The 144179-nt window shown below is 41.1% G+C and overlaps 1 long non-coding RNA gene across 1 annotated transcript; it reads left to right on the top strand.

Annotated features, from left to right (window-relative positions):
- Window positions 1-27867: 27867 nt before the first annotated feature.
- On the top strand, window positions 27868-136167 carry LOC132378422 (uncharacterized). The gene is made up of 3 exons (XR_009507033.1): window positions 27868-28007; window positions 117549-117609; window positions 132241-136167. It is a non-coding gene; the product is annotated as an uncharacterized LOC132378422 (long non-coding RNA).
- The last annotated feature ends 8012 nt before the right edge of the window (window positions 136168-144179 follow it).

Genomic DNA, 144179 nt, shown 5'->3' with positions numbered 1-144179 from the left:
CAAAGCTCTCCTTTTAAACGAACTCCACTGACCTGCGAGTAACCCCCTCGCTGTGCACTGCCCCTGCTGCTGATTGAATGACCATTGGTTGTGGAATCAGTTTAGAGTTGAGGTGAGCGAAGTTATCCACATCAGGAGCCTGATAGTTGAAGCGTAATAGCTTCCTGAACCTAGCAGCTTGGGACCAGAAACTCCTGCACCTTCTTCCCGATGGCAGCAGTGAGAAGAATGAAGAGTTTGCATTATGGTGAGGGGTGTGGGTTCCCTCCATTCACCTTACAATTATGCCCTGTCATATTAGTCATTGTTGCCCTGAGAAAAAGTTGCTGGCTGTCAACTCTGTCTATGCCTTGACCCCATCTAATTATCTCCCATCCACCTTTGCTTCAAGGAAGAAAGCCCAAACACCCTTTCTTCATAAGACATGCTCTCCAATCCAGGCACCATCCTGATATATCTCCTCTGCAACCTCTCTCATTTTGTAATATGTGGAACCTTTCTTTTACGAATATCTTCTGCTTCTTGGCAAAGCCAGTCAAATCCTCAATTTGGCTTAATTGTACATGGAAACTAATTACATTGAACCTGAAAGAGCCACACCGAAGATGTGCTTTTCATTCCCCAGAAGTTGTAGTCATTAGTGACTGAGCTTATCCAGTAATGACGCAGAATGCAAACATTTTGGCCACTGAAATCAATTGGGCTCTCTCTCAGGGATCCTCCAACTTTTATGCGTGGTTCATTTTGTCATTTCCTTGTTCTGCTTTTTGCCATTAAGCTGCATTGAGGAATAATTTACAGTTACTAGACTTGGGCTACGGAAGGAAGCTGGAGGGAGAAAGTGCAACCTCCATTCAGACAACGCACAAGATCAAGAAAAAGCTTGTGTCCATGAATCTGTAGGGCAACAGCACTAACGCCACTTTGTTTTTTGAAGATAGGCATCACATTTTAAATATCACATGTTGTGTATTAATTTTGGGGTTTATGCTACAAAAGTGACAAATGTTTATGCACAGTGATAAAGATGGTGAATACCAGTGACTTGGGGGAGCTGGTGCATTTGCATTGTTTTGCAATTTTGCAAAATCCTATGTAAAATCAGTTTAGTAGGCCTCATTCTAGTACCTGGTGACAGGACCCTAAAATAGAACTTCTAATTCAGCACTAATACATTTGAAGTTGATAATCTCAGTCTAACTGGTTATTGGTGTAAATGAAAATTTCACAGCTGGTAAATAGTATTGAGATTGTAAAGGAAAATTTTCTATGCAGATATAGAATAAAGATTGAGGTTTCTCTTGCACGTACCTTTACATGACAGGGTGAAAAATGTTCAACAACATAACTCTTTTAGAAGCTCAATTAGACAAGCCAGGTGACTTGAGTTTGCAGCTTTTAAGGATGAACAATTTATTCTTGTATATTAAATAATACACTATGCTATTCTCAAACTTACATTTTTTTCAAATGCACTTCAACAAAAAGGCATCAAATCTTTTTCCCTACAGTGCTAGCAAGTGAACATCAACGTGCCTTAGCTCAGTAACGGAAAATAAATCAGTCTTAGCGTAAAAGTAAACTAAGCATAACTCTAATGAAATCCCATACTAATTAAATTTTAATTCTCTCATTAAAAGTTGCCTTGCAAGTTCAAAGTAAATTTATTATCAACAAACGCATGTGTTACCAGATATTACTTTCAGATTCATTTTCCTGCAAGCATTTACAGGAAAAATACAGCAGAATTTTATGAAAAAAAATCTATACATAAACAGATGAAGACTGACAAACACCAAAGAGTAAGAGGAGACAAGCTACAAATAAAAATAATACTGAGAACATAGTTGTATAGAGTCCTTTAAAATGAGTCTGTGGATCGCATATCTAGTTCAGAGTAGTGGTGAATGAGGTTATTCTCACTGATTCTGCAGCCTGATAGTGGTGGGGGTAATAAATTTTCCTGAACGAGGTGGTGTGGGACGAAGGCTTCCGTACGTCCTGTCTTATGGGCGTAGTGACGAAAGGGTATGGTCTGGGTGGTGGGGGCCCTTGATGATAGATGCTGCCTTCCTGTGGCAGTGCTCCCTGCAGATGTAGGTAATGGAGGGAGAGAGCTTTGCCTGTGAGGTGCTGGACTGTATCTACCAGCTTTTCTGAATCAGAATCAGGTTTAATATCACCAGTGTATGTCATGAAACTTGTTGTCTTTGCAGCAGAAATTCAATGCAATACATAATAATAGAAACAAAACATGAACTACAGTAAGTATATACACGTAAAGTAGTTAAATTCATGGTAACAATGAGAACAAAGCATAACCTGGGTGATAAGGTTCCGTAATGATAGACACAGCCTTTTTGAAGCACTGCTCGTTGAAGATGTCTTGGATACTGCTGAGGCTAGTGCCCATGATGGAACTGATTAAGGTTACGATGCTCTGCAGCTTATTTCGATCCTATGCAGTAGCCTGCCCCACCTCCCCATACCTGACAGTGAGGTAACCAGTTAGAATGCTCTCCACGGTACGCCTGTAGAAGTCTGTAAATGTTTTTAGTGGCACACCAAATCTCCTCAAACTCCCCATGAAATATTGCAGCTGTCATACCTTCTTTGTAGCTGTATTAATATGTTTCAAAGGAGTCAAAGATACATTTGATGTCAGAGAAATGTATACAATATACATCCTGAAATGCTTTTTCTTCGCAACCATCCATGAAAACAGAGGAGTGCCCCTAAAGAATGAATGACGGTTAAATGTTAGAACCCCAAAGCCCCCCCAGCTCCCCTCCCTCCCGCAGGTAAGCGGCAGCAAGTAACAATCCCACCGCCCCCCACCAGCAGAAAAAGCATTGGCACCCACCACTAAGTACACAAACATAAGCAAAGCAAGAGCAAAGACACAGACTTACAGACACTCAAAGACTACTTGTTCACCCGGTATTCAACATACCACAGGCTCTCTCTCTCTCTCTCCACAATAAGGGAGAAAGAGGTGTCACCATTTCACAGCGAGAGGGGAGACATAACAAACAACTCGCTAGTTACGAAGTTAAATGTTCATTGTGTCACTTTTTCCGAGCTCAGGTCGCTGGACACAAAGCTTTAGATATTCCATCTCCCACAACACACCGGTCTCCTGCAGAGGCAATGACCTCCGATCCCCCTGTCTCCAGAGCCACAGAATCTCTGTCCTCTGAAGGCAAGTGAAGCTCTTAGGCCAGAACCCTTGGTGTGCTGAACAACGGCCATTCGTGAAACCCTGAGAGTGGGTCTCATTCCTGCAAAGAATCCTAGTCAGCGTGAAACTCCAGGTCAGCATCTTCAAAAGGACCCTGAAAGGGAAACAATAGAGATATTAAAGATGGAAATAGAGCTGTTCCCGAAGATGCAAGCAAAGGAGTTGCCATTAGGCGCCATTAATCTTCCTAAGCAATGTTGAGTCCAGGTTAGATCCTCAGAAATATTCGCACCCAGAAACTTGAAATTGCTCACTCTCTTCACTTCTGATCCCCCTATGAGGACTTGTGTATGTTCCCTCGTCTTACCCCTTCTGAGGTCCGCAATCAGTTCTTTGGTCTTACTGAGTGCAAGATTGTTGCTGTGACACCAATGAACTAGCTGATATGTCTCACTCCTGTACGCCCAATCGTTACCATCTGAAATTCTGCCAATAAAAATTGTATCATCATCAAATTTGTAGATGGCATTTGGGCTGTGCCTGGCCACATAGTGTAGAGAGAGTAGAGCAGTGGGCTAAGCACACATCCCTGAGGTTAACCAGTGGTGATTTTCAGTGAAATGGAGATGTTATTTCCAATCCACATAGATTGTGGCCTTGCAATTAGGATGTCAAGGATCCATTTGCAGAGGGAAGTACAGTTGCCCAGGTTTTGGAGCTTGTTGATTAGTACTGAGGGTATGATGGTGTTAAATGCTGAGCTACTCCAAAGCCTATTATAGCAATAAAGCCCTTTATGAATGTTTATGGTGAGAAACACTTTGGACTTCTCTTCCATCTCCATCTGTAGATTGGCCTCGGTTAAGTCCACTTTGCTAAAGAGTTTTCCACCAGAAAGATTTGCAAATATATCCTCTATTCTGGGCAATGCCAATGGGCTCCACTCAACTTTGGAAAGAATTCCTTCACTTTGGAAAGAATCTACTCACTGGCTACTTTGTTACAGATGGTATAAGGAAACAGCCAGGCTTTGTAAAACTCGAGTGTGGCGTTTTCATTTAACACTATTTTACCCTTGACATATTTAAGTTTTCCAATGCCATTCTTGAACACTGTGGTGGTATCATTCAGTACCTTCCTTAATTCTCTTTCATATAGCTGTATTGCATGGGGTGTGGCAAGCAAATGGTGGATGGATCTCCCATCAAGTTGTAGTTCTCTCACTCTCTCAAGCTGGTTGTCCTGTTTTTATCACAAACAAGCCCACTGTGCCTTGTTGGTTGTTGTATTTCACTGTTACAAATGTCATTCCCATAGGAGTTATCTTTTCTCCAGTATAAGTTCTTAGCGGGATATCTGCAGGCTTCAGTTCAGTATCTTTGAAATGCCATTCAAACTCACTTTGTGACTGCAGCCAAGCCAGTGTCCAATTTCATTTTCAATTAATTTGCCATTCACTTCTACTTGCTTGTCTCTTGTTAGATTTTACATTGTAAATCACAAGGCTATTCAGTCCTGCATTGGTCTGGTGTATGTGAAATTCTGGCACAACGCTAACACAATTTGTCCAGCCAGGCAGGTTTCTGTTTAGATGTTGCAATTTTGTTCCTGCTCCCTTTCATTCCTGACTGCCACTCAATTGTATTTCCATTGATAGAGTGATTTCAACAGCTCTTTTAAATGTGAGTTGTGCTTCAGTTAGAAACCATTTTGAATACTTTCTTGTAAAATTCCACAAACTAAACAATCTCTCCCTAGATCATTAAACCCACTACTGAACTGTCATTGCTCAGACAACTTTCTCTAGTCAGCCATGTGTGCTGAAATGGACTGCCTTTCCTTTTGATTCCACTTATGAAACCTAAAGCATTCTGTAAGCAACAGTGGTTTTGGTTCTAGATGTTCCTGCATTACTTTCACAATATCAGCAAAGCTCATTTCGCTGGTTTGGTTGGAGCAGTGAATTTCTAAACAAACTGTAAGCCTTTAATCCCAATGTATTCAGCAAAATTGTCATGTGTTTCTCACTGGGTATTTCATTTGCTTCAAATAGAAGAAAGCACTAGCTGGCAACTCCTTTGCTTGCATCATCAGAAATAGCTCTATTTCCATCTTTAATATCTTTATTTTTCCCTTTCAGAGTTCTTTTGAAGATCCTGACCTGGAATTACATGCTGACTACAGTTCTTTGTGGGAATGGGACCCACTCCCGGGGTTTTTAGGACTGGCCGTTTCTCAGCATGCCTAAGTATTCAGCTTGGCTTTGGAAGCCTAGGATCTCAGGCCTCTGGAGATGGGTAGATCGAGGTCAGAGTCACAACATGAGACCCGTGTGTTGTCGAGGGAGTCAGAATATCTGTAGCTCTGTGCCCAGAGACTCATGATCCTTGGGCACAGAGCTCAAAAAAAGCGACATGGCAGACTTTTAACATCATAAGCCAGCAAATTGTTTGCTATGTCTCCCCGTTCGCTGTGAAAATGGATCATCTCTTTCTGCCCTGTTAGGGAGAGAGAGAGAACCTGTGGTATTATGAATGCCGGGTGAACAATGTAGTCTTTGGGGTAACTGCGTCTGTTTCTTTACTGTTGCTTTGTTCTCGCTTGAAAGCTCGATGGTGGGTGCTGATGTGCTTTTTTTTGCCAGTGGCGGGGAGGGGGGAATTGTTGTTTGCTGCCACTTACACATGGGAGGAGAAAGCTGCGTGAGGGGGACTTTGGGGTTCTAACTTTTGACTGTCGTTCATTCTTTGGGGCACTCTTTTGTTTTGGTGAATGTTTATGAAGAAAAGGCATTTCAGGATGTATATTGTATACATTTCTCTGACATCAAATTGTACCTTTGAACCTTTGAAATAGCTCAATTCACTCAGTATACAATATCCAGTTATCCCTTGTGCAATTGAACACCTCTATCTTTCCAAAGTAGCCAGCTTTTTCTGTTTTTTTTTAAATTTATGATCATTATCACATTATCACCCAGTATTTTCTGTTTATGAACTCCTGAATTTGTCAGTTTCTGCTTTTTTTTTAAACTTGAACATTTCTTTCCTTCTGAGGAAGCATGGGTTGTGATTTTCTTTTTAATTGAACATCTCGCTGTGCTTTTTTTTTGTAAACTCTTAGGTGGTCATCTCATGTTCATTTAAAGCTTCCTCATTGCCACTGTTATGTTTTGTAACTCCAAAGCATAAAAGTAATTGAAATAATAACAAGGGAGTCCAGAGATAACGTGTCTATTTTTGGTTTCTACTTTAAGCGAGACAGGCACATATGATGTGGTGGTGCGATGACATACGCCATCCATGTACTTTTACATATAACCAGTAATTAATTATTTAAATGAACAAGAATGCTTAACCAAATGATATATTTACAGCATTACTCAAATATTACTGAAATATTAAATATACACCAGTATAGGTGCTGTAATGTCTTTATCCTGATTACAGTTATGTGCTAGTATCAGGACAGATTGTCTGATATGATGACGCCAAGAAATTTAAAGTAACTAACTCGCTGCACCTCCAATCCATGAGGACTGGTTCATGAATTTGGTCAATAATCTTCTCTTTGGCAAGATATGTGGTTAAAACTATCATGGACACTTCAATACCATTAAGGCTACTTGAGATTAAGAATCCACACTCTGAGGGAAAATAGTTGAATGAAAATGCACAAATGTGGTAATTTTTATGGGTTTTTCAATAAAGCATTTAAAACTTACTGGCTCTAGCTTCAAGTTTCAAGATTATTTATTGTCATTCTTCAGTAAAGGAGAATTAAATGATTGTGACTCTGGTCTGATGCAGCATAAAAAACCCCAATAAATCCATCTATGGAACATTGCTCAGCAGGTCAGGCAATAAACTACAATGTACAAGTAACTGCTGGGTATGGCTGTATATACATGAAATTAGTTTATATTTAGAGACTGACTATATACGAGCGGTGATTGATAAGTTCGTGGCCCAAGATAGAAGGAGTTGATTTTAGAAAACGTAGCACATTTATTTTTCAGCATAGTCCTCTCCTACATACATGTACACACTTAATCCAGCGGTCGTGGAGCATATGGATCTTGGACCTCCAGAAAGTGTCCACAGCAGGGGTGATTGATAAGGCCTAAGGTAGAAGGAGATGAGTTATACAGCTCTCATTACATGCACGTGCAGTTCGAGTTAAAACGCAGAAAGTTAATGACTCATCTCCGTCTACCTTGGGCCCCAAACTTATCAATCACCCCATGCTGTGGACCACTTCTGGAGGTCTAAGACACTGACCGCTATAAAGAAGGGATCAATATGCTCCACGACCGCTGGACTAAGTGTGTACATGTAGGAGGGGACTGTGTTGAAAAATAAATGTGCTAGGTTTTCTAAAATTGACTCCTTCTACCTTTGGCCATGAACTTATCAATCACCCCCATATACTGTACATAAAATGTAGTTAGGTATAGTAGTATCTGAACATTTGGTGACTGACTGGAAATGATAAAATCAGGAAGTAACTCTTGGCAAGAGGAACTCTTTTAGGTAGCAATAGGGCACATGAATACTCAGTAGGACCGTCACTCTGTCAGTGTAGGTATGAGGTGTGGAGTATAAGCTGTTGTGGTAGTTAATAATGTTATTCCTATGCCACTTGGTTAGTCACTCCCATGTGGGAGGTGTTCACATACTGTACGAGTTGGGTTATCAATGAAGTTCAGTTGAATCTCCTGCAAGGCTGGCGTCCGGGGCGCACTGCACTTTCCCTCAATATCAAATACAACATGGTGTCAGAAGTGATTGACTGTCAATGAAATGGCGTCACACACCAGGTGACATCCCCAGCAAGAAATAATTTGAGAGATGGCCCAGATGCTTTGAGAGGTTTAAGGTTGCAAGCAGTCTCACTCAGGCTTCAGAAGAACATCATGCAAGCACCCTGGAAAACAGCGTGGGTGACAAAACAGATGACTTTATGGGTAGATTAGGATTGACAGAAGCTCAGAAAAAGGAATACAAAACAGTGCGGGACAAATTCAAAGAATATTTCACAGAAAAGTGAAATGTGATATATGGGAGGGCAAAGTTCAACTTCAGAAAACAGGAGCCAGTTGATGTTAATGTCTTCATCGCAGCGTTGTGTGCCCTGTCAGACAACTGTGCATATGGAAATCTGAGAGATGAGCTCATTAGAGACAGGATTGTTGTCGGGCTACTGGACACCAAATTGTCAGAGACTTCTGTTGCAGGCAAAGCTCACACTAGGAAACGCTAATCTGCAACAAGGTCATGCAATTGTGAGCGTGGATCGGCAGCTGTTTCAAAAGGGGTTCATGAACTCAGACCTTACTGGCTTGAAAGAGACAAACTCACTATTCTTGACGGTTTGCTGCTAAAGGGCTCCGGACTCGTCATTCCTGCATCTATGCGTGCCAAGATCATCGGTCAAATCCACCAAGGACACCAAGGCATCAAAAAATTTCACTTAAGAGCAAGGCAATCCGTCTGAGCACACAGCTAGGAGATTAGGTAAAGCAACGTGAAGCATGCAGTAAACTACAAAACTCACGCTGAACCTCCCTGTCCGACAGAATTCCCAGATGTCCCATGCCAAATTGCAGGCACAGGCATTTCTGAGCTGAAAAGAAACAAATATCATCTCATTGTGGATTACTACTCATGGAATGTTGACTTGTCCAAGCTGTCCTCTACATCCTCAGCAGCAGTTATACAGCACCTGAAAGCTGCATTTGCTTGCCAATGAATACCAGAGACACTTGTGTCAGACAACGGTCCACAATTCAGCTGCTCAGAAATTCAAAGCCTTTGCTAGGGACTATGAGTTCAAACATCAGACAGGCAGTCCACAGTACCCACAGACAACTGCAGAAGTGGAAAGAGCAGTGCAAACTGTTAAACAGTCTCCCACTGAAGGTAAAAGACCCCTACAAAGCTCTGCTAGCTCTACACATCTTGCAAATGGGTACCGCACATCTGAGCTGTCAATGAGCCGGAGACTGAGAACAAGCCTGCCCGTCTTTCCTTCCCTTTTTCAACCTTGCTTACCAGACTTAGACAAGTGAGAAATTTCGAGACAACATCGTGTGCAAAGATGAAGGGCATGCATGATCTCAGGCTCAGAGCAAAACCTTTGTTGCCGCTCAGGAGTGATGAAGCTGTTGGGTTTCAGACCAATTCTCCAAAGGAAAAGTTGTGAGGTAGCCTGGACCACGATCAGAACACCACAAAGTGAAATCAGGCTGAACAGGTGTGCACAGGTGTGCCTTCAAAGTCCAAGAAAGGTAGACAAAGAAGTAGACTGGCCTGATCCTTATGTCAAGGACCACTTACCTGAGGTGGATGCACCTGTTCAAGAATCTCCACCTGCTCCAACACTTCCAGGAACCTACACCAGATCAGTCATTCATCTGTCCCACCTCAGAGATATATTCCATAGCCTTAGAGCTTAGGACAAATGACTAAAGAGGCAGAATAATCCTTTCACTTTGCCAGTGTTCAGGTAGTCTACCCTGACCTCCATTAGATTTTGTGTTCTAATGTTGAAAACATTTCACAAAAGGAGACTGTTCTGTAAAAAAAAGGGAGTAGTGGAAAAAGAGGAGAAAAACAAAGAGAAAGACAGTTATAATGTTGGCAGTTCTTTTTGAGGTTTTTGTCAGGAGCGTAAGTTGTGTGCTATGAGTAAGGTGAGCTGAATTTCAGTGATGTGACACTATAATTTCAATGCAGTTCTATAGACAAGAAGTACCTATCTGTTTTTCTTTTTTTTTCAGGAAGAGGAGCTGTTGTAGTAGTTAATTGTGTCAATCCTGTCTGTGCCACTCGGCTGGCCACTTCCACAAGGGCGGAGTTCACATACTCTACCAGCTGGGTTATCAATAAAGTTCTGTTGAATATCCTGTAAGGCTGGCTTACGGGTGTCTCTCTCTGCACTGTCCTCAATATTGAACACAACATAAGTGTAAATTGGCAGTGCATGGGGGAGGGGGGAATGAAGGATGCTGAGGGCTTGTGGAGAGAGATATTGCACTGGTGTGGATGTAGTAGAGGATTAATGGGTGGGGATGTTGATCAGCCTGATGGCTTGAGGGAAGTAGCTGCTTTTGAGTCTAGTAGTCCTGGTGTGGATGCTGCGTAGCCTCTTCCCTGATGGCGGTGGAGCCTACAGTCCATACGCACGGTGGGATCCTTCATGACATTGCGGGACTTTTCCTGGCACCCTTATGGTGAGTAGGCTGGTGCCGACGACGTGTTGGGCAGATTTAACTTCCCGTTGTAGAACCCTACTGCCTGCCAGAGTGCAGTTTCTGTACCACGCAGTGACACAGCATGCTGGGGTGCTCTCTACTGCACATCTATAGAAGCTGGTGAGTATTGATGTTCATACCTTTCTGGATTACTGAGGTGCAAGACTCCTGGTTATCCATGCAGGCACACAGTAACTTAAGGACTTCTTCAACCTCTCACTGCTGTGGTCTGAGGTTCACAATGACATCAAAAGGACTGCTATCATACTGGTGCCCAAAGAGAGCACAGCGGACTGCCTCAACCTGCTGTACTCACATCTACCATAATGAAGCACTTTGAGAGGTTGCTTTATGGCTGGAATTAGGGTTTTTCTTTAGAGACCTGTAACATTGTAACAGACACTTCTGGCTCAACAAACCTGTGTTGCCCAATTAGACTCAAGTGATCAATTAACCTACTCACCCGTAAATCTTTGGAATGTGGGAGGAAACCGGAGTACGCAGAGGAAGCCCATGTGTCACAGGAAGAACACACAAATTCCTTACAGACAACAGTGGGAACTGAACCTAGGCCACCGGCACAGTAATAGTGTTACACTAACCAATATGCTGCCATGCTATCCCAATTAAATCATTGCAATTTGCCGCCTGCCACAGCAGGTGTGCAGTGGCACATTCAAACTGGCTTTCCACTCTGCTTTGGAACACCTGGACAACAGCAAGACATACGTTAAGCTGCTAGTTATCAATTACAGCTCTCAGTTCAACTCCATTATCCCGTCACTAGCCTACAAAGCACCCAGGACATCTTCAAGCAGCGGCGTCTCAGAAAGGCAGTGTCCATTATTAAGGCCTCCAGCACCCAGGGCGTGCCCTTTTCTCACTGTTACCATCAGGTAGGAGGTAGAGAAGCCTCAGTGATTCAGGAACAGCTTCTTCCCCTCTGCCATTCGATTCCTAAATGGATACTGAACCCATGAACACTACCTCACTTTCTTTAATATATATCATTTCTGTTTTTGCACAATTTTTAATCTATTCAATATATGTATACAATAATTGATTTACTTATTTGTTTACCATTATTATTTTTTCCTCTTCTTCTATATAATGTATTGCACTGAACTGCTGTTGTTAAGTTAACAAATTTCATGTCACATACTGGGTGATAATAAACCTGATTCTGATTCTGACATTGCTGGCAGAATTTTAGATTGTGATGAGGAAGCATATGAAAGTCAGCTGGTTGAGTGGTTTTGCAACAAACTTGCACTCAACAGCAGGAATTGATTGTGGACTTCAGGAAGCAGAAGTTGAGGGAGCACGCACCAGAGCTCATTAAGGGATCAGCACTGGAATATATCAGGTTCCTGGGTATCAACATCTCTGAAGATCTATCCTGGACCTAACATATTAACGCAATTAAAAAGAAGGCATGACAGCGGCTATTTTTCAGTGAGTTGGAGGAGATTTGGTCTGTCACCAAAGACTGCAGCAAATTTTTGCAGATGTATTTGTGGAAAGCATTCTAACTGGTTGCATCACCATCTAGTATGGAGGGGCCACTGCACAAGATTGGAAAAGGCTGCAGCAAGTTGCCAGCTCCATGGTGGGGAGTAGTTTCTTCAGCACCTTCAAAAGGAGATGGCTCAAAAAGGCAGCGTCCATCATTAAGTACCCCCATTACCCAGGATATTCCCTCTTCTCATCAGGGAGGACATAAAGGAGCCTGAAGATACACACTCAGTGTTTTAGGAACATCTTCTTTCCATCCATCATCAGATTTCTGAATGGATAATATACTCATGTACACAACTTCACATTTTTTTTGTTTTTGTTCTACTTATTTAATATAATATTTTTATACCTTATAGTTGTTTTGTTATTATGTATTGCAATGTACTGTTGTCACGAAATAACAAATTTCATTATGTATGCCAGTGATATTAAATCTGATTCTGATTCTGGATAAACACGAGGAAATCTGCAGATGCTGGAAATTCAAACAACAGCACACACAAAATGCTGGTGGAACACAGCAGGCCAGGCAGCATGTATAGGGAGAAGCGCTGTAGACGTTTCGGGCCGAGACCCTCTCGTCAGGACTAACCGAAATCTCTTACTATTTTTCCTTTCGGTTAGTCCTGACGAAGGGTCTCGGCCCGAAACGTCGACAGTGCTTCTCCTTATAGATGCTGCCTGGCCTGATTCTGGACCATCACTTTTCAGTAGTTGCCCTCTTCTCGTCTCTATCATCAGGGAGAATGTACAGGAGCCTGAAGATCCAAACTCAATGATTCAGAAAGAGCTCCTTTCCATCCACCATCAGATTTCTGAAAGGTCAAAGCTCATCATTCATTTACGTTTGTACCATTTATTTATCTTGTAATTTACAGTCATTTTATGCCTTTGGACTGCACTGCTGCCACAAAACAACAAATTTAGGACAGTGATAATAAACTAGATTCTAATTCTGATTAGTGAACATATCAAGTGATTTAAACAAGGGTGGTTGAACGATGACCTGCACAAAGCTTTGCATTTCAGTTAAAAGGCATTTCTTTGTCTGCAAAAGGATGGATTGTTTTTTCATCTCACTGCCAATCAGTCCTTATTCCCCCTTCCCTTCCCCCTCTGCTTTTCATTTCTCACCTCCCTTTCCTTTACTTCAAGCACTATATCCAAGTATAGGTCAGAACTGCATACAGTTCTACTCCTTGCAAGTTAAAGTGAATTTATTTCCTGGACCCAAACATTGTTTATCGACTCCCATTGTAATAGAGCCCAGAATCAAGTGCACAGGATGTTATAAGGAACAGAACAGATTTCAAAGTGATGAATGACACTCCTGGTTGGGAAAGGGTGAAAGTTGAAAGAGTTGTAATCCTTGGATCTGCAGTATGTTTTCATTATTTCCTGAAAATAAGCTGCAATTGTTTCAATTGCAAGGTGTAGAGAATAAATGGTTCTGACTGGGGTTTTTTATATTTTTAAATTCTCATCAGGTTTTCAAACCACTTCTCGGTCTTTCTACTTTCCACTTTCTACTCCCTGTCTTGAAAAGCCTCTGTTGGCTTACAATTTACAAGCCTGCATTCCGCCAATTCTGAGCTCACAAGCTCGTGTTTTCCGGCACCTTCTTTTCAGCTGTGTAGATATTTGGATTTCCTTCCCTGAAACTGTCAGTGTTGAAACTTTCAATCATTCAGATGGGTATAACCCCTTAAGCACATTGTTAAACGTTCACACCACACTTTAAATTAGAATTATGATTATTTGATGGTTATTAGCAGTGGTGTCTGTGCTCACTGGACTGTTTGACTTCTGCTACCAGTTTCAAAACTTCATACATTCGTTTCTTATCAATACAATTTGCCATTTTTGAGAAGTTGCCTATTTTAAAATCAATGAACTCCCATTAATTTGCAGAAGTTATATTTAGTGTATGACTTGTCCTTTCTTTGGAATGAAACAACCAATCATTTCTGTAGAAGAGAATATGAAATCTAATAATAAAGAATTGAAAAATCAATTAAAACAAATTAATAGGGTATGAAATTTAAAGATCATGTGTTACCTAGAGATTCCAAAAAGTGCAACAATCATTTCAAGAAATGGCTTACTAGGAAGTTTATATTACTTTTGACCCTTACTTGTCTTCAATACCTAAGAAGAGTCCTCCCTGCTGTTATAAATGCTTCTAAAATGTCTTTTGTTTGTGTGGTAAACTATATATATCTGTCTGGACATGCCCCTCTGCTGACTGCTCCTGTGGCTCCTCCCACAGACCCCTGTATAAAGGCGATTGGAGGCACTGCTCCCCCTTCAGTCTCCGAGATGCCGTGCTCCGTTTTGCTGCTAATAAAAGCCTATCGTTCGCCTCCCGTCTCCGAGAGTTATTGATGGTACATCAATTTTATTAGCAGCAATTTTAAAACACGGAGACCATTTTACAACCAGACAGATTGGATCTTGACCCACAATCCCAGGAAGCTGGCGACGCTTTCAAACTCTGGCTAGCATGCTTCGAATCGTACCTGGAGGAGATTCATATGACCGACCCTGCCACAAAATGCAGGGTTCTCCTCTCCAGAGTCAGTGCAAGGGTCTACTCCATGATCAGAGATCAAACGGACTACCAGGGTGCAATGGATGCCCTCAAAAGACAATACCTGCGGCCGGTGAACACCGTCTACGCGAGACATCACTTAGCGACACGGCGGCAGCGGGCCGGAGAGTCGAGCGCTGAGTTTGTCCGGGACCTACAGACACTCGTGCGGGCCTGCGACTGCAGGGGACTGACGCTGGAACAGCATGTGGAGCTGCTAGTAAGAGACGCCTTTGTTACGGGGATCAGGTCAGTGTACGTGCGCCAGCGACTGCTGGAACACGCCGATCTTACCTTACATTCGGCGATCGGGCTGGCCGACACGCTGGAGGCCACTCTGCACAACGCTGATGCTGTCCAGGCGCGCGATCTCCTGCCAGCCCCATGGACGCTGCAGACCCCGCAACCCACTGGCGATTTGACCTTGGCTGCTGCCAGTCGTCATTCCGTGAAGTCCCCGCAACCGGCCGGCGAATCGACCATGGCTGCTGCCCGTCATCAATCCGTGAAGTCCCCACAACAGGCCGGCGAATCGACCACGGCTGCTGCCAGTCGCGATTCCGTGAAGTCCCCGCAACCCGCCAGTGAGTCGACCATGGCTGCTGCCAGTCGCATTTCCGTGCAGTGTTACTTCTGCGGACTTGAAAAGCACCCCCGAAAACGTGGCCCAGCCCGAGAAGCTACCTGCTCCAGCTGGGGAAAGAAGGGCCACTTTGCCAAGGCCTGTAAGTCCAAACCACGAGCGGGGTTGAGCAGCGCTGCATGTGAGGCATGGGGGATGCCATCTTGGTCGACGCCATCTTGCCTGATTGCCTCGTGCGAGGCATGGGGGCGGCCATCTTGCCTGCCCGACGTGTGCGAGTCATGGGGTGGCCATCTTTGTCGGCGCCACCTTGCCCCGCCTCCGATCCACGGGTGCTTACCAGGCACCAAGATGGCGATTCAACTCTGGCCTCCGTGACCCTCGACCAAAGCGCTCCACACCAGCTCTCAAGGTCAATGATGGACATCCTGGTGGAGGGGCACAGGACTAGCTGCCTGTTTGACATGGGCAGCACTGAGAGTTTTATTTACCCGGACACAGTGCAATGCTGCGGTCTCGTGACAGCCGGTAAGCCAGAAGGTGACCATGGCTTCTGGGTCGCATTCCACAGACATTCGGGTGGGTTGTGTAGTGACATTGGTGATGCAGGGCACAGAATATCGGGACTTTGTGTTACTAGTCATGCCTCAACTGTGTGCCCCTGTGCTATTGGGGCTGGACTTCCAGAGCCACCTGAAAAGTGTGACAATGGAGTATGATGGGCCCCTCCCACCAATCACCGTCAGAAATCCTCAGTTTTGTGGGACTTCGTCATATACCCCGCTACTGACCACACACACACACACACACACACACACACACACACACACATCCCACCCAGCACCGTGCCAACAGCCGCGCTACTGACACCACTTGCAGCCTCTCCACCCTCAAGATCCCTCCCCCACTGCTGTTCGCCAACCTGACACCCGACTGTAAACCTGTGGCAACTAAAAGCAGGAGGTACAGCGCGGGGGACAGGGCCTTCATTCAGTCGGAGGTGCAGCGGCTGCTCAGGGAGGGGATCATTGAGCCAAGCACAAGTCCTTGGAGGGCCCAGGTGGTCGTTGTTCGGACCGGGCAGAAAAATAGGATGGTCGTGGATTATAGCCAGACCATCAATAGGTTCACGTAGCTTGACGCGTACCCCCTACCCCGCATCGCGGATATGGTCAACCAGATAGCTCAGTACAAGGTGTACTCGACCATAGACCTGAAATCCACTTACCATCAGCTCCCCGTCCACCTGGAGGACTGCACTACACCGCCTTCGAGGCAGGCGGCAGGCTCCATCACTTCCTGCACATCCCCTTCGGTGTCACGAATGGTGTCTCTGTCTACCAGAGGGAAATGGACCGGATGGTGGACCAGTGCCAACTGAAGGCCACGTTCCCATATCTAGATAACATCACCATCTGCGGTCATGACTGGCAGGATCACAACACCAACCTCCAACGATTTTTCCAAGCGGCCAAAGCTCTTAATCTTACCTATAACAGGGACAAGGGTGTGTTCGGAACCACCTGACTTGCTATCCTTGGGTATGTCGTGGAGAACGGGGTCATTGGCCAATGACCCCGACCATATGCCCCCCCCCCCCCGTTGGAACTCCCTCTTCCCACCACCCTCAGAGCCCTCAAATGGTGCCTGGGCTTCTTTTCCTATTACTCCCAATGGGTCCCTCACTACGCAGACAAGGCCCGCCCTTGGTCAAGTCCACCGCATTTCCCCTCTCAGCCGAGGCCCAAGCGGCCTTCAGCCGCATTAAAGGGGACATTGCCAAAGCAACAATGCATGCGGTGGATGAGACCATTCTCTTCCAAGTAAAGAGTGACGCCTCTGACTTCGCGCTGGCTGCTACCCTCAATCAGGCAGGAAGGCCAGTAGCATTCTTCTCTCGTGTCCTTCAAGGCCCTGAAATTCGGCACTCTGAGGTGGAGAAAGAAGCCCAGGTCATAGTGGAAGCTATTAGGCACTGGAGGCACTATCTTGCCAGCAAAAGGTTCACCTTGCTGACCGACCAGCGCTCAGTTGCATTCATGTTCAGCAACCAACAGCGGGGCAAAATCAAAAATGATAAAATTTTGCGGTGGAGAATAGAACTCTCCACCTACAACTATGATATCCTGTACCGGCCTGGAAGGCTCATTGAGCCCCCTGATGCCCTATCCCGGGGAGCATGTGACAGCGCACAGCTCGACCGGCTATATGCCATCCATGCAGATCTTTGCCACCCGGGGGTCACCCGACTTTACCATTTCATGAAAGCCCGGAACCTGCCTTACTCTCTTGAGGACATCAGGACGATGACCAGGGACTGCCAAGTCTGCGCTGAGTGCAAACCGCACTTCTACCGTCCTGAAAAGGCGCAACTTATCAAGGCCACCCGCCCCTTTGAGCGACTGAGTGTCGACTTTAAGGGCCCCCTTCCCTCCACCGACTGCAATGTCTATTTTCTCAACATAATCGACGAGTACTCGCGGTTCCCCCTTGCCATCCCCTGCCCCGATACCACTGCCACGTCCGTCATAAAAGCCCTGCGCCAGCTCTTCACTCTGTTCGGATATCCCTGCTATATCCACAGTGATAGAGGGTCCTCCTTTATGAGTGACGAGCTGCGCCAGTACCTGCTGGCTAGGGGTATTGCTACTAGTAGGACCACGAGTTATAATCCCCGGGGGAATGGACAGGTGGAGAGGGAGAATGCTACTGTGAGGAAGGCCACACTCTTAGCCCTTAGGTCAAAGGGTTGCCGGTCTCTCGCTGGCAGGAGGTCCCCCCCGAGGCACTCCACTCCATCTGCTCTCTGTTATGCACGTCCGCCAATGCCACCCCTCATTAGCGACTCTTTTCTTTTCCCAGCAAGTCTGCCACTGGGACCACCCTACCGGTTTGGCTGACGTCCCCAGGGCCAGTGCTGCTCCGGAAACATGCGCGAAGCAATAAATACTCCCCGATGGTCGAGAGGGTTCACCTACTACATGCGAACCCCCAGTATGCCTACGTGATCTCACCCGATGGGCGGGAGGACACAGTCTCCATCCGTGACCTGGCACCCGCAGGAGCAGCAGACCCCTACCCTGAACACTCCACGGTGACTATGAACCCTGTACCCACCGATGTATATACCCACGAGACACCGCGCACACCAAGCCCTACACAGACTCCTCACGACATTCCCATACCGCGCGCCTCACACACGCATGAGGGATTACTGATGCCTAACGGGCTGGCACCTCAAGTCAGGCTGGAGCCAGCACAACCACCATCGCCGGTGCAATCACCACTGGTGCTACGTAGATCGCAGCGACAGACTCAACCACCTGATAGACTTAACCTGTAAATATACTTGTAAGAAACTTCGCCCTGTGGGGACTCTCTTTTAAAACAAAGGGGGGGGGGGTGAATGTGGTGAACTATGTATACTTGTCTGGACACGTCCCTCTGCTGACTGCTCCTGTGGCTCTTCCCACAGACCCCTGTATAAAGGCAATTGGAGGCACTGCTCCCCCCTCAGTCTCCAAGATGCCGTGCTCCGTTTTGCTGCTAATAAAAGCCAATCGTTCGCTTCCCGTCTCCGAGAGTTATTGATGGTGCATCAGTTTGTAAGATAGAAAACAATCTCGAAAGACATGAGCAAGAGTTTTGTGTTCTTAAGTAGAAAGGGGACTGACTTGTCACCCTTTTATTAGTCCGGTAACAAATGAAGACAGTATCTCCTCCCTTGTGCTTGAGCATTCTCCCAGGTCAATCTGTAAATTAATCCATCAAAAGAGGAAAAAATAGTTGCCTTTGGTGATAATGTGTTTGAGTGAATAGAGTTTTAACTAAGGGTGTTAAAATGGAGGCTTCCTTCCACTTCTGGACCAAGAGCTTGTTTGCTGTCCTTCTGTGTTCAGATTTGCCAATGTTAGACTGGAACTCACAATGAAGAACAGCTGGACATTTTTTTAAAACACATTAAAGAGTCATATGATATGGGAACAGGCTATTCTGCCCACAATATCCATGCTGACCAGTTGACCGATCGATATTAATCCCCTTTTGCACCTTTTGGTCCAAGGCCCAAGACCTTTCATGCAAAAGAGATTTAAATTTTTGTCTGGATACTTCTTAAATGGTTGAAGGCCCATTAGCCATTGCCATAACAGGAAATATTATTATAAAAACCCTCATCCAGCTTTGGAACTGAAACCAATCCAAAATGGTGTTTTGGTGGGATCAGGAAAGTCCTCATATGAGAGCATCAACCTGCTTCAAGCAGGCTTCAATTACAAGAACTTGGTTATCTGGCTCAATGACTGTCATCCAGTAGCACTTACGTCCTCTATGATGAAGTGATTTGAGAGGCTGGAGATGAAACATATCAACTGCTACCTCAGAACCAACTTGGATCTCCTCCAATTTGCCTACAATTGCAACTGGTCAACAGCAGATGACATTTCATTAGCTCTTCACTCAGCCCCGGAACATGTGGTCAGTGAAGATGCATACATTAGGATGCTCTTCATTGACTACAACACTGCATTTAATACTAACATCCCCTCAAAACTAATCAATAAGCTCTATGACCTTGGCCTCAATATCTCCTTGTGCAATTAGATAATCAATTTCCTTACTTGCAGAACTACAATCAGTTCAGATTGGCAACATCTCCTTAAGCTCCATCAGAACAGGTGCACCACAAGGCTGTGTGCTTCGCCCCCCGTTCTGCTCACTTTATGCTTACTCCTGTGAGGCTAAGCATATTTAAATTTGCTGATGATACCACTGTCATTGGCTGAATGGTGGTGACAAATCAGCTCATAGGAGTGAGATTGAAAATGTGGCTGAATGGTTCCACAACAAGAACTTCTCACTTAATATATTCAAGACCAAGGAGCTGTTTATTGTCTACTGGAGGAGGAAAACAGTAGCCAGTCTTCATTGAGTGATTCAGAGGTGGAGAGGATCAGCAACTTTAAATTTCTGGGTGTTATAATTTCAGAGGATATGTTCTAGGTTCCGCACGTAAGTGCCATTTTGAAGAAAACATGGCATCACCTCTAGTTTCGTAGAAGTTTGCAAAGATTTGGCATGCCATCCAAAACTTTGACAAGCTTCTATAGATGTGTGGTAGAAAGTATATTGACTGGCTGCATCATGAGCTGGTATGGAAACACCAAAGCCCTTGTACAGAAAAACCTATAAAAAGTAGTGAATATGGCCCGGACTGTCACTGGTAAAGCCCTCTCCACCACTGAGCACACCTACACAGAGCATTGTTGCAGGACAGCAGCATCAATCCTCAAGGACCCCCACCATCTACACCATAATCTCTTTTGCTGATGTCTTCAGGAAGAAGGTCCAGAAGCCTCAGGACTCACATCACCAGGTTATTACCAGAGAGGATAACTTCACTCAACTTCACATGCCCCATCACTGACCTGTTGCCACAACCTATGGACTCACTTATTTTATTTTATTTAGAAATACAGCATGGAATAGACCCTTCCAGCTGTGTTACTGGCAACCCTGACAACCCTGATTTAAACCTAACCTGATAACAGGACAATTTACAATGACCAATTAACCTAACTGATATGTCTACGGACCGTGGGAGGAAACTAGGCATCTGGGGAAAACCTGTGCGAGGATATACTCTTTAAAGAGGATGCTGGGATTGAACACTGAACTTGAACACACAATAACCGCTATGCCACCATGGTTCCCCAGTACTTTCAATGCTCCGTATGCTCCAAGACTGCGGGACTAAGTGTGTACATGTAGGAGGGGACTATGTTGAAAAATAAATGTGCTAGGTTTTCTAAAATTGACTCCTTCTACCTTAGGCCACAAACTTATCAATCACCCCTCTACTTTGAAAATAAATTTACTTTGAACTTTCTATCCTTAAATCTTTTCTGGGCATCTGTCATCACAGGACATTGTATTCTTAAGTTCTTAACGTTTCAGAAGTTCTTTAGATTGGCTTATCAGACACTTACAGATCTGCCCAAGGTTGTGTCTGCTGTAGCCATAGTTTTGGGATATAGGTCAGATTTTACTGACTCGTCCAATGGCCAGATTCATGTTGGTATTCTTGCTTGGCCTTAAGCAATATTTCTTAAGCTTGCATTCCATCTTGCTATGTGGTGCATCTACAGTTTGTATGTTCTTTAAAACACACGTGCAAACATGCACGAATCTTCTATAAGTTAGTATTGAGGGAAGGCTCTCCTGGTGTCTGCCTCTCTATATCGGACTTGCAAAGATGCCATGTTTTACACGGGTAAGAGCAAATTATTACACAATAAAGGCAACACTGCCACATCCCTTCCACCTGACCTTCAACAGATGTCATAATATATCTCTGGAAATGAGAGGTGATTAAATTATTAAGTTCCTTCACTGGCTTTCCAGAATCAGGTTTATTATCACTGACACAAGTACTGAAATGTATTGTCTTCCAGTACAGTGCAAAGAAAAAAATTCCTATTAAGTTACAATAAAATATAATTAAGTAAAATGTGCAAAAGAGGAATTTTGAGGAATTGTTCATGGGTTCTCGAACCATTCAGCAATCTGATAGCAGAAGGGAAAAAACTTCATAAAATGTTGAGTTTGGGTATTCCAGCTCTTGTATTTCCTCCCTGATAGTTAAAAACGAGAAGAGGGCCTAGCCCAGATGGAGAGGGTCCTGAAGGATGGATGCTGCCTCTCTGAAGCATTGTGTTTTGAAGATGTCCTCAATGGTGGGGAGGCTTGTACCAATGATGGAGCTGGCTGTATCTACAACACCCTACAGCATGTTCTTTCCATCCTATGCTTTGGAGCCTCCATATCAGGCGGTGATGCAACCTGTTAGAACGTTTTCCATGGCTGTAGCACCCTGAGACTAATTTTAGAATCTTTATCACTACCAAGTTAAGACAAGGGAGAATGTGCCTTTCTTTATCTGAAGTGGATTCTTAAAAGATCTCTTTTATTTATTTGCTTATCAACATAAATATTTTTGATTCAGTGAGTATTCTGTTGAACGGTACAAACATATTTTTTCTGCCTTTGCAACTTGTCCATTGCCCATGAGGTAGAAAGCAATTGGTAATTGCTGTGGTTGGGTGAAATTTTTCTGAGATTGTCATGACCTTTGTTGAATATAAATACACCACTCAACCATTTTAACGCCTTCTTCCTCAAATGTGATGACTGTTCCACTAGGAATGGTCCAGGTGCTTGGATACTTTTGGGATTTCCATTTGACCCTCTTCCCTATGCCACAGCTATTACTATGAAAAAAACTAGCAAATTATAAGATATAACCATATAACTATTACAGCATGGAAACAGGCCATCTCGACCCTTCTAGGCTGTGCTGAATGCTTAATCTCACCTAGTCCCACCGACCCGCACTCAGCCCATAACCCTCCATTCCTTTCCCGTCCATATACCTATCCAATTTTTTTTAAATGACAAAATCGAACCCACCTCTACCACTTCTACTGGAAGCTCATTCCACACAGCTATCACCCTCTGAGTAAAGAAGGTCCCCCTCATGTTACCCCTAAACTTTTGCCCCTTAACTCTCAACTCACATCCTCTTGTTTGAATCTCCCCTACTCTCAATGGAAAAAGCCTATCCACGTCAACTCTATCCATCCCCCACATAATTTTAAATACCTCTATCAAGTACCCCCTCAACCTTCTACACTCCAAAGAATAAAGACTTAATTTGTTCAACCTTTTTCTGTAACTTAGGTGCTGAAACCCAGCAAACATTCTAGTAAATCTTCTCTGTACTCTCTCTATTTTGTTGACATCTTTCCTATAATTCAGTGACCAGAACTGTACACTCTACTCCAAATTTAGCCTCACCAATGCCTTGTACAGTTTTAACATTACATCCCAACTCCTATACTCAATGCTTTGATTTATAAAGGCTAGCACACCAAAAACTTTCTTCACCACCCTATGCACATGAGATTCTACCTTCAGGGAACAATGCACCATTATTCCTAGATCACTCTGTTCTACTGCATTCCTCAATGCCCTACCATTTATCATGTATGTCCTATTTTGATTAGTCCCACCAAAATGTAGCACCTCACACTTATCAGCATTAAACTCCATTTGCCATCTTTCAGCCCACTCTTCTAACTGGCTTAAATCTCTACGCAAGCATTGAAAACCTATTTCATTATCCACAATGCCACCTATCTTAGTATCATCTGCATACTTACTAATCCAATTTACCACCCCATCATCCAGATAATTAATGTATATGACAAACAACATTGGACCCAGTACAGATCCCTGAGGCACACCACTAGTCACTGGCCTCCAACCTGATAAACAGTTATCCACCACTACTCTCTGGCATCTCCCATCCAGCCACTGTTGAATCCATTTTATTACTTCAATATTAATACCTAACGATTGAAGCTTCCTAACTAACCTTCCACGTGGAACCTTGTCAAAGGCCTTACTGAAGTCCATATAGACACCATCCACTGCTCTAGCCTCGTCAACTTTCCTGGTAACCTCTTCAAAAAATTCAATAAGATTTGTCAAACATGACCTTCCACGCACAAATCCATGTTGACTGTTCCTAATCAGACCCTGTCTATTCAGATAATTATATATACCATCTCTAAGAATACTTTCCATTAATTTACCCACCACTGACGTCAAACTTACAGGCCAAAAATTGCTAGGTTTACTCTTAGAACCCTTTTTAAACAATGGAACCACATGAGCAACACGCCAATCCTCTGGCACCATCCCCATCTCTAATGGCCATTTGAAATATTTCTGTCAGAGCCCCTGCCATTTCTACACTAACTTCCCTCAAGGTCCTAGGGAATATCCTGTCAGGACCCAGAGATTTATCCACTTCTATATATTCTTTAAAAGTGCCAGTACTTCCTCCTCTATAGTCATCATAGTTCCATAACTACCCTACTTGTTTCCCTTACCTTACACAATTCAATATCCTTCTCCTTAGAGAATACCGAAGAAAAGAAATTGTTCAAAATCTCCCCCATCTCTTTTGGCTCCACACATAGCTGTCCACTCTGATTCTCTAAGGGACCAATTTTATCCCTCACTATCCTTTTGCTATTAATATAACTGTAGAAATCCTTTGGATTTATTTTCACCTTACAACCTCATATCTTCTTTTAGCTTTTCTAATTTCTTTCTTAAGATTCTTTTTACATTCTTTATATTCCTCGAGCACCTCATTTACTGCATGCTTCCAATATTTATTGTAGATCTCCTTCTTTTCCCAAACCAAGTTTCCAATATCCCTTGAAAACCATGGCTCTCTCAAACTTTTAACCTTTCCTTTCAACTTAACAAGAACATAAAGATTCTGTACCCTCAAAATTTCATATCTCCTCAAAGTTAGCCTTTCTGCAATCAAAAATCTCTACCCTGGGTCCAGTCCTATCCTTCTCCATAATTATATTGAAACATTATGATCACTAGACCCAAAGTGCTCCCCAACACATACCTCCATCACCTGACCTATCTCATTCCCTAACAGGAGATCCAACATTGCCCCTTCTCTAGTTGGTACCTCTATGTATTGCTGCAATAAAAAAACTATCTTGCACACATTTTACAAACAAATATCCCTACTTTGATTTTATAAATAAGGCTAAATGCTCTACAAAGGCTGGTTAGCCCTTGCTAACCAGAATAAATAAAGTAATAAGCAAAAACTGCAGATGCTTAAAATCTAAAATAAAAATGAAAAATTCAGCAAGCTAGATGGCATCTGTGGAGGAAACCAAATTGACATTTCAAGTTGGAAGTCTGTTAACTCTAATTTTATCTGTTTTCATGGTATTTGTATAGCTTCATTTTAAGCACAGTAAAATATCAGACTTCATCTACTGAACCAGGCATTTTTGTCACAATCTGCTCTGATGTGCCTGATGCTCCCCTGACAATCAGTCTGCTTCCACATAAGTTGTATCTCAAGCATCCATGCAATGACTACGTTCATGTACATACATGCCGTGGAGAGTGTTCTAAATGGTTGCATCACTGTCTGGTATGGAGTGGCCACTGCACAGGATTAGAAAAAGCTGCAGAGGGTTGCGAATTCGGCCAGCTCCATCATGGGCACTAGCTTCCCCAGCATTGAAGAGCTTCAAAAGGCAATGCCCCAAAAAGACTGCATCCATCATTAAGGACCCTCATCACCAAGGACATGCCCTCTTCTCATTGCTACCAGCAGGATGGAGGTATAGGAGCCTGAAGACGCACACTCAATGCTTTAGGAAAAGCTTCTTCCTCTTCGCCACCAGGTGTCTGAATGGACAATGAACCAACCCATCAACACTACCTCATTATTTTTAGTCTGTATTTGCACTACTATATTAAACACTACTTATTGTAATTAATAGTTTGGTTTTCTGAATTGCACCATACTGCTACTGCAAAGCAATAAATTTCACAACAATAGTAAACCTGATTCTGAAAAATTGCAATGAAAAGAGAAATGCAATGTCATTCATTTGATTAAGTCACTTTTTATAACATTACTCTGCTGAGGTTGAGAGTCAAACGTTCAAGATGTTCAGTCTATTCTCACATTAACTATTTTATTGGACAATCCAACAAATGATAGGATGTTATAACAGGCAACTGGTTACTAGAATATGGTTGATCCTGGGAAGGGAGCACAGAAATGGACAGTTGCAAAGACCACTGTCTGTGTGGTCTCCCTCCCACCCAAGGCCACCTGCATAATAGTGTCTGACTGTCCTGCAGATTGTTCCTTCGAGGTGGAAGCTTCTTAGAATATGAAGTAGAATGGTACCTACAGGGCTTAATTCAATTGCTTTTGAGATAGAAACCACCCTAACGATGTTGGAAGATTTTTCTTAGCTAATGTTGCAGTCCTTTGGGATCCTGATTTGGCAATAAGATTATATGCAATGATATTTTAGCTTGCCAAAAAAAAAAGATGACTCAATTTCTAGACATGTTCCCTTTGAAAAGCTGAAGGCTCTCTGATGATTTTTGAAAAGTAGACCAGTACTGAAAAAAAGCTTCTTCTTCAGCACTTTATTACTTCCAGCTATCACCTTCCAGCTTCAAACTTCATCCCTCCTCTCCGACCAACCTATCTTCTCCCTCACCTGCCTTCACTTATCACCTCACTTGTACCCTGTCCCCTCCAACCTGATGGCAAGAACATTGATTTCTCTAACTTCTGGAAAATTTTCCCCCTTCCCCTTACCTCTTCTTCATTTCCTGCTCTGGCTCCCCCTTACCTCTTTTCCTCCCCTCAACTACCTATTACCTTCACCTGGTGTCCCTCTTCTTTCCCTTCCTCTCATGGTCTACTGTCCTCTCCTATCAGATTCATTTTTCTTCAGCCTTTACCCTTTCCACCTATCATCTCCCAGTTTCTCACTTCATGTCCCCTTGCCCATTCACCTACCTTCCTCCTGGATTCACCTAGCTTCTAGCTTGCCCTCACTCCACCTTCTTATTCTAGCTTCTTCACTCTTCATGATGAAGGGCCTCAGCCCAAAACATCGTCTCCTTATTGTGCTCCATTGATACCTCCTGACCTGCGGCCTTCTTCCAGCGTTTTGTGTATGTTACTCTGGAAGAATGCCGTTGTGTTTGGACTCCCTTCTCTGGCTGGAGAGCCAGTGGGGCCACTACTGAAATACCCAATATAGCATTGAAGGTCAGCATTGATCATTGTGCTGACACAACTTGCCCTGTCAATTGTAATTTTTATCCTTATTGAATATGATGAGCTCTTTCCCCACTGTCTCTCCAAAAAAATATTGACCAGTCACTAAAAATAATGCAGATGCAGGTGTTTCCCCCGTTATTTAGAATTGCTCTCCTGTGCGTAATCTGTACCAATGTTAGTTTGAAGTCTATTTCTCCACTGTATTAACAGGTTGTTACCCTCGTAACTGCTGAATGAAGTCACCTTCCTAACAACACCAACAACCCTCAATAGTGGAAAAGGTCATTACAGGGATTGGGCTGAGATGTAGGATTAAACTAAGTTTCTCTTTTTGGCTGGCATAAACACAACGGGCCGAACAGTCACCACCTACTCTGTAAATTTGCGATTCCGAGATTAATCCTCTGGAATTAGGGCTGCCTTCTTGATGTTTTCTCCCCCCCGCCCCCGGATCACACTAGTATTTTTTTCTCCAAAATTCCAAAAATCTCATTGCATCTTCGGCTTTTACTATCAAAAATTAGCATTTATATTACAAACTTTTGCTATGTCAATATAAGTAAATTTAAATCTGCTAAATGAAAGCACTTTTTCTGCATCTACACTATTATCATTTTTAAAGATTTTAAAACTGGACTGCTGAGCAGTCTCTCAAAAGCATAAAGCACCCAGGCAGCAAGCAACTAACAAAAGTTCAATAATCTTGTAGTTTCATCCTGATTCATCTCCAGATCTGAATCGTTTCCACATTATACGTGCAGAGGTGCAACCTTCCTAATGTGAGATGTCCTTAGCCATGCAATTCTGTATATTTGCCTTGTTAGAGTTGGTGCTTATTGAAAGGAATCTGACTCAGTGAAAAAGATTTGCATACGGATGGAATTACAAGACAGGCTTTTGGCATAACACATGGAGGAGGGTAGGAGCTCATGCAAATGATTAGCTGAAGGAAGGCCATCTGCATCACTCCCTAATAGTCAGCAAACACAAGCCTTATTTCCTGCTTGGTATTCATCAAGTCACTTGTGCTTGAATAATAGTGAGAGTTACCTGACGCTGAAGAGAGTCACTGCAGAATCTGCAATCATGGTTGAACATGCCTGTTAGTGAAAAGTGAACTTCCATTCTTTGTGTTTTGCTTTTGAACTGAGTTACTAAAGTTGGATGGAATGCAAGGTAAGAGTAAAAAAAACTTGTGAAGAATAAATTCTTGATGATGTTCTTCCAGTAAAATGTGAATGTTTTGGGTGGCTGGATTTTCTTTGCTGCTTAGTTCAAAATATGAAAAATTGAAAGAATTTGTGAATAGATCTGTTCAAAGACAAAGTTTTCAGAGGCATCTTTTCTAAACCAAAGCAATGTTCATGATGTCACATTTTTGCAGAAGAGGAATATATACAAAGTAAGTTTTAGAACTTGTTGAATAACTTTGTTGTTCTCTGCCTGTTTTTGTCATAATCCACTCACTGATCACCACTTGTGCCTGCAGCCTGTTAGCAGCTAACAGTGCAGATTTGCAAACTTGGAGGAGGTGATTCCTTATTGATTGACTATGGTCCCTTTGTAACTCCATTCTTCAACCCTCTTTGTAACATACAAGGTTTTAATCAGGTTTTTTGTAGTGTTGTGTGGACATAGTTTCTTAAAGGAAATAAAGGCTATGGAGATGTTACAGAGCAGTGTCAAAATATATCATGTGGAAACCTCTCTCTTGAGCACTCCCTGCAAATGGAAGCTCAACTAAAGAAATAGATTACAAAGGAACAGTTAACTTGATTGACCATCATTTAGCTTGTCAGAAAATTAAGTTACTTAAAGAATATAACAATGAATTCAAAGTTGGACTTGACATAATCGTGTGTAATTGTTTAAAAATGAGTATATAGTTTAAACTGCTTTTCTATTAATCTTTCACTTAACCACAGCTGTAAATTTCTATTTAATGTTTAGAAACCGATTAATAATTTACTAGGTAAAAAGAAAAAAATATTAAACCATGGAATGACTGTTGTCAATGGATTTTACATTCTGAGTTTACTGGTTTTGAATGTGTTAAAATGGGCCAATCTCTGTAATTTAGCAGAAAGGTATAGGATTTCCTTCTCCTTGCTCCACGTCTCCTCATTGAGCTGATTGCCAATGATATTGCTGGGCAAAGTTTCTGAACACAGGGGCTCAGGGCAATTGGTTTATAACAGGATTGGCTGAGAGCTCTTTTGTGCTGGTGCATTGATATGGAAAAGGGTTTGGAAGAAGATAAGTGTAAGAAAAGGCAATTTGTGCACAATTTAAATAGGATTTTTGAATTTAAAATAATGGTTGAAGGCCTGGAATATGAATCCAAGAAAATGAGTAATGCAAAGAGAGTTAGAATTTTAATGGTTAAACATGTAAATAAATGTGATATATACAAGCAATATTTTTCCATACTTATTTGTATCTGAACTCTGATTATACACCGCTCTGATTGTCCCTTAACAGAAAAGGCCTAGGTAGGTCACCCAATTATATCCTGCATATTGCAGCAGGAAGAACCCTTTCACTTTCCCCAGGGAAAATATGCATGGAAATAAATAAAGGGCTTAATCTCAAGAATGAATTAAAGAAAAACACAGTTCTCAATGTTAAATGTGCACAGATTCTTAAAGAGATTCTGCTCTCAGAATGTCAACAAGCATGGTTACTAAGGCACAAGAATAAGCAGGACAGAGACAGGAATGTGGCAAGGCAGAGGGAGCATGAAGGGCAAAAAGCAAACAAACCTGGGGTGGGAACCAACAATGGCTGTGTTTACAATTTTGGTTCAATATTCATACGCAGCAATTGATTTCATGTGGGTATAAATATTTTGAATGAATTGCCTTCATTGTTTTCACTCAATTTTTGGTAGCTAGGTGACCATCATTTATTCCCAATCTCTTGGGAGGGTGTCATCTTTAAGTTTCCCAGTCTTTCTGGTGAAGGTACCTGCACAATGTTGGAAGGAGAATTGGAGAAACAGCTGTGTATTGCCAATTGGATGGTGTGTTGCTCAGAGCAGAACTTCCATTCAGTGCTATTTTACTGTGATTGCTCATAGTGATGGAGGTCATGGGCTTGTGAGGTGCTGTTGGAATAGATTATGCAAGTAACAGTGATACATTTTGTGGATAATGCACATTGTGTGCCAACACTGTGTGTTGGAGAGAGTGGCAATCAGATAGACTGTTTTCTACGGGGCAGTACAATGTCACTTGAGATTTGTTGCATCTGCCTCCATCCAAGCAGGTTAAAAGTTTTTCTTCATTCTCTTGACTTGCAGATGATGTGGGGGGATGTGGGGGTGGTATTAAGAGGTGAATCACCCCGTGCAGGATACTTAATCTTTGATCTGCTTGTGTAGCCACAGTAATGGTGTGTCTGGTCCAGTTGAGCTTCTGAGCAATGATAATTTTCAGGATGTTGGTGAGGGCTAAGCTCTGGTACTGCTATTGAATCTGTTAAGTATTTAGACTGTCTTTTTAGAGCCGGATATTTTCATTGTCAATGTACACCGCAGCTTCAGACATTATGATAAAAGAAAGGTCATCAATGAAACAGTTGAATTTTCTAGGCATAGAACAGTCCTCTGAGGAATTACAGCAGCAAAAGCCCAAGGCAGGAATAATTAATCTCTGATAAATATTATTATCTTCTTTTGTGCATGATATGCTTCCAGCCACAGGAGTATTTTCCTCTGATGCACACTTGGCTAAATGTTATCACCAGCAGTTGCTTGCATTTCACCTCTGCAATTCAACACTTGCTTGGCAATAGTGTTCCTGTATGTGATAGTCCTTGAGACACTTAGATTGATTTTTTTATTTAAATAAACAACTTTGTCACATACTCAAAATGTTGGAGAATCTCAGCCAGACAGGCAGCATCTATGGAGGGCAATAACATCCTATTTTCTCCTTGTATGTTACAACAATGTACATCAAAGCATTTGCAAGTTTAATAAGAAATGGTGTCTATTTGTTGATGTCTACTAGAGATGGTATTTGTATTCAGTATATATCCTGTTCTTTTGCATTTGGAATTTCAGTGCAAGTAGTTAGCATAACATGATTGCTGGGTGCATTGTAACAACTCACTATGGCTTCAGTCCACCAACTCCCAAATTTGCAGCCCTCATTGTCATGAAAGACAAGAACAGCAGGTGCGCAAGAACATTTTCACATCTAATCACCCATCCCTTCTTGCATATTGTTATGTTTTATAACCCCAAAACATAAAGCTAATTTAAAGCAAAAACATGGAGGCAGGAATGTGTGTCTTAGTTTCATTTTTACTTTAAGCGAGGCATGCACATATGACGTGGTGGTGTGATGACGTATGCCATTCACGTACTTTTACATATAACCTGTACTGAATTATTTAAACAATAAAGAATGCTTCATCAAACAATATTTACAATGTTACTCAAATATCACTGAAGTATTAGATACACAATACATACCATCCCAATCTAAGGACTTAATTGTATCCTGGAACTCCCAACTGAACAGCAGTGTACAGACCACAATGTTTCTAGGAGTCCTCTCGCTGCTACCTCTTGAAGCTCATCTGTGTTGCAGTCCTCTTAAAGAGATATTTGATGGTGAGCAAGCAAGGAAGTTGTCAGCAAGTTGGCCACCTCCTGTCCTGTAATGATTCTAGAATTCTATAATGAAAGCACCTCCAAGAATGCAGAGTTTATCTGCTGGGAACACATGGCTAGACTTTGTCCTCTAGTTTGGGCTTTGAATACACAACCTCCTGATTCTAAAGCTCAGACATTAGCTGTCACTGAACCTTGAAATTTTGTGTTTTAGGTTTCAAGCTTATTTAATTTTTTAACATAAAGGGAAATGTGGGTCAGTTGTTTTAATGTGTTTCCCCTTGAATGGCATTACCACTGTAAGTTTTTATGGGATGGTCAGAAAGAAAGCTTTCCTTTATGGCTACATCAAAGAAGCAGAGAGCAGAAGGGACTTTGATAAACAATCACTTCATTTTCATCACACACTTTCCACTTGATTAAACCCAAAGTTTTCTTGTGGGAGTGTGGAGGGAAAGAAATGGCTGAGTAGTTTTCAAGTGCAGTGCCAAAAAAAATTACAGCCTCTATTTTCACGGCAGCAAGAACCTGACGCCAAGAGCTGGGTAACTTTATTGCATATTGTTTGGTCAGTTGTTGATTTAATAACAAAGTTATGTCGCTATACTGACACCAATCAAGCGATGAAGAAGATATGACGAGAAGGGAGTGGGATTGACGTTTCATCTTCTTCAGTGTGCTTATTCCATTTTCATTTGTATGTAGAGGATTTAACCATTCTATGTTAGCAAGCTTCTATAAACTCAGGAATAAATGTAAATCATAAAAATAAAACAAGGAAAATTTCTTCCAGAGCTTTCTGGGGGAAATGGGAGCTTCAGGGATTAATTAGATAACTCTTTTAAAGAGCTGGTACTTGCATGTTAGACTCAATGGTTGTCTCCTGTGATTTGTGATTGTAACACTTGCTAGTGAATTTAAGTAAAAAGAGGCACTTTATTTGTAAACTTTGGGATGTGCACTCGCCTACCTGGTGGAAGATTTCCATTTCCTTTATTCTGCATGGCAGGCCTTGTTGCCTTTTGTTTTGGGCAGAGTGGGGTTAAAACAGAATGGTAGCTTGACCTGGTTTGAGTACAGATGTGGGCTCAAAGAACTGAGTAGTATGATGCCATACTGTTTCTCAGTAGATTAAAGGAGAGATTTTCTCCTATGTGGCTCTCAGTATTTTGCTGTAATCTGATCAGCAGGGTCACTTATAGCTCTGATGGTATTCCTGGCACAGTCCCAGGAATCAGTAGCTGATGATTCACAACATTGAGGGGCTGCCATGCAATTGAAGTCTTGCCTTTTGATGATGAGCCTATTCACAGATATCTGCCTATTTTGCATTGCTATTTATTAATTGGGTCCAGTTATGCATAAATTGACTGCTCTGTTTAATCAAAACTGCAAAACCACTCCATTGGCTATAATATGCTTTGGGAATTCCAGGGATCTTGGAATGTGCTGGGTGAATACAATTTATTTTATTATGTGTATTTCTAGCAACAATCAAATAAAAGCAGTGATCCAGCTAAATAAAAAGACTTTACAGAGAAAATAGAGCATCAGAGTTTGTTTCCAAATGGATAGTGTATCCTTTACCTGAAGCTGATATCACTCAATTCCCTTACTAAAATATTCCAAAAATATCCACTCTAACCTTGAATATAATTGATGGCTGAGCACGCATTTGCTCCAGCGTCCAAAATTCCAAAAAACACAATTCTCTGAGCAAAAATTTCTCCAAAAATTTCGCCAATTTACCGACGTTCAAAGTTACAGGTGACTTCAATCCTGTTATTTATTGAGGTTTTAATTTTTTTTTAATTGTTCTTCATATTTATTGTGTTTCTTTTTGTGTTGGATTGGATCTGGAGAAACAATCATTCATTCTCCTTTACACTCATTGTACTGAAGAATGACAATAAACGATCTTGAATCTCTTAACGTATGTCAACAATACTGTCCTGCTGCAGATAACAACCTCGGATCAGGTAACTGTCAAGCTCTCTCAGAATCTTAGTTTGGACGAGATTATCATTCATTTTTCTTAACTCCAGGCAGTATGGCTGTGAGCTGGTCAATTTCTGATGAGAAGGAAATCTCATGTTTTGGAATCAAGCTGTGAATCTCCACTGCACAGACTCCAAGCCATGTATCCTACCTACAGTACTCTATGTGTGGTCTTGCAAAAGTCTGAGCAACTAGAGTGATAGATCCTTTCACTTGTTCTTTACCTTCCTCATAATAAAGATTAAAATATGACTTCCCAACAGCTTGCTGCACAGGCATTAACCACAACAAATCGATTTATAACAGCACTTGCAAATTCCTATGTATACTGGCATGTATTAATTGACACCACTTAAGCAGAAATATTTATCTGTTTTTCCTTACAGTATAGACAGCAGAATACACTCAACAAAGCATGGTGGTCAGTCCTATCAAATGTACCAATGACAGGTTAGAAAGGACACAAGAGTTGGAGGAACTCAGCAGGTGAGGCAGCATTTTTGGAGGGAAATGAACAGTTGATGTTTTGGGTCAAGACCCTCCACTGGGATAGAAAAGAAAGGGGAGATGATAAACAGTGTAATAAGTTGGAGGAGCGGGGTAGAGCAAAATCTGGCAGATAATAGGGAGAATCTAGGTGACAGAGGAGGAGAGTGGGAAAGATGTAAGAAGCTGGGCAGTGATAGGTGGAAGTAACAAAAATCTGAAGAAGATGGATTCTGATAGGAGAAGACAGTGGACCAGGAAATAAAAAATTGGAGAAGGAACAGGGAACTAGTTGGAGAAATAATGGGAAGATGGGGACCAGTGGGATCAGATAAAAATAATAGAAGGCACAGAGGTGTGTGGTTGCCTGAAGTTAGTGAAATTGATGTTCATGCCATCAGGCCTGAGGCTGCCAATGCAGAATATGACGTGCTGTTCCTGGTCTCATTTCAGCAGTAGATGAGGTATTTCTCCAGATTTCCAGCATTTCTAATCTATTGTGTCTCCAGGTTTATGCCTAGTGAGGGTTTTATCACCACCTGCTGAAAATCCTGAAAGGCAGGTACTGTATGTCCAGCAGGGTTTGGCTAGCTTCAGGAATGGCTGCTCCACTAGCCATTGCTAGTAACGGACATGGAGGTATCCCATCCAGAATACTCTGTGTGTCCTTCCCATGCTTTCAAGTGTTCCATGTGTTGGAAAACTGATTCATCAGTCGAGGGAAGTTGGTAGGCGGCATTCAGGAAGTGGCTCCCTAGACTCTATTTGACTTGATCCTTGAGAATTTTTGGGGACCTGGAGTCAGTATTAATGATTTTCATGGTCTCTTCCTCACACCTATATATTACCTTGCTGCCACATTTGGTGCAGCAGTGCTGACGGTGGGACATAATGATGGAGAAGTCTAACATGTTAGGTGCCTGGTGTGATGCAACTAAGTTCATTGTTCAAAGTAAATTTAATATCGAAGTACATATACGTCAAAGACATTCACTATAAATACAAAGAAACACAATAAAATCAATGAAAAACTGTGCACAAACTAAGACAAACAATCAGTATGTAAAGGCAATGTCATAATAGAAAGAAAACAAAAATTATAATAATAAATAAGTAAGAAATATTAAGAACAAGAAAACTTCAAAGTGATTCCATTGGAATTCAGTTCAGTGTTGGGGCGAGTGAAGTTATCCACTCTATTTCAGGAGCCTGATGGTTGAGCGGTAATAACTCTTCCTGAACTTGGTGCTCTGGCACAATTTATGCCCATTTGTACGCCAGTGCCCAGATATTCGTGAGCAGTCATTTGTGAGGTCAACTGGGAGTGACCTTGCCATGTCTGTATTCCATGCCTTGGTGGATTCAAAGTGGTGTGACAAATTCCACTCTAACTGTGTTTTACATGACTGAGTGACTTACAAGGCCATTTCAGGGGCAGGAAAGAGGCCACACGTAGAATACACCAAATAATTTCCTGATGAGTGCAGATTGTTTTTATGATGTGATTACTGTGACTAGTTATGCTTAACTCCATTCAATTAACTATTTACATTCCTACGGTAAAATTTACATTATTGTGTCTGGATTGTTAGTCTGCTCTGGAGAACTAATCCCACAATATAGTTTTGTTTCAATTCCTCTTAAATCTTTCAACTACCAATTAAATCTAATCTTGATTTCTGTTACGAACAGCTGGTTTAGCCATTTCTTTCATGGTCCTTTCTACTCCTGTGATTTTCTCTTACTCGTTCTATACTCAGATCTACTTATGATTAAAGAGAATAAATATAGACAAGACACAGTTTGATTTGGAAATTTAACTGCATGCTTGGCACAACCAATGCATTTTAGTTCTATTCCAACTGAAAAGCAATGTAGGATGCATAAACTGCTTCTCATGAATAGGAAGAGTGTCACATTAGAAGAACAAAAGGCTGTGTTAATGGTACGTTATTGTGATGTCAAATTTCTTTGTTACTGCATCTTTTCATGATAGACCATCCATCCCACCCCCATTGCTATTGCCATGCACTGACTTTTGTTCTTTGCTTCTCATTTTAAACTTCGTGGGAATGATGGCTTCTTTGCATTAATTATAACAGGAAAACCAATGAGTCACTCATGTACCTACAGAACTTTTATTTAGAGCTTTTAAAAGTAGAATTATGTAGATCAAAATGTGAGCCTGCATATAATATTGGGGAAAACTACACTCAGTATCCATAAAATGGTCATCTCTTTTTTCCAGTCGTGATGAAGGGGCTCAGCCCGAAACGTTGACTGTTTAGTCTTTTCTGTAGATGCAGCCTGGCCTGTTGAGTTCCTGCAGCATTTGCTTGGATTTCCAGCATCGGCAGATTTTTTCTTGATTGTGATTGGAATCCCTGTGTCAGTTCTTTGTAACTGAACCTGAACTGTAACTATAATCTTGATGCATGATCTCAATCCAAAACATCCTTTTATCTCCTCAGGTGCTGCTTGATGTGTTGACTCCTTTCTGCTTCCTGCTTTTTAAAATTCCTGCATCTTTTTGTCCTTCCAGCAGTTTGTCCTTTGAGCAGTGAGCAGCATTGCAACCACGTATGACCCTCGCTTCAGCTTTTAGCAATCCACAGATCACTGGCAGGGTCCACTGAATGGAAAATAAAGGATACGGGTAAAACGTGTGCTTTGATGCATCGCCTTACAAATCAGTTATGTGCCCGCTGTAGAAGAGTGAACCAGGAGTTGGCATTGTGGACTAACTCTTCCAAAAAGGCATTCAGACAAGTACTTGATATTTATAGCTATCCAAAATCTAAGTGTTTACTGGCCCTGGCACATTAAAAGTATGTTCAGGGTTGAAATTCTCAGTCACTCAACCTGAATGTGCTGTAACATAGACACTGTACTACATACTTCTCACGCAGATCTTCTGACACTGGAATACTAAAATGTACATTTTTTTAAAGAAATCCTTTATTCTGTCCTCAGGATAAACTTGTATTTCTCCTCCCCTGTACCTTTCAGAACTCAGCAAACTGAGCTCAGAAGGTGCTTGATATGTTGATGTAGAGAATCTTGTCTGGGACTTTGGGAGGCACTACACAACATAATATCTGTCAGGATTTAATTAAATATTATGAACAATTGGGATGTGTTTGGAATTTTTCAAAGCCTGTACATTGATCAACAGTTGCACCATGCACGTGGAGTCTTCTTCCCAAGTTATAACTCCAAGTTTGTGACTGCCCTCCACCAGTGCTAAGATCTGCTGACTTAACTCAATGTCCACTCTTCACCCATTTTCTAAATTCTGCAATGTGCTCCCATCGTCAGTTATAGATCATTTGCAGTCCCTGACTGATTTCACTTCTTCCTCCACAATTGATCTTTCCTGACTATTGACTTCACATTCTTTTCACACATCCAGCAAAGCTTTTAGTTTCTCCTCATAAACTTAACTTTAAAAAAAAATGAAAACCCATTTTTCCTCTCCCGATGATGTGGCAACCATCAGCCACCTCCCCCTCCACACCCACACCATGATTTCCTTCCTCATCCCTTGTTTCTGTACACTGTCTTCTCAGTCCAGCTGAAGGGTCCCTACCAGAAACATCGATTGTCTGTTTCTCTCCAGAGATGCTGCCTGACCCACTGAGATTCCCCAGAGCTTGGTGTGTTGCTCCAGATTCCAGCGTCTGCAGAATCTTGTGCTCCGGCTTAATGCACAGGAAGGAAATGTCTTTGAGTGTGTAAAGTGTATTTGGTAGTGCATTGTTCTGATTCAGTTGTCTATTGCACTGATTCAGTAGTGCATTGCACTGTAGATTCTCACAGCTGGGAGCCATTGAAAAAATATTGGTTAATAAACTTTTGAACATGTTCAAACAGCTGCCTTTCAGCTTTCAGCTTCCAGCTTCCAGGCAGATGTCCCTATGTATCAGGAGAAAAATAAATGAGGCTTCATAAAAATAAGACTGAGTCATAGATCTCTTCAGGAGTTTTGGGGGAAAAGCCCTTCATCTGAAGAAAAGTTATAGTGGGCTAACGTGTTCTATGACTCATTGTATAACCGCGACCAGTTTGCCTCGTTGAGGCCAATAATGATGCTATTAAGGAGAAGCTGGATGTTCAGGAACAGCAAGGTAATGCTCATGGACCGTCCAAAAATCTGATGATAGAGGGGGAGCTGTTCCTAAAATGCTGAATGTGAGTCTTCAGGCTCCTGTACCTCCTCTGCAAAGGTAATAATGTGAAAGAGGGTATGTCCCAGATGGTGAGGGTCCTTAATGAAGGATACCACATTCATGAGGCACTGACTTTTGAAGATGTCCTTTTCGTCCTTTTCTACCAACTCATAATGATGCGCCTTCTTCATGATTGCATCAATGTGTTGAGTCCAAGTTCAATCCTCTGAGGTGTTGACTCCCAGGAAACCGAAGCTGCTCACCCTTTCCAGTGCTGATCTTACTGATGTTGACTTGTTGTATCATGACTGAACCAGCTGATCCATCTTGCTCCTGTACACTTCCTTGTCACCAGCTGAGATTCTGCCAGTAACACTGATGTCATTGGCAAAATTATAGATGGGTTTGAGCTGTGCTTAGCACCTCAATCATGATTATAGAGAGGGTAGAGCAATGGCCTCAGCCTGGATGTTTGAGGTGTACCTGAGTTGATTATAAGTGATAAAGAAATGTTAATTCCATTCCATACAGACTGTGATCTCCTGATGAGGAAGTCAAGGATCCAGTTGCAGAGGGAGCTACAGATGTCTTGGCTTTGAAGCTTGTTGATTAGCAGAGAGAGGATGATGGTGTTGAATGCTGAGCTATAATTGATAAACAGCAACTTTGTGTATGCATTGCTGTTGTCCAAGTGGTCGAAGACCGAGTGTAGACCCAATGATATTGCATTCACTGTAGACCTCTTGTAGTGGTAGGCACATTGCAGTAGATGCAGGTCCTTGCTCAAGCAGGAGTTAATTCTAGTCACGATCAACCTCTCAAAGCATTTGATCACAGCAGATGTGAGTGTTAGCAGACAATAGTCATTGAGGCAGCTCACCTTCCTCTTCTTGGGCACCAATATGATTGTCCTTTTGAAGCAGATGGGAACCTTCAACAGCAGCAGTAAGAGTCTGAAGATGTCCTTGAACACTCCAGCCAGTTAGTCAGTACAGGTTTGGTTTTACCAGGTACACAATCAGGGCCTTGCGAGCTTTCACCCTCTTGAAGGAAGTCTCATGCTGGCCTCCGGGCCAGAGACCACAGGATTGTTGGATGCTGTGGGGATTTGCGCATGCTATCCCTTTCAAAGCATGACAGGTGCAGAATGTACCCTTTCTGTCCCTCTCTGACTTGCTCTCCTTATAGTCAGCCCTTATCTCTGACCACATTTATCATCACCTATCCTAAAATCATCTTTTTGTGGCTTGGAACACAATTTTGTTCATAACTCTATGATACATCTTGAGAGTTAATGACTCTATATATACCTGTTGTCTTGTGAGAGTTAAAGTAATTTATTTGTAGTTTAATTTGCAAGTTTTGAGGATTCGTCTATCAAAGGTTGGTTCTGACTGTTGGAGGAAGGCAGGGTTCTCATTCTGTGAGCACTGAGTTCCCAAAAGGAGTCTCACAATGAAGATTATTCAGCTGATGCCATTTATCACATAGGTTTATTTTAGTTTTAAGGTCTGTCAATGACTGACATTGTAAACTGTGTTAGTACAGGCGGAACGCACTCTGTGTGGATAAGGGATTTCCATTATCCGGACTGGGTCAGATTATTTTAAAGTGCAGTTTACACAGTTGTGACATTGATTGTCTGCACTAAACTTTGCTGTCACAGTTAATGCATGGCAAATATTTTTGCCGGATAGCAACTGCTTGCCAAAGGTCACGGGAAGGTCATTTCTATGAGGAGACACCCTTGTAGTGTGGAGAGCACAATCTGAGCAATTATTTTGTTTGCTGTGCATTTTGCACATTCTGTTTTGAGATGGGCCCATGGCATAACCCCAGCATAGTGCTGCCATTTATCAGCTCACTTGAGCAGTGACACTGTCTGACAGGGACAGCAGTCTCGGCAGCTGGAAGAGTGAAGGAAAACTGACAGGCTTGCACACCCACTCTCCACACAGCTTAATAAGCTCCTTTCATTCAACAGAAGAGCCATGGTTTTCTGTGATGACTGCTGGTTGCTATGATTGTTTCATCAGCTCCTGACTGCTGGGAAATGTGGAGAAGTTTCCGCAGGTCAGTCAATTGAATTGAGCATTGCCAGTGAGATCTAAATCCATGTACAATGTACGATGTATTTTATATCTCTGCAGAGGTAAATATGCATATGAAAATCACACTAATTAGACAGGTGAAAAACACAGAGGAACAACAGGGTGCAGAGTGTAGGCATCTGTCCCATTTTGTGGGTGTGTGCAGATTGGTGAATCAGAAGTCACGATGAACAAATTCTGTTCTGACATCTAATTTTGTTATGTAAAAGGAACGATATATATATCAATGTGGGTAGGTGATATCCAGGGCTGTACCTCAATCTTTACTCCCACCCAGTGGGTGTTAGTTGTGCACGAGTCTTCATGGACAGTTTTATTTGGAAAGCCTTCATCGCTCCATTCACTTTCATCCATGTGCAAATATTTTTTTTAGTTGAAGTGACTGGATGTTAAAGGGATCAGTAGAGTTTTACTTTTTGCACTTTGTGTGCTAGGGGTTGAATATACACTGCAACCAGGATGATGGTGGAAAACTCCCTCGGCAGTTAAGATGGTTGACATTTGGCCACCAGATGATTCAGGCTGTGGGAGCAGGACTGAGGCAGAACTGCTTATGATCAATTAATGATGAAGCAAGTTCCACTGCCTCTGCCTTTAGTTGATACCTCTGTCCAGTGTTTGTGGTGGAATGAGAAGCCCTTGGCTAAAGTGTTGTGTCTGGAGTGCTGAGGGTGAGCCACGTCTTTGTGAAGCAAAGTACACAACACTCCCTGATGTCCCTCTGGTACTGCAGTCCTGCTCTGTTGTCTGTGCAATCCTTTTAATTTCTTGACAACAACGTTACTCATTGGATATATAACTTTTGTTTCTTGAGCTTTTGGTTAAACCCATAATATAGAAAAGGCTGAAGGATAATACAGGACGTAAACTGTCCAGTTAATGGCAAGACCCTTAACAGAGAGATCCTGGGTCTAAGTCCATTGCGACCTGAAAGTGGCCATGCGAGTAGATAGGATGACAAAGAAAATGCATAGCATACTTGCCATCATTTGTAGGCATTTTGAGTTTCGAGAAAGCAAGTCGTGTTGCAATTATATAGAACTTCAGTTAGGCCACACTTGGAGTACAGTATGCAAATCTGGTCGCCCCATTACAGGAGGCATGCAGAGAAATTGGAAATACAGGTATCCCCTGCTAGCCGAAGGTAGAGCATTCCAATGAAATGGTTCGTAAGCCAGAATGTTGTAAAGTGAATTACCAATTACCATTTATCAATATGGGAAAAATTTGTGAGCATTCTCAGATCCAAAGAATAACCTACAAAATCACATAAAACCTAAAATAACAGTAACATATAGTAAAAGCAGGAATGATATGATAAATACGCAGCCTATATAAAGTAGAAATACTTTTCTGCAATCATTGCAGCACTGTCCAGCATAGCGAAAATCTCTCTATGTAGCGGAAGCACACACTGGAAGCAGTCTCTCCAGTAACCTTTAAAATGTGAAGCTGCCAAATCGTACCAAATAACACATAAAAATACACAGCCTATATAAACTAGAAATAATGTATGTACAGTGTAGTTTCACTTAACAGAATTGGGAAGACAGCGAGCACACTGATGATGGTGTGTTAGGCTGAATCGTCGGAGGCTGGGGTGGTGGGAGGTAGAGGAGACTGGGGTGTCATCTCATCATCGTCTGTTTCCATCAGGGCAGGCAGATCACTAATGTCCTCTATGTTTGCCTGCCTCGATGTTGAAGATCGAGGTTCGTTGTCTGCTGTGGCTGATGTGGAAGGCTTGAAGAATGACAGTATGCTTGACTGCTTAGCCTTGTGCATTTTTCTATCATACAGTTCTTTGTAAGCATTCAAACCATCCTGCAAACCTGCCCTAAACCTATGTACCCTTTCAAAATTAAAGTCATACTTCTCTGCAATCATTGCAGCGTTGACAATCACAGCGAAAATCTCACGCAATTACTTCACGTTCAGTTCCTGGATGACTTCACTTTCCGGCCGTTATGTATTGCGTTTGGTTTTGATTGTTATCCTTTCCTCTTGCAATTGCATCAGCTCTTCATCTGTCAGTTTCCCAACAATCCGCTCAAGCAATAGAATTTGCATTTTATCCACTATTGGATGCCAACTAAGACAGAGCACTTTGGTATGAGCAGAACCAACAGTAACATCGGCAGCTTTCGAGATTCTTTTTCTCTGCGTATAAGTAGTGCGAATGGTGGACGCTGGCAAGTTCAATGCGGGAACAATGTCCTTACTTCATTCACCACGATCGAAACACTTAATTATGTCTAGTTTTACGCTAAGTGTAACACCCTTACGAGCTCTTTTAGGTTTTTCCGATACCTTAGAACTCATCTTACTAAAAGATGCACAAAATAAGTCGACATAAAGAACAGATGCTCACAGGCACGTGCTAAAGCAATGGCAGCTAGAATGCAGCTCTGGGGGAGGAGCTTGACTGCTCAGCACGCACGCTGCCTTTTTTCGTAACAGTGAAAACACCTTCTGTTGGCGAAAACAGGTAACTAATGTATGTCTTTCATAACAGTGAGGTGTCGTAAAGCGAATGTTCGAAAAAACGGGGACCACCTGTAATACAAGAAAGGGTTATCATGATGCTGATTAGATCAGACGGTGTGATCTATTAGGAGAGAATGGATAAGATTGAGAGTTTTCTTGTGAGTGCCAGAGACTGAAGGAAGCCCTGATAGAAGTGTATAAAGTTATGATATGAATAATTAGGATAGACTATTATCAGAATCCTTTTCTCAGGGTAGAAATGTTAGATATTGGAGAGCGTGTATTGAAAGTGACGGGGAAAGTTTAGAGAAGAAATGCTGGACAAATATTTTTTTACACAATAATAGACTGCCAGGATAGTGGTACAGTTAGAGGCAACAGTGGTGTTTAAGAAGCTTCTAGAATGATGCATAAATGTGCGAAGAATGGAGCGATATGCATCGTGTGCCGGCAGAAGAGATTTGGTTTAATTTGACATGGTGTTTAGCACAGAGATGATGGGTTGAAAGGCCTGTTCCTCTATTGCACTGTTTTTAGGTTCCAATAGCACACACTATGCTACGTCTGATGCTGCAAGAGTTTACACATGGGTGCTACTTTAAAATTAATTTGGCACCTGTAATGTCCAAGGTATCTTCTGGACCGCAGTGATGAATTTCAGACTCCCTGGATACTTGGCTCAGGTACTCTACAAAGCCAGCCCCTGAACCAATAGCCGTGGGTGTGCCATTGAACGAATGCATGTCCCTTCATGTGTTGGCTGACATGGGTGCAGTTCTTGGCTAACTGAAAGGAGCAATGGTGAAGGAAGTGGGTGATAAAATAAGAGATGCCACTAAGAGGTGAGGTATGATGAGAAAGTGGAACGTGAGAAGAGTAGCAGAAATTATTACTTCCCTCTCCGGGTTCTTTTTTAATGAGGTCAAGTTGCTAGCTTGACACTCAACCGAGGCACAGATGGACAGCTTGCCAGGGAGCCGGCCGGATTCAAACTTGGGACCTCTTGCCTCGAAGTCCAGCGCTGATGTCACTACCGGTATAAGAGTGTGGAGTCACATATTGGTCAAATAGGAATGACAGACCATTCTGTTGATGGTTTCCTGCAGTTAATTGCTCTCAATCTTCTTTTTCCCTATCATCGACAAACTTCTGCGGCACGGTAGTGTAACGCTATTACAGCACTGGCAACCCAGAGTCAATTATGCTACGGTCTGTGAGGAGTTTGTACGTTCTCCCCGTGACCGCATGGGTTTCCTCTTGGTGCTCTGGTTTCCTCCCACATTCCGAAGACATGCAGGTTAGTAAGCTGCAGGCATGCTCTGATGGCACGGAACCATGGTGACATTTGCAGGCTACCCACCTGCAGACAATCCTCGCTATTTTGATTTGATGTAAACAATACATTTCACTCTGTTTTGATAGATGTATGAAAAATAAAGTTTATCTTGACTGATACAGGCCTTTGTTGAAATCCATGCGGATATCAAGCATGCTACTCTCAGAGGTTCTTTTCCCTTCTTCAAAAAAATCAATTAAGTTAACGTGACAAGAATCACATTCTAAAGATACATGGCTTACTTTCCAGGGAGAAATTACCCTAGTGTGAGTGGAATCTATGGGGACATACAAGAGATTGTGTTACAGGGAACTGAAGCAGGAGCTCAGAGCTGAGTAACAACATCCTAAGTCAAGAAAGCATATGAAGAAGAAATACACAATCCCTTCTTTCAACAAATCCTTTTACCAGTTTTATTTTTGACTCTCGAGTTAGGTTGGGTCTTTGGGTTTTATTTGGTTTAACTCCCATTTTGAACAATGGTGTCATATGAGTAGTTGTGGAGCCTGTCACCAAAAATGTGACAGGACCAGCTTCCACTATTACCTGTCAGAATATGCAGTAGAATAATGGTCATTTAAATAACCAACAGAGCCCAGCTCCTATATGAGAGAGGGGAAGCAAGAACAAATTGATAAGAAAAGTGTAAAAACTGACAAACTGTTTCTTGCTCATTGTATTTTAAATCACTGCCTGTCTTGGGATATCATGTCGACAAATGTTCCAGAATATGATATCTTCTTTGTGTGCTTAGTTGGAAACATTATGAACAAACGGTCGTGTCCCTGTTTGAGTGTATCTTTTCTGACAATAATAGTTTACATTTGTGCAGTGCTTGAACAGAGAACACCGCAAGAGCAGTCACAGCTAAGAGATACTGTATACTCTTAACAAGGTGTTCCATTATTGAACAGTGAACCCTGGCAGTGAGCCTTGGAAATCTATCCTGAATGCTGCCACTATTGCAACTGAACCGAATCTGCTAAATGTAAATAATACATTTTAATTGAATTCCATTCATTGTACATTCGCAAACAAGAGAAAATCTGCAGGTGGTGGAAATCCAAACAACACACACAAATTGCTGGAGGAACTCAGCAGGCCAGGCAGCCTTTACGGAAATGAGTTAATCAGTTGACATTTTGGGCCGAGACCCTTCATCAGGACGTTTGGGTGCCATTTTTTGTTCTCAGCATATAAGAAATCATTTCTAATCATCAGTGTTATGTTTTAATTTGCCAGTTATCAGCTGAGCAAAATTGGCCAATCTTCTTCAAAACATTTTGGTTTGAATGTTTTTGTTGCTTTTGGAGATCTGCATCATCACTGTGAATGTAATCATCATTAAAATGGGAATTCTGAAGTGTTTGATCTGTTGTGCTGTAGACTCAATCCACCTCCATTGACTAAGGACCAAACCATACTACTCATAAAGCAACATCCCATCCAACCACATGTCTACTCCCTAACCAGGACGACTAACCTACTGCCTCAGTCACTGCCATGGTCTATCTGTTGCTGCAAATTCGATCTGATGTGACCATTCCCAGTTAATCTTTTTCATCGTTCTCATTCCATAAACTTGGGGTTGCCTAGAGCCCTGCATGATCCTAACTCACTCATCCACGTGCTCACTGAAGATGTTTGTACATTTTCTCCTATCATTTCTATTTTTAAATCTCACATCCCTGCATGGAGTCATTGTTGCCTGTCTCAATAATCTCAACATTTACAGTGACAGAGAAATACAAACAGTGGGAGAGTACACAATATCCAGCCATATCATAGTGGCTCTCCTCATCTCCCCAACCAATACATGCCACTTCTTTGGAACCCACACAACTGGGGTGGAAAGAAATCATCCTTAACTCCAAGGATTGCTAAAAAGAAGAAACTCTTTCATTTCATCAATCCCCTGAAATCTCTTTGTTCATCCCGTTCATCTCCATTAGCATTTTCCTTTTCTCATATTTTACTTGCTCTGGAATTGCCACCTTGAAACTCATTCTCTTTTTAAGATTTCACTTAAAATATATCCTTGCCCAAGGTTTTATTCATCTGCTGTTATCTCTTTAAGTACCTTTATATAAAATATTGGTTTCTTTCATTCAGTTAAAGTAGCTATGTAAAGGAAATCAAAATTTGCAATGCTTTGCTGTTAGCATCCACATTAAAAAATATATTGTTTTGAAGAAGTTTCATATCAAATTTTTTGCACATTTGTGTTTTCTCCTAGAGCTTCAGTTTCTTCCTACATTCTAATGATGTGTGGATTAGTAGCTTAATTGATTGTAGTAAGTCACTCCTGGCATTTTGGTGGAGTTGATGAAAATGTGGGGATGCAGTAAAACCAAATTAGTGTACGTTAGCAAAAGTGGTGCTTGAACATTGCATAGATATGGTAGACCAGTTCCTGTGTTGTATGACTCTGATTCTCCTAGATTAAACACAAGGAAGTAATAAGGATAGCCTTTATAGTTGCATTTTAATGCTCTTCTATTATTTGCCTGTTAATTGAGGGTACTGACTTATAGGAAGTGAAATGGGTAGACAAGGTTAACAGGACAGGAAAGTTATGCAGTAGGCTGGGATACTGAAAAACAAGTTAAATTTATATGACATTTTACCGGCAATCCAGAGCAGATTGGTGCTCGAGAGCAAATTCTATCATTCGGACCGCCACACAGTCAGATTGCAGAAGAGGTCTTTATATTGTACTCGAGGGTTTGCAGAGTCCTAGAGTACCTAATTTATACACATTTTTAAAAGAGAATCTGCATTTAGAATTGTGCACTTCTCAATTTGAAAGTGCTTTTGTTTTACTTGCGCAGTTACTTCATTTTCCTCAGTAGAAATAGAATTAGTTGCTTGTATTGTTTTATTTTTGCTGCTTGATTTTCAAACACAACAAACTTTTAAAAATAAACTGAAATTTTAGTTTTAGTTCAAGTGTTCTGTGCTTTGCATGATTCTATTTCGATGCCTTTTCTGAGTCAGAAGTGCCTGTCTGTATCTCCATGGAGATTGCTAGGAAGTAAGCTTTAGCTGTTGTTTTGCCTTTGTCTCTCTATCTGTTACAACATTTCTAGCTACCTAAGGTAGAATTTATTGCCAGTATGCCTATTTTGGTCAAGTAAGGCTGAGGGGAATTCTGTAGATTTTCTTACATTTCTATCAAAGTAGTTGAGCTTAACTGTTATTGACGGATAAAAATTGATGTTGAATGTCCATTGACCTTGTTTAAAGGAAGTCTGGGTAAATTCTTATTTCTGTCCTGGACAGCATTTATCACTTAACCAATTCTGCTTTTAACGAAAGTAAAATAAGCTGTTTATCTCATCTCTTTTCTGTCAAATCTTGCTCAATACAAATTAACTGCTCTGTTTTCTAACACAGTAATGCTTACACTTCAGCCCAATTCTTTGGTTGTGAATGAATTTTGACTTTTTTTAAATAAACTAAAAGGCATTTTATAAATAAGTACAAGTGCCTTCCTCAGTGAAGACTGTTCATTGAGAGATTGTGTGCATGTTAGATTTAACTTATCTGTAACCATAGTTGCTGAGTAGATTTTTAATGCAATTAATCTTATAGGAAAGATAAGATGAAATGCTTTGTTAATGGCAAGAGACCAGGAATTAGATGCTGGTGTACACACATAAGTGACTGCCAGGGGTCAGAATTTAATCAAGTAAGGGAGTAGAAAGAGGATAATTATCTGAAAGGGAAATTCATTTGAGTAACAAGCTTTGATCAGAACCCATCCATGGCAACTTTGGATGATGCCTCTTTGGAAGCCTGTAATGGAAAGTGTCCAGCATATATTCAGTAAGAGGTTTATGTGGGTTAGATTGATGACTATATCATTAACTTGGTTTGTAGTCCCTCAGTCCTTGAATTGGAAATTATTAGATTCAATAGTTATTGACAATTTTTTCTTCAGCTTGGAGAAAAATCTGTACTTGGAAAGCATATTCTTAAGACCATAAGACATAGGAGCAAAATTAAGCCATTTGTCCATGGAGTCTGCTCCACCATTCTATCATGGCTAATTTATCCCTCTCAACCACATTCTCCTCTCTTCGCCCTGCACCCTTCTTTGACCAACCTTTCTTTTGAGTGTGTCACTTTTAGAGTAGCTTTGACTCATCAGGCTTGAATGAGGTAAAGTATATGGTAAGTTTCTCACTTTCTGTTCTGTTCATTCCTCACATGTTAGGGCATAGCAGTGCATGAGAATGTCTTCGGGAGCAGCAGTTTGTTCTCTGTGTAGGATGTGGGAAGTCAGGGAGACTGGCGTTCTCCCAGATAAATACATCTGCAGCTCAATGCATCTGGTGCAGCTCCTGAGAGAATGTCTTAAAGAACAGGAGCTGCAGCTCGATGATCTTTGACCCATATGCGAGGTGATAGACAGGAGCTACGGGGAGGTAGTCACCCCTAGGTGCAGGAAACAAATAACTCAGTGAATATAAGGAGAAGGAGGGGAAGTGCACAGTCAGTGCAGAGTACACCTGTAGCCTTTTCCCTCAATGATGAATTTACAAATATCGATACTGCTGAGCGGAATGACCTACCAGTAGGGAGCCACAGTGACTAACTCCCTGGCACTGAGTCTGGTCCTGTGGTTCAGAAAAGAAGTGAAGAGGACTGCAGTGTTGATAGGAGATTCCATAGTCAGTGAAACAGAGACAGAATTCTTTGGAGCAATAGAGATATCCAGATGCAACTCGCACAACATGCTGGAGGAACTCAGCAGGTCAGGCAGCATCCGTGGAAATGAACAGTCAACGTTTTTGGCCAAGACCCTTCATCAGGACTTGGCCTGAAACGTTGATTGTTCATTTCCATGGATGCTGCCCGACCTACTGCTGACTTCCTCCAGTGTGTTGTGCGTGTTGCTTTGACCCCAGCATCTGCAGAGTATTTTATGTTTGAGATGGTATGTCTGGTGCCAGGATCAGGGATGTCTCAGTTCAGGTCTATGGCATTTTCAAGGGAAAGTGTTAGCAGCCAGACATCTTGATGCATATTAATGACATAGTAAGTAGACAGAGTGAGGAGGTCCTGAGAAGAGATTTTAGGGAACTAGGTAGAAAGCCGAAAAACAGAAGCTTCTAGAGCAGCTCTTGATTGAGCCCACTAGGGGATCAGCAATTCTGGATTGGATGTTGAGCAATGAAATGGAATTGACTAGAAGAGCTTAAGGTAAAAGAACCCTTAGGGGAAAATGATCCTAATATGATTGAATTCACCCTGAAATCTGAGAAGGTGATGCTAAAGTCAGATGTATCAGTATTATAGTGGAGTAAAGGGAATTACTGAGGCATGAGAGAGGAGTTGGTCAAAAATTGACTGGAAAAGAACACTGGCAGGGACGACAACAGAGCAGCAATGGCTGGAATTTCTGGAAGCAATTTGGAAGACACAGGTTACACACATCCCAAAAAAGCTGAAGCATTCTAAAGTCCAGATGACACAGCTGTGGCTAACAAGAAAAATCAAAGCCAACTTAAAAGCAAAAGAGAGGGCATATAATAGAGCAAAAATTAGTGGGAAGTTAGAGGATTGGGAAGCTTTTAAATACCAACAGAAGGCACCTAAAAAGTCATTAAGAAGGAAAAAATGGAATATGAAAGTAAGCTACCAATAATATTGAAGAGGATAGCAGAAGTTTCTTCAGATACATGAAGTATAAAAAAGAGGTGAGAGTGAAAGTTGAGCCACTGGAAATGATGCTGGAGAGGTAGTAATGGAGGGCAAGGAAATTGCAGAGAAACTAAATAAGTATTTTGTATCAGTCTTCACTGTGGAAGAAGCTAACAGACTGCTGTAAGTTTGAGAGTGTCGGGGCAGTAGGGAGTGAAGTTGTCATTACTAGGAAGAAGGTTCTGGGAAACTGAAAGGTCTGAAGGTATATAAGTCAAGTGGACTCTTTCAGATTGCACTCCACTGTTCAAGAAGGGAGGTGGGTAGAAGAAAGGAAATTATAAAGCAATTGGTCTGACCTCTGTGGTTGGGAAGATGTTGTTGATTGTTAAGGATGTAGTTTCAGGCTGTTTGGAGGCACATAGGCTATAGTCATCGTGGCTTCCTCAAAGGAAAATCTTGCCTGACTAATCTGTTGGAATTCTTTGAAGAAATAACAAGCAGGATAGACAAAGGAGAATCAGTTGCTGTTGTGTGCTTGGATTTTCAGAAGTCATTGGACAAGGTGCCACACATGAAGCTGCTTAATAAGTTAAGAGCCCATGGCATTACAGGAAAAACTCGAGCATGGATAAAGTAGTGGTTAAGTGGCAGGAGGCAAAGACTGGGAATAAAGGGAGCTTTTTATGTTTGGCTGCCAGTGACCAGTGGTATTCCACGGGGGTCTGTGTTGGGATCGATTCTTTTTACAATATATGTCAATGACTTGAATGATGGAATTGATGGCTTTGTTGCAAAGCGTTTGGATGATACAAAGCTAGTGGAAGGCCAGGTAGTTTTGAGGAAATAGAGAGGCTACAGAAGGTCTTAGACAGATTAGAAGAATGGACAAAGAAGTGGCAGATGGAATGCAGTCATGCACTTTTTTTTTAGAAGAAATTGACCATGGAAGGAAAGGAAGGAGGAGTGTGAAGGGACCACTGCAGAGGATCAGACAAAGCTGCAGAAATTTGTAAACTCATCCAGCTCCATCATAGGCTGTAGCCTCAACATGGCCTCCTCTACTGCCATAATGAGGCCACACTCAGGTTGGAGGAGTAACACCTCATATTCCTTCTAGGTGTCCTCCAATCTGATGGCATGAACACAGATTTCACTAACTTCTGGTTCATGTGCCTTCCTCTCCCTTCCCTCTTTCTCCATTCCCCATTCTGGTTCCCTCTCACCCCTTCTCTTCTCACCTGCCCAGCACCTGCCTCTAGTGCACTTCCTCCTTCGCTTTCTCGCATGGTCAACTCTCCTCTCCTATCAGATTCCTTTTGTAGTCTTTTAACTCTTCTTTCTGTCACCTCCCAGCTTCTTCATCTTCCCCTCCCCCACCCAGCCACTTTTCCCACACCTGGTTTTACCTCTCGCCTGTCAGCTTGTACTCTTTTCCCACCACTTACCTTATTCTGGCTTCTTCTCCATTCCTTTCCAGTTCTGATGAAGGATCTCGGCACAAAACGTCAACTGTTTATTTCCCCTCATAGATTCAGTCTGACTTGTTGAGTTCTTGCATTTTGTTTGTGTTGCTCAAGACTTCCAGTACCTGCAGAATTTCTTGTGTTTACTGAACTCTTGTGTAATAGAAAGGTGAGCTTCAGCCTGCTTTGGATGAATGAAGTTGATGCTCCAAACACAATCCACTCAAATGTGTCCTGGGTAGAGTTATTTCCTGGAAGTATCAATGAGCAGTGTTTAATCTGTAGTATGGTCCATTTCTGTGCACGAAGCCCAGCTCACTTGCAGAAAAGTTTTTGTGCTACAGTGACTAATATTGTAATTGCTGCAGTCCCAAGGCCTTTGCAAGTCTACAAGCAGGTCATCTTCACAGATGCTGGTAAAATACTTTGCTGGAGTGCATAATGCATTAGCAGACTGCAGCTAATTTTAATTTATCAGATAAAATGTGGCATTGTACCTCACAAAATATTGCACTCTACAATAGATTTTAAATCACTCTAATTAAACAATTCTGACTGAGGAACAAGCTTGGCTGAGATAGAACCATAGAGCATTACAGCACAGAAACAGGCCTTTCAGCCTTCTTGGCTGTGCTGAACCATTTTTCTGCCTATTCCCACTGACCTGCACCTTGACCACATCGCTCTATATTCCTCTCATCCACATACCTGTCCAAGTTTTTCTTAAATGTTAAAAGTGAGCCTGCATTTACCACTTCATCTGGTAGCTCATTCCACATTTCCATCACTCTCTGTGTGAAGAAGCCCCCACTAATGTTCCCTTTAAACTTTTCCCCCTTCATCCTTAACCCATGTCCTCTTGTTTTTTTCTCTCTTAGCCCCAGTGGAAAAAACCTGCTTGTATTCACTCTGTCTATACCCATCATAATTTTATACACCTCTATCAAATCTCCCCTCATTCTTCTACGCTCCAGGGAATAAAGTCCTAACCTATTCAATCTTTCTTCGTAACTCAGTTTCTCAAGTCCCGGCAAAATCCTTGTAAAACTTCTCTGCACTCTTTCAACCTTATTAATACCCTTCCTGTAATTCACTGACCAAAACTGCACACTATACTCCAAATTCGGCCTCACCAATGCCTTATACAACCTCACCATAACATTCCAGCTCTTATACTCAATACTTCGATTTATAAAGGCCAATGTACCAAAAGCTCCCTTTACTACCCTATCTAGCTGTGACGCCACTTTTAGGGAATTATGTATCTGTATTCCCAGATCCCTCTGTTCTACTGCACTCCTCAGTGCCCTACCATTTACCTTGTATGTTCTACCTTGGTTTTTCCTTCCAAAGTGCAATACCTCACACTTGTCTGCATTAAACTCCATCTGCCATTTTTCAGCCCATTTTTCTAGCTGGTCCAAATCCCTCTGCGAGCTTTGAAAATCTTCCTCACTGTCCACTACACCTCCAATCTTTGTATCATCAGTAAATTTGCTGATCCAGTTTACCACATTATCATCCAGATCATTGATATAGATGACAAATAACAATGGACCCAGCACTGATCCCTGTGGCTCATCACTAGTCACAGGCCTCCACTCAGAGAAGCAATCCTCCACTACCACTCTCTGACTTCTCCCAGTGAGCCAATGTCTAATCCAATTTACTACCTCACCATGTATACCTAGCGACTGAATCTTCATAACTAACCTCCCATGCGGGACCTTGTCAAAGGCCTTTCTAAAGTCCATGTAGACAACATCCACCACCTTTCCTTCACCCACTTTCCTGGTAACCTCCTCAAAAAACTCTAATAGATTTGTTAAACATGACCTACCATGCACAAAGCCGTGTTGACTCTCCCTAATAAGTCCCTGTCTATCTAAATATTTGTAAATCCTATCTCTTAGTTCTCCTTTCAATAATTTACCTACTACCGACATCAAACTTACTGGCCTATAATTTCCCGGATTACTTTTAGAACCTTTTTTAAACAAAAGAACAACATGAGCTATCCTCCAATCCTCCGGCACCTCACCTGTAGATACCGACATTTTAAGTATATCTGCCAGGGCCCCTGCAATTTCAACACTAGTCTCCTTCAAGGTCCAAGGGAATACCCTGTCAGGTCCTGGGGATTTACCTGCTCTGATTTTCCTCAAGATAGCAAGCACCTCCTCCTCTTCAATCTGTATAGGTTCCATGACCTCACTACTTGTTTGCCTTATTTCCATTGACTCCATGCCTGTTTACTTAGTAAATATAGATGCAAAAAACCCATTTAAAATTTCCCCCACTTCTTTTGGTTCCATACATAGCCGACAACTCTGATCTTCAAGAGGACCAATTTTATCCCTTACTATCCTTTTGCTCTTAATATACCTGTAGAAGCTCTTTGGATTATCTTTCACTTTGACTGCCAAAGCTACCTCATGTCTTCTTTTAACCCTCCTGACTTCTTTCTTAAGTATATATTTTGCACTTTTTATACTCCTCAAGCACCTTATTTGCTCTCTGTTCCCTATACATGTCATACATCTCTCTCTTCTTCTTTATCAGAGTTCCAATATCCCTAGAGAACCAAGGTTCCTTATTCCTATTCATTTTGCCTTTAATCCTGACAGGAACATACAAGCTCCACACTATCAAAATTTCTTCTTTGAAGGCCTCCCACTTACCAGTGACATCCTTGCTAGAGAACAACCTGTCCCAATCCACGCTTTTTCGATCCTTTCGCATTTCTTCAAATTTGGCTTTTTTCAAGCCGAGGACCAGATCTATCTTTATCCATGATCAAGTTGAAACTAGTGACGTTATGATCACTGGAACCAAAGTGTTGCCCTACACACACTTCTGTCACCTGTCCTAACTCGTTTCCTAATAGGAGATCTAATGCATCCTCTCAAGTTGGTACCTCTATATATTGATTTAGAATACTTTCCTGGTCACATTTTACAAACTCTAACCCATCTAGACCTTTAACAGTATGGGAGTCTCAATCAATATGTGGAAAATTAAAATCCCCTACTATCACAACTTTATGTTTCCTGCATTTGTCTGCTATCTCTCTACAGATTTGCTCCTCCAATTCTCGCTGACTTTTGGGAAGTCTGTAATAAAACCCCATTAATGTGGTCACACCTTTCCTGTTTCTCAGCTCCACCCATATGGCCTCGGGTAGACAAGCCCTCTAATCTGTCCTGCCTGAGCACTGCTGTAACATTTTTCCTGACTAGCAATGCCAACCCCCCCACCCTTCATCCCTCTGCCTCTATCACGTCTGAAACATCGGAACCCTGGAACATTAAGCTGCCAGTCCTGCCCCTCCTGTAGTCAAGCTTCACTAATGGCTACAATGTCATAATTTCACATGTCAATCCATGCCTTCAGCTCGTCAGCCTTCCCCACAATACTCCTCGCATTGAAATACGCACACCTCAGAAGATTATTACCACCACACACAACCCTTCTATTTGTGATTTTGCATGAAACTTTGTCATTTATTTTCAATGCCGCTCCACTATCTGCTCTAGCACTCTGGTTCCCATCCCCCTGCAAATCTAGTTTAACCCCCCCCCCCCCCCTCACAGTAGCACTAACAAACCTCCCTGCAAAGATATTTGTCCCCTTGTAGTTCAGGTGTAACCCGTCTCTCTTGTACAGGTCCCACCTGCCCCAGAAGAGGTCCCAATGATCCTGAAATCTGAAACTCTGCCCACTACACCAGTTCTTCAGACATGTGTTCATCCTCCAGAGCATCCTATTCTTACCCTCACTGGCACGTGGCACAGGTGGCAATCCTGAGATTACCACCCTCGAGGTCCTGCTTTTTAACTTCCTACCAAGCTCTCTGTACTCACTCTTCAGGACCTCCTCATTCTTTCTTCCTATGTCATTGGTACCAATGTGTACCATGGTATTTGGCAGATCACCCTCCCATTTCAGAATGCTGTGCACGCGATCAGAGACATCCCTGACGCTGGCACCCAGGAGGCAACAAACCATCTGGGAGTCTCTGTCACGACCACAGAACCTCCTGTCTGTACCTCTAACTATTGAGTCCCCTATCACTACTGCTCTCCTCTTCTCCCACTCTCCAATCTGCATTGCAGAACCAGACACAGTGCCAGAGATTCGGCTGCCATAACTTGTCCCAGGTAAGTCATCGCCCCAACAGTATCCAAATCGGTATACTTGTTGTTGAGAGGAATGGCCACAGGGGAGCCCTGCTCTGCCTGCCCTTTTCCCTTCCCTCACCTGATGGTAACTCAATTACCTGTGCGCTGCTCCTTTGGCATAACCGCGTCCCTGAGACTACTATCTATAAACTCCTCATTCTCTGGAATGATCTGGAGGTCATCCAGCTCCTGCTCCAGTTCCCTAACACAGTCTGTTAGGAGCTGCAGCTGGATGCACTTCTTGCAGGTGTCCTTATCAAGGACACCGGAGGTCTCCCTGACTTCCCACATCCTGCAAGAGGAGCATTCCAACATCCTGCCTGGCGTTCTCTCTACTGTAAACAAACAGAAACAAAACTTGCCGCAAACTGCCCTCGCCTCTGCCTATCAATTATTAGAGATATTAAGGAAGAGACCCAATTCATCTTGGAATTGTGCTGTGATACCTTGAGAGGGGTAGTGGAGAACTCTAAGCATCCTATCTTGAGAAAGGCTTTCCATCTTGGAGGACTAAGCTGGGATAATAGTGACTGCAGTATCTGGAATAGGGTTTTGAACCCGCTTACTCAGGCAGGAGATGAAGGTGTTACCAATTAATCCAGGAACTATGTTATTTTTCTGAATGAATGACAGACATTCGGTTGGTAAAGTCAAAATTCTTTAGACTTAAAGACCTAAAACAAAATGAATATTACAGACCTAGGCTGTAAGCACCTTGAATGAAAAAATATTCAGGAACTGAGCTTCAGAAAACCCAACATTCTGAATTCCTGTCTTTCATGGTAATTAGCAAGCATCTGTTTTTTTTCCCCACTCAGTTTATACTTCATTTTGTTTGAGATTTAGGCAAATTCATAGACATAGGGGGATTTGGTTGAAATTTATTTCTCACCATTAAAAATGCAAATCTTTAAAAATGATCCTTCCTTGCATTCTGTTGAATTTTTCTTCCCCTACTGATCTTAAAGCTGATTGGATGGTTGCTAGAACCCTGTTGTCTATTGGACAAATAGGCTACCTCACCTTCACTATCTTACAACATTTACAAAACTTCAAAAGAAGAATTCTTTTACTGTGAAGGCCCTTATAGTTCGATTTCCTGGAGAGGCATTTGGAGACAATTAAAAGCAATCATGAAGCAGCTATTGAAGTAGTAATTGTCCGTTACATTATGCATTTCCTTCTGAAGATTGTTTGGTTCTTTTTGACAGTCACTGCTGGTAGTGGCAACTTGTTTGAAGCTCTGTCAAAGGATTTAGAAGCTGTCAGTTAAATCTTATCAGCAACGTGATTGCTTCTTTCATCACGGATTGGGTTGGGTGACAAAGACCCAGTTTGTGGTATAATAAGGGAAGGTTTTCAGTTGAGAAACAAAGGTAGATGGAGGTCAATACAAGTGTTAAACCCATGTGCCTTTTCAGGCTGATCTTTTGAACATCATAGCAGGAATGCTGAATATGCATTCATATCATGTAGCTCTCTTTAGGATTTTCAAGTGTCCTTCTACAGAATAGTCATAGATTAATGACATTTATTGACAGCTGTAGAAGCACACAGCAACCAGCAGATACAGCAACAAAAATCTGCAAAACGCACCACCGTATTGCAGTAAATTCAGCTGTATTCGACTACTGTATACACAAACAAAGGCAACTGGTGTTGCTGGTCATTTACTGTGTGTCTTTCTTTTATCCATTTTTCACCATCTAGGCTCTGTTGGCAAGGGCAGCATATCATCCCCATCCCTCACTACCTTTGAGAAGGGGGTGGTTAACAGATACCGGCCTCTGGTGATGCTACTCCCACATTGCTGTTGAATAGGAGTTCAGCGACTAGACTTGGCAACAATGAAGAATTAGTGGTGTACAGTATATCTAAATCAGAATGGTGTGCTAGTTGGAGGGAAAATTGTAGTTTTTCATTTTCCAATGTGTCTCCAATGTGCCCTGGTCTTGGAAGAGCTCAAAGGTAATGACAGCGTAGAAATGACAAACACCACGCTCAAAATACTGGAGGAGCCCAGCAGGTCTTGCAGCATCTATGGACATGTATAGGCAGTTGATGCTTTGTGCCAAGTCATTTGTCCGGACCCTTCTCAGTCCTGAAGAAGGGTCTTGACCCAAAAAGTAGATTCTATTCATTTCCATATTTACTCCCTGATCTGCTGAGTTCCTCCAGCATTTGTGTGTATTGCTTTGGATTTTCAACACCTGTGGGCCTTCTCATTTTATTATAGCATAGAAGTAAAACCTGGTCTTGGTTGTATTTCAGCTCTATGCAAACCGTCTTTCTTAAATATCTAGACCAGAATTGATTGGAAAGGGACACTGGCAGAGATGATGGCAGAGCAGCAATGGTTGGAATACCTGGAAGCAATTAGGAAGGGGATACCAAAAGTTTCTTCAAATACATAAAGTGTAAAAGAGAGGCAAGACCACTGTGACTTTCCTTTGTTATGCCATCCCGCACAACAGTATCCAAAGTAATATACCTATTGTTCAGGGGCATGGCCATAAGATTACTCTGCACTGGCTCCTTACCCCCTTTCCACTTCCTGACTGTCACCTAGTTTCCTGTCTCCTGCATCTTGGGTGTAACTATCTCTATATACTGTATGTCCTGTCTATCACCCCTTCAACCCTTTATCTTCACCCCTTTACTTCCTTCAAAAGATCGATGGAGTTTGACTTGACTTCTCTATGTGGCTATGAGTTCCCACTGACTTTGCTCTCTGCAGAAAGAAATTTGCGCTTAACTCTTAATTTGATTAATTTCTATCATGTATGCCTGCTCCATCATTCTAATCTGACTCTACCTTAAATGACATTATACGAAAACAGTTTCTCCACTGACGTTTGGTGATTTTGCAAGGATTGAATAATGACTTAGAAAGCCAGGATAAGATTAATCCAGGACAGTTAGGGAATTTAAATTCAGTTAATTAAAATAAAAGGATATACTGTACAATGTAGTATTAAGGATCTCGTGGCGTTCATAATAATTGATAGTGGAGGTAATTTAATGCTGAGAAGGCTCATTTAACTATATAAGATGATATATTTAGATAACACTTAAATGAAGAAGAGGGAAGGGATATGAATTAAGGATGTAGCAATATTTTAACTATTCTTTAATGCACTTGCTTAGCGGTATCAGGATTCAGTTTTCCTGATACGTGTTCTCTTTCCTCCATTCACTCTTTTGTTTTATTGAACCTATTTTCAAGGGGCATTATTTTTCTGCTAAAGTGAAACTCTCTCTGAGGTCAGACAACTCTTGTGTGACTGGTCATCACGTGACTCTTACCCCCAGTCTAACCAGCTTTCACACACATGGCAGCTGCTTTCTGGACATGAGTTCTTTACTGTTTCTTAACTTAAAAGTTCTTTTATGCCATGAGAGAAAGCTTTCTAGAATGTGATGGAAGTACTTGAAATCAATCAAACTGCAAACGGTGATGTTCTGACATCTTCTGTCTTACATAAGGTTATTCCTATTTCAACGGAAATTCCTCAGTATTAACTTTGCCATGTTAGACTGAACATATAACACAGCCGTAGTTACCTTATTATACCACATGAAGGCAGAAGTGGTATGTGCTTTCTATGTGATAAAACAAATTTGGTTAACCAAGTTTTCATAAAAGCAACCATTCTTCCTGAGGTTGTCTGTATCTATTGATTGTCCATCTTGTAAAATGGCCTCCTCCACTTTCCACAGGGATTGCTCTCTACATCCCTTCACACTCATTTCCCACCTGGCATTTATCCCTACCAGCAGGACAAGTGCTACACCTGCCCTTACACCTCCTCACTCACCATCATTCAGGGCCCCAAACAGTTCGTTTAGGTGAGGCGACACTTCACCTGCGAGTCTGCTGGGGTCATCTACTGTATCTGATGCTCCCAGTGCGGCCCCCTCTACATTGGTGAGACCTGGTGCAGATTGGAGACTACTTCCTCAAGCACCTTTCCTTCACCTACCAAAAAAGGCCAGATTTCCCAGTGGGCATCCATTTAAATTCAAATTTCCCATTCCCATTCCGACAAGTCCATGACCTCCTCTACCGTCATGATGTGACCTCCAACTTGGCATGAACATAGATTTCTCTAACCTCCAGTAATTTCTCCCCCTCCCCTTCCTCTCTTTTTCCATTCCCCATTCTGACTCCCCTCCTACCCCTTCACTTCTCCTCACCTGCCCATCACCTCCCTCTGGTGCCCCTCCTTCTTCCCATTCTCCCATGGTCCACTGCCTTCTTCTAACAGATTCTTTCTTCAGACCATTGCCTCTTCCACCTATCTCCTCCCAGCTTCTCACCAACCACCAATCTTCCCACTCACCTGGTCTCATCTATCACCTGCCAGCAGAACTCCTTCACCTCCCCCTCCTTGTTCCGAATTCTTCCCCTTCCTTTCCAGGCCTGATTAAAACTCTCAGCTTAACACATCAACTATTTATTCTTCTTCAAAGATACTGCTTGACCTGCTGAGTTTCTCCAGCATTTTGTATGTGTTGCTCTGAATTTCCAGCACCTCTTGAGTTTTTTTTATTTAATCCATGCTGGTTTACAACACAGCAACCCAACAAACATTCTTCTGACCCACTCATTATCACCCTGCAACAGATTCTTCATTGTATGCCAGTCAACTTCCTTTTTACTGCTCTTGGCATTTATATTCAGTACGCTACAGTAGACAATTAACCTACCAATATCATCATGGGAAGAAACCAGAGCACCCAGGGTAAATCTTTGGTAACAGAGAGAACATATAAATCCCAGAGAGACAATACATCAGGTCAGGATTGAACACAGCTCTCAGGACTTGAGGTAGCAACATTAACCGGTACACCAACTTGCCATGCAGATACCTCTTGTCCTTGGCCCTGTTGCTGAAATCTACAACTGTGCCTTTCCCCTCAAACTTGATTGTTGCAGTAATGATATGATGGCCATTCTCTTTTCCTTCTATTGTCAACCCTACCAATCCCATCCACACACTTTGTAAACCTGACCTCAATCAGAACTCAGTGCCCATAGTTTAAGCTGTGGCAGTCACATTGCTTGTGTTTATTGTACACCAATATTTCAGATTTAAATTTCTCTACCTTGCATCTGTGTGTCTCTCTCTAGTAACACCACTTCCTTTCACATTATGATTACTTGTTTATACTTGTTTTTTGTGCTATTCCCTGTACTTTTTTTCACAAGTGCCACTCATATCTTTGGCCTTCTTGATCCTTCATGATGGAATCTTCTCCATAAGTTCCTGTCTCTGTATTTACCTTTCCATATAATGCATTCCTTAAAGCTATCCACCACCAATATTTTAGTAATGTATTTGTTCTGTGCTAAAAAAATAACCTGGTGAGGATGGAGCCTGGGACGATATTTTAGTGATTCACGCACATGGACAACATCTGCATCCTAATTAAGTTTGCTGATGACACGACTGTTGTTGGATGAATTAAAGGTGGTGATGAATCAGCAGAAGGGAGGGAGAGTGAAAACCTTCTTGAATAGTGCCACAGCAACCTCTCACTCAACATCAGCAACACCAAAGAGCTGATAATTAACTAAAGGCAGAAGAAACTGGGGGTCCTCATTAGGTGATCACAGTGGTGTCTTTATTTTCTTGGAAGTTTGTGCGGATTTGGCCTGTCATTGAAAACTTTGATAAATCTCTATAGATGTACAGTGGAGAGTATCCTGATTGCTTGCATCATGGTCTGTAATGGAAACATCAATGCCTAGGAATGGAAAAGTGGTGAACACAGTTCAGTCCATCACATTAAAAGCCCTCTACACCATTGACCACATTTGTAAGGAGGGCTGTCACAGGAAAGCAGCGTCCATTATCAAGGATCCCCCAGCATCCAGGCTATACTCTCTTCTTACCATTGGGAAGGAGACACAGGAGATTTAGGCCCAACAACACCAGGTTCAGGAACAGTTATTACCCTACAACCAGCAGGTTCCTGAACCACTGTGGTTAATGTCACTTGCCTCAATACTGAACTGACTTCACAGCTTATGATTAATTTTCTAGGACTCTGTAACCTAGGTTCTCATTATGTATTTATTTATCTATCTATCTATTATCATTATTTGTGTTTGCACAGTTTGCACATTGGTTGTTTGTCAGTTTTTCAAGATTTCAATGCGCATTTATTATGAGAGAATCTCTAAATTATACACCTTGAGATTTGTCTGCTTACAGGCGGCCACAAAGCACGGAGTCTGAATAAGCCAATTTAAAAAAGAAAGACGAGAAAAAACATTGCATAGAGAAAGGGTGGAACAAACACAGGTCATTCAAACAGTAGGAGCAAGCCAACAGCATTCTGAACCAGACTGGTCCCAGGACCACTCCCAGAGCAGTTGGAGTAGGCACAAGCCTTGGTTCCAGTTCTTCACACCAGCGGGGCAAAATGGCACCACAGCTAGATCAGTTGACAGCCTTGGTGTCGCAGGGAAAGAACGAACATTTGCAGGAGGGTGATCAAAATCAACCCAACTCTCACCGTTGTTCCTGACATTCAGGCTCACAGTCTATCTGGACTGGCGTTTAAATTGTGGTAGGGTTTCATTGATTCTATTGTAACTTTTAGTTCTACTGTGAATGTCTGCAAGAAAATGAATCTCAGGGTAGTATACAGTGACATGTACTGTACGTACTTTGATAATAAATTCACTTTGAACTATTGCAGCATATTTGGGATACTGGTGTTAAACCTCACTGAGGATCTATTGAACATAGCTGCTAAAACACTGAAACGGAGACAGGTGAGTGCTGTACTTTTTGCTGAAACTGACATGGATCAGCAATGGAACAGAATTGTGAGAAGCTTCAGCTGTGGAGGCTCGGGAGTTGGTGTGATGGTGTGGCTACAGCCATTGAAATGCAGAAAGTTGTTGCATTTTAACTTTGGCTTCAGTGCTTCATTGTACTATTGCATTTTCCCTATGATTTGTTACTTTATACGTGACCATCAGCCACCAGAATAGTGCTAGTGGAGCCTATGCAAGATTAAGGAAAAGAGTCTTTGAAGACCAAGACCTTACAGGTCCAAACAAAACTTTAGGTAAACAAAGCATCTGTATTTTCTATATTACTGTATGGAGCTGAATTATGGACCACCTACAGGCACTTGAAAGCCTGAGGACAATACCATCAAAGAGCCTTATGAAGGGTTTTAAGGAATAGCCTGAAGGATAGATGAACTAACATCAGCAACTGAAGGAGGAGGATATCCTGACAGCGTCTTCACAATGACAAAGCAAAACCAACTTTAGTGGATATATCATGTCATTTGGATGCCTGAATCACTTCTCCCCAAAATAGATCCTTTACTCCCAGTTGAAAGAGGAACAGCAAACCCCTGGTGGGCAAAGGAAGAGCTTCAAAGATAACATCATAATCAGCCTGAAGAACTTCAGCATTATCTCTAAAAACTGGGAAGACATTGCACTCAATAGATATATTTGGAGGAAATCTGATCTAGAGAGAGCTGTGCTACAGGAGAGTGACCTTTATTTACTGCAGAGGACAACGAATGGCAGTGACTGAACAACTAAAAGACTCAACCACTAAGCACTGCCACCACTTACTCTCGCCCACACTGAACCAGAATATGTAGATCCCGGCCCGGCTTCCACAAGCATCTGAGGACCCAGCAATGGACAACCCCTTAGAAGCACATCATACTTGACTTCATTAAGCGTACTATAACTACTACTTGATCAGTCTGAATATAATTGCCTTACCACTGGTGTCTCTGCCTTCAAGTGGTAATGTTCTGAGGCCTGAAGTTTCCTCATTATTACCATCTGTTTCCTTTCCTTGCTTTCCTCATTTAATTCTCTCGTTCAAACCTATCACTGCCATGTTTTGTAACTCTAAAACATAAAACTGATCAACAGAAAAGCAAGAGAACCTGAGAGACACATGTAAATTCATTTTTAGTTTAGAGAGGTGTGCGCTTATGATGTGATGGCATACTGACATTTGCCATTCACGTACTTTTACATATAACCCGTAATGAATTATTTAAACCAGGTTTCCCAACCTGGGATCCATGGACCCCTCAGTTAGCGGTAGGAGAAAATGGCATAAAAAAGTTGGGAAACCCTGATTTAAACAAATAAACAATGCTTAATTAAACAATATATTTACAGTATTTCTCAACTATTACTGAAATGTTAAATACACAACACTCCTCCATGCTGAAACTATTATAGGAATTGACAAATCCTAAAAAGGACTGCAAATGTGACATATCTTTAGGCCTTGGGAAATTTACCACTCCTTGAATTTTCTCAACACACTTGTGTAATTCTTTTGAGTCAATAGTGTGACCACAGTAAGTGATGATTGGTTTAAAGAATTCATACTTGTGGTGTCATGCTCTGAACCCATAATCTTCTAATCTTTCTAAAAGTGTTGAGGTTTTGGAGATGTTACTTGTTATCCTTACTGAAAATAGATCAATACCCACTGTCCAGGATAGATGATAACCTTGAAAATCAATGATGTCATCCAGGTAACACTGAGTGCCTGGGCAGCTTTACAGCACCTGGTTCATAGCTTTCCGCCAGAGTGCAGGTGCAGGTGATACTCCAAAAATAATCAAAGCGATAAGACCTTTTGAGGATGATTATGGTGAGAAACATTTTGATCTCTTCTTTCATCTTCATCAGCAGGTAGGCCTCAGCTAAATTCACTTTGCTGAAGAATCTCCCTCCAGAAAGATGTTCAAGGTTACCCTCTATCCTGGGCAGTGGGTATTGATCCATTTTCCGTACTGGGTTCATGGAGACCTTACAGTCATCAGAGATCCTGTCAGACTCATTATTCTTGGCTATTGGGTCCACTGGCTTTGCCCATGGGCTCCACTCAACTTTGGAAAGAAACCCTTCAGCCTCCATGCGATCCAGCTCACTGGCTACTTCATCATGGATGGCTTAAGGAACCAGATGGGCTTTGTAAAATCTGGAACTGGCATTTTTGGTTACCACTATTTTACCCTTAATATGAGTTTTCCAATGTGATCCTTGAACACAGCTGTGGCATCATCCAGTACCTTTCTTAATTCACTTCCAGTTGACTGTACTGCAGCAGATGTGGTATGCATAAGGTGGATAGATCTCCAATCAATTTGTAGTTGGCTCACTCAATTCAGGCCTTCCTGTTTGTCCCACATGCAAGCCCAGTGTGGCTTGTTGTTTGTTGTATTTCACTGTTACAAATGTCATTCTCATAGGAGTTACCTTTTCTCCAGTATAGGTTCTTAGTTGAATATCCTCTATCTTCAGGACAGCATTTCTGAAATGCCATTCAAATTAATTTTGTGGAATGATTAAAACAGCTGAGCTAACATCCAGTTCCATTTTAATTAATTTGCTGTTCACTTCTAGGGTAAGCTATATTGCTTATCTCTTGTTAGCCTTTAATTTGTAAAATCCAAGGCCATCCAAACCTGTGTCTCTCTCACCATGATCAGATTTTTCATTAATAGCATGCAGATTAGTGCTCTTTTTGAAACTGCAACTTGACTTTTTCTCTTTTTCTCTTCCCTGTCTAGTCCATTTATTATTGTCTGCCTGACATGCTCTTGGTATGTGTCCTACTTCGTTGCATTCCATGCAAGTTCCACCTTTAAACCTGCATTGGTCTGGAGTATGTGAGCCCCTGCCACAATGGTAACATGCCAGGCATGTTTCCATTTAGATGTTGCAATTTTATTCACGCTCACTTTGATTTCTGACTGCAACTCAATCGCAACTCTGTCTGCTGTTTCCATTGATATAGTGATTCCAACTGTTCTATTTAAAGTGAGTTGTGCTTCAGTTAGGAGCCATTATTGAATGCTTTTTTGTCAGATTCCATTAACTTAGTTATCTCTCAGTATATCATTAAGCCCATCACTGAACTGACAATACTCAGGCAATCTATTCAATTCAGCCACATAAGCTGAATGGACTCCCCTTCCTTTTGGTTCCACTGATGAAACCTAATGAATTCTGCATCAACAATAGTTTTGTTTATTACCTTCATGATATCAGCAAAGCTCATTTCTGCCAGTTTGTTTGGAACAGTCAAGTTTCTAAGCAAACTATATGCACTTCTACCAATTACACTCAGCAAAACTGGCATTTGCATTTCATTAGCTATTTAATTTGCTTTATATCAGAAATTATCTGTTGTGTAATCAAATCATGTCAATCTTTCCAATGTAGCCAGCAATTTCTGTTCTTTTATTTAATTTATGATTATTATTAGCTGGTACAATCTGTTTATGAACCTGTGATTTTGTTCATTTTCTGCCTTTTTAAAAACTTGAACATCTTGCTCCATTTTTTTAACTTGAACATCTCACTGCATTTAAACAGGAAAGTAATCACTCCGGTTCGTTTAAAACTTTTTCGTCACAACTGTTATGTTTTGTAACTCCAACACATAAAACTAATAAAAAAAAGACAAAGGAGCCCAAGACGTGCATGTAAACTTTATTTTTACTTTAGTGAGGTGCACACTTATGACCTGGTGACATAGTGTTGTATGCCATTCACGTACTTTTACTTATAAACATAATGAATTAATTCAACAAGCAATGAATGCTTAATCAAATATATATTTATAATATTACTCAAATATCACTGAAATATTAAATATACAACAACCACTGTGACCAGTCTTAGAACATAGGACATAGTACAGGACAGTAACCAGTCTTTATCTCAGGGTATCTGTGTCAATTATGGTGCCAAACTAAAGTAAATTTGGGTGCCTGCATGTGATGTATGCCACCTTCTCCTGCACATTCAAGTAACTATGCAAATAACTCTGCAATACTGGTATAGTGCCTGTTTTCACCACCAATCTTGGAAATGTATTTCAGGCAACTACCACCCTTTGCAGAAAACCACAGAAATTAATGCAACATGCCAAATGTGCTCTAGCTAAAGATTTATACCACTACAGTGTGACTTCCTGATTCAAACTTGAGGCCTGAACCTCTCTATGCATCATTGTTTCTAAGAATCCTGCCAGTTACTATGTATTTCCCCTTGTATTTGACTTTTTAAACTGCACCCCTTCCACTTCACAATTGCCCAGACTAAACAATATCTGCCATTTCTCAACCCCTATCTTTAACTTATCTATATCCCCCTGAATATATCATTTGACAACCACCTTCAAGGTCCACAATTTCAACAGTTTTTATGTCTTCTATACAGTTATTTGCCGCCAGCGTGGGATGGCGAGTCTGTCGGGACCCTGGGGACTTGTGGAAACTGTGTGGTGACTTCTTTTGAACTTATAGTCCTTTAACATCTTTGGACTATTTTTACTGTGCCCATGGTCTGTTTTTTTAAATCAATTACGCTATTGTTTGCACTGTTGTAAATATGTGGTTTTGTGCAGGTCTTGTAGCTTTAGTTTTTGGTCTTGTTTTGTCTGGTGGATTTGGAGCTCCTTTCCGGGGAACTCCCTAGGCTGTAGCGTGATATTAATATGCAGCAGCCTCTCCGGACTCTGGATTGGGGATTGCCAAACGTTATGTGGATTTTCTGGTGTAGTCTATTTTGTCATATGCTTTTGTGATATCATTCTGGAGGAACATTGTCTCATTTTTTAACTGCATTGCATTTGTGGTTTCTAAATGACAATAAACTGAATCTGAATCTGAACTCATTCATATATATCACAAACACTATGGTATCAGTGTTTCTGATCACTGTGGAACACCAGAGGTCATGGACTTCATGTTAAAATAACACCCCTCCACCACCACCAAGCCTACTTTGAATGCATTTTATAATCTTCCTGATCAGCCTACATGAGAGATCTTGTCAAATGCTTCATTAAATTACATTCACACAACATCCACTGCCATAACCTTGGTCAGCCCCTCAAAAAAAAGTCCACCAAGCTTGTAAGATGTCACCAGCCCCATGCAAATCCTTGTTGACTTCCATATTTTGTCCTCAGGATCCAGATTTTGCCAGGAAAGGTCCACCCTGGAACTGATGACATTTCTTAATTTAAATCAGAACAAGTTTTGGGACTCAATATCGAAAGTGCAAGTTCTAGGTCTGAGGTTTCACAGCTAAATTGAACAACCTGGTTTTCCATGGGGTCTAGCAGTAAACATGAATCTGGCTGAAATTTCAAAGCATCTGTGCTGGTAAGTATGCTCACATCTGTATCAATTTAGATCCTGTGTCTGGTTCTCAAGTCCATTGATTTCAGTGGGGTTTGTTGTACCATGAATTAAAATAAGATACATTCCTACTTTTCAATTTATGTGTTATTTTCTTAATTTTAATTATTTAATGCTTTTAAATATCTTTTAAGTTGCTTTTACTTTTTCAACAAATAATTTCAGCTCTTTGTTTTATTTGTATGCAATGTTTAGTGATTTAGAGAGCGTTTGAAAGTCCTGAAAGATTTAGCTGCTAGCTAAGCAAGTGTGACTGCTGTTTGGCAATAGCATCCAGATGTGCATCGAATCAGAATCAGAATCAGAATCAGGTTTAATATCACTGGTATTTGTTGTGAAATGTGTTGTTTCACAGCAGTAGTACATTGCAATACTTAATGATAAAAACAATAAATTACAATAACAAAATTAAATTAAACTAGACAACCGGGTGACCCACTGGGGCACCCTTTGAGAGAAAGGTAGTGCAATCTGATGTGATGTGCTTTGGAAAATAAAGAGGAAAAACTCAGTTTATTAAAGAAGAAAGACACGGAGCAAGACAAATATAGCTCTTCAGCAACTCTCGCAATAATTACTCTTTGCTGCGTATTCTCGAGTTGATATTTCCTTTTCTCCTCTGTCTCTTTCTCTCTCCTTCTCTGCCTGTTTGTGTCATTCTGGAGACGTGCAGCCCTTTCATCCTTCGTCTCTTCATCTCTTCTACAGTTTGTTCTTTCTCTCTGATCCTGGAGTCGTGCGGCCCTGGCCTGATCCGATTCTTGCTCTCTCCTCCTTCTGTGCCAGTTGTTGTCATTTTGGAGATGTGCATGCCTCTCCTCCTCTGTCTCTACTTCTCTCATCTTTTTTATCCAGATCTTTGATCCTGGAGTTGTGCAGCCCTAGCCTCATCTGATTCTTGTTCTCTCCCTCTCCCTTGCCACTTCCCAATGAAGTTTGGCGTCATCTCTTGACCATAATGTTGCCCTTCTCTTTCCACGCGGCATAATTAAGCTGTCCATATTTTTTTACCCTAATGCCTGATAGAAGATACGAGGCAGTAGCACCAAAGGCTCCAGGATGCTGATGTTTTTTGATGATGTGGTTGGCGCTCTCCTAAATAGATGTGACAGCTTTGCCCTTTTACTGTGATTGGTGTCGCTGCTGTGAGCATCCTGAGGCACTGCTGAGGCTGGCCATGCGCATGTGGCGTGGTTTCCATGAAAGGTGGAATCGGCTCTGTGAGCATCGTGAGGCGCTGCTGAGGCTGGCCATGCGCATGTGGCGTGGTTTCCATGAAAGGTGGAATCGGCTCTGTGAGCATTGTGAGGCGCTGCTGAGGCTGGCCATGCGCATGTGGCGTGGTTTCCATGAAAGGTGGAATCGGCTCTGTGAGCATCGTGAGGCACTGCTGAGGCTGCCCGTGCGCATGCGTTGTGGTGTCGCGTCGCGGTTTCCATTAAAGCTGGTATTGGCTCAGACTGTGGAAAGCGGGGCCTGTTGATTGACGAGTGAGCAACTTTATACGAATACATAACCCTGAACTTTGCATGCATTCTGTCAGTTAGCGCATTTTAAGTCGAGTTGGTCAAAAAAAGTGCTGCTGTACTGCACCGTTTGGGCTAATTGAGGTCACAAACAGACAAACAGAGCTTGAAAATTTTAGTATATATAGATAAACAGTGCAAAAAGGGAGAGAAAAATACTGAGTTAGTGTTCATGGGTTCATTGTCCATTCAGAAATCAGATGGCGGAGGGGAAGAAGCTGTTCCTGAAATGTAGAGTGTGTGTCTTCAGGCTCCTGTACCTCCTCCTTTTTGGTGGCAACGAGAAGAGGCAATGTCCTAGATGGTGGGGGTCCTTAATGATGGATGCTTCCTTCTTAAGGCATTGCCTTTTGAAAGTGTCCTGAATGCAGGGGAGGCTAGTGCCCATGATGGAGCTAGTGGAGTTTATAAATTCCTGCAGCTGTTTCTAATTCTGAGCACTGTCCCTCCATACAAGACAATGATGCAACCAGTTAAAGTTCTCTTTATGTTGCATCTGTAGAAATTTGCAAGTGTCTATGATGACATAACAATTCTCCTCAAACTCCTAATAAAAAAATAGCTGTTGTCATTCCTTCTTTGTTATTGCATCAATAAGTTGGGCCCAGGATAGATCTTCAGAGATGTTGACACCCAGGAACTTGAAGCTGCTCACTCTTTCCACTGCTGATCCCTTGCTGAGAACTGGTATGGGTTCCCTTGACTTTCCATTCCTGAAGTCCACATTCAATTCCTTGATCTTACTGATGCTGGGTCCAAGGTCGTTGCTGTGACACCACTCAACCAGCTGATCTACCTCACTCCTCCATGCCTTATTGTCACCACCTGGAGTTCTGCCAACACTAATTGTGTCATCAGCAAATTTATAGCTTGTGCCTAGCCAATCGTAGGTGCAGAGAGTGAGGAAATGTGGATGGGAATTACACTTGCTTGTCCATGTCACTGCATTGCATTAGTCATGATCTGTCTACCACTCAGGAACTCACTGCCTAACTTCAGAAGAAGCAAGTTTGACCATCTGATTTGGACTAAGTTGAGACTGATCACTAAGTGAAGACCAAAGGCAGAGAACAACAGCTAATTGTAATGAAATTTAAACCATCAGCAGCTCTTCCTGTGATTTAGTTCTAAATGCTGTTTGATAACATTACTGTGAAATGCCTTTGAATAGTTTGTTACAAGAAAAGTGCCTTATTACTGCTGTAGTTATTGCTCGTAAACCTTGTGTCTATTTCTGCAGTGTTGTGTCTTAATTGTAATTTTTCTATTGGGAAAATGGCTGTAAGATTTTCCATTGACGTTGGATTGATGCGTGGATTTGCAATTTGTACTTCCTGAGGTTTATCCCTAATGATTTTTCCCCGACTTAGAATTCCTTGTGGAGCAGAGACTCAAACAGGAAACTACCATCCACAGTTGTTTAGTTAAGATTTTGTTTTCAGTTTTAGTTATTTTTAGTGCATTTGAGCATATTGTTCTATCCACGACTTGTCACGTCTTTGTCATTTCCTGATTAGACTGGAAGGAAAGTTGGATGATATTCAGTGCTGTTTGATTTGCATTCTAACTTTGGCAGTAACAAGAAGTGAATTTTATTTATCTATATTGTACATCTTTTGCTGATATGTATCAGTTTATAATCTAATTGTAAAAATTGCTTCAAACTCCATCCGAAAATATATACAAGCACATGACTTTTGGCTGCCAAACAGGTTAATTTCACGGAAAACCATGAGATCCACGTTTCCCTGAATTTATCCCAGACCATTCATCTCTTCTCAAGAATCTGAAAAGAGTCTCTCTTAGTATCATAACAACTTTTTCTTTAATATTTATTTGACTGTACACTTTGCAGTTGACCCCCCCTCCCCAGCCACCTTGCTAATTCTAGTTTTACATAGCGTTATAAGTTCATCTGCCAAAGATCTATCGATGGTTATCATTTTCATCCATGGCAATTGAAGCTGGTAAGGTAAGGAGTCAGGTTTGAACAATCATTGATTCTGAATAATTGATAACTTGTGACACTGTTCCCCTTATGTGTGGTGCATATTGTGAATCTACCCTGAATGACAGCATTTATAATGTTAATGTTGACCTTGCCGGAGTCTCATTGATCTGGATGGTATAGAAACTATTGAACTTTTCCATGACTATGTTGCTTTGTTCACTTTGATCACCTGCCAGATTTAACAAGATAATATATCTGCAAAAAATAACAGAAGATATCAGAAAAATCTCAACTATCAGAAGTGTTTCATCTGTTTGCTGGCAAGGCCACAGTGACTGTCTATCCATAAGTATTCGTTGCTGGGCCAAATCAGAGTGCAGTTAAAAGTCAATTGCCTGGCCCTGTGTCTGGAATTCGATAAACAGCAGTGAAGGGAAACAGTGAAGGGAATCAAATGGGTTTTCACATCACTCATTGTTTCAAATTCACTTGTCTATAATGAGATTCAGGTTCTGAGGCCAGAACTGCCAGCAAAATCCTCGCTGTGGGTCAAATCCTTGCTGACACAGATTTCTACACCTTCAGAAGTGGAAGTTGTGGATGATCCAAATGTGGCTGCATCTGAATCGCTGCTCACCACCAGGCGTGGCACTGACTCCAGTGCTGGAACGCGAAGTTTCTGCGCTGGGTCGCTGGATACGTTTTGCACCTGACCCCCTAAAATTAGGTCACCCCCTATGATTCAGCCCCATTCATTTGACCATGATTGCTGACCTTGATTTTAAAATAAAAGTGTAGGCAAGTGACTTATTTTTTAACAATGTTTTAAATTTATGGTACTTTAAACACTTTTATGTAAATATTTTATTCAGTGTTTAAAACTACTTGAAACTGTTTATCAGATATACTTTAAAGCAATTTATAGAAAGGCCATCAGGTTATTCTAGTATGGGGGTTTCAGTCTAGTCACCATTGCTGCATGGTCATGGTGGTCAGTCTTGATTGGAACTGCTGACCCACAGGTAGTAAGTTCAGCTACATAGAAAATCATGGATGGATTGGATTGACCAGGAGTCCATATCCCTGTACATGAAGCTGCGTGGTTGCCTGGTATGGGAACGCCAATGCCTTTGAATGGAAAATCTTACAAAAAGGTAGTGGATTCGGCCCAGTACGTCATAGATAAAGTCCTCCCAACCATTGAGTACGTCTACATTGAAACACTGTCATAGAATATCAGCATCCATCATTAAAGTTCTCACCACCCAGGGCATGCTCTTTTCTCACTGCTGCCATCAGGTTGAAGGTACAAGAGCCTCAGAACTTTCACCACCAGGTTGAAGAACAGTTATACCCCTCAACCATCAGGGTCTTGAACAAAAGAACAACACCCATCTGTTGAGATGATTCCACAAACAATAATCTCACTTAAGGACTCCTTACCTTGTTATTCCACGTTCTTGTTAAATATTGCCATTTGTTTCTATTTGTAATTGCACAGTTTGTCGTCTTCTCTGCTCTGCTTGATCTTTCATTGACCCTGTTATAGTTACAACTCTGCTGTATACACTGAGTATATTTGCAGCAAAAGAAATCTCAGGGTTGTAAGTGGTGGCATATCTGTACACCAATAATGAAGTTTACTATGAGTTGAGGACATAACCCACTCTTCCACCTGCCAGGTTAGTGATTGCTCTTTGGAGTCATAAGATATCGGATATGTAAAGAAGTGTAAGTGAAAACAAAGGTGGGGAAAGAGGACATAAAGGAAAGTCTGTAATTGAATGGAAAGAAGGAAAGGTTGATGACCAAAATAGATGATAAAAAAGAAAAAACAGAGCTCAAGTAAACAAAAATGTTTTAAAAATTTTATTTTATTGAGCTACAGTGCTGAATAGATCCTTCCAGCCCTTTGAGCCGTGCCGATCAGCAATTCCCCCAATTTAATTCTAGCCTAACCACTGGCCAATTTACAATGACAAATTAGTCCACCAACCAGTACATCTTTGGATTTTGGGAGGAGATCAGAGCACCCGGAAGTGACCCACATGGTCACAGGGGGAAGGTACAAATTTCTTGCAGACAGCGAGGGGAACTGAACTTGGGTCATCGGTAGTGTAAAGCAATGAACTAGCCACTATGACACTGCGGCACCATTTTGATAGCTTTTGGGTGATGTGAAGAGGGAAGTTGACCTATCGCTAACATTAGCGTTCCAAAAGAATGGAAGCACTATTTATGATTTGAAATTGTTAGACACTGTGAATCCAGAAGACTGTAAAAGGCGTGATGGGAAGATGAGGTAGTATCCATCAATCTTGTGTTAAGTATTATTGGAACAGGGTTTGGGGCAGAGGGCAAAGTGGAAGTAAGGTGGTGAATTAAAATCTCTAGTGACTTGTATTCACAGCATGCTCCTTAAGGAGCATTAGAAGTGTTACACAAGCTATTCATGTTTGATTTCTCCAATGCAGGGGAAAACACTACACAGGATACTAAAGTGAAAGATCAAGTCTTCTGAAATAGATACTTGGGACATTAGATGTTGGGAAGAGGAAAGGAAGTACACTAACACACATGAAATGTTGGAGGAACTAAGCAGATCAGGCAGCATCTATGGAAAGGAATAATGAGTCGAAGTTTCAGGCTGAGACCCTTCTTCAGGACGGTAAAGGAAGGTGGAAGAACTGAGAATAAGAATGCGGGGGTGGGGTAGTGGAAGGAGTACAAGCTAGAAGATAATAGATGAAGCCAGGTGAGGGGAAAGGTAGGTGGGTGAGAGAGAGGTGATGAAGTGAGAAGCTGGGAGACAATAGAAGGAAAGGGTAAAGGTCTAAAGAAGAAGGAATTTGTTAGGACAGTCGAGTTGACCATGGGAGAAAGGGAAGGAGGAGGGAGGGGCATCAGAGAGACATAATGCACAGATGTGGAGAAGAGGAGGCAAGAGGGGAGCCAGAATTGGGAATGGAAGAAGAGAGAAGGGGGAGATCACAAAAACATCCAGTAGTTTATAATGCATCTAGGACATCAGTGTGCTTGTCTCTCTGAATTTACTTGCAAACCCTTAATGCCAAAAGATGCAATCTGAACTCTTCTTCCTTTTAGTCATGCTTAAGATCTAACCATCCTCTCAAAACAACCTGAGGACATCTTTAACCAATTTCCAAACCATCTCATCTGTGCTCTATCAGCACTTCTGCTCCAGGTGTTCCTTGAATCAAATAGCTCTCAGCATGTTCCTAAATAAGCGAATATCTGCAGATGCTGGAAATCCAAGCAATACACACAAACTGCTGGAAGAACTCAGCAGACCAGGCCGTATCTGTGGAAAAAAAGTACTGCTGAAGGATCTTGGCCTGAAACGTTGACTGAATCCTGCAGAAGGGTCTCAGTCTGAAGCATTGACTATACTTTTTCCCATAGATGTTGCCAGGCCTGCTGAGTTCCTCCAGCATTTTGTGTGTTGCTCAGCATGTTCCTGATGAAATTCTGGGTGTCACACCATAACAATAAAAAGACTTCAAAGTATATGTACCAATCGTAGGGCAAATAATCAACCTACTTTACCCTCTGAGCATGACAAGAAATAGGTGTGTTTGCTAACCTAGTACAAATTTTATTTTTCAGTTAAATTCCACTGCATCTCCCCCAGTCTTTGTTGCTATCATCCAACCCAGCCAGAATTTGAGGTCCTTTAACTTTTGCCTTTCATCCGCTCTCAGCTCTGTATTATCCTCAGCTTTTCTCTCCTCTTACCTACTTCACCCTAACGTTGGTGACCACATCTTCTGTCATCTTGGCACTGAATGATTGGGTAAATACTTGAAGGGAGAAAATATTCCAAAATCATAAAAACCACAAAGACAAAGTGGGGTGTGGGTCGACTTGGGAGGCTTATTAAAAGAAACCTAGCTCACTTGCTTCCACCATCTGTTTTATATGATTCCAGATGTAGCACTAGAATGCCCTCCCAAAACAATTTTACATCGAAATTTCCACAAAAATTACTGTGCCACCGTATTTGCTGTGTTTGACAGTATTCTCTTGCATTTTTGTGCTTTTCGTTCTGGACTTCTACAAAAAATTTCAAATACAAGTTTCAACAAGATGTGTGCCTAATGTCAAATTTTCTACAATAATTTTTGACTGATGCAAGTGCCAGAGGGTTTGTATGTGTCAAAAATATGGCACAGTTTTTCTAAAATCAGGACAGCTGCTATCTACTTTTATTATTTGCAGTTGAACTCTTCCTCTAACTTTCCAAAATTAACAGACTGCTTAGGTTCAGTGTAATGAAAGGGATCTCTCCACACCTCAGCCCTCCGCCAACCCCAGCCTCCATCTGTTGCAATTATTACAAAAATAGTCCTCACTCCAGCCTGGCAAATGATATCTCAATTCTCCCTGCCCATCTAATTCCATCTGTTTGCATATCCCTGAAATCTTACACCTGACATTGGAGGTGACTTCTCATATCTAGGGCTTCAAAGTATCTTAGTCACACTGCTTTGCTCTTTCTTCATTGGACCAAACCCTCAAGAATCCAAAACTTGCATCCAAATAGAATTTAAACATGTGTAGAAAATATGAAAGGCATCAGAATGACTGAGATATATTCTGGATGTCACCTTTTGGACATGTTCTAGACCACTCTGTACACTGGTTGAGGGATGTCATAGACACAGTTGTAGAAACCAAAAGACATAGGAGCAAAATTATGCCATTCAGCCCATTGAGTCTGCTCCATCTTTCAATCTTGGCTGATTTATTAATCCTCTCAACCTCATTCTCCGCCTGACTTCTCCCCGTAACCTTTAACACTAATCTAAGAACCTAACAATCTTTGGTGGAAATATACCCAATGATTTGGGCATCACAGCTATCTGTGGCAATGAATTCCATAGATTCAACACCCTCTGGGTAAAGAAATTCCTCCTCATCTCTGTACAAAAGGGATGTCCTTCTATTCTGAGGCTCTGTACCCTGGTCCCAGACTTTCTCCCTATTGGAAATATCCTCTTCATGTCCACTTTATCTAGAACATTTAATATTCTATTGGTTTTAATTAGATACCTTCTAAATTCCAGAGAGTTCAGGCCCTGAGCCATCAAACACTTCTCAAATGTTAACCCTTTTATTCTGTGCAACACACACAAAATGTTAGCAGAACTCAGAAGGCCAGGCAGGATCTATGGAGAAGAGTAAACTGTCAATGTTTTGGGCTGAGACCCTTTATCATGACTGGAAAAGAGCAAGAAGGTGGGGGGAGTGAAGGAAGTACAAGGTGGTAGGTGATTAGTGAAACCAGGAGAGTGGGAGGGCTGAAGTAAAGAACTGGGAAATTGATAGGTGAAAGAGATAGAGGCTGGAGAATGGGGAATCTGATAGGAGAGGGTAGAAGACCATGGAAGAAAGGGAATGGGAAGGATCAGTAAGAAATATCTTACTGGTTAACATTACAAATTTAGCTCTTTTGTATTGATTGCCCTGGCTACTTCCTGGCAGTACTATTTCACCAAAGTAGCTTGCTTTCATCTCTCAGACAAAACAGTAAATCAGTGAGATACAGAACAAATAAATAAAAGACCCATTGTTGTTCTCAAGATTCTCAAGGCTGTGGAGACAGTACGTTCCCAGATATACTTAATGCACAAGGCATCAAGTTCCTAATTCAGCCCTGAGTATAGGAGACACTCCTTGCACTGATTAATTTCAAATTAAAAGTAGGCTTTTATATACTATAGTTATATATACATTAGAAATTAATAACTTGATTTATTGATTGAATTGTTTAGGTTAGTGTATGAAGTCTTGTGCTTTGTCGATTCATGTGCAGCAGACTGTAAACTTGCTGCCTTTCAGTGCAATTAGCTGGCCAGGGTAAGGGCTGAGAGAAGAAGAATCAGCGTTTATTTTCCAAATCGGGCTGCACATTACTTGTGTGGGAAAATGCACCAATGTGTTCAGGTAATTTGAGGTGCTCCACGAGCCTTGTTTAAGCATGCTTTGTGTAATTGGAGCCAATTGTGTGAGGCATGTCTCTGTTCCTTTAAATTATTTTCCTTTTATTCTGAGATAACTAAAAACGTGAAATAAATGAAATCTTATTACTCAGCTCACGGTCCTTTTGTGTTCCAACTCAGTTCTGGCTGATTTTTTCTTTTAGAAATAGCATTAGATTGTGAAACTTTCCAATTATTTTGTTTCTGATGAAAGACATTGATGAAATGAAAGGTCTAATTAAATCAAGAATGAATGAGTGTCTCTTAATTCTGCATTTTTTCACTATAATCAAGTATAAAAGAAAATTTTGCCCATTAAGGAACTTTCTTTCCACAAATTAATGCAAACATGTCTTATGAACATAGACAGTTCAGCACAGGGACAGGCCCTTCTGCCCATCACATCTTGTCTGACATGATACTAGTCTAACTAATCCCATCTGTCTGTGCATAATCAATATACCATTATAATCCATCCGCTCATATATATCTGTCTCAACACCTCTAAACGTTGCTCACATATCTGCTTCTACTACCTCCCCTTCCAGTACGTTCCTGGCACCTACCACTCTGAGTGTTTACAAAAAAATCTTGCCTCACTAGTCTCTTTTTACCTTTCCACTCTCACCTTAAACCAATGTTCTCTATCTTTTAATGTTTCCAACCTGGGGAAGAAACTGGACTATCTATCCTATTTATTCTACTCACAAGACAATGTACACTTTATGGAAGCTTGTCTCAAGAACTAAGGTACCATAAAGGCAGCTGGCAAAAACAATGTGGTGCACAGGATCACTTGTGCAGACTGCAACAAGAACTATGTCGGCCAGACAGGAGATAGTCTCTCAGCTTGTTTAGGGAAACAGAAACTGGTGCTACCTGGGCATGATCTATTGTCACTGATCTTGGTGCATGAAGGCCAAGAAGGACACCACTTTAACTGGGGCACCATGGAGGTTCTGGCGCAGGCAAACACAAAGCAGGCATGAGAGCTTTTGAGGCATGGTTCTCTTCTGATAACTCTATAAACAAACATATTGAAGTAGATGCCTCTATGAACCCTTAAGAGCCAAAGAAAAGTGGGCCAATAGATTTCAATTGTCATCTGAAGAGGTAGCCAATCAGGACCGAGACAAGTGAATGGGGGCCTACATAAATGCAAGAACTCACAAACATGAACACTAATAACTGCGCACTAAGGATGTCGCCTCAACTGGTGACGAAACGGCTGTAAACTAACAGCCAAGCTCAATGAACACCGTAACATAAATTTTCCTCTTGCATTTGATCTCCTAAAATGACAACATCAATTATCCTGGTTAAATTCCATCTAACATGTCTCTGCCTAAATTTCTAACTGATCTGTATCTTGCTGTATTGTTTGAGACAACAACCTTTCCCTCAATGTTAACAAGACAAAAGAACTGGTCATTGACTTCAGGGACAAGGGTTCACATTCTTCTGACAGAGTTAAGAGATTTAAGTTCCGTGGAGTGAACATCACCAATTGTCTGTTCTGGACCAACCATGCTGACATCACAGCCAAAAAAGCACACTAGCACCTCTACTTCCTCAGGAGGCTGAAGAAATTTGGCATGTCTCTGTTGCCCTTACCAATTTTTAGTTATGCACCATAGAAATGATCCTATCTGGATGCATTACGGCTTGTCATGGCAACTGCTGTGCACATGACCACAAGAAACAGCAGAGAGCTGTGAATGCAGCTCAACACAACATGGAAACCAACTTTCCCTCTGTGGACTCTGTATACAATTCTCACTACTTCGGTAAAGCAGCCAGTATTGGACGCCAACCACTCCAGACATTCTCACTTCTGCCCTCTCCCATCAGGCAGAGGACACAAAGCCGGAAAGGACACATAAATAGGCTCAGGGACAGCATCTCCCCTGCTGTAATAAGAATCTATTAAATGATTCCCTAGTACAATAAAATGGATTCTTCACCTCACCTTGTTATGATCTTGCATTTTGTTGTTTACCTGCACTGCACTTTTGTGTAGCTGTCATATTTATTCTGCATTGTTATTGGACCATAAGACATAGGAGAAAACTAGGCCATTTGTCCCATTGGGTCTGTTCTGGCATTTTATCATGGCTGATGTATTATCCCTCTCAATCCCTTTTTCCTGCCCTCTCCCTGTACCCTTTGACACCCTTACTAATCAAGGACCTATCAACCTCTGCTTCTAATATTCACGATGACTTGACCTCCACAGCTGTCTGTGGAAATGAATTCCACAGATTCACAACTCTCTGGCTAAAGAAATTCCTCTTCATATCTGTTCAAAATGATGTCCCTCCATTCTAGGCTGTGCCCTATGGTCCTAGACGCCCCCAATATAGGAAACATCACTTGATCTGGGCCTTACAATATTCAATAGGCTTCAATGAGATCTTTCTTCATTCTTCTAAACTCCAGTGATTACATGTCCAGAGCTGTCAAATGTTCCTCATATGTTCACCCTTCCACTCTCAGAATCATTCTTGTGAATTTCCTCTGGACCACTCTAATGCCAGCACATTTTTTTTCGATGAAGGGTCCTCCTCTTGAAATCCTCTTGAAGTGAATGCTAATATTGCATTTGTCTTCCTTACCACTAACTCAATCTGTAAGTTAACCTTTAGAGAATCTTGCACCAGGATTCACAGCCCCTTTGTACCTCTGATTTTTCAATTTTCTCTCCATTGAGAAAATATTCTATGCCGTTATTCCTTCTACAGAAGTGCATGACCATACTCTTCCCTACAATATATTCCATCTGCCACTTCTTTGCCAATTCTCCCAACCTGTAAGGTTTTGCAAGTCCTCCTGCAGAGTCCCTGCTTCCTCAACACTACATGACCCTCTACCTATTTTCATATCATCCACAAACTTGGTCATAAAGTTATCAATTCTTTATTAAAATCATTGGCATATAATGTGAAAAGAAATGGTCCTAACACTAGACTCTGCATGATAGTTACCACCCAGAAAAGGCCACCTTCATTCCCACTCTTTTCCTCCTACCTGTCATCCAATCTTCTATCCATGCCAGTATCTTCACTGTAATATACGGACTCTTTTCAAGATTGCTTAAAGTCATTTCCTGTATACAAGTGTAAAGGAGAACAAAATAATTGTTACTCCAGATGCAATGCAGGATAAAGCACAAAAGATAAAGAACACAATTTGGTGGTTGTCCAATGACAGGAAACGTGCAGGAGAGTTCTTAAAGTGGAAAAGCCGTTGCACTGGGGCAGTTCCATTCTCTCAACCTCGAAAGTCCAGGTCCAGTGGTACGAACAAGCATCACAAACTGGGATCTTCCATGTTTTCAGTGGATGAACATGGTGTCTCCTGAGCCTTGTCATGCCCTTCGCTCTCCACGGTGCATAGCAGTTCCACCTTCCTGGCTGATTGATTTCATCCACCCAGTCTGCCGGAGCTGACTTTGCATGCTAGGACTGGCACATTCCTATCTCACCTGGGTGGGAGGCCACCTTTTGAAGAGGTGTCCTGGGATGTGGCTACTGTTGCATGCAAACAGCTACTTGAAACCACAGGTGTGAGCTGTGTGTCAGGTGGGGACATAAGGTGAGTTAGCTTCTCTGGAATGGACACAACAAGCCCCTTCACCAGAGGTGCTACTCCAAAAAGACGAGCACAATAATAATATTTAAAAAAACACAATAAATACAAATACATAATCAGAATCAGAATGCTTTGATAAGATAGCTTATATATATATAGATTGATTTTATGTCAATCAAGTGACACCATCCTGTAGATAAGGTGACAGACAGGCAGCAATAAAGCAAAGCTTTACTGCTTGGGGTAAGTAACTGTTTTTCAGTCTGCTGGTCCTGGTCTGTCTCAAGTGCAGTACCTTGTCAAAGGATTCCTGAAAATCCAAGTAAACACCATTCACTGACTCTTTTTTGTCTATCCTGTTTCTTATTTCCTCATAGAATTCCAACCAATCTGTCAGGCAAGATTTCCCCTTCAGGGAACCATGCTGAATTTTGGCCTATTTTATCATCTGCTCCAAGTACTCTAAAACATCATCCTCAAAAACAGATTCCAACAGCTCCCAAATTGAAATCCCCCACGAGTATTGTAACATTGCCATCTTTATCTCATTTTCTATCTTCCAGACCCTGGCTACTGTTGGAAGCCTCTATATAACTTCCATCAGGGTCTTTTTACCTTTACAGTTACTTAAATCTACCCACAAGGAGTCTACATCTTCTGATCCTATGTCACTTCTTTCTAAGGCTTTGATTTCATTATTTTACCAACAGAGGCACCCCACTTCCATTCCTTACTTGCCTATCCTTTTGATTCAGTGTGTATTCTTGGATGTTAAGCTCCCAACTCTGATCTTCTTTCAACTATGACACAGTAATGCCCGCAATGTCATACCCGCCGATCTCTAGCTGTGCTTACAAATTCAGCTACCTTATTCTGCATACTACATGAACTGATATATAATACCTTCAGTCTTGTATTCATCACCCTTTTTTGATTTTGCCCCATGTGACACTTCAACTCGCCCCGCTGCCAACAATTTTGCCTTATCATCTGCCTGCCTTTCCTAGCAGTCTCGCCACACACCTCCAGCCACGGCCCTATCACTCTGGACCCCGTCCCCCCTGCCACTGTTCTTTATTCTCTCTGTCCTGTTAGAAATCTGTGATTGAAATTGGAGTAGAGGGCCTGCGTTGGGCATCAGGCATGCAGATGTTGTGGTTTGTTCACCAGAGCGGTTGAGTGTGATGAGAGCCCTGATTCTGTGGTAGGACTGACAGAGGATACTGATATTGGTTTGCCTATCTTGCCAATAGATTTGATGGATCTTGCAGAAGCAGGTATTCTCCACTACATTTATTGTTGTTCGTCTAAATCTCCAAAGCAGCAGGGTAGGTATCACTTCTAGCCCAATAGCTAACCAGCTTGACATGGAATTGGGATATTGGTCTTTGAACACTCTCTCTCTCTCTCTGGCTGCTGGACCTAGGTGTGGATTTAGCCATTGATGTCCATCTTTGCTGACAGATGGTTCTATGTTGACTGGAGTCTGGGCCCTTAATTGTCTTGTGAAGGAAGCAGTGTTGTGTACTGGGGAAGAGTATGCTGAAGGACATTGGTACTCCAGATGTTTAGTTCATGGCCCTTCTCTTACATGCTTCAATGAAATAATCAATGATAATTTAAATTTAATTTCCAAGTGCAAGAATTTTCTGCATATTTTGATCTTGATTTTTCTAAAAGCTATTTGCATTGCAGCAGTTTAACTGGAGGTGAGGTGAAGCATTCAAACAAAACAGACTGGGAAGAAGTTCATGTACAAACACAATCTGTTCATCAAGGCTCAATCAGGCAGAGAATGGGGACAAATTATTGACTGCCAAAATTGTATCATAATCCCTCTTAATTGAAGAAGCCAAAGACTTTTATGAGGTTGGAAAATATTGCGTGCAATGGTTTGTGCTGCTCCCTACATTTTCCTTGGATTCATTGGGTGGAGCAAATCATGTCTATTTTGCCCTGTTTATGAGCAGAATCTGCTTTGGGATTTTGGTTCCAAATGGATGAGAAGAATTTTCTGAATGCTTTTCCTCTTGGCAGATAGTAAGGGCAAAAACTCACAACCCATTCCGCCCCCCCAAGCAGCCCTACTGCTTCTACTTAACCGGAATTGTTAGTCTCTTTCCATGAGAATGACTATGATAATTTATCAATCTTCTAAACTTGAAGCAGGTTATACAGCACATGTCATTAATTTTTTTAGTCTTATTATACATTTAAAATGTAACATTTGAAAATGCTTTGAGTACGTTCTCTGAAGCCATCCCTTACAAATCAATGCAACATTGGCCGAGACATATAAAGAAAATTGCTTCACATTGAAGAATTTTGATTTCATCTGATTAAACTGATTAATCTGATTAAACTCATCTGATTATCTGATTAATGCCTCATCTGATTAAACTTTAAATAATACTAGTAACAATAGTAGTAGCATATATTTCAATGTATACACGCTCTAACCTGTCTAACACCATGCAATCTCTTGAGTGATACAGAAAGCAGATTAGAGGTGAATATCTACTTAGGAAAAAGAACCTGAGAAATCCCTTTTCATCTCCCTTAAAAGATCAAAACTCTACTGACTGATGTTATGCAGCAAACTCTGAGATAATTATAGAGTATGATTCTCGAAGATCTCGTTAACGAGTAAACTAAAATAATGCAATCTTTGGCCAACTATGCCCTTCGGCAATACAATGTGGAATTCATTCGACAAAGGGGAAGTGATGTTGTAACTGTAAATATTTATTATTACTGCATCATCAGGGATGTATAAAGAAAATCTGAATTCCCACTAAAGAATAATAGGGAATATTCTGGTTTTTCCTAGTTCTGATGAACAATCATTGACCTAAAAATGTAGTTATGTTTTGGCATCAATTTGATCCATTTCTTTAAAATAATCATATTAAATGCAAAAATTTGAATACCTCTGCACATAAATATAGAATCTAGAAACCTTGGCAATTTTTATACTACCAGGATGGCTGATATGGATAACTAGATAATCATTTTCTGTTCTAAGTCACAGGATTATGGCTTAGGTGCTATCCTAGAAATGTGCGTACAAACTTCAGTCTAATCCATTAATACAGAACTTAATGAATGCTGTCTTTTGGAGGAGATATTGAACTTGGCCCTTCATCTGTCATCAGCTTATTTAAAGATCTTGAGGTGCTGCATGAAGGAAAAAAATGAAGTCTGTTTCTCTCTCCATGGGTGGAAATTGACCTGATGAGAATTTCTAGTATTTTCTCTTTCTGTCTCATATTTCCAGTATCTGCAACATTCTACTTGCATTTCACTGCAAATAAATTCTCAATAGTGTTTAGCGGGCATTTAGCCCTCAGTCATGATTCTCAATTATTGTGCAAACAACAGAGGTACGAGGGGTGATTGATAAGTTTGTGACCTAAGGTAGAGGAGCCAACTTTAGAAAAGCTAACACATTTATTTTTCAACATAAGCCGCTCCTACATTTACACACTTAGTCCAGCGGTCATTGAGCATACGGATCTTGGACCTCCAGAAAGTGTCCACAGCAGGGGTGATCGATAAGTTTGTGGCCTAAGGTAGAAGGAGATGAGTTATACAGCTCTCGTTACATGCACATGCAGTTCAACTCTTTGAGTGATTATGCAGAAAGTCTGAAGTTAATAACTCATCAGTTAATAGCTCATTAGGGCTGATTGATAAGTTCGTGGCCTAAGCTAGAAGATGAGTTATTAACTTCAGATTTTCTGCACAATCACTTGATTGAACTGCCTGTGCATGTAACGAGAGCTGTATAACTCATCTCCTTCTACCTTAGGCCACAATCTTATCAATCACCCCTGATGTGGACACTTTCTGACGGTCCAACGTCTGTATGCTCCATGACCGCTGGACTAAGTGTGTAAATGTAGGAGCGGACTATGTTGAAAAATAAATGTGCTAGGTTTTCTAAAATTGACTCCTTCTACCTTAGGCCACAAACTTATCAATCACCCCTTGTATTTTTATTTCCCTCAATGAACTCCTAAAACAAATGTTTTGGTTACAGTGCTCATTGCTGGCGTTGGGCTATGGAGAGCTTGCCACGTTAGAATACCTTAACGTCCTTTCTTTACTATTTTAATATCTTTCTCCTTACATTAGAATAGTAAATGAATTTCAGAGAACTTAGGCTGTAGATCACTTTGAGATAAACTAAGTTCATGAAAAGCTCTATATAAATGCAAATACTGTTTTTAACATCTGAAGAGTATGTAACTGTTAAAAGCCAATTTCACTTAGCAGCTTAAATAGTCTCCAGGGAAGGGACAATGTACTCTATTTATGGATATCTTCAGCTAGAGGGACTTGGTTAAAATGATCTAATTTTAAAATCATCTATTTGTTGTTAATATATGCATGTTTTATAAATCTATATAATTTGCTAGTTAGTGCTGGAACTTTAAGATTACAGTCATGTGACACCTAAATGCTGTGTTATCATTTTCAGAGCCAAGTTCCGTAATGTGCCTTATAAATGTAGACTGCAGGCTGTAAATCTTTCTCAGCTGTGTTCCCTTTGGCAAGTTTTGAGACACCTCGAGTGTTAATGCAAGTCTTTAATTTGCTCGTAAGCCTCCAAATTAAAGGGTTTCTCTTGAAGACCAGCTGTTGCCTTTCTGCTGCCACCTCCTCAGTTTTTATCATTTTCCTTTCCCACCAAGATACGAATGACTTTTTCTCATGGAGTAAACTGCAGTGGACATCTGATTGCCTGAAGCAGGGGTGAGAGGCATTTTGGCTCTCTCACAGTTTTCCAATTTCTTGACTTGAAGATTTATTTTTATTTTATCTCCACTCCTGATATCCCTGATGACTGGAGAATGCAGTACCAAAACATCTACAATGACCTCATGTCCCATATGGTGCTCCTGTATGTCAGGAGTTCAGAGCAAATCTCCTTTTGAACCCTGGCTCTTGTACTTCAACCTGAAACTTTAATGGGATTTTTTTTCTGTACACAGATGCTGCCAAATTGCTGACTGTTTCCAGAATTATCTGCACTTTTTATTTTGGATTTCCAGGATTTGCAGTGTTTTGAATTTCCCGTCTGAGCCCACTGGGTTCTCCCCGTTATGACTCACAGTTCAGGGTACTAAGCTGTTGATGTTTACTATATAGGAAGAGGCCACTGTCCAAATTGTTTAAAGTGTAAACAAATGGACTAATCTTATGATGTTAAAATCAAACAAATACAGATGCTGAAAATCTGAAATATAAGCAGAAATTGTTGGATGCATTCATAAAATCAGGCAGCATCAGTGCAGAGATGCACAGAGTTGTGTTTTGGGTTAGAGACCCATCACTGGACATGCCTGCAGAGCGGCTCTTAATGAAAGCTAACAGGTATTGATGAACGTCAGCCCAAAAAGACAGTCAAGCCTAAGAAGGAGAAACAAAAAAGAATTAAGAGATAAGCTGTGGTAATTTGTACAAAAACCAAAGGAATCTATTATGAAGTACACAAAGGATGTTATAATTCTGTAGGTTTCACATGCTTTAATAGCAGTCCTACATTGTTAAAGTAACATTTATTGTCTTTAAGTGAGAAGCAGTAAGACTATAGAGCACAGAGCAACACACACAAAATGCTGGTGGAATGCAACAGGCCAGGCAGCATCTATAGGAAGAAGCACAGTCGACATTTAAGCTTAATCTCTCCCCCTCCTGTCTTCTCCTATCATTTCGGTTTTCCCCCTCCCACTTTCAAATCTCTTACTATCTTTTCTTTCAGTTAGTCTTGACGAAGGGTCACGGTCAGAAATGTCGACTGTGCTTCTCCCTATAGATGCTGCCTGGCCTGCTGTGTTCCACCGGCATTTTGTGTGTGTTGCTTGAATTTCCAGCATCTGCAGATTTCCTCGTGTTTGCGAGACTATAGAGTACAATGCATGATTATCTGATATCTGATTCGTTGGAGGACTTGTAGTTCTTCATGCAGCCTACTTAGGCTGCTCAGTTTTGGTTGAAGTATTATCTGCAGATCTTGAGGTCGCCTGCGTACTGCTTATTTATTTATTTAATTTATTGAAATATAGGGTGGAATAGGCCCTTCTGGTACCTCGAGCCCCGCCGCCCAGCAATCCCCGGATTTAATCCTAGCCTAATCACGAGACGATTTACGATGACCAATTGAACAACCAACTGGTAAGCCTTTGTACAGTGGGAGGAAATTGGATCACCTGATGGAAGCCCTTGCTGTCACGAGGAGAACGCCCAAGCTCCTTGCTGGAAGTGTCTAGGGGTGGATATGCAGCCATGGACCAAGCTAAATCATGGAAGACGTATCTCATTGGGTTCTGTTCTCTGCATTCCCTTTAAACTCACTGGGTTCACTAGAAAGTTCATCTAACTGCATACAATATTAAAAAAGTATAATAAAAATATGTTGAGACAAGAGGAGTAAACCTGACTGTCCAGCACTACCATCATCCTGAGAATGCTGGATTGTTACATTTCAGTGTAGTATGTAAAGCTTACATTCTATGTTATGTCAGGCTACTCAAATTTATGAAATATAATTAAGGCTGCATAATATATAGAGAAAGACAGTCCTACTTATGTGATAAAGTGGCTGTCTTGTTTTGTGCATTTGTTGCAAGGAATGATTGACTATCATGGTAAGTTACTCAAAAACTTCCCCTCCTGACCCATTGCTCTCTCCAACCCTGCATTTCTGCTCCACAAGGATAAAAGTGAGGTGTATCAGTTCAGTGCCTTCAATACATTTTCTTTTAAAATGCTGTTTGAATAAGGAAGAATAAGACACCAATCATTTGGGAAGATCCAGACAGAGCTCTTTTAAATAAATTAAAAGCAAACGTGGAGCTTTAATGAGAGAAGTATTCAAAAGCTGAGTCAAATTATAATTTATATACCATTCTTCATAATCTTGGCAATCTCAATGTGTTTTGAAATCAATGGTATTTTCAGTGTGAAATCAGTTCTCCAATGTAAGAGGCATAGACGCTCAAAGAAAGATTCTAAGTGAGATAAAGAAACAAATGATAATTTGTTTATTCTCAACTTGAGGGAATGAAAAATACCAGAAGATGGAGAAATCAATGTTCATGCCAGCAGGTTGGGACTACCTAGGCAGAATATGAGGTGTTGCTCCTCCTACCTGAGAGTGCCAGAATGGGAATGAGGATAGGGATTGAAATGGTCAGCTACCGGGAAAAAGTTGCCTATATGTGGATGGAGTTCTGGTGCTCAACAAAGCCGCTCTGAATCTTCATCGGGTATCACCAATGTAGAGGAGGCTGCATTGGGTAGAATACATGACCCCTACAGTCTCACAGGTGAAGTGTTGCCTCACCTGGAAAGACTGTTTGGGGCCTGAATGGAGGTGAGGAGGGAAGTGAGTGGGCAGGTGTAGTGCTTCTGCTGCTTGCAGGGATAACTGCCAGTGGGGTTGGATGAATTGGGAAGGGATTCAAGAAGGGAGCAAACCCGTGGAAAGCTGGGAGTGGGGAGGAGGTAAAGATGTGCTTGGTGGTGGGTCCAATTGAAGGTGGCAGAACTTGTAGAGAATGATGTGTTGGATGCGGATGCTCATGAGGTGGTAGGTGAGGACAAGAGGAAATTTGTCCTTGTTAAGGCAGCAGGAAGATGGGGTGAGCAGTGATGTCTGGGAAATGGAGGAGATGCGGGTGAGGGCAGAGTCAAAAAGAGTCTCTCTTTCCTAACTGAAGAAATATCATTTCATCTCATTTTTAGGTGGCTGACCACTTGTCCTGTGTTTGTGACCTGTATGTCTGGGGTAAACAGACAAAGGAACACCCACTCAACACCTTTCCCTTCCATTCCTGGCTGTTTTAATAAGATCACTTTTATTCTTTAAATCTCCAGTAACAATGGACCCATTTTTAACAATCCCTCGTTGTTGGTTCACTTTCACTTAAGAGATAATCCACTGAAACTTTATCCCACTGCTTCTAAACCAAATATACATTTCTAAAATACGTGTGTCCTTTCTGAAGCAAGGAAACCAAAACAATGAGCTCCAGGTGCAGTCTCACAACATTCCTTTATGAATACAGCAGCACTTTCATGTGGAATTCCCTTTGCAATTATAGTTAGCATGTTATTTGTCATTGCAGTTGCATCAGTGATGTTAAACATCTGTGAGTCTTCCTGATATCTACTCCCTGCCCCCCCGCCCCACGGATTCTTTGACTTAGTAATTTTATTTAATATAGCAAATCTGTTTTTGCAATTTTTCCAATGAAATGGATAAATTCACACTACTTCACATTTCTACAGCATCTGTTCTTATAAAATCATCCTTACCCTTCCTCTTCTTGCAGCTTAATATTCAACCTAATTCTATATCATGAGCAAAATATAGATAGGCTGCATTTTCTTCCTTATACAGGACATTCACTATAGCATCCTCACAAATTTATTGTTAATTTATTTATGAAAGCACAGGGCTGGTTGTTATGAGTTCCATCTTTCAGAGCAGCATCCTTATGAAATATCTAGCTTCCATGTCTTTTCTCCCGGGATTAAAAAAATGCTGTTTTCTGAATCTGATTGCAATTCAGAATTTGTCCTGAACTCACAATGAAGTAGTAGATGGGAAATGGGTTGCAAGAGCTTCACAAGAACCAAATTTCGGTATATAATGTGCAGCTGCTGCTATAATATGCATTTTTAATGCTGTAGACTGTGGATAAATTTCCAGGCGAATAATGCCTGTTTAATAAGTAATTACCATACTCCGCCATCTGCTTCAATTAAAGGGTGCAGATTTGGCAGATTTTACTCTTTGAAATTTTTCAGCACTTCCATTGTTGGATGAATGAATATTTTCCAAAGTAAATCCAAACAACTGTATTCAGTTGCTAGTGCCAAACTATCTGAAGAAACTGACAACATGAAAGACACACCTGCTTTTGTTTCGCTGTATGGCTTTCACAATGCTGATGAAAATACCACCACACTATTCTGATTTTATATAGAATTACAGAGACATGTAGCATCTTATAGAATTACAATGATTTGGATTTTGTCCAGCAGTAAGGCAACAATTTTGTATGATATTGTTCTTACCTGTATGACCTTAGTTTATATTTCACCCAGCATGAACTGTAAAAGGAGTTTCACTGCAAAAGTAGAAAGTAATTATAGGGTTCATGCGACACAGGTGCAGAGGGAGAATGTACGGAACTGCTAAGAATTTTTCTCTGAGGCGAGGGTGTCTACTTTCATTGAGTTAGGACATGTGTTCGGAGTTAACAACAGTTCAGTCACTGTACTTGCAAAGATGCAGTTGAGAAGGCTGAACAATAATTTCTTTCAAAAGTAGCTGCTGTTATTTGAGAGGACCCACAAACATGCCATGCAGAGCAACTGATGTTTGGTCTTCCTTTCTTGAGGGATGGTAAGTGTGGAGTTCTTCACAGCAACCTTTGATGAGATATTTGTTTGCAGCTGAAATGTATTATTTGCTGTTTGCCTATTCCTTATTGTCGGTCAGTAGAGTTAAACTGCTTTTTGATCATCCATATATTATGTCTAACATTGTGTAGAAGCAGGAATACATCTGTTGCTTTGCTATTATGAGACTCCCAGCTAACAGAAGGATGACGGTGTATGGGAGCTTATAAAGGGCATGTTCACGGCATTCCCTGGAATGTATCTTCTCTCAACTGAGGAGTGAGTGGGATCCTGCTTGAGATAATATTAAGGAAATTGATCAACAATATTCCTTTCACATTTGCAATGCACCCATTGTTACTCTGCAGTTGATGGATGCAGACAAGATATTGATAAAGAAAGATTGTTGTCAACTAGAGTAAGGGAGCTTTGATGGCAGTCTCTTTCTGGACCCTTATGACAATGGTAAGCTAATTGACATTGAGCCCATCTGATTTACTTTTCTGAATGCCTCAAGATGAAATATTATTACTTCTTTAATCAGAGGTCACTTAATTTTTTTATTGCTAATTTCAACAATTTCAATAATAACATGTAATCAATATGTGGGGAGAGAAATATAGGACTCCAGTGAACCATTTACTCTCTTGTCTAGTTGGATATTTTGATCCAAAAATTGGGGCAGGTCTCTTTAGTGACCCTTGGAAATATTTTGAGTGTGAACCTCTTGTTCTTAATTTTCTTCATAAGACTTAACAGGGCTAGCACACACGGACTGCAAGGTTCTTGAATAGTTGTTGGGACCTCAAACTCTTGTTTCTAACGTCCCTCCTTGAGTCTAATCTTGCTGAATTCAAATGTCATACGGTGACTATCCTGTTCAACTGTGACCTATTGACTGGCTGTTGACCAGGGAAGAAACAGCTGGTTTATGCATCTCAGCCAATGGCATATAAGCCAACTGTGACGTCGTGCGGAGTTAATCAATAATTGAAGTATGATGGTGCCTAATATCTGAGCAGGTAAATACAGTCAACATGACACATTGCAGCTGACTACTTAAACCCAACTGCAATGGCAATTACCTTTAATAACACATGGATATTTTTATCATGGAACAAGTGAGCCAAGTTGACCATGCATTCTCTGGAGCCACTGCTATTGAGGTGATCTGTGTCTTTGGTTCAAGCCTTATTTCCATTTTCTTCAATACATTCACATCGTAATCTTTTATTAGTCTTCCTCTAGGGCTGCTGGCTGTTTCACAGTTGGTCTTGTGTTTGTTCATGTTTATGCCATGATGTTTCTCAGACAGTGAGATTGGCACTGAAAGAAAGCAGTGCCATATGGCTTCAGCTAAGCTTCACAAGAAGCTGCTCTTCATTTCTTTGCATTGGCCCAGCAGATATGGATCCTGTGTAAGACCGAAAATATCAACCACATGTTCCAGAATCAAAACAGAACTGGGAATGGGAAGTTTGAGAAGAAGTTATTTTCTTAACACTCACTTAAAATTTGTGGTTTTGTTGGTGGAAAGGGAAGTTGTCCTAGGAACAGTAATTTATAAAACTATTTCTTTCATCTTTAAGGTTAGTTGGGACAAATGCACTTTCTTCATATCTAATACATTTCATTGATACCTCTACTGGCTGCTGAGATATTAAGTTCAATATGCAGAATGGAATTGGACATGCTGACCTAAAAGAGTGATTCCTTATACAGCTAATTTATCCAGTTTCTGCAAGAGAGAGGCCAAGTAAGTTTTGTGACGTAAGGCAAAAGTAAGTTTGGGATATATTCCTAATTATCACAGGCTACATTTCACTGGCTGTAACAAATGCTGGGAACCGCTGAGACTAGGAAATGGGTTGGGCATTTGCACATCTGTTATCCGGATGGTTCCTGCAGGAGGAGTCGATCAAATTTTAGATTGCTTCCTGAAGTTATTCAGGGCTGTACACCTGGATACGCTGCTGGTGTGCCCATTGAACCAGCCAGTGGAGAAGGGGAGAGGAACAATGCAAGGTCACTCAACACACAGATCTGTGAATTAATGCTGAATACTCTGATCACCTCCAGAACTGGACATAACGAATGCAAATCTCTGTTCAATAACCAAATTTGGGGCAAGCGTGTAATTATCCCTTGCATCAGTTCCATGTGTCTCTAGTTGAGTCTGTTTTTCTCTTGAAGGTGTTCATACACAATATCATAGTAATTTATGATTTTGTACTGTCAGGATACCTTGTGTTTAAATAAAGACTGATATCTGTCTGGTGCAATCAGTAGTTTGTGAGTTTGCTTTACTTTAAGCACGGTATTATTAGCTTTGAACATAATTAGATACCTACGAGATTCCGGTCCTCTGATTTTATTTTGCAGTTTATGAACTTACTATCCAAGTCACATACAAATGTTGGAGCAGATAGCTGCCAGATCAGAACAAATCAAACCTGGTGGCCATCATCACTTTAAAGAGAAGCGAGGAGCGCTGTCTGAATGAAAATCTTTTGGGTATAAGGATGCATGTGTTTCAAAGTCATAGAGAGATGATCCTTCCAACCATGCTGATTATTATCCACCTTTATATACTGTAATCCACTTCAATGTTCCCGCATTTCCATTAACTCGTCTGTAGATTACATCACTTAGTGTCATCACTTCATCAATGAGCGCTTCATGGGCTGAAGGGCATAGAGCCCTTTGGCACATCTTGACCCTGCCAGCCTGGTTCTCTGCTTTGCCCCATCTCCCTGCAGCCAGGCCATAGTCCTTTATATCTCTCTAATCCATGCACCTATTCAAACATCTCTTAAATGTTACAATTGATACAGCATCTACCACTCGTACTGGCAGCTTGGTTCACACTCGCACCATCCTCTGAGTGAAACAGTTCCCTCTGAGATTCCTCTTAAATATTTCACCATTCACCCTTAGCCCATGACTTCTAGTTCTAATCACACTCAACCTGAGGGGAAAAAGGCCTGCATGCATTCACCCATCTATGTATATGATTATGGTTATTCACCCATAATTTTTGTATACTTTTATCAAATCTCACCTCATTCCCCTATGCACCAAGGAATAAAGTTCTAACCTAGTCATCCAATCCCTGTTACTCTGGTCCTCAAGTCTTGGCAACATCCATGTAAATTTTCTCTGCACTCTTTTAAGCTTATTGATATTTTTGCTGTAGGTAGCTGACTAGAACAGCAAACAATACTGTAAATTTGGCCTGGTCAATGTGTCATACAACTTCAACATAAGGCCGGTATGATGAAAGCTGTCTTTATGACTGCATCTACACTTTCAAGGAATTATAGATTTGTATTCGCAGATCCTTTTGTTCTACTGCACACCTCAGTGCCCTTCCATTCACTGTATAAGCCTTATCCTGATTTGTCCTCCAAAAGCATAACATCTCACACTTGTCTGCATTAAATTCCATTTGCCATTTTTCATCCCATTTTCCCAGCTTGGTCCACATCACTTTGCAAGCTTTGATAGCTCTTTCATGCTGTCCACAACATCCCAATCTTGGTATCATCCACAAATTTGTTGATCCAGTTGACCACATTATCATTTAAATAATTAACATAGATGACAAAAAATGATAGATCCAACTCCGATGCCTGCAGCACACCACTATTCAGCATCTGATCAGAGAGACAATCATCTACTACCACTCTCTAACTTCTTCCACTAAGCCACTTATCCACTCATAAAAGGCAATTTACTGTGGTTAATTAATCTACCAACCCGCAAATTGGTAGAGGACATGGTGGGAGTGTCTAAGGCCAGAGGACAGTCTCAGAACAGAGGGGCATCCTTTTAGAACAGAGTTGAGAAGGAATTGCTTTAGCCAGAGAGTAGTAAATCTGTGGGTTTCTTTGCCCCAGGCAGCTGTGGAGGCCATCTTTATGTATTCATTTACATGAAGGGGTACTGGAGGGAAGGCAGGAAATTGGGGCTGAGAGGAAAAATGGATCAGCCATGTTGAAATGGTGGAGCAGACTCAATGGGCCAAATGGCCTAACTCTGCTCCTACAGCTTATGGTCTGATGGTCTTATGGTCTTAAGTCTTTAGAATTTAGTAGGAAATTGAAGCACCCACAGGAAACCCCAACAAGGTCACAGGAAGATGTGCAACGCCACACAGAGAGCATCAAAGGTAAGCGTTTAATCGGAGCTTGTGCCATCCTATTTGAATCTTGGAATATATGTTGTACTGGCATCATTCCATGACCTTCAACTCAATGCTCAACAAGGCAGAATTTCTTGCACTTGCTCATTCTCTCTTACTTTAACACTCTTGCTCTCTCTAGCTCTGCCACACTGTCTTGTATTCTCTACCTCTCTCACTCTCCTTCTCTCTACCCTGATAGACTGTATCTCACTCTTACTGTCACTCTCAGTCACTTTCTCCCTTCATTGTGGAGGACACTAGCAGTATACCAGAAATTCAAGAGTGTCGGGGGATGGGGTAGAAGCGACTGAAGTTGCCACTAAAATCACCTAGGGAGAAGGTGCTTGAGAAACTGAGGGTGTGAGGGTAGATAAATCACTTGGATCAGATGGTCTACACCCCAGGGTTCTGAAAGAGATGTCTGAAGAGATTGTGGGGACATTAGTAATGATCTTGCAAGAATCAATAGATTTTAGGATGGTTCTGGAGGAGTAGAAAATTGCAAATTTCACTTCACTGTTGAAGAATGGAGAGAGGCAGAAGAAAGGAAATTTTAGGCCAGTTAGTCTAACCTTAGTGGTTGGGAAGATGGTGGAGTGCATTGCTAAAGATGTGGTTTCAGGGAACATGATAGAATAATCCGAGGTCAGCATGACTTCCTTAAGGAAAAATCTTGCCTGACAAATCATGGAATTATTTGAAGAAATAACAAGCAGGGTAGACAAAGGAAAATTGGTGTATTATGTGTATTTGGATTTTCAGAAGGCCTTTGACAAGGTGCCATTCATGAGGCTACTTTACAAGCTAAGAGCCCAGGAAAGATACTAGCATGGGTAGAACAATGGCTGATAGTCAAAAGGCAAGGAGTGGGAATAAAAGGAGCCTCTTTCTGGTTGGCTGCCCGTGACCAGTGGCGTTTTACTTCTTTTTTCCATTATAAGTCAATGATTTGGATGACAGAATTGATATCATCCAAATTTGTGGACAGTACGCAGGTAAGGTGGAGGGGCAGGTAGTGTTGAGGAAGCAGAGAGGGCGCAGAAGGACTTAGACAGATTAGGAGAATGGGCAAAGAAGTGGCAGATGGAAAACAGTGTTAGGAAGTGTATGGCCACATACTTTGGTAGAAGAAATGAAAGCATAGTCTATTTTCTAAATGGAGAGAAAATTTAAAAATTCAACATGCAAGTGCAATCCTGACAAAGGGTTTCGGCCCAAAACATCGACAGCGCTTCTCCCTTTAGATGCTGCCTGGCCTGCTGCATTCCACCAGCATTTTGTCTGTGTCACTTGAATTTCCAGCATCTGCAGATTTCCTCGTGTTTGCCATGCAAATGCAATAGAAACATAGAAACATAGAAAATAGGTGCAGGAGTAGGCCACTTGGCCCTTCAAACCTGCACCACCATTCAGTATGATCATGGCTGATTATCCAACTCAGAACCCTGTACCTGCTTTCTCTCTATACCCCCGATCCCTTTAACCACAAGGGCCATATCTAACTTCCTCTTAAATGTAGCCAATGAACTGGCCTCAACTGTTTCCTGTGGCAGAGAATTCCACAGATTCACCACTCTCTGTGTGAAGAAGTTTTTCCTCATCTCGGTCCTAAAAGGCTTCCCCTTTATCCTTAAACAGTGACCCCTCATTCTGGACTTCCCCAACACTGGAAACAATCTGCCTGCATCTAGCCTGTCCAATCCTTTTAGAATTTTATACGTTTTAATAAGATCCTCCCTCAATCTTCTAAATTCCAGTGAGTATAAGCCTAGTCGATCCAGTCTTTCTTCATATGGAAGTCCTGCCATCCCAGGAATCAATCTGGTGAACCTTCTCTGTACTCCTTCTATGGCAAAAATGTCTTTCCTCAGATTAGGGGACCAAAACTGCACACAATATTCTAGGTGCGGTCTCACCAAGGCCTTGTACAACTGTAGTCGGACCTCCCTGCTCCTGTACTCAAATCCTTTTGCTATGAATGCCAACATACCATTTGCCTTTCTCACAGCCTGCTGTACCTGCATACCCACCTTCAATGACTGGTGTACAATGACACCTAGGTCTCGTTGCATCTCCCCTTTTCCTAATCGGCCACCGTTCAGAAAATAATCTGTTTTCCTGTTCTTGTAACCAAAGTGGATAACCTCACATTTATCCACATTAAATTGCATCTGCCATGAATTTGCCCACTCACCTAACCTATCCAAGTCACCCTGCATCCTCTTAGCATCCTCCTCACAGCTAACACTGCTGCCTAGCTTCGTGTCATCCGCAAACTTGGAGATGCTGCATTTAATTCCCTTGTCTAAATCATTAATACATATTGTAAACAACTAGGGTCCCAGCACTGAGCCTTGCGGTACCCCACTAGTCACTGCCTGCCATTCTGAAAAGGTCCCGTTTACTCCCACTCTTTGCTTCCTGTCTGCCAACCAATTCTCTATCCACATCAATACCATACCACCAAAACCATGTGCTTTCAGTTTGCATACTAATCTCCTGTGTGGGACCTTGTCAAAAGCCTTTTGAAAATCTAAATATACCATATCCACTGGCTCTCCCCTTTCCACTCTACTAGTTACAGATTCAAAAAATTCTATAAGATTCGTCAGACATGATTTTTCTTTCACAAATCCATGCTGACTTTGTCCGATGATTTCACCTCTTTCCAAATGTGCTGTTATCACATCTTTGATAACCGACTCTAGCATTTTCCCCACCACCGATGTCAAACTAACTGGTCTATAATTCCCCAGTTTCTCTCTCCCTCCTTTTTTAAAAAGTGGGGTTACATTAGCCACCCTCCAATCCTCAGGAACTAATCCTGAATCTAAGGAGTTTTGAAAAATTATCACTAATGCATCCACTATTTCTTGGGCTACTTCCTTAAATACTCTGGGATGCAGACCATCTGGCCCTAGAGATTTATCTGCCTTTAATCCCTTTAATTTACCTAACACCACTTCCCTACTAACATGTATTTCCCTCAGTTCCTCCATCTCACTAGACCCTCGGTTCCTTACTATTTCTGGAAGATTATTTACGTCCTCCTTAGTGAAGACAGAACCAAAGTAGTTATTCAATTGGTCTGCCATGTCTATGATCAATTCACCTGTTTCTGACTGTAAAGGACCTACATTTGTCTTGACCAATCTTTTTCTTTTCATGTATCTATAAAAGCTTTTACAGTCAGTTTTTATGTTCCCTGCCAGCTTTCTGTCATAATCTTTTTTCCCTTTCCTAATTAAGCCCTTTGTCCTCCTCTGCTGGTCTCTGAATTTCTCCCAGTCCTCAGGTGTGCCGCCGTTTTTTTTGCTAATTTATATATTTCTTCTTTGGACTTGATACTATCCCTAATTTCCCTTGTCAGCCATGGGTGCACTACCTTCCCTGGTTTATTCTTTTGCCAAACTGGGATGAACAATTGTTGTAGTTCATGCATGCGATCTTTAAATGCTTGCCATTGCATATCCACCGTCAACCCTTTAAGTATCATTTGCCAGTCTATCTTAGCTAATTCACGTCTCATACCTTCAAAGTTACCCTTCTTTATGTTCAGAAACTTTATAAACTTTAGAAGCATATATTCCAAGAAATCCTCTTCCTCAGCACCCTTACCAATTTGGTTCACCCAATCTATATGTAGATTGAAGTCACCCATTATAACTACTGTTCCTTTATTGCACGCATTTCTAATTTTGTGTTTAATGCCACCAGAAATGCGAAATCAGAAATGTTAACATTTATTGCAAGAGCACTAGAATATACAAGCAAAGATGTAATGAAAGGCTTATAAGGCACAGGCGAGGCCTCACTTGGAGTATTGTGAACAGTTTTGGCCCCCTTCTCTAAGAAAGGATGTGTTGACATTGGAGATGGTTCAGAGGATGTTTATAGAAATGATTTCAGAAATCAAAATGGGTTACCCTATTAAGACTGAATTATAGCTCCGAGCCTGTACTCACTGGAATTCAGAAGAATGAGGGAGGAATCTCATTGAAACCTATCGAATGTTGAAAGGCTTCTGTAGAATGGACGTGGAGAGGATGTTTCTTATCATGAAGGACCAGAGGGCACAGCCTCAGAGTAAAGAGACGTTCATTTGGAATGGAGATGAGGAGGAATTTCTTTAGCCAGAAAGTGGTGAATCTGTTGAATTGTTGCCACAGGCAACTGTGGAGATCAAGTCACTAGGTATATTTAAGACGGATATTACTAGGTTCTTGTTTAGAGGGGCATGAATGGTTACAAGGAGAATGCAGGAGATTGGGCTGTGTGGGAAACGGATCAGCCTCAATGAAATGGTGGAGTAGACTTGATGGGCCAAGTGGCCTATTTCTGCTCCAAAATCTCATAAGAACACTGCCCTTGAGATATTTTGCAAATTAATGATCAGTGTATGTAGTTCAGTGATTAATTAAAGATGCAATCATTTAGTATGGCGTATTACAGCTAAGTAAACACCCTAGATTTACTCCCCCGCAATACCACACCCTCTCCCATGCAGATTCAAAACAGATGGAATTGGAAAGATAAAACTTACGACCAGTATATATACAATCACTAGTTACTGTAAGAACTATAACATTAACATTGGTATTTTGATATGGAAAAGTGAGCCCTATTTTCAAGTGTTTGTTTGTGATACAGTGCAAAGTTTCTAAACAAAAGAGTTTTGCCTGAATTATTTTCCTCCTCCTATAGATAGGCCAAGTTATGTTCTATCCAGAGGTTTAACTTAATCAGAAATAAAATCTGGTAAAACAGTGCTTGCCCCACGGTTTCTGTGGTGCTGCACCCACACATCTTGTCTGAAATAAGTTTTAAAAGCCTTTACAGTTCCTGTAGTTCTAAGTTACTAGACTGATCCAATGATAGTAATGGAATTCTGCTAGTTTTCATTGTACACAAACAACCTCCATTTAGCTAGTAACATCACAGGTGAACAGGATGGTGACATGCTGGCCTTCATTGTCAGGGCGTTAAGTATAGGAGCTGGGATGTTAAGTTGCACTTGAACAAGAGGTTGGTGAGGTCAAACCTGGAGTACTGTGTACAGCCAAGACCCCGAAGCATTGACATTCCATCGATGCTTCCTGACCTGCTGAGTTCCTCCAGTAACTTGTTTGTGTTGCTCTGGATTTACAGCATCCGCAAGATCTCTTGTATTGTGTACAGTTTTGGCTGCCTTATCACAGGAAAGAGTGCAAAGAAGATTTACGAGAATCTTGAAGTCCTGAGTTATAGGGAGCAGTTGTATAGGCTAGGACTAGGGAGTGTAGTGACTGTATAGGGTGCGTGAAATCATGAGGGACATATAGAAGGTGAATTCACACGGTCTTTTCCTGAGGGAAACTAAATCAAAAATTAGAAGGCATAGGTTTAAAGTGAGTGGGGAAAAGTTTTAAAGGGACATGAGTGGCATCTACTTCACAAAGGGAGTGATGTGTATATGGAACAAGCTGCCAAAGGAATGTTTGAGGCAGGTACAATAATGTTAAAGACAGTTGAACAGGTATATGGATAAGAAAGGTTCTGAGGGATAAGGATCAATGTAGCCAAATGGGCCTCTCTGAGACGGGCATCTTGTTTGGCATGGACCAGGGCTATAGGGTTGTATCCAAGCTTTATTCCTCTGTGACCTTACTGCATTTAACCTACCTAAGGCAAACTAAATATTAAAAACTTACAGCACAGCAGAGACTGATTGAGAAGTCAAACATTTAGAAAGGGGGATTGAGTTCGAGATATGTGCAAGAGTGGGAACCAGTGAAAGTCTCGCCTGCGGGTTTCAAATGGGGCAATAAAAAGAAGTTAAAGTGGAGTGGCCACTTTACGAGTGGACAGGGTTGGGGTAGGGAACTGAGGCTTTAACTTGAGGCTTCAGCGAGAAGAGGAGGAGGTCAAGGTGAGTTTCTGGTAAGTGTCCATTTCTTCCTTTATTTTTGACAGGTAGAGCAGCAAGTATGGGTGGTGGGTGCACTCTTTTTGCATGGTGTAGGATGTCAGGGAGAAAATAGAGAGCTAGAAAAGAAGCTAAAAAACAGGACCTCAAATGAGGATAAGAATAGGATGATATGGCAGATGAATATGTGGCTGAGGAACAGATGCAGGGAGCAGAGCTTCGGATTTGTGAATTACTGGAACCTCTTCTGTGGAAGGGATGAACTGTACAAGAGGGATGGGTTACATCTGAACTTCAGAGGGACTAAGGTCCTAATGGGCATGTTTGGTAGAACTATTGGGGAGAGTTTAAACTGGGTTGGCAGGTGGATGGGAACCAAAGTGATGGGGCAGATGATGAAGCAGTTGGTGTACAGGTAGATGCAATGTGCAGAGACACTGTGAATAGGGCATAAATAGAGTTTACTTCAATGTGAGAAGTTTCAAGAGCAAGAGTGAGTAACAAGAGCACGGATGAGTATTTGGAGCTACAATGTTGTAGCCATTACAGAGACTTAGCTGTCACAAGGGTAGAAATGGCAGCTGGATGTTCTGAGGTTTAGATGATTCAAAAGTGACAGGGGGACAGGTAAGAGGTGGAGGAGTGATATTGCTAATCCAGGTTAGTATCACAGATGCAGAAAGGAAGGATGCCATGAAGGGATCACGTATAGCAGGGATTCCCAACCTGGGGCCCAAGGACCCCATGGTTAATGATGGCAGTCCAAGGCTTAGAAAAAGTCGGGAACTCCTGGTCTGTAGAGTCAGTGTGGGTGGAAATCAGAGACAGGAAGGGAGCAATGACACTATTGGCAGTATTCTATAGAGTTCCCAACAGCAATGAGGACACTGAGGAGTAGATCAGTAAACAGATTTTGGAAAGGTGCAAAATTAATGGTTAGTTGTTATGCTTGATTTCAACTTCCCTAAGAGAAAATCTACAGATGCTGGATATCAAAGTAATACACACAAAATGCTGGAAGATCTCAGCAGGACAGGCAGCATCTATGGAAAAGAGTAAACAGTCAATATTTCAGGCCAAGACCCTACATTGGGACTGGAAAGAAGGGATGAGAAGTCTGCTTGACCTATTGAGATCCTCCAGCATTTTGTGTGCATCAACTTCCCTAATAGTAGAACAGAGTGATCTAGGAATAATGGTGCATAGTTCCCTGAAGTTGGAATAGGGTGGTGGCTAAAGATTTTGGTATGCTGGCCTTTATAAATCAAAGCTTTGAGTATAGGAGTTGGGATGTAATGTTAAAATTGTACAAGGCATTGGTGAGGCCAAATTTGGAATAATGTGTATAGCTCTGGTCACCGAATTATAGCAAAGATGTCAACAAAATAGAGAGAGTACAGAGGAGATTTACTAGAATGTTACCTGGGTTTCAGCACCTAAGTTACAGAGAAAGGTTGAACAAGTTAGGTCTTTATTCTTTGGAGCGTAGAAGGTTGAGGGGGGAACTTGATAGAGATACTTAAAATTATGAGGGGGATAGATAGATTTGATGTGGATAGACTTTTTCCACTGAGAGTAGGGGAGATTCAAACAAAAGGACATGTGTTGAGAGTTAAGGGGCAAAAGTTTAGGGGTAACACGAGGGTGAACTTCTTTACTCAGAGAGAGGTAGCTGTGTGGAACGAGCTTCCAGTAGAAGTGGTAGAGGCAGGTTCGATATTGTCATTAAAAAAAATTGGAAAGGTATATGGATGGGAAAGGAATGGAGGGTTATGGGCAGAGTGCAGGTCGGTGGGACTAGGTGAGAATAAGCGTTTGGCATGGACTAGAAGGGCCGAGATGGCCTGTTTCCATGCTGTAATTGTTATATGGTTAATATTGTTTGGCACCTCCTTAGTGCAAGCAATTCAGATGGGGCAGAATTTGTTAGGTGTATCCAGGAAGGATTTTTGACACACTATGTAGACAGGCCAACAAGAGGAGAAGCCATAGGGAAAAAACTAGTTCAGATGACAGATTTCTTGGTGGGCGAGCAGTTCAGAGCCAGTAACACAGCACCCTGGCCTTTACCATAGCCTTGGGTAAGAATAGGACCAGATAAGATCAGAAAATATTTAATTGGGGAAAGGTGAATTATGATGCCAGTAGGAAGGAACTTGCGAGCATAAATTGGGAATGGAAGTATTTAAGGAAATGCACAATGGAAATGTGGAGATTCTTTAGGGAGGGTTTTGGACGTTTGTTCCATTTAGGCAGTGTAAAGGATGATAGGGTGAAGGACCCATTGTTATTGGGAGAGGTGGAACAATTTGCCAAGAGAAGCGAAGCGTATTTGAGGTAAAAGAAACAAGGATCAGACAGTGCTCTTGAGAGCTATAAGGTAGCCTTGCAGGAGTTTAATTAGAGATTTTGGGAATTTAAAAGAGAACATGTGAAGGCCTTGGAAAGTAGGATTCGTGAAAATCCCAGGAAGTTCTATACATTATTGAAGAACAGGAAGATAATTAGAGTGAGGGTAGGACTAACTAGGAAGAAAAGAGAAAATGTGTGCCTGGAGTCAGAGTAGGTATTGGATGGTCCTTAATGAATACTTGCTTTGGTGTTTACCAGTGAGAGGACATTGATGAATGTGAGGTTAAAATGGACCAGGCTAATGTGCTAGAGCATGTTGAGGTTAGGAAAAAGGCAGTATTGGAACTTTTGAACAACATTTGGAAAGCTAAGTCCCTGGGACCAGACAGGATATTTAGAAATACAGCACGGTAACTGGCCTTTCTGGCCCAACAAGTTCGCACCACCCAATTACACGCATATGACAAATTAACCCACTAACACGTTTGTCTTCTGAAATGTGGGAGGAAATTGGAGCACCCAGAGAAAACCCTTGTGGTCACGGAGAGAATGTAAATTCCTTACAAACAGCAGTGGAATTGAACCGATATCACTGGCACTTCATTACTGTTATGCTAACTGCTGCGCTACCATGCTGTCCCTAATACTCCTCAGACAGGAAGCAAGGGAAAAGTTTACTGCACAGTTGGTGATAATCTTAGTGCCCTGCCTACAGAGTAATACCAGAAGACTGGAGAAATGTTATTCATTTGTCCAGGAAAGGTAATGGGGATAATCTTGAGATTTATAGATCAGTGAATCTTATATCAATTATATTCCACTATTCAAGAGCTGATCTGTGCAACTTCCACATTTTGATCTGACTCTTCACTATTCCATCCAACATCACTTAATAGGACAGCACTGGATAGGCCATTTGGCCTGCGATGGCCTGCCTCGTAATTTACCGTTTCAGCCTGATAACTTCGGCTGCAATCTTTTAAAGCAGGGGAAACGGATTTCCACTGCTCTGAAGGTGGATGAGGTATTCCTGATGTCAGTTATACCCTTGGTTCTTATTGCTAGAATTGTATCCCAATGTTCTGAGTTCCCAAATGAACAGAAAAAGTGCTTCAGTATTTATTTTACAGAATCCCTTTATAGACCACACTTGGAAGCACCAGACTCTCCCATCAGCATTAAGCAAGGGAATAAGTATTTGTAAATACGAAGCATTCCTATCTCAGTGGAATCAAACTGTTATGTTATTATGAAGATAACAATCACTAAAGAATGTATTTTCAAGCTTGTGTCTAGCACATTAATTTTAGATTCTATAATTAGGTGCTCCTCAAAGCAAGTTACTCAAGCAGCCCCAGGTTTAGTTGCTGCAGTGCGGTTGCCCAGGTGATCCAGCTGCCAAGGCCCTGAGCACTGGAGTACCTGTCTCCAGATCCCTCTGCCTTTCGATCTCATTTACTTCCTTCAAGGTGCCCTCCTCTTTGAACAAACTGTCCCAGCATCTTGCTACATTGCTTGGAGTCAATTTTTTTTTGCAGTTTCTCTGAAATGCCCCAGGACATTTTGTGTTGTAAGTGTTTATTTTTAAATTTACAAAAAAAAGTATGAAATCCCAGAAATGACTGCTTTAGTTTTAAATATGCAGAATGCCAGCACAAGGCACGTGCAGGGATTGATAGTGTTATCTCCTCAACTTTTGAAGTTCTGTAATTTTGTAAACAGTGGAAATCCATCTACTATCTGATTATTTGAAAATCCTTATGGTTCACCTCATAAACTCACAAAAACCCATGTTCCATGTAAGCACACTTTTTTAAAAAATGTTAAAGTGCCGGTTTCTGTGGCGTGAAGTGACTGAGAGATGAGACTCCCCCACCGCCCAATAGGATGCCAGTCTATCATGAGGTTAACCCCCCAGCAGTTTGCCAGTACCCTTTTTCAGCTGGAGCAATGTGTGGTTAAGTGCCTTGCTGAAGGTCACAACACACTGCCACAGCTGGGGCTTGAATTCACAACCATCAGATCGCTAGACCAACACCTTAACCGCTTGGCCATGCACCACGCCTTCGTTTTCTTCACTCTCTTTAAACTCACTGGAGCTTTGTGTCTCCCATTCCTTTTAAGCTCACTGGAGGATTTTCCTCTGCTCCAGTTAAGCATGGAGGGCGATTGCTTCTTCTTTTAAGCACCTGCTTCATTGGAAAATTTCATATTTTACTGTGTAACATCTAAAATCAAGCGAAGTAAAAGTGTGCTGTGGAAACAATAGGGAGTGGAGGCAGTGGTGGTGGGAGAAGGATAGCATCCAATTCTTTGGAAAATCTGCCACTCCAGCATTACAAATCCCTGATCGTACCTGATTATCAGAGGTTTACTGCTTTAAAATCAATTGCTCACAAGTCACAGCACAGAATGAAACCATTCTCGGCCAAACCAGATGCATAAAATAGCATGGCTTGGATGGTGGGGGTTCCTTGATGATGGATGCTGCTTTCCTGTGACAGTGCTCCATGTAGATGTGATCATAGATGGGGAAGGCTTAACTCATAATGGACTGAGCCATGGCCACTACATTTTGTAGACTTTTCTGTACAAGGCCATTGGTGTTTCCATACCAAACCATGATGCAATCAGACAATATACTCTCCCCCACACATCTATACAAATTTGTCAAAGTTTTAAATAACATAACAATATTAAAGAGGATACCAAAAGATAGATAAAGTGTAAAAGAGAGATGAGAGTGGATAAGGGAACGCTGGAAAACAATGCTAAAGAGGTAGTAATGGAGACAGGCAGATGGCAGACACACTGAATAAGTATTTTACATCATTCTTCATTGTGGAAGACACTAGCAGTATGGTGGATGTTCCAGAGAATCAGGGGTCAGAAGTGTGTGAAGTTGCCATTACAAAGGAGGAGGTTCTTGGGAAACAGAAGGTCTAAAGGTAGATAGGATTTGGGTTGTAATGTTAAAATTGTACAAGGCATTGGTGAGGCCAAATTTGGAGTATTGCGTACAGTTCTGGTCACCAAATTATAGGAAAGATGTCAACAAAATAGAGAGAGTACAGAGGAGATTTACTAGAATGTTACCTGGGTTTCAGCACCTAAGTTACAGAGAAAGGTTGAACAAGTTAGGTCTTTATTCTTTGGAGTGTAGAAGGTTGAGGGGGGAACTTGATAGAGATACTTAAAATTATGAGGGGGATAGATAGAGTTCACGTGGATAGGCTTTTTCCATTGAGAGAAAGGGAGATTCAAACAAGAGGACAAGCGTTGAGAATTAAAGGGCAAAAGTTTAGGGGTAACACGAGGGTGAACTTCTTTACTCAGAGAGTGGTTGCTGTGTGGAACGAGCTTCCAGTAGAAGTGGTAGAGGCAGGTTCAATATTGTCATTTTAAAAAAATTGGATAGGTATATGGGCAGGAAAGGAATGGAGGGTTATGGGCTGAGTGCAGGTCAGTTGGACTAGGTGAGAGTAACCGTTCGGCATGGATTAGAAGGGCCGAGATGGCCTGTTTCCATGCTGTAATTGTCATATGTTTATATGGTTATAAGTCACCTGGACTGGATGGTGTGTACCTCAGGGTTCTGAAAGAGGTGGCTAAATTGACTGTGAAGGCATTAGTAATGATCTTTCAAGAATCACTAGATTCTGGAATGCTTCTGGAAAACTGCAAATGTCACTTCAAGAAAGGAGAGGTGCAAAAGAAAGGAAATTATAGGGCAGTTAGTCTGATCCCAGTGGTTGGGACGATGTTGGAGTCGATTGTTACGGATGTGATTTTGGGTATTTGGAGGCACATGATAAAATTGGTCATAGTCAGTATGGTTTCCTCAAGGGAAAACCTTATCTGACAAATCTATTGGAATTCTTTGAAGAAATAACAAGCTGGATAGATGAAGGAGAATCAGAGAATGATCAATACTTGGATTTTCAGATGGTCTTTGACAAGATGCCACACATGAGACTCCTTTAACAAATTAAGAGACCATGGTATTACAGGAAAGATACTAGCATGGATTAAGCAGTGGTTGATTGACAGGAGGCAAAGAGTGGGAATAAAGGGAGCATTTTCTGGTTGGCTGCTGGTGACTGGTGGTATTCTACACGGGTCTGTGTTGAGCCCACTTCTTTTTATGTTATATGTCAATAACTTGGATGATGGAATTGACTACTTTGTCGCAAAGTTTGCAGACAATACGAAGATAGGTGGAGGGCAGGTAGTTTTGAGGAAGTAGAGAGGCTACAGAAGGACTTAGACATTTGAGGAAAATGGGCAAAAATGTGGCAGATGGAATACAGTGTCAGGAAGTGTATGGTCATGCACTTTGGTAGAAGAAATAAAAGGGCAGATTATTTTCTAAATGGGGTTAAGTTTCAAAAATCTGAGGTGCAAAGGGACTTTGGAGTCCTTGTGCAGGATTCCCTGAAGGTTAATTTTGCAGGTTGAGTCAGTGCAATCAGGTCAAACACAATGTTAGCGTTCTTTTCAATAGGACTAGAATACAAAAGCAAGCATGTAATGCAGAAACATTATAAAGCACCATTGAGGCCCCACTGAGAGTATTGTGAGCAGTTTTGGGCCCCTTATTTTACAAATGTTTGTTGAATGGATATGCTGAAACTGGAGAGGGTTCAAAGGAGGTTCATGCAAATAATTCCAGGATTGAATGGCTGTCATATGAAGAATGTTTGATGGCTCTGGGCCTGTATTCACTAGAATTCAGATGAATGAGGGGTGATCTAATTGAAACCTATTGAAATTGAAAGGTCTTGATAGAGTAGATGTGGAGAGGATTTTTCCTGTGACGAGAGCATCTAAAGCCGAAGGATACAGCCTTAGAATAGAGGGATGTCCTTTTAGAATGGAGATGAGGAGGAACTTCTTCATACGGAGTGGTGAATCTGTGGAATTCTTTGCCACTCTTTATGTATATTTAAGGCAGAGGTTGATAAATTCTTGAATGGTCAAGGTATAAAGGGATATGGGGTAAAGGAAGGAGATGGCTGCTAAGAGGAAAAATAATCAGCCATGATGAAGTAGTGGATCAGACTTGATGAGTCAAATGGCCTAATTCTGCTTCTATATCTTATGGTCTTATTGTCTATTGCCGAATCTCCTCAAACTTCTAAGAAATGAGCTATTAATCAGGATCAGAACCAGAATCAGTTTTATTATCACTGGCATGTGTCATGTAATTTGTTAACTTCTCAGCAGCAGTTCAATGAAATACATAATATAGAAGAAAAAGAAAATAAAAATTTAAAAAGTATATGAATTACAGTACAGTATATGTATATTGAATAGATCACAAATTGTGCAAGAAAATAAATAATATATATTTAAAAAGTGAGGTAGTGTTCATGGGTTCAATGTCCATTTGGGAATCGGATGGCAGAGGGGAAGAAGCTGTTCCTGAATCGCTGAGTGTGTGCCTTTAGGCTTCTGTACCTCCTACCTGATGGTAACAGTGAGAAAAGGGCATGCCTTGGGTGCTGGTGGTCCTTAATAATGGACGCTGCTTTTCTGAAACACCACTTCTTGAAGATGTCCTGGGTACTTTGTAGGCTAGTACTCAAGATGAAGTTGACTAAGTTTATGACCCTCACCTGTTCCTTTTGGTTATCTGTTTGGTTTCAATAGTTGTGCTTTTGGTTAATGCTGTGATTCCGCTAAGTTTCAGAACTGGAGTGCAAAGCATAGTGGTTATTATGTCCAAGCCTACCAACAAGAGAAATTTCTAGACTGTAATTTTTCTTCAAATATCTACCTATAATTAAGTTCCAGATGAATGAGGCTTTACTAGTTAAGTTTTTGAGGTTTGGAATAATAATCATTTTGTTTGAGGGATTTAAATTTCTGTGGGAAATTCAGTTTGTACCTGCCCAACAGATTTATACTGTTCAACGTTTTCCATGTTAAGTTAAACAGCAGGATGGTGTGTATTTAAATGAAGATAATATGCTGTACCTTTCAACAAATTTTAGGTTTCCTCACATGACTGAATATTTTCCTTAATTGTCAGATATTGGGCAAGATGGCAGAAGGTTGTAATCTCCTTTAGGATGACCAAAGATTATGGGAGAGTTGTTGAACCTGGATGGTAACAATCCTTCCTTGAAAGGACTTGTCAACTCGTTGGGTTCTTGCAAAATCATTCCGTATTTTTCTGACTCCACTTCATATTTGATCAAACTTTGGACCATCCATTCTGATAGTTCTTTACAAAACCCAAATATCAAATGTTAACTATTTTAGTAATATTGTAAATATATTGTTTGATTAAGCATTCTTGATCATTTAAATAACTAGTTACAGGTTATATGTAAAAGTATGTGAATGGTATATGTCATCATGCCACCGCGTGATACGTATGTGCATCGCTTAAAGTAAAAACAAAACTAAGATATGTTATTCCTGGCCCAGCATTCTTACTTGCAATTCACTTAATTTTTTTGGTGTCTCTGAAGTATTTGCGATGGTTTATTATGCTGAGGGTGCAGTATGAAATGCAATATGTTATTGTGGTGCAGAGCACTCAAGGCATTGACCAATTAGGGGAATGAACTACCATTCCTCTTGCAGATATAAATCTGTTTTTCATTCAATGACAGCAGTTCAAAATACTCTAGTGAAAACCTACTAACAAAATTTATACTCTGTAATCAAGCACTTAATATTTTATTTATGTAATTTGAAATGACAAATTCATTTCAAGACAACTAAATGATGGATCAACTCAATTCTTTTTCCCCAACTAAAAAATGATTTTAACTGCAGGAAAGAATGCATCTCATTAATTTGCCTCTTCAGATATAGCACCTTGAAGTAATATGTCAGTGATTTGTGTTATGGCTTAAGGGTTTATTGACAATCTAAGAAGCTCGACAAAAACTGCCTGATTCATACTTAACTAATGAGTTTTAGTCTTCAAAGGAATTATATAAAATTTATATTGGACTTTCTGATATGAAAAATCGACGTCAACATGTCCCACGCCCACAACTTGTGTTTAGTTATTTTTGTGCTTTTGCAATTTCAGGAAGATAATTATAATTAGTCCTTCAGGAAGATAGGGATTTTCCTATTTCAGGAGAGCAGTCCAGGTATAGTTATCCCGAGAGAGTGATTCCTGTGCCTCCTACTCTGTTCTTAAAAAGACTTTTAATTTTAATTTTTTTTTACCATTTCCTCCTCAATAGTTCTTCTTTCCCTTCAGCCTTATTTTTATTTTTTAAGATCTTGTCAGGAGCACAACTGTCTAAAGATGACACTCATCCCCCAATTTACATGCAAGTGCATATCCATAGGGTATTCAATTTTTGTGACACACCATGTTTAATCTCTGTTCTTCCCCCACATAGAGGTGGAATAATAGGAACTCAAGAAGCTCAAATACTTCTTTCAGAATTGATTCAGGTTATTGAAGTTAATTGTAAAAATTTCTTGAGCCTGGCTGGTAAGGGCAGCACAGTAGTGTACCAGTTAGCATAAGGCTTTACTGTACTAGCTGTAAGATTTGGGTTCAATTCCTCCTGCTGTCTGTAAGGAGTTTGTGCATTTCCCTGTAACCATGTGGGTTTCCTCTGGGTGCTCTGGGTTCCTCCCACATTCCAAAGATTAGGGTGAATGAGTTGTGAGCATGGTATGTTGGCGCTGGAAATGTGCTGACACTTGTGGGTTGCACCCAGCCCAATCTTCATTGATATAATTTGATGCAAATGATGCATTCACTGTATGCTTCGATGTTTCATGTACATAAAGCTGATCTTTATTATCTGTTTTTATATCAGATTTCCAACAGGTATAGATATTTTTTGATTATCATTCAATTTCCTTGATGGGAAGTGTTCCCATTCTGAAATATTGTTCTCTACCAAAGGGGCACGTTATCACAGACAAGATTAGCAGTGGTGCAAAGTGCAGCAAATCGTCTACAGTAGAGCTTTGGAAGAGCCTGATGTTGAGTCAGGTAGAAATCAGAGATAGTGGAATATTCAGGTCCAATAATTACTTCAACAAAAATAGAGTGTATGAAGATGGCAGATGGTAGAGTCCACTTTAGTGAGAAGTTGATATTGAACAACACGGATTGATTTTCATTTTTGGATTGAGCAAGACAATTGTTTTATTTTAGCAGACGCAGATGGAATTGATTTGGCAAAATCATTATGGAACAGCTCCAGGCCTTCAATACATTGCAGATACTTCAATTGACTCTACTAACCTGAAATGGCAAGCCCAAACTAGAAGTGCAATGAATTAATTCAAACTAGTAATTAACAAATTATCTCAGTAAAATCTAAGCATTTCTTAAAAGCCGTAGGAAGTCCTGAAATTCCAAAGAAAGCATTAAATCATCTGACTTCCATTCATCATTTAGAATATTGTTATTTGAAATTCAGAGCCCTCAATTGGTCAATTATTGGCTTAGAGCTCACGTTCTGCATCTGAATAACATAGATTGATATTCGCTGGAGATTTGACGGTATTGTCAAGACTGATGTGTGAGTGCACATTTAGGGTGGGCTGACTGCATTGTTGTGGAGTACTGCTTTTATGATAAAATGTTAAACCTAAACTCTGTCTCTCTTCAGGTTCTCATTAAAAATCCCACAGAGCAGTCACTTTGGCCCTTGTGCTTTTCAAGGGATCTGCAAGTTTGGCGCATATGTAATCTGACTACAAATGGACAATTCACGTTGTCCCTGAGGAAGTGATGCTGCGAAAGCAGTGAAGTGATATAAAGACCTTACCTTTAGTCATTTTAATATTTTCAAGAAATATCATAGTGCTCTAAAATTTTAAAGTATACTTATATTGGAACATTGTACCAGCTAATTTGTGCACAGCAAAATATCCCACAGTAACAATGAGTTAAAAGGTAAAACAATTGAACTGGTGGCTGAGGAATAGATGTTGGTCCTAAATACTGTTATTCTTTAATTGGAATTTATTGGAATTTATTTAGATTATATTTCCCAACCATTAGAATAACCTTCCAATTTACATTCGAGCATCTGATGATGAATACAGTGAGTAATAAAGATCTGTGCAGAGAGTTAGCTGGACTATTTACAGACCTATCCAGCCTCTTCCATCTGCAGTCTAAAGTTCCCACTAGCTACAAAAAAAAACACTTATTGTACTGGTGCCTAAGAAGAGTATAGTGGCCTCTTTCAATAACTACTGTTTAGTGTCACTTACATCAGCTGCAATGAAGTGCTTCAAGTAGTTGCTAATGGCCCAAATCAATTTTTGTCTCAGAGATGACCTGGGTCTGCTTCATTCTGCCTACTGTCACCACCGTCACAACTGCTGTGATATCTTAGGCGCTTTAACTCTGCCCTGGATCACCTGAACCATACAAAGTCACATATCAGGCTGCTGTTCATTGACTGTATCTTGGTATTCAATGCAATCACCACAACCAAACTCATCATCAAGCTTCAAGAGCCTCTGTACCTCCCTCTGGTACTGAATACTCAAATTCCTCATTGGCGGACCTCAATCAGTGACTGCTCTTCCTTGTTGATCATCAACACAGGTACATTCAAGGATGTATGCTTAACCCCCGTTCTTCTCTCTCTACACACATAATTGTGTGGCTAAGCTCAACTCCAATGCCATTTTCAACTCACTGACGACACTTCTGTTGGACAAATCACAGATAGTGATGAGGCAGCTTACTCAAGTGAGCCAAGCACCTGGTTGATAGGTGCCAGAATGACAATCTCTTGCTTAGCATCAGCAAAACTAAGGTGTTGTTTGTTAACTTCAGGAAGGTGAAGGAGGACAAAGTCTACACTGGGGGATCAGCAGTAACAAGAGTCAGCAGCTTTAAATTCCTGGGCATTATCCATCTATTGCCAGTCCTGGGCCCAGCCCATAGATGCAATCAGAGAGAATATTTGGCAGTATCTTTGATTTATTTAAGATGTTAAGTAGATTCAACTTGTCACCGAAGACTTTTACAAATTTGTACAGATGTACTGTTGAAAGTATCCTGTCTGGTTGTATCATGGTCTGATATGGTAATTTGAATGCATAGGAACATAGGAAGCTGCAGAGACCCAACACATTATGGCACATAGCTTCCTACCACTGGTAGTGTGCATGCCTTGCTTAAAGTAGACATGAAGTTATACTTGCATTTTGGCCTCCAGTGTCTTCCTTTAAATTAGTTAATGTTTTGAAGTTACAATGCATAACACTGGCAATGAGGCATTATTAAAATGAACCAGAAATGGCTACTGACTTGTTGAAGTTCAGTGAGATGTTCAAACAAACAAAAACACAGCAAGGAATGGCAAGTTAAAAACACAGCCTAGCACGTGCAGAGGCTGTTGAATTAATAAAAAGACAGAAAATGGAAGAAATTATGGGTTTATAAAGAGTGAGTACCAAGTGACAATAATCATACAAAATCAAGAATGGGTGGCTACATCAGAAATATTGATGCGTTTGATTACACATTGAGTAACTGACTCAAGTATACTGAGCTAATTGAATAATATTTTGAAGCAAATGAAATAGCCAATAAGAATGAGTATCAATTTTGCTGAATGCATTCAATTTAAAGGGCTGAATGCATTCAGCTTAATGGCATATAACCTGCCTCCAAGTTTCTCAATTCCAACCAAACCAGCAGAAATAAGCTTTGCTGACATTCTTAAAATAATGCAGGAACATTTAGAACACTTCAGGTTTCATAAGAGGAATCAAAAAGGAGGCTATTTCAACATAGGTGGCTGAATAGATGAGATTGTCTGAGCATCGTCAGTTCAGTGATGGGCTTAATGATGCACTGAGAGATTGTTTAGTTTGTGGAATCTTACAAGAGAGCATTCAAAAATAGGTCCCATCTGAATGACAGCTTACGTTTAAAAGACCAGCTGAAATAGCTGAAACTGCATACGCAACTGAGTTACAGTCAGGAATGAAAGTGAGCGTGAGCAAAATTTCAGCGTCCAGACAGAGGCCAATTTGGCCGAACAAATTGAGTTATCGCTGCGGCAGGGGCTTACATACACAAGACTGATGCAGATTTAAAGGTGAAACTTGTAGAAAATGCATCAAAGTAGGACACATACAAAGAGTATGCCAGGCAGACAAAAATAAATGGTCTGCAAAAGAAGAGAAACAGGTAAAAAGTCATGTTGAAGTTTCAAAAAAGAGAATTAATCTGTATGCTGACAGTTGAATTGAATTGAATTGATTTTATTTCTTACATCCTTCACATACATGAGGAGGAAAAATCTTTACGTTATGTCTCTGTCTAAATGTAAAATGTGCAACCATTGCAATTTATAATAATTTATAATAAATAGAACAGTCAATGTAACATAGAAATACTCTCCGATCATTGCGAGTTAATCAGTCTGATAGCCTGGTGGAAGAAGCTGTCCCAGAGCTTGTTGGTCCTGGATTTTATGCTGTGGTACCATTTTCCAGATGGTAGCAGCCTGACTAGATTGTGGTTGGGGGTGACTCAGGTCCCCAATGATCCTTCAGGCCCTTTTCTCACACCTGTCTATGTAAATGTCCTGAATCACAGGAAGTTCACTACTATAGATGTGCTGGGCTGTCCGCACCACTCTGCAGATTTGGGGGTCCATGCTAAACTTCCTCAACTGTCTGAGCTGGTGTGTACAGGCCACGTGAGGCCCTCAGTGATGTGGATGCTGTGGAACTTGAAGCTGTTTAACTCAGCTGGATGCTGAGATATTGGCAGCAGCACTACGTTTGGCTTTGAAGTCTGCGATGGTATGTAACCCTCGCCACATTTCACGTGTGCTATGTATTGTGAATCTTGACTCAATCTTGTCCCTGTATTGTTGTTTTGCAGCTTTGATAGCTTTGCACAGATCATAGCTGCTTTTCTTGAGCTCCTGCTGATTGCCGGAGACATTCTCACCATGGAAGACATTCCAGTCGATGTCATCGAAACAATCCTGCGGCATGGAGACCGATTGATTGGACCCACAGCGGACGGTTTTAACTATGGCCACCTCTTGTTTCAGCCTCTGCCTGTACATTGGCAAAAGCGGGATCGAAGAGTGATCTGATTTTCCAAAAGCTTGGCGAAGGAGTGCTTTGTAGGCGTTGCAGAAGGGGGTGCAGCAGTGGTCAAGTGTGTTATCTCCACGAATGCTCACCTGGATGTGCTGACAAAACTAAGGTGAGACTTTCATCAGCTCGATTAAAGTCACAAGCGACAATGAAGGCAGCCTCTGGGTGTGCAGTTCCTTGCATCTTGACATCTGCATGTTGATGACAAATCTGATGATGATGAGAGTGACACAGGACTGGTTAGCCTTGGGACTTACACTATGAAAACTAATATTGGGCAAGCAACAACACACACAAAATGCTGGTGGAACACAGCAAGCCTGGCAGCATCTATAGGGAGAAGCGCTGTCGACGTTTCGGTCCGAGACCCTTTGGGCAAGCAATCTGGCTTGCACCAGAAATGAATGGTAAATTAATTAAAATGGAGTTGGACACTGGTTTGGCTGTTTCAGTCATTGCTCAAATGAGTTTGAACAGCATTTCAAAGATACTAAACTGAAGTCTTGCAGATATTCAGCTAAGAAAATATAAGGAGAAGATAATTCAGAGAAGTTACCTCCTGTGGGAATGTTGTCCATGACAGTGAAATACAACAAGCAACAAGCCACAGTCAGGTTTTATGTGGTAAAACCAGGAGAGCCAGCATTATGGGGACATGATTGGCGGAGATTACTACAACTCATTGGAGATCCATCCATAATTTGCATGCCACATTCCCTGCAATGAAACCAACTGGAAGTGAGTTAAGGAAGGTACTGGACGATGCCACAATTGTCTCCATGCTGAGCACCATGAACCATTGCCCAACAGAGGACAAGCAGGTGTTGGTGTCAACCTCTTTGCCTCTGGTTTGAAAGCATATTGGACCACACTGCTCTGAGAAATTGTGAAAGTGACAAAAGCAGTGGTCCAGCTGCGACAGCTTTTGTAGGCAACATATCTGAGAAAGCTTCTGATATGTTAATCAGGCAGTTACTTAAAACATGTGTCTTGGTTTTAAACTGGAAGAGAGTTCAAGGAGCTTCAGGAAAGTTGCAAGCATTTAGCTTTTGTGAGCATAAAGAACCAGAATTTGCTCTGCATGAATTAAGGTTATTGTATTAACTTCAAGTGAGAGACAAAAAGCTGCTGGTAAAAGTTGATGTAAAGACTAAAACCCAGCTGGATTAATGGAAGACCAAAAAGAAAGGAGTCAATGGAGAATGTGTCAGATGAAGTTGTGGTTGAGGAAATCAACTGGAGAGATCAGATGGTAAAGGAAGCAATAGAAGGATTAAAAAGCGAATACTCCTGAGAACTAAATGGAACTTCTGAAGATCAAGATGCACAAACCAGAAGAGGAAAAAGGAGAGGAAATGTGTTCAGAGCTGTCAGAACCACTGCCTGCAGTCTTAGAATCAACTCCTACAACCACCAAAGAAGAGGCCACAGAACCTAAGATTGTTTTCATAGCCACAAGTCCTCACCTGCCAACCAGAGTGTTTCACATTGTCAGGAAAGACATTATCCCACAAGAGTAAGAAATCCTCCACACCGATTAAATCTTTAGGCCTGAATGGGAGGATTTAAAATTTACTATGTTGTTCATGTCTGTATATAGTAGTTGTATTATATAGTTGTAGTGTATATGTATATATATGTAGAGTATAGTTGAGATGCATTCTTTATTGAGAATTAATTTATAGTCAATAGTGTACTTCTGAAGCAAACACAACAAATTTGACAACATATGTTGGAGATATTAAACCTGATTCCGATTATACTTGCATTTTGGACTCGTGTCTTCCTTTGAATTAGTTTAGAGTTTTTAAGTTACAAAACGTAACCAGCATCAGGTTCAAGAACAGCTAATTCCTTTCAGCCATTTGATTCATAAACTGGTAAAACCTTAATCACCGCAGTTTAGCAATGTTATGACCACTTTGAAAACTTTGCACTAAAGTGGACTTATTTCTGTTTTAATTGTGTTCTTTCTTATAAAGGTTCTGCATAATTTATGTTTAATTTACTTCTTGCTTGTGATTGTTGCTTACTGTATATGTACTGCTGCAAGTTTTTCACTGCACCTGCAAATACATAAGACAATAAACTCTGACTCGAAGTTGTCTTCCCGGTTGCACCCACACTCAGTCTACTTTCCTTATGAATGCCAATAAATTTTCTAAGGGCATCTGCACATTTTTATAACCGTGCTTGAATTTGAATACAACTGTTTCCTGCAACCCTCCTTACTGCAAGAAATATCTAATCTATTTTGGCAATCAACTTTTCAAATCCCTTGAAGTTGTAGAAATTAGACGTTCATATTTGGCAGACAGTAATGAAAGCTACACTGTCATTGTGCTCATCAAAAATAACTCCACAGGAGCCTTAATATGCTTTCAAGTGAATTCAGCAAAGTATTAGCAGAGAACCAGCTGAGTTTTTGGAAATTGGAAGGTTGAAAACAGTCTAGCAATTAAGTAGTCACCTTTCAGTAATATATGTAACACATAAATAAAATATCATTGCTATAGATTATTGCTTATTAATATAGAGGTATTGTACTAAATCACACTTAATCAGTAGATGTGTTGTACTGAGAATAATGCACTACTTACTTTGCTTGTTGCTGTAGTTGTTTTGTTATTACATCTCTTGTTTATTCCTATGGAAATTTCTGGTTACTGTGGTAGTTGCACCCAAATTGATGTGATCTTTCATCGATTCTATTATTGTTATTATTCTATTATAGATCTACTGAGTCTGCCCGCAGAGTTGTATATAGTGACGTATACGTACTTTTATATTAAATTTATTTTGAACTTTGATTTTCTCTACCAGTTGTTATTGTTTGTCACTGAAATGTTGTCAATATCAGCTGTTACTGTGCTGCGTGACTCTGCAAATATTGCAGTATGTGAATTGGCCTTTCCAATAATGAATGGTGACATCTATTTATATTTACATTATGTTATATTTTGTTTTTTTTCAGCTATTTGGCTAATTACAACTGAACAAGTAGCTTGTGGAAGAGACTGCAGGAACCCTGATGGGTAAGTGGAGCCAATCTTTAGATCAATTCTTAAAATGTGCAAATGATAAGCCTCAGGATGATTTAATTATCACCAAATAGGAGAGTAGAGCATTCTGAATGGAATTTTATTTTGCCTGCATAGAATACAGATTTCATTTTTTCTTCCCTTTCTTTTGTGACACTGGTGATTCCTGTGGGTTGTGAGGAGCCTGGAACTTGCGTGCAATTCTTCACTTGCCTGTCTTTTCTGTGTGCATTCATGCGGATGGCTCTACCTTGTGGATGCTTCATAGCTGCACTTATCACTGGAAGCATTCTGATCTTCAATGGATGGTTGATAAATAAGCCCCAGGGAATAACATCAGGGGAACTGAATCTTCAATATTCTAGTTTGCCACAGGCTATGTCAAGTTGGACTAAATTATAAATTGAATTGGACTGCAAGCTGATGCAGAGATGATGAATACCATAGTATGTTAGATATTTTCAGTTTTTATATTATGAGAGAAGCAAGCTTTTTATAATGCTACAACTTTTACAACCAAAAAAAATCCTCTTTAAATGAAAATGAAACATTCAAGTATCTTATGCATCCATATCTCCCCAACACACTCATCCAGCCAGAAAGCCTTCATCACATTTCTCCCCCAATCTATTTTTGGCGAACTGTGACATATACATATGGAATAATTGCCAATATAGGGGCCCAGGATAATACTACTACTAATAATAACATTCTTGCTGAAATGTTACTTTGTGTGTAGTTTGTGGTTGTTTATCCTGTGGTTTTGCTCTTGACTTGGTAATTCTGGAATTGGAGTATGTATTGACACCACTGTATGAACAAATGAGTCAAATATGGGGTAAGGTGCATGACCCTCAATAAACACCAATGCCCTTGAGTAGAAAAGCCTACAACAGGTAGTGGATACAGCCCAATCCAACACGAGTAAAGTCCTCTCCACCACTGAGCACATCTACACGGAGTGCTGTCACAGGAAAGCAGCATCCATTGCCAAGTACTCCCACCATCCAGGCCTTCCTCTCCTCTCACTGCTATCATCAGGAAGAAGATACAGGAGCCTCAGGACCCACACCACCAGGTTATTACCCCTTAACCATCAAGCTCTTGAATGAGAGGCGATAACTTCACTCGCCCTACTGCTGAACTGTTCCCATAACCTACGAACGCAGTTTCAAGGACTCGTCATCTCATGTTCTTGATTTATATTGCTTATTTATTAATTATTGTTATTTTTTCTTTCTTTGTATTTGCACATTCTTTTGTCATTCTCACTTTGGTTGTTTGTCCAGGTGCTGTCTTTCTTTGATTCTATTATGTTTCTTGGATTTACTGAGTATGCCCATAAGTAAATGAATCTCAGGGTTGTATTTGGTGATATTTACTGTATGTACTTTGATAATAAATTTACTTTGAACTTTGACAGCCTTATATTGTTGCATAATTGGAATTGGTTTATGATTGTCACAAATCAAGATACGGTGAGAAGCCTGTCTTGCACAATGTCCATACAGATCAAATCATTGCACATTCCATCGAGGTAGAACAAAACCAAAGATTAACAATGCAGAATGAGGTGTGTAACAGCTACAGAGAAAGTGTTTGCAAGTGAACAACAAGGTGCAACATCATAATGAGGTAGATTGTGATGTCAAAAGTCCATCTTCTTGTATTAGGGAAATATTTGATAGAATAGTGGGGCGGAAGCTATTCTTGAGCCTGGTGGAATATGCACTTTCCACCCAGTGGGAGAGGGGAGAAGAGAGAATTTCTGAAGTGGGTGGTGCCTTCGATTATCTTGCTTGCTTCAATGAGGCGGTGAGAAAGAGATGGTTTCGAAGGAGGGGAGGCTGGTTGTGATGATGTGCTGAGACGTGTCCACAACTCCCTTGCAGTCACATGCAGACAGTTGCTTACCAAACTGTGATGCATTCACATGCAGACAGTTGCTTACCAAACTGTGATGCATTCAGATAGAATGTTTTCTGTGGAATATCAATAAAAATTGTTGAGGGTTGATGATGACATGCCAAATTTCTTTAGCTTCCTGAGGAAGTACATTCAGTGGCCACTTTATTAGATACAAAGTGTGGAAGGAATTAAATGCATAGCCATGTTTTCTGAGAGTTTGTGATAAGCTACTTTCATGATGTAGCACTTCCTTTGTCAATATATCTCTCATTTCCCCCTAATAACAGTGTGAAACATGAGGAGTGAGCTTACTCTAGTAGCATGAGTAAAAACCTTCAAAAGAGAAGAGGGGTGCAAATAATATATTCCTATGATTATAGTTTGGCCCCAACTAATTTCCAACCAATTTGCTGTTGGAAATTTGGCTTCCAGATTTCTTACATTAAACCATATTGTTGTTTGGAAGTTTGGCTGATCGCCAAGCTTGGCAAAACGTTTGCAGGCATTTTGGCTCCAATCGAAAAGCCATCGTCAATGCGCAGTTGAGGGTGTTGTCTCTTCAAAGTGCCGGCTTATATACTCCTCCAGGGTCCGAATGAATATTGATTAGATGTGATTAGTTGGCCAAAATGTTGTATGCAGGAAACTTAGAGGTCAAATATTCATTTGTAATATCCTACATTAAATACTCTAATTTTACTAATGATGATTGCATGGTAAATAATGACTGGTAAATAAAGCAGCTCTCCTGATTTTCTATGAAATAATGACTTGGGTTTGAATAGCACTCATAATGCCAAAAACCCTGAAGCTCAGCAAATGAAGCATGACCAACATAGTAAATATTAGGATAGATGATTTAAAAGCTTAGTCAAATGAGCTGGCTGTTCTAGATGTCTTAGAGGACAAGAGATGGAGTCATTTCAAGAGAAGATTTCTGAGCTGAATGAGCTGAGAGTTGAAAGTACACCATGACAATACTAAAGTGTAGGAAAAAATTAAAATTTAAAATATTTAAATTTAAAAAGTATTTAAAATAAAATTCATGTTTCTAGATGGATGTACCCACATACTGGCATTTTCTAGTCTTTCTGTACTATTGAATATAAGATTCAAGTAAGAGTGAGATGAGAAGAAATGTCATCATCAAAAGGTGAAGCATTGTTCCCTTCTAACAAACAGGTTTAGTCAATGATTGTATTCACAATGGAGACTGGTAACTTTCCTGATGTTAGGGTAATCAAGGGATATCAGGCTAAAGGTGGAGAATGGGTTGTTATACATAGATAAAAAGTGATCCCAGTGAAAGGTGGATCAAGTTTGAGAGGATAAATGACCTACTCCTTTATTTATTAAATTCAATTGAAAGAAAATTAAAGATCTTGCAATTATGAAATTCCTCAGAGTTTCTGAAATATTTTTTTTGATGCAAAATCACTATTGCGAATTGTGATCAGCAGGATACCAAGCCAGTAAAGGCAGCATAGACCTGGGGTGTACAATCTAGGATGGCCTAAAGACGAATATTTTCAGAATCAGAATCAGGTGTATTATCACTGCCTTATGTCATGAAATCTGTTGTTTTGAGGTAGCAGTCTAAAGTACATTTATTATCAAAGTATGTATTCTATATACAACCTTGAGATTTGACTCCTTACCTAAAAGGACCCATTTTTATAAAAGACTGTCAAACACACAATGTGCAGAATAATAAAACAAATTGTGCAAACAAGAAAACTAAGCAAATAACCTTCAGAACTGAAGTTCATGAAAGTGAGTCCATGGCAACCCTTGTGAGCAGTGAGCTGATCACCAGCCCATCCCTTGCCTCATGGCCCGGTGCATATATTGGCCAAACAATGGGTCATTCCATGCTCTTGGGCCGGGCCACACCACAATTGTCCTGTACCTCAAGACTTCATTTCAAAAACTCAACTTCAAATGGGAAGTACCATGCTATCGATTGCAGTGATCGCTTTTTGAGACAAAGTGTGATAAATAAGGCAGTTAATAGTTCTGTTTGCTGCCATCAAGTCATCGCTGTGCTTCCCCAGTGCCTTCTGAAACCAGTACAGTGCAAGAGATAAAGTGTACAACCAGTACAGTGCTGTCAGTTACAAAAAAATAAATTAATAGTAATAACAGGAATAGTGAGGTAGGTAGTGTTCATGGGTTCCCCGATTGTTCAGAAAACTGATGTTGGAGGGGAAGTAGCTGTTTCTAAAATGTTGAGTGTGTATCAGTCTCCTTTACCTCCTCCCTGAATGAGAAGAGGGCATGTTCTAGATTGTGAGGGTTCTTAACAATGGATGCTGCCTTCTTGAGGCATTGCCTTTTTAAGAAATTATCAATGGTGAGGAATCTTGTGTCTGTGAAGGAACTGGCTGAGCCCGTAACCCCCTGCAGCCTGTTTTTGAACCTGTGCATTGGAGCCTCCTCACCAGGTGGTGATGCAACCTTTCAGAACCTGTCACCGTACATCTGTGGAAGTTTGCAAATCTCCTCAAACTCTTTATAAGTGAAGCTGCTGGCGTACCTTCTTAGTTTCAGGCAGAGTGGGAGTAGGAAGCATAGTAAAGCAATATGACAAAGGGAAAAAGGGGAAAGTTCATAATGGGTTCAGTGACACAAACTGAACCAACAGTGGGCATTTTCACCGAGCTTGAAAGTATGCTTTGTTTTCATTCTTCACTTGGATTTCCTTCAGAATACTCTCCATTGTGACAGAAATCTGAACTGAATGCGAATGGAGCAGAATCTTTGGACCTGAGTCAAGATTTAATTTGCATCACAGATTCCTGATAATGGCTTTAATGGAAGGAAGCTGGATATGAATTTGATTCATTCTGTGGCTGAGTAATTGCATCGAGATGAATAGATGAACCTAGGTTATCAAGCAATACCTTGGATATTGCTTAAAGTATCATATTTCATATGTTTACACCTTCCTGGGTCTCACTATTCTTTCAGGGTGATTTGGTATTGCTGGCAAGTCCAGCATTTATTTCTTCAGCTTAAATGCCATTGTGGCAATAGAAGTAGCTGCCCCTCTCAGCTAATGTACTCTCTTTGACTAAGGCATTTGTACACCTGTCATATTAATTCTTTGCTTGATATGTTGTCAAATATTAATGTTCCTATGAAGTGCATTAGTATGTTTTGGTACATTACCACATATATCAAAATGCACAGACTGTTTTGTTTTTGAATCAGAAACAATGCTGTGAAAGGTCACATTTACACTCAGTGGCCACGTTATAAGGTACTTGCTGTACATAATAAAGTGGCCACTCAATGTATGTTTGTGGTCCTCTGCTGTTGTAGCCCAACCACACCGAGGTACGACATGTTTTGCATTCAGAGATGCTCCTGTCGCCTTCCTGTCAGCTTCAAGCAGTCTGGCCAAACTCCTCTGATCTCTTTCGTTAACAAGGCACTTTCCCTCACAGCACTGTCGCTCACTGGACACTTTCATCTTATGCACCATTTTCTGTAAGCTCTAAAGACTGCTGCACATGAAAATCCCCGGAGATCAGCACTTTCTGAGATACTCAAAGCACCACATCTGACACCAATAATCATTTCACGGTCACAGACACTTGGGTCACATTTCTGCTCCATTCTGATGTTTGGTCTGAAGAAATGAACCTTTTGATCATGTCTGCATGTTTTTATGCATTGAGTTGCTGCCACATGGTTGGCTGATTAGATACAGTTTTTGCATTAGCAAGCTGGTGTACAGGTTTACCTAATAAAATAGTCACAGAGTATATATAATTTTTAACAAAGTGCAAGGCTTTCAATTTCTGATTATCAAACATGATGTATGTTTATAAATGGTCATTGGTGCAAAGATTTTATGGAAATGTGTTTCTCTTGTAGAATTGCTAATCAGATAGCTTTCCTTTCATGAAGAATGTGGCTTTCTATGTCTGTGTCAGTTGTACAATCATATTGCAGTTAGTACTGAGGGTAGGAAGGGGTGGACCTACTCTGACTTTGGTGTAGCTCAATAATATCCATAGGAAGCAAAAGGTGTCTCCTTTGTCTTAATGTCAAGTAATGCAAGTTGCAGAAGCTTTGTACTGGTAATAACTTTTATTGTAGACTATAAAGTATTGCTGTACCAATCTGAATTACACTGCACAATTGGGAATTCAATATTAAAATTATGTTGCATGTTTGACCCTTGCGTAACTAGCTTAATTTCAAGTGCAATATGCATAACTGTGAAACACCTGGAAAAGTCCAGACATCAGCTGAAAATGATTATAAAAGGCACTGAGGGGAAACCAGAACAAAAATAACTCAACCTAACCTCAGCAATTGAACTGCAGAGATAAAAAAGGCGTATCTTTTAAACCAACTTGAAATAGAACCATATTCATGGGGGATAAAAACATGACTGCAGTCAGAGGGAAATCTTGAGAATACATTGATACAATGATTATTTATCAGGGATGAGTTATTATTCCATACCATTTAAAACAGGATATAAAATTACCATTCCCTGACAACAAAAACTTAATTTGCAATTTTAACTTTTGTTGGGATTAGGGGAATTGGTGTTGGGTAGGGCAGAAGAACATGGAAATAAATAAATAAATGAACAAGCAGCAAATAAATAAGTAAATATATAAAGTTAAGTTATTATTAATTAAGTCTGCACATTGCTAAGTGAGTTTAGACTTTCGTACAGTACTGTATTTGTCAACGTGGACTGGAGAGCGAGTTTGTAAATCCGGTTAGAGAAACAGATGTTGGGAATGGCAAGGGTAGCACCGCGATGGAGTTGTGGAACAGGTGGCAGAGAAGAGTGCTGGGGTGGGGGTTAGTGTGCGTGCAGGCATACCCAGCCCTGAGATATCAGGCAAGGTAATTTGATTCCATACTATTGGTTTATTGATCATTACAGAATGTCTCCCTGTTGTTTCCTGCTCCTTCCCCCTTTTCCCAATCATGATTCCCCTCTTGCTGTTTCCTTCCCACTCTCAGTCCACAGTAGAATCCCATATCAGAATCAGGTTTATCATCTGTCACATTTATCATGAAATTTTTTTTAAGGGAGCAGTACAGTACAATATATAAAATTATTCCAGTACCCTAGATGTATACGTACATGTGCTAGGACTTTTACAAAGTCATGTAGATGAATCTAAACAGTTTGTAAATTGGTGGGACCGTGGTTCAGATGTTGAAACTTTGACAAAGGAAGTGGGAAATTTTAATTCCTGCACCTTAATTAAGTTTCCCCACGTTTTCTCTCGCATGAGTATGATTTTGAGGGAAACCTGCAGGGCATGGCAGTTCATGCAATGACTGGTGATAATGAAAATATTTCCCCAGCAAGGGATGGGAGCAAAGTGAGTTTAGGAGGAGCGGTAAAGGCCCATCAAATTCAAGGGTTCTTTGACAGACAAGGGCAGCACTCCTGTATCAATTGTGTCACAAGGTTAAAGCTTTGGAATTTGCTAAGAAACTTGGACCATTTTTGGGTGCTTCTTTTTTCTGAATATTCATGACTGGGAAGTCTTTATTGGTTCCTTCTTCCTACACCCTTTCATAACTTAAGAGGCATAATTTTTGGAATCTTTGTATCTTTTCTGTAGGTTTAGGAGCAGGCAAATTAAGTTAGATGTGGTGCAGATATTCTTCCCGCCCTTTTTGTAGGAGATCCCCGAGAACCAAAGATGACTTGATCTCTTTCCAGTTCAATGAGTTCTGATGGTACTAATCAGGCCAATATGGGAATGATCGATTCTGCCTTAGGTGGTCTTGGAGATATTTGAATGGCAGGTGTTCTGATGGGAAATAGTTTAATTCTTCTGAAGCTTTTATTGGGTTTTTGCGTGGTTGTGACAAAAAGAGTAGAGGCTCTCAGAATCTTTCTGCACTTTGTTTAGCGTTGGGCAGGCAGCTCCCACAATCAGTGAGGATGCTTTATTTTTACTAAAGCTTTGAGGGTACTCCTTGATGTATTTCCTCTGTTATCCACATAGCTTCGAATAGACCGTGTGTTTTGAGAGTCCAGTGTCAGGCATGCAAATACGTGTTGTCCAAGCATGGAGTTTAATTAAGGCCTTATTGCTGAGGATGCTGATGTTGGTTTGCTTACTTTATGAATAGTTTCAAAGCAGTTTGCAGAACCAGTTCATGAATTACTCCTCCAAGTGAAATGCCTGTTAAAGGTAACCCATGACATAAGTATATAAAGATTTCCGCTGTCAGAGAGACCACAAAATTAGTTCTAGTTTAAGGATTTAATCATCAAACACAATATTCTGCAAACAACCAAAGGCTGTGCTTGGAATTCTGTTGATAACTATTGTACATTGCTGTGAAATGGCACTTGAAATATTGATACTGATTTACGTTTCGTAAGTTTCGGTGTGCACCTACATTATTGGGAGCTTCTCACAGGGCTGGAAAGGGCAGAAGCTTCTAGAATTTTGTGAATGCCAAGAAAGAAGAGGAAATCTTGTGAAATCTTCTTCCTGATAGAAAAAAGAAATTAGATTACAGTGTTGTCATCTTGATTTTTCAGAACAAGGAGTACGAGACTTTGCAGCAATAACCTTGGTAACTGAACAACATTCAGGTCTGTCCCTTCAGGTATTGTTCAGGAATACCCTGAAATTCTGGATTAGGAGTTGTAAATGTCTGTGCAGTCATCTTAAGGTGAGGTATTTTTGTTAAACTCCAGATGACATACAGAGGGTGGTCATGCTCCAAGTGTATGCTCCGATTTGAAGGTTAGTAATTTCTGTTGATGCACTTCTACATGCTTTTACACTGGCCCGTATATGAATGAGCTAAGGTTCCTTACCTGCTGGATCCTCCTTGACTATCTCCTTCACCCACTTTCCACGAGAGCCATTGCTGTTTCTCCAGCAGCTGAAAAAGAGGCATGAGTGTTGTGGAATCCTGGGGTTCCTTTTCGCTCCTGGAAAGCTGGACGAGAAAGCACAGCCTCCTCGGAATGTGACTCAATGTGGCACATGTTCACAGAATAGGAATCCCACTTCTGTTCCATAACATAATATGTTAAGTTATGACCATAATATGATGTTTTTATCTGCAATTTGAGAAGGATAAGGGCAGATCGGAGGTGTCAGTGTTGCAGTTGAACAAAGGAGACTATGGAGCCATGAGGGAGGAGCTGGCCAAAGTTAACTGGATGGATATTCTAGCAGAAAAGACAGTGGAACAGTAATGGCAGGTATTCTTGGGAATAATGCACAAGGTACAAAATCAGTTTATCCCCCAGAGAAGGAAGGATTCAAAGGGGGGAAAGGGGCAACAGTGGTTGACAAAGGAAGTCAGAGATTGTATAGCATTAAAAAAAAGGCAGTATGACAGAGCTAAGGTGAGTGGGAGGACAGATGATTGGGAAATTTTTAAGGAACAACAGAACTTAACTAAAAAGGCAATACAGGGAGAAAAAATGAGGTACGAACGCAAGCTAGCCAGGAATATAAAGGAGGATAGCAAAAGCTTTTTTAGGTATGTGAAGAGAAAGAAGATAGTTAAGAACAATGTTATGCCCTTGAAGAATGAATTGGGTGAAATTGTTATGGGAAACAGTGAAATGGCAGAAGAATTTAATAAGTACTTTAGATCTGCCTTCACTAGGGAAGGCACAAGCAATCTCCCAGACGTATGGATGGGCCAAGGACATAGGATAACAGGGGAAATGAAACAGATTGACATTAGGAAGGAAACGGTGATGAGAAGACTGATGGGACTGAAGGCTGACAAATCCCCAGGTCCAGTTGGTCTGCATCCTAGGGTACTAAAAGAGGTGGCCCTGGAAATTGTGGATGCATTGGTAATCATTTTCCATTGTTCCTTAGGTTCAGGATCAGTTCCTGAGGATTAGAGAATGGCTAATGTTATCCCACTTTTTAAGAAAGGAGGGAGGGAGAAAACAGAGTCCTGTCAGCCTAACATTAGTAGTGGGGAAGATGCTAGAGTCCATTATTAAAGATGAAATAGTGGCATATCTAGATAGCAGTGATAGGATTGGGCCGAGCCAGCATGGATTTACCAAGGGCAAATCATGCTTGACCAATCTATTGGAGTTTTTCGAGGATATAACCAGGAAGTTAGACAAGGGAGATCCAGTGGATGTAGTGTACCTCGATTTTCAAAAGGCATTTGATAAGATCCCACATAGGCGATTGGTGGGTAAAATTAGAGCTCATGGCATTGGGGGGAAGATATTGACGTGGATAGAAAACTGGTTGGCAGATAGAAAGCAAAGGGTAACGGTGAATGGGTGTTTCTCGGAATGGCAGGTAGTGACTAGTGGGGCGCCACAGGGCTCGGTATTGGGACCACAACTGTTTACGATTTACATCAACGATTTAGATGAAGGCATTGAGAATAACATCAGCAAGTTTGCTGATGATACTAAGCTGGGTGGCAGTGTGACATGTGATGAGGATGTTAGGATAATTCAGGGTGACTTGGATAGGCTGAGTGAGTGGGCAGATACTTGGCAGATGACGCTTAATGTGAATAAGTGTGAGGTTATCCTCTTCGGGAGTAAGAACAGGAAGGCAGATTATTATCTGAATGGTGTAGAGTTAGGTAAGGGAGAAATACAAAGGGATCTAGGGGTCCTTGTTCATCAGTCACTGAAGGTGAATGAGCAAGTGCAGCAGGCAGTGAAGAAGGCTAATGGAATGTTGGCCTTTATTACAAAGGGAATTGAGTACAAGAGCAAGGAAATCCTTTTGCATTTGTGCAGGGCCCTGGTGAGACCACACCAGGAGTATTGTGTACAGTTTTGGTCTCCAGGGTTAAAGAAGGACATCCTGGCTGTAGAGGAAGTGCAGCATAGATTCACAAGGTTAATTCCTGGGATATCCGGACTGTCTTACGCAGAGAGGTTAGAGAGACTGGGCTTGTACATGCTGGAATTAAGGAGATTGAGAGGGGATCTGATTGCAATATATAAGATTATTAAGGGATTGGACAAGATAGAGGCAGGAAATATGTTCCAGATGCTGGGAGAGTCCAGTACCGGAGGGCATGGTTTGAGAATAAAGGGTAGGTCATTTAGGACAGAGTTAAAGAAAAACTTCTTCTCCCAGAGAGTTGTGGGGGTCTGGAATGCACTGCCTCAGAAGGCAGTGGAGGCCAATTCTCTGGATGCTTTCAAGAAGGAGCTAGATAGGTATCTTATGGATGGGAAATCAAGGGATATGGGGACAAGGCAGGAATTGGGTATTGATAGTAGATGATCAGCCATGATCACAGAATGGCGGTGCAGGCTCGAAGGGCCGAATGGTCTACCTCAGCACCTATTGTCTATTGTCGAACATGAAATACAAGAGGGAAGAAGGTTTTCAGGGCAGATTTGTTATGTGGTAATAAATCTAGCTTTACATCATACTGTGGGAGAGGTGTATTTTCCATGGAAAGTGCTCAACACATGTACATCAGAACATTATTAAGTCCAAACACTAAATTACTTAGCTGTAGAAACTTGGCTTGTATTCACATCAGTGTAGAATGTTGAGTGGTGTTGACTGAAGTTTGCAGAAGTTTAAAATAAGTTGATTTTTGGTTGTATTGAAACTACACTGGTTATTGTTGACATGCTGCAATAGGAACCATCTATAAAATAGCATGCATCAATATGCCAAGGCTAATTCAAAAGCACCATTCCAAATTGTGAACTTGGCTCTCAGATTATCAGCATGAGTATGGGAGCTCTAATGCTTGCAGGTTTCCAATCAGGTCACTGCCCATACAGTCTTGGAAATATATCCCTGTTTCTTAGTTATCACTTGGTTTTGGTTCAAACACTAGATCGCTCCATCAAACATCAATTATGAGTGCATGTATATGTAATTCAGTAATTCAAAAAAATAGTTCATCATTAACAAAAGAGATTCTACAGATGCTGGAAATCCAGAGCAACACAGACAAAGTGTTGGAGGAACTCAGTGGGTCAGGCAGCATCTAAGGAGAGGAATTAATAGTCCATATTTCGGGCCGACACTTCATCCTACAACCTGCTGGGTTCCTCCAGCATCTTGTGATAGTTCATAGTTAGAGCAATTAGGGGTAGATGATTAATATTGTCCTTACCACTGGGTGCCACATTCTTTCAGTAAATACAAAAATCTCTTAAGATCATATTTTTAACATCAGCTTATTTCAAAAGGGACGTGGGAAGTACCTTTTTGCGCAACCTAAAAGGAAAATCCCTATAGGGCAGGGATTCTGGCGGACAACTAGAACTCTTGAGAATGAAATCAATGTATACAGTAGATATCAATATCACATAAAGAGAACAAAAGATATAGACCAAAGGCTGGAAAGTGGAATTGTATTGCAAATCAGGTGCGGTCCTATTGAACAGGAGCACAAGCTTGTAGAGGTGAGTGAGTGTTTTTATTTACTCACATATTGACATCACCAGCGATGCCACCATATATTGTTTGCCATGAAGTTAAGTGACATTTAAGAGTTAACAACATTGGTGGCTACAGAATCACACAGAGCTCAGAGTAGGATGATGTTTCCTGCTCTGAAGGAAGTTATGGAGCCAGCTGTGGTTTTGTGACTACCTGGCCACTAATCTGAGGCTAACTATTTAATAAAAATCTTAATTTATTTTACTTACTTGAATTTGAATTCTACGGCTATCATTGGGATTAGGGATTCATCGAGGATTGGACAGAGCTGCCAATCTCCATGCAAGTTGCTGCAAATTTTCTTTATTTTGGTCTTATTTTACATGAATGATGTAGTTCATTCAAATAATGCAATAAGATCATGGGTTAATAGGTACATTGATAGTTCCAGCTATTAACACTCTGCGCTTGTGGAGATATCTTTATTTTTCTTAGTCCATTAGACAATAGACAATAGACAATAGGTGCAGAAGTAGACCATTCGGCCCCTCGAGTCTGCACCGCCATTCTGAGATCATGGCTGATTATTCACTATCAATACCCAGTCCCTGCCTTGTCCCTATTTCCCTTGATTCCCCTATCCATCAGATATCTATCCAGCTCCTTCTTGAAAGCATCCAGAGAATTGGCCTCCACCGTCTTCTGAGGCAGCGCATTCCACACCTGCACAACTCTCTGGGAGAAGAAGCTCTTCCTCAACTCTGTTTTAAATAACTGACCTCTTATTCTCAATCCATGCCCTCTGGTACTGGACTCTCCCAACATCTGGAACATATTTCCTGCCTCAATCCTATCAAATCCTTTAATTATCTTAAACGTTTCAATCAGATCCCCTCTCAATCTCCTCAATTCCAGCGTGTTCCATTAATTCCTTCAGAAGGATTCTTCAATGCTCAGGCTCACTGACATTCAAATATCTTCTGTTCTTAGTTCCTGAGATTGGCTTTGGGAACACTTATCTGTCCATAGTTGATCAACAACCAGATTCCGGAGCTGGAGCACAGTAAGAGTGTTGTCAGTGTTTAGTAACTGAGAGCTCCAAATACAATGCCATCTGTTGCATGCTATCAGTTTCAAAGGAATGCTGGAATGATTGGGAATGGGGCAGTAAACCTGAGCAAAGATCAAGGGCTGTTTGATCTGTGTGGGATGTACTGCTAAGCGCTTGTGTGGACTCCAGCTGCTCTGCCACTCCAGTGAAAATCAGAGATGGTCATCGACACATTTCGGTGCACTTTCCCTGAATGTTGGACGCAGCAAGATTCAATTTCCTTGCTGCTTGATGGACTGTTTTCGAACAAGTTGGTAATTTAAAAAAAAGTCAGATCTGAATTGGTACAAATGCTGCTTGCAACCATGCAACAAGAAAAAAGTGTCCAGGACTTCTGTATCAAGTTTGAGTTTTTCTGCCTGAGTGAGTACTTATGACTCATGGAGTCACTGCTTATACATCATGGAAACAGAGCCTTTGGCCCAGGACCTCCATACTGACCAAGTTGCCTATCGACCTATATCCCTATAAACCAATCCAATTATTTAAAAAACATATAATTGTATTGCCTCTCCTACCTCCTCTGGCAGCTTGTTCCATATACCCACCATTTTCCGTGTGGACAACTAGTTTCTCAGATCCCATTTAAACCTTAAGCCTATACCCTTGAGTGTCAGACTACCCTGCCCAGGGAAAAGAATGATTGTGACTATCTACCTGTTTTATACCCTTCATAAGGTCACTACTCAGCCTTTTTCAATAATCCATCCCAATCCGTTCTCTCCTTGTAACTTCATGTTGAGCTGTCTTTCTTTGAACCAAGTCCCCATCATTAAAACATGTGCATCACCAGCTTGTGAATGTTGCTCACTGATGCCACACAGTCTGCAATGCTTGTTTTGATGTAATTTTAACAAAATTCTGTCATGTATCTGAGATGTGTGAAGGGCACGTAGCTCAAAAACCAAAGCAGATGTGTAAAGGCTTACAGTGGCACTAGTTAATGTGTACATTTCTACCTGGACCACAGCAGGGCAGTCAAAGGCATCCGTTTTCCTACAGGTAAGTTACATTTCTAAGCTTATATCATCAATAAGCGTCCCTACCCCCTTGATGCCATTGTTCTCAGGACCTTAATAACTCCAGTCACAGGCAATGTATACTTCTCAGTTGTTTCCTTGATTGTCAATCCTTTCTCTAGATCGCATAGGATTCTCTCCCTTTCCCACAACACAAGCATTATTATCCCCCTTTTGTCCTCTTCTGTTAATCATTTCAGTCTTGTTTTCTCCACAGTCTGTTCCTCTCCCCTCAGCAGTGCAAAGATGTGGTAGAAGTGCCTTGAAGCAAGTACATATTCTATCAGACACATTGTGCCCTGGGCTGGTGTATGCTGAAACAGTGGAGCTCCAGACCTCACTAAATGCTGGGATAGTCCTCTTTTGCAATGGCAGCTTAAAGTGTCCTGGAAGAAGATTTAGGCCTGTGTATTTTCCAATCTAGAAACATTCTTTTTAATGATCTTTAAGTTGATGTGCGGATTGGTTGTACCATTAAAATAGGCAACGGTCAAGCCCAAGTCGAATTTCTGGAGTGGGCCTTGAAGTCACCGCTTTCTGTCTCGATGTTGAGAATGGCACCACTGAGGACTCAACTGACCACATTTGGTTTCCCTGACATAGCAGCCTGCATGCACAGAGGTTCAGACAGACCCATCTTCAAGCACAATCCATCAGATGGGCTTGTGGACAACGGACAAGGGCTAGAAGCAGCACATGTTTCTGTTCTCTCTCTGTCTTTCTAACTGCCTATCTCATTCTCTGTCTCTTTATCTCTGTTTTTGTCTCGCTAGTTCTGTCTCCTTCTCTCTCATAACCCTCGCATACTTGCTCAATTCCCAGCACAGCAGGCAAAAAGACATTTCCACCTTGCCACATCAGTTCTTCTCTTGGTTCCTCTCTCCGCAAAAAGAGTAAAACATTAATTCTTGACTTAAGTAAATAGGCTTTTGTATGTGGCACACTGAGAGTCTGCTCCAGAATATACAACATTGGCTCACTTTGAAGACTCTGGGGGTGGGGTTTCAAAGCATAAATTTTCTTTGGATTTCCCTTTAGATTTGGCTCTATTGTCTTTAATTATCTGAGTACCCTGAGGTATCCAGCATTTATTTGAAAACTAAAATTATGTATTTTTATTTGATATGATATATCATTATAGAAAATTACAATAATAGAAAGTTTGCTGTGTCGATCCCACTTGTCTTATGTTCAGTTGTGTCTGTGCAACCTATTATGCTGAAAAAATTCTCTTTGTGTGTTCCTTCAGTTGCAATTTTCATCTCCTTTACTTCCATAGTCTAGTAGAAACTTGTTCTTAAGACAAGAATTGTTCATCTATTTTCCGATGCAACACCGTTTTTACCATGGAGATCATTTTAACTGGCTGCGTCACTGTCTGATATGGGGTGGGGGGGGGGGGGGGATGCTGTGTGCTGCTGCAAAGGATAAGCTGTAGAGAGTTGTAAACTTCGTCAGCTCCATCATGGTCACCAGCCTCCAGAGTATTCAGGACATCATCAAGGAGCAAATCCTCAAAAAGGCAACATCCATCGTTAAGGACCCCCATCACCCAGGTCATACCTTTTTCTCATTGCTACCATCAGGAAGGAGGTACAGAAGCCTGAAGGCACACAGTCAATGATTCAGGAACAGCTTCTTCCTCTCTGCCATCCGATTTCTGAATGGATGTTGAACCCATGAACACTATTCACAACTTTTTATCTTTATTTCTGCACTACTTATTTAATCTAACTATTATATATATAGTAATTTACTTTTTCTCTATTATTATGTATTGCATTGTACTGGTGCTGCAATGAGAACAAAAAATTTTGCGACGTATGCCAGTGATATTAAACCCGATTTTGATTTTACACAACAGAGTTATCTAACTAATTTTATTTGACTCGCTTTCTTTCAGGAGGTCCCACCCAGCAGGCCCATTTTATGTCAGTAGATCAGATCGCTGCTCCCATTACCCCTGTGCTTTAGAGTTGATGTGAACCAGTGAGGCAGTGGGATTGAATTTAGGCATTCAGACAACATAGGTAGGTAGTCTGATAGCCTAATAATAGCAAGTAAGGAAGATAGCAGTAGCCATATACCTTTTAGATCATGACCTCATTAGCTAATGTTGTAAACTCCTAGGAAAACCTGCACTGGGAGTTGGTGCTTTAGTTCAGAGATGTTTCCTGCATGTCAATGAAATGGCCATTTTTAGTGGATGCCTGGGGGATGATTGAAATATTATAGAGTGGAGGATTAAAAAAACTGGGTATCCTGTTTCATTAACTGCTGACAATAATAATAGGAAGTGGGAAGGCTGTGAGGTGGGCAAATCCAGTGGCCTTAACATTGCTGATTCTCACAGTATCAGTATCCTGGAATCAGCAGTAAGCAAAATACTCCAATGGCAGGTCAGAGGCAGCATATCTTACAGCTAATGGCTCATCTCTGACTCTCCATTAAGGTCAGGGTCCATCCTTCAAAAAATTCCAATCTTAATCATGTTCTTCATCATAGCTTACCCAGCTATGGTCATACCCTGAGATGTACTTTCCACCAGTGACAGTAAGTACTAGCCTCCCCTAACGCCTAATCTGCAGATGACCTGCACCACCTCTTTCACTGCCACTAATTGAACACTGAATTTCATCAGAATCATTGATACAGGGTGCTACGTATAATAACACTGCCGGCCTGCGTCTTGATCAAGACACGTTGGTTAAGGAAAATCTATCCTTCTTCCCATTTAGGGAATTTGGATCCATCCCATATAGTTGTCAACAATGGACACACTTAAATTCCATGTGACTTTGAACACCTCCATTAAATCCCTTGACCCATCCTCTGGGGGGTAATTGTTTGACCCTATTCCACCCAGGCTGTGTGCCCTCTACCCTTTATAGGCCTCCATCCATCTCAGAACGTGCCTCAGAGTAGCAGGCTGCTGGAAAAATAGCAGCTCTGGTCCTGTTGGTTGATGACGTTGTTGAGAAATGGGATCTCTCAGTGCTCAGGCCTACTGCAGCAGGTGGCCTAGAGGAAAGTCCTGAAGACAATCCCCGTGCGCTGTTGTAGAAGAGCTGCTGAGTGTTTAGTGATTGATCAAAGACACAATCAATGCAATATAGATGGAGCCTAACTAGAGTTTTATAAAACTGGAAGATAACAGCCTGACTTTTGAACTCAATGCTTCGACCTAATAAAGTCAAGCATGCCATGTTTTCTTATCCACCCTATCAAACTGTGTAGCCACTTTCAGGATGCTATGAAGTTAGACCCCAAGATCCCACTGCTCATCAACACTGTTACGGTATTACCCATAACAGTGTTCTGTCTCATTATATTGGACCTGCCAAAGTGCAACACTTCACATTTCGTCAGGTTAAACTCCATCTGCTATTACTCCACCCATACCTGTAACAGATCTATATCCCATTGTATTCCTTGCCAGTCATTTACGCTATGCACGACGTCATCAATCTTCATATTATGTGCAAACTTACTAACCCAGTCATCTGCATTTTCATCCAGATCATTTATATAGTGTAGGAGTTAGGAGTTTGAAGAGATTTATCAACTAAAACACTCAAAAACTTCTATAGATGTACTGTGGAAAGAATCCTGTGATAAGCTGCATAACTGTCTGGTACAGAGGGGTGTGGGGCTACTGCACAGGACCGAATAAAGCTACAGAAAGTCGTAAAATTAGTCAAATCCATCTCGGGTACTAGTCTCCACAGTACCCAAGACATCTTCAAAGAGTGGTGCCTCAGAAAGGAGACATCCATTATCGAGTACCCCCATCACCAAGGTGAAGGTAGTACAGAAGCCTGAAGGCACACACTCAGTGACTCAGGAACAGCGTCTTTCCCTCTGCCATCCGATTCCTAAACGGACATTGAAATTATGAACTTTACCTCACTTATTTTAATATACATTATTTCTGTATTTGCACTGTTTTAACTATTCAATATGCATATATATTCTCACAGTAATTGATTACTATATTCTTTCTATATTATGTATTATCAAGTATATAAATATGTACTGTAATTGATTTTACACTTTTTTTTCTATGTTATCATTATTGCAATGAACTACTGCTGCTAAGTTAACAAATTCCATGACACATGCCAATGAAAATAAACCTGACTGATTCTGTACATCACAAGTAGTTTGCACATTCTTCCTGTGACCACTTGGATTTCCTTCAGGTGCTCCATTTTCCTTTGGTAGGTTAATTGCCCCTAAAACTTAGGTCATATCTGGAGATGGATGATGAGAATGTGGAGAGAATAGAAAGAGGGTTAATATAGGATTAATGTAAGCAGATGGTTGATAGTTGGTGTGAACTCATTGGGCAAAAGAACACATTTCCACACACTGTCTCCCCATGATTGCATGTAGCTCTATTTCTTTCCCCCTTCCCAAGATATCTAATATACTGTCTTGGGGCAGGAGGGAAAAAGTGATGGCAGCAGTGGGGTGGTGCAGAGACTGCTCCTTCACTACTCCAGCAAACAGGGTTTAGTTACCTTTTCTGCTGTCTATGTGGAGTTTGCACGTTCTCTCTGTCACTGCGCGGGTTTCCTCTGCTTGCTCAGGTTTCCTCTCATGTCCCGAAGTTGTGTGGATTGGTAGCTGAAATGAATGTTGTAAACTGCCCTGAGTGTGTAGCTGAGTGGTAGAAGCTGGAGCTTGATGAGGATGTGGGAAAATAAAGAGGAATACATGTAGCATTAGTGTAAATGCACACTTAATGGTCGAGGTGGGGGTGTTGAATGTGAAAACCCCGTTTCTGTTGCATCTGACATTATGTAATATCTCTTTGATATATCAATGTGTGTCTAGGTGCTGTACAGAATTGTAACAATATAAAAATTTATACTGCGTAACAGAGAAAATACTTAATACTCAACTCAAAAGTAAGAAGGTAAGAAGAATCTAGGTAAATAGGTAAAAAAGGTAAGAGGAATCTATAAGGGTTTTGGGAAGAGAATCTAGAGCATGGTGACAAGATAGCTGATATCAAAGCCACCAGTGGTAAAGGGAATGTCAGTTGTTCAGAGGCTGGAAGCAGTGGAGTGCTGAAAATGTTGATGTCGGTGTATATTAAGTGGTTTGAAATCAAGAATGAGAATATTAAATTGGAGGCATTGAAGGAACCTGGTATGTATGCGAGGATAAAAGCAATAGAAGAACATTTCTTCCTATGTTACATTAGATGGGCAGAGACACCTTGGGGGTTGGGTTAGCTGGTTCTCTCTGAACTGACTTCCATAGCTTTTCTTTGCTTCGTGGCTTTCTGGCGAAGAAGAATTCCGAAGTTGTATACTGCATGCATACTTTGATAATAAATCAACCTTTGAACCTTTGGTGAGGTGGTTTGTAAAGGGAGGAAGTTAGGAATAGACAGGATACAGGCATATCCATGGATTTTCCTCCCTGCCTCAGTGTGCAAGTTAAACATTTTAGTTTTGCTGATGTTCTATTTGGTTAAATAAGGGAGAATTTTACAAAACAGAATCCTTTCAAAGTTATCAAAAAAAAAATCACACCCTAACTTGAAAAGTTAGCTTGAAGTCATTATGAACAACTGGCTTTACACTAATTGTTGCTTTACATTATGTTTACCCTTTTAAAAAGTGCTTCATTGACTGTAAAGTTTAACGGGATGTGTTCAAGTCATAAAGGGGAGCTTTGCAATCACAAGTGTTTTCCCACATTTCAGCATCCATGTCTGCAGTTTTTCAATAAATTAAATAAATCTTTACATGCAGGTGATTATAAAATCAATTTAATTATTTGCTAATTTTGGCACAGAGAGAAGCCACCAAATCCATGCCGGCTCCCATTGTACCCTGAGCACCTCAGTTCATCGGATTTACCCATATTATCTTAGAAATAAATTTCCTGCACTTACCTAAAGTTTTTAAGATGACCATATTTAATAATTTCTCAGGAATTAAGGAATTCTGATACAAAGTAACTTTATTCCCTGTATCAAAATGATAAATTTTGGCCAGAAAGTTGTTAACATTGATTTGTCCTTGCTAAATTAGTGAAATCACAGACCATCGAATGAAATAAGTAATGAAAATACAACAGATGTTAAATAATACATATTTAAGAATGCTCTTGTATGCATAGGACATTTCAATTATCTGTAATACGCTAACTGAAAGTTGGCTTAATAGTAATTTTCAAAATGAGTTTATGTAAATGCATGAAAATAAAATTTCCAGGGGTCTTGGTAAAGAGGCACAACCAGAACACTGATAGGCTTTAAAAATTATAAGATTCAATAACACAAGAGATTCTGCAGGTGCTGGAAACCTTGAGCAACATATACAAAATGCTTGAGGAGCTCAATGGGTAAGGCAGCATCTCTTGAGGGAAATAAACAGTTGACGATTTGGGCCAAGACCCTTCATAAGGACATTAGTTTTAATGAGTGTGCCATTCTGTTTATTAAGTAAATCTGTGTGGCGTGAAGGAACACCTCTTAAATATTTTGTTTTGAAAAGACAATTAACCAATAACTGACAATTAAAACAGAATCCTGGATTCCAATTTAGTCCGTAAGCTAATCAGAATAACATTGCGGCTGTTCAGCATAATTTCAAAACACTTTTTTTCAGAACACTTTGATGCAAAATCTTTGAAGCTTTTTGATTCTGGTCAGAATGGCAATGCTAATCAGAAAACTGAAGCCATAGACTATGTTGAATCAAGGGGAGGAATTCCTCTAATTGTGCAGCTTGCCTGGAAGAATTTCCCAAAAGGCAAGGCTAATAGTATGGCAGATCAAAGAGTTCAATCTCATTTTTTTTAAATCTCTGAACCAAATGGACTGTTATGTCTATCAGTTTTGGCTCTGCTCTAAGGTTTTAAACAGAAGCAGTCAACTGACTTATCTAATAGATCGGAACATTATTTACAAACTGCCTGGTTAAATTTGCTTTACTTCTCCTTTCCTCATCCCAAGCGAAAACATCTTGAGACATTCCTGAAGGTCCCAAAGGAATTTTGCTCTTGCTTGTGTTTTTAACATCTTCGATTTTGCACATGTAGGGGGATAATATTAACATTCCATTAGCTCATTAAATGCCCATAAAGAGAAAGAAAGGTCAGTGGGTTGTTCAGACAGGTGCAACTTATTGTGAAGTCTTAGTGTAATCACTTAACAATAACTCTGGCAGCATCTGTGCAATGACTTGGAAAACTGAAACACAACTGTGTTCATTAATACATCAGGTCAAATTTGCCCATGACAAACATGGTAAATCATGCGCTGTCCCCAACTAGGTGGAACAAGTTATTGTTCCTGATGTAATAGGAGCACAAAAGAAAAATCCTCTTTTCCGTCTTTTTTCTACATGGGTTACATCCTTTTGTAAGGAGACTAATGCTTGTTCAGAGCTTATTAAAGGCTGTAAATTTTAATTGACATAAAATCCTTCATGGAAAAGTGGATTTCAAGCTACTTCCTGGTGCTGTTGATGCATATAATATTCCAAGCCATTAATTAGTTGTTTTTGAGAAGGTGACGACCCTGAGGCACATTCTTCACTTGCTGAACTGCATGTCTTAGTCATAGATGCATTGAACACTACAGCACAGAAACAGGCTATTCTGCTCAGCTACTCTGTGCCAAACCATTAATTTGCCTAGTTCATCAATCTGCACCATGACCATAGCCCTTTGTACCACACTCATTGAATTACCTATCCAAATTTCTCTTAATTGTCAAGATAGAACCTGCATTCACCACTTGTGATGGCACCACCTTCTGAGTGAAGATGTTTCGTGTTCCCCTTAAACGTTCCACCTTTGGCCCTGAATTCTCTAGGTGCAGTCTCGCCTGGCCTCTGTGGATAAAGCCTGCATGCATTTACCCTGTGTATACTCCTCATAAATTTGTATACCTCTATCAAATCTCCCCTCAATCTTCTATGTTCTAGGGAAAAAGAAGTCCAAACTTATTCAATCTTTCCCATAACTTAGGCCCTCAAGTCCCAGCAACATCCTTGCAAGTTTTATCTGTACTCTTTCAATCTTATTTACAACTTTCCCTGTAGGTAGGTGACCAAACCTGCACGCAATACTCCAAATTAGGCCTCATATACATTTTGTAGCCTGGGGAAAAATACACATGCCGGAAAATACTTTCTCGGGGCTTTATCCGTTTTATCTGCTTTAGATGTTCTTGCAGAAAGAGAGTATCAAAATAAAAACAACAAAACAAAATTAAAAAGAACATTTCCTGCTATTACAATCTCAGTTTAGCTTCAGACCACACCCTTGCTACATATGCAGTAGGAAAATAACTAAAACAAAATATATAAAACCAATACGGTAGTGGCAAATCTAAAAAAAATACAAACAACATTAGAATCCCACCAACTCTGTACCTTATACACAACATCGAAAATATGAATAAATACATCTCATCATAACTAAGAGAAATACTCACATTTGGAACGCACATGCTTAACTTCCAAACACATATAGGTTAGACCTTGAAATGAGTTCTCCTCGCTCATGCTAATAGGCCAATTAACAATCAGGCTATCCAGTGCTGATCAATTTACTAGTGAAAATCTTTCCTCACCAAATCTGGAAAAAGCATTCGAACATCGTCCTTTCTAGAACATGGCGTTCCTTCGTTTGACTCCACCCATGCAAAATGACATTACTGTTTTTCTCTTAAAGGCACAGGTAGCTATTTTGGCATTACCAAGGTGAGTACATAGGTGTACACTAACAATAAAAAAAAGAAATTCAACAGTTACCTGGTTACATACAATTTCAACATATTATCCCAACTTCTGTACTTAGTACATTGATTTATGAAAGCCAATGTGTCAAAAGCTTTCCTTATGACTCTATCTACCTGTGACACCGCTTTCAAGGAATTATCAACCTATATTCCCAGATCTTTTTGTCTACCACACTCCTCAGTGCTTACTGTTCCTTTTGTAAGATCTACCTTATTTGGTCCTACCAAAGTGCATCTGCAAAGTTTCAGCCCATTTTTCCAACTGGCCCAGATCCCACTGCAAGTTTTGTTAGTATTCCTCACTGTCTCGGGTAGACTTTTAAAAATAAAATACAATTATTTTATTTCATTTCATTTTATAATCCAATCTTTTTTTCTACATGTTTGATCTGGAATATGGGATACTGTGATCATATTACTGTGCTTCAAATGTAATGTAATTCATATTACTTGTATCCTTATGAATTTTGTATTTGTATTCATGCAATTTATATAATATTAATAAAAATATTGAAAGTAATATTCCTCACTGTCAACTACACCCCCAATCTTGGTGTCATCTGATTTGCTGATCTAGTTTACCACATTATCATCTATATCATTGATATAGATGACAAACGATAGACCCAGCACTGATCCCTGTTGCACACCACTAGTCACAGTCCTCTAGCCAGAGAGGCAACCATCTACTACCACTCTCTGGCTTCTCCCATGAAACCAATGTCTAATCCAATTTACTACCTCATCTTGAAAGCCAAGTGGCGGAACCTTTTTGACCCTCATCCCATTTAAGACCTTGTCAAAGGCCTTGTTAAAGTCCATGTAAACAGCATCCACTGCCTTGTCTTCATCAGCTTTTTTGGTAACTTCCTTGAAAAACTTTATACGATTGCTTAGACACAATCTATCATGTACAAAGCCAAGTTGACTATCCCTAATCTGTCCCTGTCTATCTAAATACTAGCATATCTGGTTCCTTAGAGTACTGTACCTTCCAATGAAGATCCCACTACTGACGTCAGGATCACAGGCCTATAATTTCCTGACTCATTCCTAGAGCCTTTCTTATACCGTGTAATAACATTACCAACAAGAGAAAATCTGCAGATGCTGGAAATCCAAGCAAAACACAAAAAATGCTGGAGGAACTCAGCTGGCCAGGCAGCATTTATGAAAAAGAGTAAACAGTCGATGTTTCGGGGCAAAATCCTTCATCAGAACTGGAGAAAAAAGACAAAAAGAGAGTAAGAAGGTGGGGAGAGGGGAGGAAGAAATACAAGGTAGTAGGTGATACTGGAAACGGGGAGAGGGGAAGGGGTGAAGTAAAGAGCTGGGAAGTTGATTGGGAAAGGGATAAAGAGCTGGAGAAGGGGAATCTGATAGGAGAGTACCGAAGGCCATGGAAGAAAGGGAAGGGAGAGGGGCACCAGAGGGAGGTGATGGGCAGGTAAGGAGATAAAGTGAGAGATGGAAATGGGGGGTGGGGAATGGTGAGGGGGGAGTGTGGTTCCTTTACTGGAAGTTCAAGAAATCGATATTCGTGTCATCAGGTTGGAGGCTGCCCAGATGGAAATAAGGTATTGCTTCTCCAACCTGAGTGTGGCCTCATCGCAGCAGTAGAGGAGGCTGTGGACTGACACATGATAGTAGAGGAGGCCATGGACTGACACGTGACAGTAGAGGAGGCCGTGGACTGACACATGATAGTAGAGGAGGCCGTGGACTGACACATGACAGTAGAGGAGGCCGTGGACTGACACGTGACAGTAGAGGAGGCGTGGACTGACACGTGACAGTAGAGGAGGCCGTGGACTGACACGTGACAGTAGAGGAGGCCGTGGACTGACATGTCACGGTAGAGGAGGCTGTGGACTGACACATGACAGCAGAGGAGGCCATGGACTGACACGTGACAGTAGAGGAGGCGTGGACTGACACGTGACAGTAGAGGAGGCCGTGGACTGACATGTCACGGTAGAGGAGGCTGTGGACTGACATGTGACAGTAGAGGAGGCTGTGTACTGACACGTGACAGTAGAGGAGGCCGTGGACTGACACGTGACAGTAGAGGAGGCCGTGGACTGACATGTCACGGTAGAGGAGGCTGTGGACTGACACATGACAGCAGAGGAGGCCATGGACTGACACGTGACAGTAGAGGAGGCGTGGACTGACACATGACAGCAGAGGAGGCCATGGACTGACACGTGACAGTAGAGGAGGCGTGGACTGACACGTGACAGTAGAGGAGGCCGTGGACTGACATGTCACGGTAGAGGAGGCTGTGGACTGACACATGACAGCAGAGGAGGCCATGGACTGACACGTGACAGTAGAGGAGGCGTGGACTGACACGTGACAGTAGAGGAGGCTGTGTACTGACACGTGACAGTAGAGCAGGCCGTGGACTGACACGTGACAGTAGAGGAGGCTGTGGACTGACATGTCACAGTAGAGGAGGCCGTGGACTGACACGTGACAGTAGAGGAGGCCGTGGACTGACATGTCACGGTAGAGGAGGCTGTGTACTGACATGTGACAGTAGAGGAGGCCGTGTACTGACACGTGACAGTAGAGGAGGCCGTGGACTGACACGTGACAGTAGAGGAGGCCGTGGACTGACATGTCATGGTAGAGGAGGCTGTGTACTGACATGTGACAGTAGAGCAGGCCGTGGACTGACACATTAGAGGAGGCTGTGTACTGACACGTGACAGTAGAAGAGGCGTGGACTGACACGTGACAGTAGAGGAGGCCGTGGACTGACACGTGACAGTAGAGGAGGCGTGGACTGACACGTGACAGTAGAGGAGGCCGTGGACTGACACGTGACAGTAGAGGAGGCTGTGGACTGACATGTCACAGTAGAGGAGGCTGTGTACTGACATGTGACAGTAGAGGAGGCCGTGTACTGACACGTGACAGTAGAGGAGGCCGTGGACTGACACGTGACAGTAGAGGAGGCGTGGACTGACACGTGACAGTAGAGGAGGCGTGGACTGACACGTGACAGTAGAGGAGGTCGTGGACTGACATGTCACAGTAGAGGAGGCCGTGGACTGACACGTGACAGTAGAGGAGGTCGTGAACTGACATGTCACAGTAGAGGAGGCGTGGACTGACACGTGACAGTAGAGGAGGTCGTGGACTGACATGTCACGGTAGAGGAGGCTGTGTACTGACATGTGACAGTAGAGGAGGTCATGGACTGACACGTCACAGTAGAGGAGGCCGTGGACTGACACGTGACAGTAGAGGAGGCTGTGTACTGACACGTGACAGTAGAGGAGGTCGTGGACTGACATGTGACAGTAGAGGAGGCTGTGTACTGACACGTGACAGTAGAGGAGGCCGTGGACTGACACGTGACAGTAGAGGAGGCCGTG

Source organism: Hypanus sabinus, chromosome 20, assembly GCF_030144855.1.
Source record: "Hypanus sabinus isolate sHypSab1 chromosome 20, sHypSab1.hap1, whole genome shotgun sequence".
Classification (NCBI taxonomy): Eukaryota; Metazoa; Chordata; class Chondrichthyes; order Myliobatiformes; family Dasyatidae; genus Hypanus; species Hypanus sabinus.
Note: the sequence above shows the minus strand (reverse complement) of the source record. Positions and strands in the feature narration are given on the sequence as shown.